This window comes from Salvelinus alpinus, chromosome 25, assembly GCF_045679555.1.
Source record: "Salvelinus alpinus chromosome 25, SLU_Salpinus.1, whole genome shotgun sequence".
NCBI classification, from domain to species: domain Eukaryota; kingdom Metazoa; phylum Chordata; class Actinopteri; order Salmoniformes; family Salmonidae; genus Salvelinus; species Salvelinus alpinus.
Window position 1 is genome coordinate 21583505 of NC_092110.1, and position 136620 is coordinate 21720124.

At 43.1% G+C, this 136620-nt stretch overlaps 5 protein-coding genes and 1 pseudogene across 12 annotated transcripts; 3 read left to right on the forward strand and 3 right to left on the reverse strand.

Annotated features, from left to right (window-relative positions):
* Positions 1-55899: 55899 nt before the first annotated feature.
* acp7 (acid phosphatase 7, tartrate resistant (putative)) lies at positions 55900-77576 on the reverse strand. Its single transcript, XM_071366151.1, has 14 exons — positions 77471-77576; positions 76001-76141; positions 74371-74574; positions 74067-74249; positions 73856-73881; positions 72669-72766; positions 65027-65089; positions 64018-64132; positions 63684-63797; positions 62916-62982; positions 58800-58867; positions 58633-58704; positions 56802-56939; positions 55900-56636 (listed from the first exon to the last, which is right to left on the reverse strand). Exons 1-14 carry the CDS (start codon positions 77559-77561, stop codon positions 56571-56573), a joined length of 1446 nt encoding a protein of 481 aa, XP_071222252.1. The 5' UTR covers positions 77562-77576; the 3' UTR covers positions 55900-56570.
* A 400-nt stretch (positions 77577-77976) lies between these two features.
* LOC139553620 (putative nuclease HARBI1) lies at positions 77977-81684 on the forward strand. 3 transcript variants are annotated; one of them, XM_071366153.1, is made up of 12 exons: positions 77977-78343; positions 78629-78699; positions 78787-78963; positions 79054-79115; positions 79198-79284; positions 79372-79413; positions 79482-79655; positions 79735-79771; positions 79870-80424; positions 80494-80609; positions 80706-80817; positions 80912-81684. In XM_071366153.1, exons 1-9 carry the CDS (start codon positions 78186-78188, stop codon positions 79896-79898), a joined length of 837 nt encoding a protein of 278 aa, XP_071222254.1. In that variant the 5' UTR covers positions 77977-78185; the 3' UTR covers positions 79899-80424; positions 80494-80609; positions 80706-80817; positions 80912-81684. The 3 variants fall into 3 exon arrangements, with proteins under 3 accessions (XP_071222254.1, XP_071222253.1, XP_071222255.1); XM_071366152.1 differs by lacking the exon at positions 80494-80609; XM_071366154.1 differs by lacking the exons at positions 77977-78343; positions 78629-78699; positions 78787-78963; positions 79054-79115 and having other exon boundaries at positions 79372-80424.
* Positions 81685-82688: 1004 nt separating this feature from the next.
* LOC139553621 (putative nuclease HARBI1) lies at positions 82689-86418 on the reverse strand. Of its 6 annotated transcripts, XM_071366157.1 has the most exons (11): positions 86037-86418; positions 85675-85745; positions 85411-85587; positions 85259-85320; positions 85090-85176; positions 84961-85002; positions 84719-84892; positions 83951-84639; positions 83766-83881; positions 83558-83669; positions 82689-83463 (listed from the first exon to the last, which is right to left on the reverse strand). In XM_071366157.1, exons 8-11 carry the CDS (start codon positions 84420-84422, stop codon positions 83093-83095), a joined length of 1071 nt encoding a protein of 356 aa, XP_071222258.1. In that variant the 5' UTR covers positions 84423-84639; positions 84719-84892; positions 84961-85002; positions 85090-85176; positions 85259-85320; positions 85411-85587; positions 85675-85745; positions 86037-86418; the 3' UTR covers positions 82689-83092. The 6 variants fall into 6 exon arrangements, with proteins under 6 accessions (XP_071222258.1, XP_071222259.1, XP_071222260.1 ...); XM_071366158.1 differs by lacking the exon at positions 83766-83881; XM_071366159.1 differs by having other exon boundaries at positions 83766-84639.
* A 339-nt stretch (positions 86419-86757) lies between these two features.
* On the forward strand, positions 86758-88164 carry LOC139553087 (KATNB1-like protein 1; annotated as a pseudogene).
* A 2031-nt stretch (positions 88165-90195) lies between these two features.
* On the forward strand, positions 90196-93594 carry LOC139553624 (fibrinogen-like protein 1-like protein). Its single transcript, XM_071366163.1, has 3 exons — positions 90196-90366; positions 90580-90738; positions 91425-93594. The coding sequence occupies exons 2-3, from the start codon at positions 90597-90599 to the stop codon at positions 92117-92119; spliced, it is 837 nt and encodes a 278-aa protein (XP_071222264.1). The 5' UTR covers positions 90196-90366; positions 90580-90596; the 3' UTR covers positions 92120-93594.
* On the reverse strand, positions 93202-113337 carry LOC139553623 (muscarinic acetylcholine receptor M5-like). The gene is made up of 2 exons (XM_071366161.1): positions 112616-113337; positions 93202-95405 (listed from the first exon to the last, which is right to left on the reverse strand). The coding sequence occupies exon 2, from the start codon at positions 95313-95315 to the stop codon at positions 93729-93731; it is 1587 nt and encodes a 528-aa protein (XP_071222262.1). The 5' UTR covers positions 95316-95405; positions 112616-113337; the 3' UTR covers positions 93202-93728.
* Between the last annotated feature and the right edge of the window lie 23283 nt (positions 113338-136620).

Here is a 136620-nt window from a genome sequence, read left to right on the forward strand (position 1 = left end):
TTTGAAACAATTTTTTTTCTCCATCTTTTCTGTATTTAGACGTATATTTTATTTGCTCAGTAATGGCATTTTGGCCTTCAGATAGCATATCCATCCTGACATTTATGAGTGCACCACACACCAGGCCTTCAATACTGCATCATCTTTACAGCACAGACACATCTGACCAAGGGGATTTATTTCTCCTTAATAAACTCTTCTAGGTTACATAATCATAATATAATGTCTTCCACATCTATACATCTATTAGACACATGGGACTGAATGAAAGGTGGTGCAGCTCTAACCTCAGAGGATTACAGTTAAAGCCTGTATCGGTCCATGTGTCATCTATAAATCTAATACATTTCTCATGTTTGATTTTTGCATGACTTATTACAGCTCATGTTGAGTCATTTCTGCTGAGGAAATGACTGAGATTAAGATTGTAGTTTTTGTTTTATTTGTAATGGGCAAGCTTAGGCAAAGACTGTGTAGTTGTTTTCGACTTAAGTCTTGTCCTTTTTTGCATATATTTTAGATTGTTGTTCGTCTCACTCAAGCACACATAAGAATTCAATTCCTGAAACGGCAATCATTTAAAACTTTAGATCTGGAACATACCATCATCGTCTACTGTCTCTGAATGCTTAACTCATCTGCACAAATGGAATAATTGCCTTTTCTTTCTGTCTGATATTGGATTTGTTGCATTGCTGTATACATGGACACATAATTGCATCAGGAATGGCCCTGTGGTTATCCACAGCTATGAGAACAGAGAGAGACTCAAAATAAACAAATCTTTCAGACTTAATTCAGCCCACTTCAGTTTTAAACAAGACAGGTTCAGTATCTATTAAGACATTTTTGATGCAGTCCGCTCACTAGTCTCAATGTTCTGTTATTCTCCCTCACATTTCATTGGGTAATGGGTAAACAGTCACTGTAACACCCCGCTGATTCACAGAAAAAATTGCCTGCAGTTTCTCTGTCTGGAAAGTAATAAATGACATGTAATGACATGTAACACACTGTGAGATTGCATCATGCTGGAGCCTATGTATGTTTCTAACCATTCATTTTTTCAATATCTCTGAAGATGTGATGGTCCACACCATACGTATTTTTCTGGGAAAATAAATTAATAGTTTACATCACAATTTGAGGGAGTAAATTAGTTGTGGAATATGTTGGGCTAATTTATCATGGTCATTAATTAAGGGTTCAACTGCTGCAGGAGAGGCTTTGCAGATTGTGGCAAAGCTTCTCAAGGCTGCACGTGTCGCCTGCATGTCCAGCACACAGCTGGAGAGGAGAATGATGCTCTTCTTTCTTCTAGACTAAATCTGCTGCGTTGACTGGCTGTCGCACTATGTTACATTTATATTTCAAGTCAGCATGAGGTTAAGCAATTTCCCCCATTTTAATGAGTTTAAATCATTAGCACGTGGTAATGGTATCACCCCTCCTCCACCCAAAAAAATAGATTCAAGAAAAGGTTGGATGATTTATCTTGTCCTTGGATATTTAATGGAACAGAAAAATTATAAAATGTTTATGTCTACCTACAGTGGCCAGATCTGTCATCAGCTGTAAAAATGGATCAGTATTACATAAAAAGAAAACAGAGACCCCTCAGTGATTATACAGAATTGTACACAATTGACTTGTGGAGTTCCAGTAATGACTAAAGCTATGACAAAAGACGCCCTGCACTCTCCCCATTGCCAAACTTGTCTTGACACATTTCATCAGAATGACTTATCTTGTAAAGGTTAAACACGTTTTCACAGACTGGAACTGTTGGGAAACACTGCTACGTCATTGGATACAGGAAAAGACAACTGTTTTCCATAACTGATACAGATAGAGCATGTGAACAAAACGTTCTTTGATTCAGATTAATTTGTAGGGGTTGTTACTTGATGTCCAAGAGGTAAAAACACTCTAATATTATTGAGAAGTTTGTTGACGGACAAAGTGTTGAGTTGATAGCAAAGTAGAAGCATTCCAGTAACAGTAATATTAACATTCAATTGATTCTGTTTTTTCACGAGTCCACTTTCCTAAATGTTAAAAGCGTCTGCTGTCATAGCTGTTATGCTTTTAAACTCACCTCTCGAATGAATTGAGAATGATGGATTTCTCCTCTCTGGCTGTGAAATAGATGAAGAGTGTACAAAACATTAGGAACACCTGCTCTTTCTATGACAGACTGACCAGGTGAATCCAGGTGAAAGCTATGATCCCTTATTGATACCACCTGTTAAATCCACTTCGATCAGTGTAGATGAAAGGGAGGAGAAAGGTTAAAGAAGGATTTTTTATCCTTGAGGCAATTGAGACATGGATTGTGTATGTGTGTTATTCAGAGGGTGAACAGGCAAGACAAAATATTTAAGTGCCTATGATCGGGGTTTGGTAGAAGGTGCCATGCGCACCGGTTTGAGTGTTTCAAGAACTGCAGCGCTGCTGGGTTCTTCATGCTCAACAGTTTCCTGTGGGTATCAAGAATGGTCCACCACCCAAAGGACATCTAGCCAACGGCAGGCCAGTGGTCGAAAGCGGGTCATTGATGAAAGAGGACAAAGGAGGCTGAAATGAATTGTGCAGAGCAACAGACAGGCTACAGTTACTCAACTGACAGGCCAGTACAACATTGGTGCCCTGAGACCCACAAAAGAATGCACAACTCGCCGTATCTTGACACAAATGGGCTATGGCAGCCGACGACCTCACAGAGTTCTACTTCTTTCAGCAAAAGACAAGAAACAGCTGTTGCAGTGGGCTAAGGAACACAAATTGGAAAAACATTGCCTGGTCTGATGAATCCTGGTTCCTGCTGTTTCACGCTGATGGGAGGACTAGGATATGGAGAAAACCACATCCATCATGCCGCGCGTCAACATTGCAGGCTAGTGTTGGTGGTGTGGGGTGTGCTTTCATGGCACACATTGGGCCCCTTGATAAAAGTGGAGCAACGTTTGAATGCCACAGGATATCTGAACATCATTGCCAGTCTGGCGCATTCCTTCATGGCAGCAGTGTATCTACCTGCGAACTGATTTTTTCAGCAGGATAATGCCCCATGCCACAAGGCTAGGATTGTCAAGGAATGGTTCCACAAACATGACAGGGAATTCAGCTTACTGCAGTGACTTGCCCAGTCACCAGATCTCAATCCAATTGAGAATCTGGGGGATGAGATGGAACGAGCTATTTGGAGTAGAGATCCACTACCAGCCAACTTGACAAAACTGTGGAAAGCATTGGAGTCAACATGGGCCAGCATCCCTGTGGAACGCTTTCGACACCTTGTAGAGTCCATGCCCCAATGAATTGAGGCTGTTCTGGGTGCAACTCAATATTAGGAATGTGTTCCTAATGTTTTGTACACTCACTCAGTGTATATAATCTTTGGATCGGCTCCCAATTACAGTACTGTGGGGCAACAAGCTTTTGGTCCCAGCAGACCATTTTGTGTATTGAAATAGCAGTATGAGTGGCAGTATCAGCCTTATCATTCAGTTGGAGATTCCAGCTAGCCAGCAGCTCCATGTAACAATACTCAAATGGGATGTTTCCCGGAAAACAAAAGTGCACAGCCTTCAGCCAAGTGATGTAAGAACATCAGAAAAAATAGAAGCAAGGATTTACAAGGTCATTTAGATTTGACCTAATACTCATATTGGTTTTACCTCTGTTGTTTTCACAACACATAGCCACAACCAGTGTATCTCCATATTCCTCAACATTGATTGCCTATGGCCAACTAGCCATCACTAGATACTACTGATACATACGTCATGGGCTCTCTACTGCATATGTTTTAGTACAAGCAGATCACAACTTACGATGTCAGAAAATTGGACATGGCAAACATTTTCCATTTGTAACATGCATTATTTTCACTGATACAAAGCAGCTATAAACAGATGATTGTCCCCATAAACGACTGCTGTCATGTTGTAATCAGCTATCAAGAGGACAGCTGTTTAGAAGTTGCTTCATTTTGAGTACTGTTGTTGAACCAATAAAATGACAAATTAGTTGACTGTTCAATGGGCAGTGATGCAGTGGGAGTGCCCATGTCAACTGCCAAGACTTGAATAATTATTACATAATATAATTTCTGCAATAACATATATATCTAAAAGAAGCTCTGATTCATGTCTACTGCAATAACATTATTCAGCAGATAATCAAAGACATAAACAGACTTTCCTGCCTAGGGTAGTGAGTTTCGTGGAAAAACACAATTTGTCTAGCTCCAACTTTGATATCATAAGAGGTCGAATGCTATGAACGTTTTTTGACCTTAACATTTCTGTACACAGAATAATAATTTCAATAGTTTCTGAAGTGATCTAAAATCATGACCGGCATCACCATGGTGAACCTGACACAACCAAAGTCAAACAGTTATCAAACGCATTGATGTCTGCCTCTCCTTGTCTAGAATGGTGACGTGGGGCTTACAATAGCTCCCTTTGGGAAACAATGGTGGTTTGTTTGTCCACAGATTGTTCCTATATAACAACATGTCTGGAGAACATGACTCTGGCCATACCAGACATTCCTGTGGCCTCTCCTACCAAATCCTTGGGTTCAATGTTCAAACCAGAGCTTTAGCATGCAAATTTCTCCAGGCCAAGCTTGTTGTGCTATTAATGTCTCCCCCTTTACTTTGTACTGAGGCCTCAGGCTTCTTTGGCTGCCTCACTCAGATGAGGACCAGGAGTATAGAAGACTGGCTGAGCTGCCATATAAGGGCAAGGCTACTGTATCCTCACTGCACTTCCTTTAACCTTCCTATATCACTCCCCACGCAGAGAGGGCATGTACCTGGAGAATGATTCACTCCCATTCTCGTTCTCTTTCTTTCTCCTCCTCCTTCCGATCTACTGTATGTTAGTTTGTGACTTTGTGTGTGTGACAGAGGGGGTGACAGAATGCTGATTGTTACACTGTTGAAAAGTATGTGAGAACCACTACAGTGTAAATGATTTATCCTAGGATGAATACCTCTGAATACTTATGTGTTGACATATTTTTGAAATTGGGCCCTGAATGTCCATTGTCAGATATTCATCATTGAAAAACAACATTTGTAATTTCGATGAAAAGGGCTTCAATTAAACGTAGGCCTACATTTGATGATTTAGAAGTGACAGTAAAGGTTTTGGAACAATAGCTTTTGATGAGAAAGCCTTATTCCACAGAGAGATGCCAGCAGCATACAGGCCTCATGGGAGGCATGTGACAGTTATCTGTTGTAGATGATTTCAAAGGCCTCTCCTCAGACACAAGCTCCCAGGAGGAATTTTGACGTGTTAAACACATTAAGACGATGAAATCCAAAACCTGGAAGGAATCTAGTGGCAGCGGAACGCATAATCAGATACAAAAGCCGTGAAATTAGTCCTTTATCCAAAAGCTTAGATACACTATTATAAAAAAAATACACATATTTTTGCCTTTGAAAACAAATGGGTCCTACAGTGTGTGGCATGATGGGAGTCTGTGTGCATTCAAAGACATCTGATTAGCAGGCATGGCGTTTGTTTGGGTTCAGTAGGGTTCAGCTCCTGTCCCAAGCAGTCCCCTTGATCTCATGCCCCGGGGTGACACAGGTCCACAGCCTTCTGCTGATGTTTAGGAAGAGCCCAGGACACACAGTTACTAAAATACAGCCCTGTGATCCTGTGTTGTTGACCAGATCACAGTGAGGCAGGCAGACTAATGTTGAGCAACTGCTGTTATATTCCCCTGTGTAAGGCACACACTGCACCGTTCATTTACAGTTCCAGCACGACAGTATACTTATACTTTTAAGCTCTCTAACATCAATGATTCCCAAAAATGTTTTTGCTGCATAAAGTCTTCTAGTACGAACTTTATATCCACGTAATTCTTTTAAAATTAAACAATTAATTGCATCTCAATATGCTCTGTTAGGTTTTAATTTTTCAGAGTAAATAACTCACGGACACTAGAGAAGCTTAACCAAGTTTAATTCTTCCCAAAGGGTCGTTGCAGCTGTAATTCAGACAAAGACGTGGCTTCCCCCGTGATGGTATTCCTACCCCACTTTGGGTGGAGTCTCCTCCTTATCGCTAAACATTGCATCCTTCTTGCTAAGCAGGGAACTAAGTGATATGTGTCACGCCCTGACCTTAGAGATCCTTTTTATGTTTCTATTTTGGTTTGGTCAGGGCATGAGTTGGGGTGGGTATTCTATGTTCTATGTTCTATGTTTTGTAGTTCTATGTTTTGGCCGGGTAGGGTTCTCAATCAGGGACAGCTGTCTATCGTTGTCTCTGATTGAGAACCATACTTAGGCTGCCCTTTTTCCCACCTGTGTTTGTGGGAAGTTGACTTTGTTTAGGGCACATTGCCTTTACCTTCACGGTTTGTTTTTGTAGTGTTTATTGTTTTGTTTGGCATCATTTTTAGTAAATAAAATAAAATGTACGCTGACCACGCTGCACCTTGGTCCTGTTCTTTTAACGGCCGTGACAGAACTTCCCACCAACAACGGACCAAGCAGCGTGGTAAGGAAGAGCAGCGTGTCAAGGATTCATGGACTTGGGAGGAGATCCTGGACGGTAAGGGACACTGGAGGCAGGCTGGGGAGTATCGCCGTCCACGGGAGAAACTGGAGGCAGCAAGAGCAGAGCGGCAGCGTTACGAAGGGACTCGGCTAGCAAGGAGGCCCGAGAGGCAGCTCCAAAAAAATGTTGGGGGGGGGCACACGGGGAGTGTGGCTGAGTCAGGTTCGAGACCTGAACCAACTCCCCGTGCTTACCGTGGCGAGCGTCGTACTGGTCAGGCACCGTGTTATGCGGTGGAGCGCAAGGTGTCTCCAGTACGCGTTCTTAGCCTGGTGCGCTACATTCCAGCTCCACGCATATGTCGGGCTAGGGTGGGCATCCAGCCAGGAAGGGTTGTGCCAGCCCTGCTCTCCAGACCTCCAGTGCGTCTCCTCTGCCCAGGATACCCTGCGCCGGCTCTGCGCACTGTGTCTCCTATGCGTCTGCACTGCCCAGTGTGTCCTGAGCCTGCGCCCCGCATCTGCAGGGCGAAAATAACGATCCAGCCAGGACGGGTTGTGCAGGCTCCTAGCTCGAGACCTCCAGTGCGCCTCCACGGCCTCCACGGCCTCCACGGCTCGAGACCTCCAGTGCGCCTATCCGGTGCCTCTGCCAAGGACAAAGCCTCCTGTATGTCTCTCCAGCCTGGTGAGTCCTGTGCCTGCGCCTAGAAATAATCCCCCTGTATGTCTCCCATGCCTGGTGAGCGCTGTGGCAGCTCAACGTACCAGACTGCCCATACGTCTCCTCCCTCCAGTGACGATCCATGGCAAGAAGCCTCCAGTGATGATCCATGGCAAGAAGCCTCCAGTGATGATCCATGGCACGAAGCCTCCAGTGATGATCCATGGTACGAAGCCTCCAGTGATGATCCATGGCACGAAGCCTCCAGTGATGATCCATGGCAATAAGCCTCCAGTGATGAGCCATGGCAAGAAGCCTCCAGTGATGATCCATGGCAAGAAGCATCCAGTGATGATCCATGGCACGAAGCCTCCAGTGATGATCCATGGCAAGAAGCCTCCAGTGATGATCCATGGCACGAAGCCTCCAGTAAGGAGTCATGGCACGAAACCTCCAACGAAGGCCTCCAGTCCGGAGCCTCCAGCGACGTTCTCCAGTCCGGAGCCTCCAGCGACATTCTCCTGTCCGGAGCCTCCAGCGACGTTCTCCAGTCCGGATCCCCCAGCGACGTTCTCCAGTCCGGAGCCCCCAGCGACGGTGCCCAGTCCGGGGCCAGCAACGAGGGTGCCCAATCCGGGGTCGACGACGAGGGTCCCCGCACCAGATGTGCCACCAAAGTGGGGTGAGCCAGTGGTGGAGCGGGGTCTGCGTCCCTCACCTGAGCCGCCACCGCGGATAGATGCCTACCCAGATCCCCCCCTTTAGGTTTTGCGGTCGGAGCCTTTGGGGGGGGGTGGGGGGGTTACTGTCACGCCCTGACCTTAGAAATCCTTTTTATGTCTCTATTTCGGTTTGGTCAGGGCGTGAGTTTGGGTGGGTATTCTATGTTCTATGTTCTATGTTTTGTAGTTCTATGTTTTGGCCGGGTAGGGTTCTCAATCAGGGACAGTTGTCTCTGATTGAGAACCATACTTAGGCTGCCCTTTTTCCCACCTGTGTTTGTGGGAAGTTGACTTTGTTTAGAACACATTGCCTTTAGCTTCACGGTTTGTTTTTTTAGTGTTTATTGTTTTGTTCGGCGTCATTTTTAGTAAATAAAATAAAATGTACGCTCACCACGCTGCACCTTGGTCCTGTTCTTTTAACGGCCGTGACAATATGAGCCTTCGACGGTTTCTCCCCTTATCAGTACTGTCACAAATGATTGTTTTCCTTGCACTCAGCCCCTCCCAAGCTTCATTATGGCACCCCTCATGTCTCTTTTGTAACTAATGTTCCGATTCTCTGAGTATAACAATGTTCAAACTTTACCCCAGAATCCAACAGCTCCATATGTATTCAACTGTATTTTAATATTTATATATTTCTTAATTCCATCCTTTTGTTGTTGTGAATTGTTAGATACTACTGTTGGAGCTAGGAACACAAGCATTTCATTACACTCCCGATATCTGCAACAACAACAAAAAATTGATTTGATGTTAAAAGCCAGAAGAACATTGCAAATTTATTTTGTACTCAAAAATGTGTGTTGACTGGGCTAGTGTCCATGTTGGGCTGCTGTGTCTGCTCATTGTCTGAGGAAGAGTTGGTTCCCCTCTCCTTCTCCCTCCTTCTCCCCGGCCTCTGAGGTAAAAATGAGTCACTGACTCAGCAGCTGGACTCTATCACCCTTCATATATCCCAGGATTCCACAGGAGACTTAGCCACAGCCAAGTCCGACACATGTAAACTCTAACGGTGTGATCACTTCCTCCTCTTCCTTAAATGGACAAGTCCACCGAAGAAAGTAGGAAGACAAACACATTGTAAATGTATATTTAAATAATATCACTAGCGAAACAAATTAAATAGATTTTTATTAGCACACAAATCAAAACGTAAATGTGTACTCCTGTCTTACATATGGGAAGGACAGCAAATCAAATATATTCGTTTTTTCTATCACAACAGTTTCAGAGGCATTTTGTTCAAACCAAAGTGGTGGTCCATGCAGTTGGAAAAGCACAACGCAGCACATTCATTTGAGTGGTGATTTATTGCCCCCTTTGAAAACAGACTTATCACAGTATTTTCCTGGGGTTGCCAGGGGAGGTGTTCATCACATAGATCACATGGTTTTCTTCAAGACACCACTGAACCCAGCAGGAAATGGGCCTTACCAGCAGGACAGGTGTTTACAGAAACACTGTTTTTAGGAGGTTTTAATGCATTTCCCAGGACTTCCACATGACACTTTTATAATGTTTCTTAACAACAGTTATTATAGTTATATTATATCAATCAGACCTCCTCTTGGGCATGAGTAATAAAACCAACAGTGTTGAGGAGGGATGGCGCCACTGTCTGAGATTGTGACAGTTTGTTTTTCAACAGCGCTCCATGATATTGGAGATTAACACTATTTGCCAGACTGAAACGAGACTGGTTTCTAATGAACTAAAGGCAGCTGTTGTTAGTCTTCAATAAGGGAGGATGAGGGACTGTGGTTGTTCAGGCCTGCTTTGGCACAATCTAGTTGGAGGTGGAACCTTTACATAGCAAAGTTGATATCCTGAAGTTTTACAGAGAACCCTCAAATGAATCTCAATTTTTCATGCCTGTTGTTTACTGTAGAGTGGATTCCATTATTGAATGTTTAAACCAAGGTGTTTAGTTTTCCCATTCCATTACTGAGCATAGTCAGGTCTCTGTCTCTTTCCATCTCATCTTCCTTCCTGCCTTCCTGTGCAAGGTACGGGATCACGCAAAGCGCTGCTTATTTGAAGAGCCGCAATAGAATCCCTGTCAGTTCTATTTTAATCAGGCATTGCCTGGAGATGAGTGCAGATATATCAGCGCCTGTTTATAGTTAGGCCGGTGCTCCTAGTTATTGATGTGACGGAAAACAAACTGTCATGCTTTGAGAGAGAGAATGATACGTTGGACTTGGCCAACCTTTCCTCCTTTTCCTCTTTATCCTTCCTCCTCACACGTTTAGAGTGTGGCATGAATGCCACCATTGTCTTTCTATCCTGTTGAAAATAGTTTTATCTGTCTGTACCTGATGCCCAAGAACACATTGAAAGGGACTTGTCTCTTATTGGTTATGTATTGACGTAGGCTGGAAGAAGCATCTCAATTTCAGGAATCGTTTATTTGTTTCCCGGCATATTTTGGTCATTGCCGCTAGAGTTTGTCACTACCAATACGGACATGCTATTCCTATCTTCCTTGGAATCTTGCTCTATTTGCAGAAGTCAGTATTGGCATGAATAAGGTCAATATTTAGGCTATGACCTGTCACCATTGTTTTGCTCCTTGGCTTTCTTAAAAACCATAACCCAACAATAAAACCCCAAGCACAGACAAACTGTTGAAAACAGTTTGTCTATGCTGATAGAAATATGTTGTGCATCTGTGATGCAATCTTGAATAAATTGAAGACCCTGAAAATGGTATACAAGTAGTTATTATCTGACTCAATTTTAGCTTTAATTTTGCTATTCACAGTTGTATTATTTTTTAATGAGAAAAGTAAGGCCTAACAGCAGTATGTCTTTATCCACATAACCAGCATGTGAATAAAATCATTTATTTGTGATGCCAAAGAGGTAGTCTGTCCGTTTACTTTGCAAACCCATTCAGAGTGTTTAAATACTACCGATTGTATTGAATCAACAGCAAAATCCTCAATTGTGTTGATTACTATTGAGAGAAACCACATTATACAGAGAAACCCGCATTGCACTGTGGGTACACATCATTATTTGATTATCAAGTTTACAGAGTCAGGCCAAAATGTATTTTGTTTCCATAAACACTTTTTGGTAGTTCTGGATACCAGGCAAGCGCCTTCTCCTACAAAACACTTCACATAATCAGCGCCAACAGCTACTAGTTACCAAGGAAAAGAGTGTAAAACATAATGCATCCATTATTATCTAACAGTGTTGATAATGACTACAAAAAATATATTGTCTAACAGCTGCAACTCACTAATAATATTCCCAATTTGCTACAATACCTTGGTACTGCTGGTCCACAGTGGTCTTATTAAGTGTTGGAGGGAGGTTTTCTGGGTCCTGCAGGATAGACTCACTCATACTGTACTAGGCAGTGTAGCGTTTGGCTCCTAGGCATGTATGAGACCATGTTTCTGTGCAAAGGCCAGACTAACTTTTCCCCTCATTTGACTTCACTGACTGCTTTCATTATATTATATTATTATATACTGTGCAGAAGTGATGGAAATCATTCCTCAACTCATAAGGAATCTATAGGGATGCCTTTCCACAGTCTCCTCTGAAGAGAAGCTCCCAGAGTGGCCTCTGAGGATGTGATTGGGAATTCTGAGGCCCTTTTCCCCTACTTGTGTTATGCAGGGTCTCTCTTGCTGTTGTATGTAACTGAGCCACCCACAACCTTACTCTATATGGTCTTGAGTGACCAGACCTTTGATATCCCTGGAGATATCAACCGTCAGAGCAGTCCAGCAAGGTTTGTATTGCGTAATATAGACATCACTAGCAGTTCATATGCCTTCTGGAGCCGCCTGACAAAGGGATATGAGACCTCAGGGTAGCAGACCAAGCCTAAACATCTGCACTCCTCTTCCCATCTTGTCTGAGAAACTATGAGAATCGTAACCCTTTGCCCAAAACATCTCTGTCCCATCATATGTTCCTCCTTAACACCCCGGTAACAGCAGCCCCACCCTTCTGGAAACAGATTTATTTGATACCTCAGCTTGGCCACTTTGTAAATATTTAGCGATGTGGGACCAATTTGAAGGGATCACATCTCCTCACTGAGGGTTGCTCAAATGGTTTTATTTAGATTGAAAGCTCTTGAAAGGACCAGTTCTTCGCATTCCAAAACCACCAATCAGCATGCGCTGATCCATTGCAGAGCAAATGCACAGTGGGATTTTATCGATGGTATGGTTCACATGATATAATACAATACTAAAGAAGAAAATAGCAGAGGTTGTTTTGAACAGATGGTACCTGTGAATGTACTGGAAAGGTCTTACCTTGATATAATTACTATGAACCATTATTACAATCAGATGGAATGGATTGTACTTTTTTGTATTTTGTTGTTTTTGTATGTGTGCTTATTTGGTTGCGTGTTCACAAAGCTCTGTAGATGAATATGATCCCCCAGCTAACTGCTGGGAACAGAGGAACAGAGGTCGAGCTGGCAAGGCTTTAGATAGCAATCAGAGCTCCATAACAGGAGAAGAAAAGAGAGGAGAGTGTAACGTCAGGTGAATGATGGGTGTAGAGTCAGGCGCAGAGAGAGCAAAAGTTTTACGGGAACAAAACGCTTTAATGTCCTCAGTGAAAACAGGAACAGGTACAAAAGGGGTGACGCCAAAACACAGGTGCAAACACAACCCACAGACCACTGTTTAAAATAAACTGGACAGCGAAAAACCCACAATCAAATAATCCACTCCCGACGTAACATGAACACACAAATAAGGCCGCACAAACACTAGCGGGCGAAACTAACCTAAATAGTACACCTCCCAAAACCCCAACAAGAAACAGGTGAAAACAATTAGACAGACATAAACGAAAAGGAAAAAGGGATCGGTGGCAGCTAGTAGACCGGCGACGACGACCGCCGAGCGCCACCCGAACGGGAAGGGGAGTCACCTTCGGTAGTATTCGTGACAGTACCCCCCTCCTGACGCGCGGCCCCCGCAGCGCGCCGACACCGGCCTCGGGGACGACCCCGGGGGCGAGGTGCAGGGAGATCCGGATGGAGGCGATGGAATTCCCTTAGTAGATTTGGATCCAATATATCCCCCACCGGGACCCAGCACCTCTCCTCCGGCCCGTACCCCTCCCAGTCCACGAGGTACTGCAGGCCCCTCACCCGGCGTCTGGAGTCCAGTATGGACCTTATCGTGTACACCGGGGACCCCTCTATGTCCAGAGGGGGCGGAGGGACCTCCGGAACCTCACCTTCCTGCATGGGACCAGCTACCACCGGCCTGAGGAGAGACACATGAAACGAGGGGTTAATACGATAATACGAAGGAAGTAACAATCGATAACACACCTCGTTTATTCTCCTCAGGACTTTAAATGGCCCTACACACTGCGGACCCAGCTTACGGCAGGGCAGGCGGAGGGGCAGGTTTCGGGTCGAGAGCCAGACCCTGTCCCCCGGTGCAAACACGGGGGCCTCACTGCGGTGACGGTCAGCGCTCTTCTTCTGCCGTCCACTCGCCTGACGCAAAGACTCCTGGACGGCTCTCCAGGTCTCCTTAGAGCGCTGCACCCACTCCTCCACCGCAGGAGCTTCGGTCTGGCTCTGATGCCATGGTGCCAGAACCGGCTGGTACCCCAACACACACTCAAATGGTGACATGTTGGTAGAGGAGTGGCTTAGTGAGTTCTGGGCAATCTCTGCCCAGGGGATGTATCTTGACCACTCCCCTGGCCGGTCCTGGCAATACGACCGCAGAAACCTACCCACCTCCTGGTTCACTCTCTCCACCTGCCTATTACTCTCCGGGTGATACCCCGAGGTCAGGCTGACCGAGACCCCCAGATGCTCCATAAACGCCTTCCATACTCTGGACGTGAACTGGGGACCCTGATCAGAAACGATATCCTCGGGCACCCCGTAGTGCCGGAAGACATGGGTAAATAGTGCCTCCGCAGTCTGCAGGGCCGTAGGGAGACCGGGCAACGGGATAAGACGGCAGGACTTAGAGAACCGATCCACAACGACCAGGATCGTGGTGTTCCCCTGAGACAAGGGAAGATCAGTAAGAAAATCCACCGATAGATGGGACCACGGCCGTTGTGGAACGGGGAGGGGTTGTAATTTCCCTCGTGGCAAATGTCTAGGAGCCTTACTCTGGGCGCACACCGAACAGGAGGAGACATAGAATCGCACGTCTCTCACCAAGGTAGGCCACCAGTACTTCCCTCTAAGACTTCGCACTGTCCTTGAAATACCCGGGTGACCTGACGAGGGTAGACTATGAGCCCATCGAATCAATTGATCACGAACAGCGAGCGGCACATACCTACAACCCTCCGGGCACTGTGGAGGCGCAGGTTCCGCCCTTAGTGCCCGCTCGATGTCCGTGTCCACCTCCCATACTACCGGTGCTACCAGCTTAGCCGCCGGAATGATGGGAGTAGGATCGATGGACCGGTCATCAGTGTCGTATAGTCGGGACAGCGCGTCGGCCTTAGTATTGAGGGAACCTGGTCGATACGAAATCGTAAAATCGTAAAAATCAAGGTAAAGTACATGGCCCACCTTGCCTGACGAGGATTCAGTCTCCTAGCTGATCGGATATACTCCAGATTCTGGTGGTCGGTCCAGATGAGAAAAGGGTGCTTAGCCCCCTCAAGCCAGTGTCTCCACACCTTCAGAGCCTTGACCATGGCCAACAACTCCCTATCCCCCACATCATAATTCCGCTCCGCTGGCCCGAGCTTCTTCGAAAAAAAGGCACAGGGGCGGAGCTTCGGTGGCGTACCCGAGCGCTGGGAGAGCACAGCCCCGACCCCAGCCTCGGATGCGTCCACCTCAACTATGAACGCCAAAGAGGGGTCAGGATGCGCCAACACTGGCGCGTCGGTGAACAGCGCCTTCAAACGACAGAAAGCTCTCTCCGCCTCTGCGGACCACTGCAAGCGCACCGGGCCCCCCTTCAGCAGTGAGGTAATAGGAGCCGCCACCTGACCAAAACCCCGGATAAACCTCCGGTAGTAATTGGCAAACCCTAAGAACCGCTGCACCTCCTTTACCGTGGTCGGAGTCTGCCAATTACGCACGGCTTTTACGCGGTCATCCTCCATTACCCGAGGTGGAAATGCGATAACCCAGGAAGGAAACGGCTCGTTTGGAAAACTCACATTTCTCTGCCTTCACGTACAGGTCATGCTCCAGCAGTCGCCCAAGAACCTTGCGCACCAGAGACACATGCTCGGCGCGTGTAGCGGAGTAGATCAAGATGTCGTCAATATACACCACTACACCCTGTCCGTGCAGGTCTCTGAGAATCTCATCAACGAAGGATTGAAAGATGGCTGGAGCATTCTTCAACCCGTACGGCATGACGAGGTACTCATAATGGCCAGATGTGGTACTAAACGCGGTTTTCCACTCATCTCCCTCCCGAATACGCACCAGATTATATGCGCTCCTGAGGTCCAATTTTGTGAAGAATCGCGCCCCGTGAAATGATTCCACCGCCGTAGCGATGAGAGGTAGTGGGTAACTAAAACCCACAGTGATGGAATTTAGACCTCGATAATCAATACACGGACGTAAACCACCCTCCTTTTTCTTCACAAAAAAGAAACTCGAGGAGGCGGGTGACATGGAGGGCCGAATGTACCCCTGTCCCAGAGCCTCCGTGATGTATGTCTCCATAGCCAACGTCTCCTCCTGGGACAACGGATACACGTGACTCCTGGGGAGTGCAGCGTTTACCTGGAGGTTTATCACGCAATCCCCCTGTCGATGGGGAGGTAATAGGGTCGCCTTCCTCTTACTGAAGGCGATAGCCAAATCGGCATACTCAGCAGGAATGCGCACGGTGGAAACCTGGTCTGGACTCTCCACCGTTGTCGCACCGATGGAAACTCCTAAACACCTGCCTGAACACTCATCAGACCACCCCTGGAGAGCTCCCTGTCTCCACGAAATCGTAGGATTGTGAATAGCCAGCCAGGGAATCCCTAACACCACCGGGAACGCAGGTGAATCAATAAGGAACAGACTAATCCGCTCCTTATGATTTCCCTGCGTCATCATATCCAGAGGTATCGTGGCCTCCCTGACCAGCCCTGACCCTAATGGTCGACTATCTAAGGAGTGCACGGGGAAAGGGGGGTCTACCTTAACGAGCGGAATCCTCAACCTCTGGGCGAGTCCGCGATCAATAAAATTCCCCGCTGCGCCTGAATTGACTAGCGCCTTATGCTGGAGAGATGGGAAAAACCTTAGAAAATAGATTAACAAAAACATGTGACCAACAGGAAGCTCTGGGAGAGTGTGGTGCTGACTCACCTGAGGTGACCGAGGAGTGTTCTGCCTGCCCTCTCGACTCCCAGATGGACTCCTCCAGCACCGACCGGAAGTGTGCCCTCTCCGGCCACAATGGGTACAGGAGGAGCCTCCTCCTCCGGTCTCCCTAGACGCAGCCCCTCCTAGCTCCATAGGAATGGGAGCGGGGGGGGCAGGAGGTGGAACTGACAGGACCCTCTCAGAACGTCCGCGAGCAGCCAGCAGATGGTCTAGCCGGATTGACATGTCGATCAGCTCATCCAAGCTGAGCGTAGCGTCCCGACAAGCCAGCTCTCTGCGGACGTCCTCCCTTAGGCTACACCTGTAGTGGTCTATCAGGGCCCTGTCGTTCCACCCTGCTCCAGCAGCCAAAGTACGGAAATCCAGCGCAAAATCCTGCGCGCTCCTCGTCCCCTGCCGGAGATGGAACAACCTCTCACCCGCCGCTCGGCCATCCGGGGGATGATCAAACACCGCCCGGAAACGGCGGGTGAACTCCAGGTAGTGACCCCTCGCTGAGTCGGGTCCATTCCATACGGCGTTGGCCCACTCCAGGGCCCTACCCGACAGGCAGGAAACGAGGACACTCACGCTCTCCTCGTCCGAGGGAGCAGGCCGAATGGTGGCCAGGTAGAGATCAAGTTGGAGTAGAAATCCCTGGCACCCGGCCGCTGCTCCATCGTACTCCCTCGGAGGCGTGATGCGCAGGACGCTGGCACCGGCTCCCGCTGGAGGAGATGGTAATGTTGCTGGTGGGAGGGTAGGTGGGGTAGTAGGGAGACCACTCCTCTCCCAACGATCCATCCTCTCCATCATCTGATCCATTGCCGAACCAATGCGATGTAGGATGGACGTATGATGCAGGACTCTCTCCTCCATCGTGGGGAGAGGGGTGGTCGCTGCTCCTGCTGACTCCATCAGTAGGTGCGGGCTTCTGTAACGTCAGGTGAATGATGGGTGTAGAGTCAGGCGCAGAGAGAGCAAAAGTTTTACGGGAACAAAACGCTTTAATGTCCTCAGTGAAAACAGGAACAGGTACAAAAGGGGTGACGCCAAAACACAGGCGCAAACACAACCCACAGACCACTGTTTAAAATAAACTGGACAGCGAAAAACCCACAATCAAATAATCCACTCCCGACGTAACATGAACACACAAATAAGCCCGCACAAACACTAGCGGGCGAAACTAACCTAAATAGTACACCTCCCAAAACCCCAACAAGAAACAGGTGAAAACAATTAGACAGACATAAACGAAAAGGAAAAAGGGATCGGTGGCAGCTAGTAGACCGGCGACGACGACCGCCGAGCGCCACCCGAACGGGAAGGGGAGTCACCTTCGGTAGTATTCGTGACAGAGAGGGTGTAAGCACTGGGAGCTTGGAGTCACAGAGCACAAAGGAGTGAATCATCTATGTGTTGGGCTGGGTGACTAGTGTGGACCATAAACAACTGTGCAAATGGCTGTAAAACTGAAGAGCCCGCTGCATATCTGTGTGCTTGACAAGTGTGTGAGTTGATAACCCACACACCCGCCCTTAGCGCCCACGTCAATGGTTATATCCAGGTCAAATCAAATCAAATCAAATCAAATTTTATTAGTCACATACACATGGTTAGCAGATGTTAATGCGAGTGTAGCGAAATGCTTGTGCTTCTAGTTCCGACAATGCAGTAATAACCAACAAGTAATCTAACCTAACAATTCCACAACTACTACCTTATACACACACAAGTGTAAAGGGATAAAGAATATGTACATAAAGATATATGAATGAGTGGTGGTACAGAACGGCATAGGCAAGATGCAGTAGATGGTATAGAGTACGGTATATACATATGAGATGAGTACTGTAGGGTATGTAAACATAAAGTGGCATAGTTTAAAGTGGCTAGTGGTACATGTATTACATAAAGATGGCAAGATGCAGTAGATGATATAGAGTACAGTATATACATATGAGATGGGTAATGTAGGGTATGTAAACATTATATTAAGTGGCATTGTTTAAAGTGGCTAGTGGTACATTTTTACATAATTTCCATCAATTCCCATTTTTAAAGTGGCTGGAGTTGAGTCAGTATGTTGGCAGCGGCCGCTAAATGTTAGTGGTGGCTGTTTAACAGTCTGATGGCCTTGAGATAGAAGCTGTTTTTCAGTCTCTCGGTCCCTGCTTTGATGCACCTGTACTGACCTCGCCTTCTGGATGATAGCGGGGTGAACAGGCAGTGGCTTGGGTGGTTGTTGTCCTTGATGATCTTTATGGCCTTCCTGTGACATCGGGTGGTGTAGGTGTCCTGGAGGGCAGGTAGTTTGCCCCCGGTGATGCGTTCTGCAGACCTCACTACCCTCTGGAGAGCCTTACGGTTGTGGGCGGAGCAGTTGCCGTACCAGGCGGTGATACAGCCCGACAGGATGCTCTCGATTGTGCATCTGTAGAAGTTTGTGAGTGCTTTTGGTGACAAGCCGAATTTCTTCAGCCTCCTGAGGTTGAAGAGGCGCTGCTGCGCCTTCTTCACGACGCTGTCTGTGTGGGTGGACCAATTCAGTTTGTCCGTGATGTGTACACCGAGGAACTTAAAACTTTCCACCTTCTCCACTACTGACCCGTCGATGTGGATAGGGGGGTGCTCCCTCTGCTGTTTCCTGAAGTCCACAATCATCTCCTTTGTTTTGTTGACGTTGAGTGTGAGGTTATTTTCCTGACACCACACTCCGAGGGCCCTCACCTCCTCCCTGTAGGCCGTCTCGTCGTTGTTGGTAATCAAGCCTACCACTGTAGTGTCATCCGCAAACTTGATGATTGAGTTGGAGGCGTGCATGGCCACGCAGTCGTGGGTGAACAGGGAGTACAGGAGAGGGCTCAGAACGCACCCTTGTGGGGCCCCAGTGTTGAGGATCAGCGGGGTGGAGATGTTGTTACCTACCCTCACCACCTGGGGGCGGCCCGTCAGGAAGTCCAGGACCCAGTTGCACAGGGCGGGGTCGAGACCCAGGGTCTCGAGCTTGATGACGAGTTTGGAGGGTACTATGGTGTTAAATGCTGAGCTGTAATCGATGAACAGCATTCTCACATGGGTATTCCTCTTGTCCAGATGGGTTAGGGCAGTGTGCAGTGTGGTTGCGATTGCGTCGTCTGTGGACCTATTGGGTCGGTAAGCAAATTGGAGTGGGTCTAGGGTGTCCGGTAGGGTGGAGGTGATATGGTCCTTGACTAGTCTCTCAAAGCACTTCATGATGACGGAAGTGAGTGCTACGGGGCGGTAGTCGTTTAGCTCAGTTACCTTAGCTTTCTTGGGAACAGGAACAATGGTGGCCCTCTTGAAGCATGTGGGAACAGCAGACTGGGATAAGGATTGATTGAATATGTCCGTAAACACACCAGCCAGCTGGTCTGCGCATGCTCTGAGGACGCGGCTGGGAATGCCGTCTGGGCCTGCAGCCTTGCGAGGGTTAACACGTTTAAATGTTTTACTCACCTCGGCTGCAGTGAAGGAGAGCCCGCAGGTTTTGGTAGGGGGCCGTGTCAGTGGCACTGTATTGTCCTCAAAGCGGGCAAAAAAGTTGTTTAGCCTGTCTGGGAGCAAGACATCCTGGTCCGCGACGGGGCTGGTTTTCTTTTTGTAATCTGTGATTGACTGTAGACCCTGCCACATACCTCTTGTGTCTGAGCTGTTGAATTGCGACTCGATTTTGTCTCTGTACTGGGACTTAGCCTGTTTGATTGCCTTGCGGAGAGAATAGCTACACTGTTTGTATTCGGTCATGCTTCCGGTCACCTTGCCCTGGTTAAAAGCAGTGGTTCGCGCTTTCAGTTTCACGCGAATGTTGCCGTCAATCCACGGTTTCTGGTTTGGGAATGTTTTAATCGTTGCTGTGGGTACGACATCGTCAATGCACTTCCTAATGAACTCGCTCACCGAATCAGCATATTCGTCAATATTGTTGTTGGACGCAATGCGGAACATATTCCAATCCGCGTGATCGAAGCAGTCTTGAAGCGTGGAATCAGATTGGTCGGACCAGCGTTGAACAGACCTGAGCGCGGGAGCTTGTTGTTTTAGTTTCTGTTTGTAGGCTGGAATCAACAAAATGGAGTCGTGGTCAGCTTTTCCGAAAGGGGGGCGGGGGAGGGCCTTATATGCGTCGCGGAAATTAGTACAACAATGATCTAGGGTTTTTCCAGCCCTGGTAGCACAATCGATATGCTGATAGAATTTAGGGAGTTTTGTTTTTAGATTAGCCTTGTTAAAATCCCCAGCTACGATGAATGCAGCCTCAGGGTGTGTGGTTTCCAGTTTACAAAGAGTCAGATAAAGTTCGTTCAGGGCCATCGATGTGTCTGCTTGGGGGGGAATATATACGGCTGTGATTATGATTGAGGAGAATTCCCTTGGTAGATAATGCGGTCGACATTTGATTGTGAGGAGTTCTAGATCAGGTGAACAGAATGACTTGAGTTCCTGTGTGTTGTTATGATGATCACACCACGTCTCGTTAATCATAAGGCATACCCCCCCGCCCCTCTTCTTACCAGAAAGATGTTTGTTTCTGTCGGCGCGATGCATGAAGAAACCAGCTGGCTGCACCGACTCCGTTAGCGTCTCTTGAGTTAGCCATGTTTCCGTGAAGCAGAGCACGTTGCAATCCCTGATGTCTCTCTGGAATGCTACCCGTGCTCGGATTTCATCAACCTTATTGTCAAGAGACTGGACATTGGCGAGTAGTATGCTAGGGAGTGGAGCGCGATGTGCCCGTCTCCGAAGCCTGACCAGGAGACCGCCTCGTTTGCCCCTTTTACGGCGTCGCACAGGGTCGCCGGCTGGGATCAGATCCATTGTATTGGGTGGAAGGCAAAACACTGGATCCGTTTCGGGAAAGTCATATTCCTGGTAGGAACGATGATGAGTTGACGTTAATCGTATATTCAGTAGTTCCTCCCGACTGTATGTAATGAAACCTAAGATTACCTGGGGTACCGATGTAAGAAATAACACATAAAAAAACAAAATACTGCATATTTTCCAAGGAACGCGAAGCGAGGCGGCCATCTCGTTTCGGCGCCGGATGTATTAGAAGCTGTCTTAGGGTTGAGCAATATCGAAGGCACAAATGCTTTGTCTTGTATGAGCTGATATTCCACACACCCACCCTCAGCGCCCACGTCAATGGTCCTATCCAGGTCAGGGCTGTCTTATGGTTTTGCGATATCAAATGCACAAATGCTTTGTCTTTCCTAATGTGGGACTTTTTAAACAAGTTACGTTCAGAGACGAGCAGTCGTAGTTATTTCTGTTATAGTCAACATTTGTCGTGTGAAAACCTCTGCCAGAGCTTAATTCCTCTGGAACTGATTGAATATTGGCAATGTGCATTTGTGGTCTCTTGCAGTCACAATGAAAATTCATAATAAAAGGGAAAATTGTGCTAGAAGAAGAACACACAAAGTGTCTTTGAGAATTGGGAAATGGACAAGGCATAGACTTGCACACTAGCACAGAGACTGTGTGTTCTTCTTTGAGAACACTGTGTGAGATGAGGAGACATGACACAGACAGAGAGGCCTATTTTAATTCTGACGGCACTTTCTGAAGTCCGACTACAGCTTATTCCACTTGGTTATATCAGCCAGAAGGTTTCTGTATGCTTAGACGTGGGCTTGCTGATGTAATAGTGTGAGATAGCCAGAGTCCAGCAGCTTCTTTAAAGGGGAAACACAGTGAGTGTCTGCACAGCCTCACATCTTGCAAGCTGCCCAGTCAATATCCAATGTCTCATCCTTTACATTCCAAATTGTAGGTTCTGCATGATTTATTCTCACTGCTAAAAGATAGAGGGCAAACTGTTCATCTGTCTACATCAGTCCACAGAAAATCTGTGCTATGTTTTTCACATGAAGGTCTCTTATGAGGCAGAATCAGGTTTGTCCAGACAGACAGGCAGACAGACAGCCTGAGCAGAATAACAGCTTTATTACAGCTTTATAGAATAAAAGGGGAAAAATAGGTAAATGGTTTCAACACTTTAACCTTTGACATTCTTTTGATGATAACCCCAACAGGAAAGACAGACAGCATCCATCTCTAAAACTATTTCATCTGCTGTCTTATTGACAAGGATGCTTCTGTGGTGCAGACGTAGACCACATTGTTATTGGCTCTGCTTGTTTTATTTACTCCCGGCAGAATGAGCATGTCTAAAGCGAGATGTTGTGATCATCACTGGCTATTGTGTCCCAGCTCTATTAAGCTGAGCCAGTTGTCTAGAAAGTTTCCGTCTAAATATCTGGATTGAGAAGTTCATGGAGGTTGTGGATTTAGAATGCATTTCTCCAATGAGCTAGGTTGTGTGGGTACATTGTCACTATAGGTGAAATGTCAATCGAGAGGACAGTCCATATGAATGTGAGGAAACGTTACCAGTCATACCAGGCTTGTAGGCTCTCCAGACAAATGGCTGCTAAACAAAAAAGAAACAAATATGAAGGCGGATTTTGGTCTCAGGCCTGGTGTTAGGATTAGTGCTAAATGTCAACGTGATCAAGACAAAGATGATGATTGTGGACTACAGGAAAAAGAGGACAGAGCAAGCCCCCATTCACATTGATGGGGCTGCAGTGGAGCAGGTTGAGAGCTTCAAGTTCCTTGTTGTCCACATCACCAACAAACTAACATGGTCCAAGCACAACAAGACAGTCGTGAAGAGGGCACGACAAAACCTATTCCCCCTAAGAAGACCGAAAAGATTTGTCATGGGTCCTCAGATCCTCAATAGGTTCTACAGCTGCACCATCGAGAGCATCCTGCCTGGTTGCATCACTGCCTGGTATGGAAACTGCTTGACCTCCGACCGCAAGGCTACAAAGGGTCACTTTAATAACTGTACCTACATGTACATATTACCTCAACTAACCGGTGCACCCGCACATTGACTCGGTACCGGTACCCCCCTGTATATAGTCTCGCTACTGTTGTTTTACTGCTGCTCTTTAATTACTTGTTACTTTTATTTCTTATTCTTATCCATATTTTTGAAAACTGCATTGTTGGTTAGGGGCTAGTAAGTAAGCATTTCACTGTATTGATGCATCCACTGCTGCCCGCACACTTCTCGGCCTTGGCTGTGCGTCTAGGTCTTGGCCATTCATCTCCGCCTTGGCTAAATGTAAGTGTTCTCGTAGAACCACAACGCAATTTGGTGCGTATTCCACCTGGTTTCAAGTCAATTTGCAAATGTTTCATGTTACTTACATGCGGGAAGAATACATAATAGTGTTATAGCCTTTAGTTTTCTTGGCATTTTGTGTTAATTATTGTGATCGGCTCACGTTTTACCGGTACGGCGTACCCCCACTATACTTGCTTACTTTTACCTTTGATCTACTGTAGCTTTTATTTAGGTGATTGTAAGTTCTCAAAAATCATAGGCTATTATAAAAAGTATTTTTGTTGTTGTTGCAATGCACCAAACTGTGATCTTGTGGCCCACCTGGACCCATGCAGCGACCCACAAGTGGGTACCACCCTACAGTTTGGGAACCACTGATCTATAACACCCATTACAACTAGTTTTATAACATCTTATGTTGTTACTCATAACTATTTAAAACTCCTTATTACAACTATGACAAGTGTTATAATGTATTATATAGATGCTATGTCACGGCCGTTTAAAGGAGTGGACCAAGGCGCAGCGTGATTAGAATCCATTCTTTCATTTATTTAAACAAAGAACACTTTAACAAACTCACAAAACAACAAAACGAACCGTGAAGCCAACGTAGTGCTCACAGGCAACTAAACAAGGACAACTACCCACAAAACCAACATGGAAAATGGCAACCTAAATAGGCTCCCCAATCAGAGACAACGATAAACAGCTGTCTCTGATTGGGAACCCATCCAGGCCACCATCAACCTAATTACCCCTAGACAATACAAAATCCCCATAGATAACAAAAACCCTAGACAAGACAAAAACCCATAGACAATACAAAAACTAAACAAACCACCCTTGTCACATCCTGACCTAACCAAATAATAAAGAAACCAAATATAACTAAAGTCAGGGCGTGACATGCTATAAAGGTTTTATGAATGCATACATAAGGACACCTACAGTAAAGTCTTACCGAGCCCTAATTGTATTGTCACTGAATAAACCTCAGGCTATAAAATAAATATAAAAGAGAGTCGCACACTAAGCTCCCAGTAATTTATTGGGTAAACCACCAACATTTCAGCCCAACGGTAGCACTGCCATTATCAAGATACAGTTAGTTTCTGAAACAACACCATTGTCATCTGGTTGTCTGGAGTCCAAGCACAAATAGTGATTTCTGTTGTCTTTCTCTTCAGTCATTCTCATATCAAATCATCATAATCTATAGGAAGAAAAATGTAGAACGCATTTAGATTGCAGTCATAATAGTGTTAGAAATTACACATTGGCTCTTGGGTGTGGCCTTAATAAAGTAGTGGGCTGGTTAAAATGATGGTGGTGCCCACGTTAATGTCTACAGAGATAATTATGAGGGTAAAGAAATAGGTATAGCTAACCACTACTGTGGATGACAAGGACACCATTTTGGATAGTTTCACAGTTTTTCCAACTTCCTTTGGCCTTACTTGGTGGTGCATCCGGAGCACCCTGAGCACCAGCCTGGACTCCAGTGTGATTGGCCAGCGCAAGGGTTCTCGCGATCTCCTTGCAGAGGTGTTGGTCAACTTGATTCAGTGCTTCTATCATTAATGTGGAGGCGTTGTTACCTTTGCTGATAACAGTGTCCACAAGTTGTCGTGCCATATCTGCCCTGTCTAGCATCCTATGTGTTATGGAGTCCCTCTCAAATTTATTGATCACATTTTTTTGTAGTAAATTGTCACATATAGCCTTGATATTAGGCTCATTCAAATCATTCACTATCTGCCACCTTGCCAATGTTAGTTCTTGGGCTGCGCAGAAAGAGAGAGAGAAAAAAAGAAAGAATGGTTATTATACAGTAAAGGAGTTTGGACGAATATAAAATCAGGCCTGCATTCAGCAGCACGTTCAGATTGAGATACTATATAGTGGTTGATTTCCTGCCCAACTATATTGCATTCCATAAACCAATTGTTGTGTGCCACGTCATCAACTGTGCAGTCCGGCAACAGATTGCTATATCAAATTATGTGGTTAGCTGATATGTTAAATACCTATCCAGGCATTGTAATATCGGAGTTGTCTGCAATGAAGTTGGGCAGGAAACTCAATCATTGTGTAGAACAAACATATTAGAGGATTTTTTGGGACAATTTATTTGAATAGTCCCAAGTAGATGGTTTGTAGATTTTCAGAAGATGTTCAATAACTGTCAACAACATTTCAACTAACTATCCACTAACCCTAACCTTAATCCTTACCCTAACCCAAAACTTAACCCTAACCCATCCCTAATTCTAACCTTAATCCTTACCCTAACCCAAAACTTAACCCTAACCCATCCCTAATTCTAACCTTAATCCTTACCCTAACCCAAAACTTAACCCTAACCCATCCCTAATTCTAACCTTAATCCTTACCCTAACCCAAAACTTAACCCTAACCCATCCCTAATTCTAACCTTAATCCTTACCCTAACCCAAAACTTAACCCTAACCCATCCCTAATTCTAACCTTAATCCTTACCCTAACCCAAAACTTAACCCTAACCCATCCCTAATTCTAACCTTAATCCTTACCCTAACCCAAAACTTAACCCTAACCCATCCCTAATTCTAACCTTAATCCTTACCCTAACCCAAAACTTAACCCTAACCCATCCCTAATTCTAACCTTAATCCTTACCCTAACCCAAAACTTAACCCTAACCCATCCCTAATTCTAACCTTAACCGTAACCTGGAAAAAAGTATCAAAGTAAATCCTATTGCAAACATTTACAAAATTTACAGAAGAAAATCACGCATCAACAACATATAGTTTGTTGATAGTATGACCATCTGTAGATCATCTATATGGGACTATCCAAATAAAGTGTGACCGAATATTTTAAGTCTTAAACTTTTAAGCTCTTTCATTTCAGTGCCAATATTATATGAGTGGCGCACACACCTCTATCACATTCACACAAACAAGTGGAACATGCTACTTGCTACGATACAACACATTTCTTTAAAAGCACTCATGAGAGTTGAGTGCGTTCTCTCCCTTTACATTGCTATGATACATTGTACACAAATGAAAGACAATGTTTCCCAGTTGTTCTCAGCAACATATGACATTAATGATGTATTTAAAGTGTAAAGCTTAGTTTACCTGCCATACTCAGATGAAATTCTAAAAGTGGATTGTGCAAACAGAAAATCTCCTGTGTTTTGTGAACGCAGAAATCGAAAGGGGAAGTTGAAAGTTTGAAAAAATATGTATCCAATCTAGACATGACCATCTCGTAGCCCAATCACGAACCAAGTTTGATTAAAAAAAAATAAAAAAAATCCAATGAATGAAGTTGAAACTCAAAACTTTACTCCACTCATCTCCCACTTACTTTCCCTCGCTCTCTGGAAATGTCCCCCTCCCCCACATGTGCACTCACTCAAACACAGGCACAGAGCACAGCAACCTGCGTTTCATAATTGAGTACAGTTACATGCAGACAATAAGGTGATTATTGTGGATAGTCAGATTAATATAATAGCCTGATTAAAACATTTACATGCTTTGCAAGAAGAACGATTTCCCAAATAATCCTGTTTTCCACACACATAGCTATGTGTAGCCTACTTGGACACCTCCCACTCTCCCACACCCAATAGCATGAAGCAACAGGTCTCTTCTTGCAGACTCTGAACATTGCAAACCGTAGGTCGGGATATTTTTTACAATGAAGACAGATTTTGGACTTCAATGACGACAGATCTGCGATTTGGGCCTGGGATTAGGATTAGTGCTAGAGTAAGGGTCAGTGTCAGTGTCACTACGCTCTGTAAATCAAATACACTTACGCAAGTGTAGTGCAGTGGACTTCTGTGCAGCACCCTCCATATGTTGCTGGTGGAGAAACCTCTGTAACACTTTACTGTAGGTTTCCTAATGTATGAATTAATAAAGCCTTTATAACACCTATAAAAAACATAACATTTGTCATAAACTGTCATATTTAGTTTTAAATAGTTATGAGTGGGCCTCCCGGGTGGCGCAGTGGTCTAGGGCACTGCATCGCAGCTGTGCCACCAGAGATTCTGAGTTCTAGCCCACGCTCTGTCGCAGCCGACCGCCAGTGCGGCTTGGTTGGGTTGTGTTTCGGAGGACGCATGGCTTTCGACCTTCGTCTCTCCCGAGCCCGTACGGTAGTTGTAGCGATGAGACAAGATAGTAATTACTAACAATTGGATACCACGAAATTGGGGAGAAAAAGGGGGTAAAAAAATTAATAAAATTAAAATAGTTATGAGTAACAACATAAGATGTTATAAAACTAGTTATAATGGGTGTTATAAATGACTGTCCATCCTGTTGCCATATACTCTAATGTCAACTGTTAATAACTACTTGTGCCAAATTTGTAGCAGTTTTACTTTAGGGTAACTTTATCCTTATTGCAATCAGGATACATGTTTTGGAATATTTTTATTCCATACAGGCTTCCTTCTTTTCACTGTGTAGCTGGTGTAGGGAGTCAGGCGCAGGACAGTAGATATGAGTAATTCAAGTACTTTACTCAAAAAATACAAATATACAAGGCAACAATGATAGCCCACAAACACAGACCGAATTACCATAAACAATCACTCACGAACACAACACGGGGAACAGAGGGTTAAATAATAAACAAGTAATAGGTTGAGTGAAGCCAGGTGTGATAAGACAAAGACAGAACAAATGGAAAATTAAAAGTGGATCGGCGGTGGCTAGAAGGCCGGTGACGTCGACCGCCGAACGTCGCCCGAACAAGGAGAGGGACCGACTTCGGCGGAAGTTGTGACACACTGTCATTTAGATAAGTATTGTGGAGTAACTAAACTCGGCAAAAAAGAAACGTCCTCTCACTGTCAAGTGCATTCATTTTCAGCAAACTTAACATGTGTAAATATTTGTATGAACATAACAAGATTCAACAACTGAGACATAAACTGAACAAGTAACACAGACATGTGACTAACATAAATGGAATAATGTGTCCCTGAACAAAGTGGGGGTCAAATCAAAAGTAACAGTCAGTATCTGGTGTGGCCACCAGCTGCATTAAGTATTGCAGTGCATCTCCTTCTCATGGACTGCACCAGATTTGCCAGTTCTTGGTATGAGATGTTACCCCACTCTTCCACCAAGGTACCTACAAATTCTGGGACATTTCTGGGGGGAATGGCCCTAGTCCTCACCCTCCGATCCAACAGGTCCCAGACGTGCTCAATGGGATTGAGATCTGGGCTCTTCGCTGACCATGGCAAAACACTGACATTGCTGTCTTAAAGGAAATCACGCACAGAACGAGCAGCTGGTGGCATTGTCATGCTGGAGGGTCATGTCAAGATGAGCCTGCAGGAAGGGTACCACATGAGGGAGGAGGATGTCTTCCCTGCATTGCACTGCATTGAGATTGCCTGCAATGACAACAAGCTCAGTCCGATGATGCTGTGACACACCACCCCAGACCATGACGGACACTCCACCTCCAAATCGATCCTGCTCCAGAGTACAGGCCTCGGTGTAACACTCATTCCTTCGACGATAAACACGAATCCGACCATCATCCCTGGTGAGACAAAACCGTGACTCGTCAGTGATGAGCACTTTTTGACAGTCCTGTCTGGTCCAGCGACGGTGGGTTTGTGCCCATTGGTGACGTTGTTGCCGGTGATGTCTGGTGAGGACCTGCCTTACAAAAGGCCTACAAGCCCTCAGTCCAGCCTCTCTCAGCCTATTGCAGACAGTCTGAGCACTGATGGAGGGATTGTGCATTCCTGGTGTAACTCGGGCAGTTGTTGTTGCCATCCTGTACCTGTCCCGCAGGTTTGACGTTCAGATGTACCGATCCTGTACAGGTGTTGTTACACGTGGTCTGCCACTGCGAGGACGATAAGCTTTCCATCCTGTCTCCCTGTAGCGCTGTCTTACGCGTCTCACAGTACAGACATTGCAATTTATTGCCCTAGCCACATCTGCAGTCCTCATACCTCCTTGCAGCATGCCTAAGGCACGTTCACACAGATGAGCAGGGACCCTGGGCATCTTTCTTTTGGTGTTTTTCAGAGTCAGTAGAAAGGCCTCTAGTGTCTTAAGTGTTCATAACTGTGACCTTAATTGCCTACCGTCTGTAAGCTGTTAGTGTCTTAACGACCGTTCCACAGGTGCATGTTCAGTAATTGTTTATGGTTCATTGAACAAGCATGGGAAACAGTGTTTAAACCCTTTACAATGAAGATCTGTGAAGTTATTTAGATTTTTACGAATTATCTTCGAAAGACAGGGTCCTGAAAAAGGGCTGTTTCTTTTTTTGCTGAGTTTAGATTAATTCTCTGTGTAACGACTCTCGTGGGTTGAAGAAGGAGACAAGGTGCAGCGTGGTAGGCGTTCATGATTTTTAATAAAACTGAACACCGCAACAAAAATAACAAAGTAGAAAACGAAAACGAACAGTTCTGTCAGGCAACAAAACAGCTAAACAGAAAATAACTCCCGACAAAACCCAAACGGAAAATCACAATTTATATATGATCCCCAATCAGAGACAACGATAGACAGCTGCCTCTGATTGGGAACCACACATGGCAAAAACAACAAAGAAATAGAAAACATAGAATCTCCCACCCGAGTCACACCCTGACCTAACCAAACATAGAGAATAAATAAGGATCTCTAAGGTCAGGGCGTGACACTCTGACCCTTTTCAAATGTACAATGAGTTATTATTACTATTATGAGGTGAGTTCTACTTGCTGTATCATTAAGTTGTACTGTTTTTCTATCTAATCTAACAATTGGAAAACTGGAGAGAAACACTTGTTATGTGATAATTGGGTTATTGGCCAATATGCATTTCACAAAGACTGTATTTAAACAGTATCATCGTGCTAGCAAGGTTCTTTCCCTTTTTTTAACCAATTTTACGAAGATCTGTGAAGTTATTTGTATTTTCACGAATTATCTTTGAAAGACAGGGTCCTGAAAAAGGGACGTTTCTTTTTTTGCTGAGTTTACTATGCTGTTGATCCATCCTTAGTTTCCTCCTATCACAGCCATTAAAGCTGCAATATGTAACTTTTTCGGCCACCCGACCAAATTCACATGGAAATGTGTATTATAGATATGTCATTCTCATTGAAAGCAAGTCTAAGAAGCAGTAGAGCTGTTCTATGTGCACTATTTCTATGCTTCCCATTCTTAAGTTTTAGTTTTGCATCTTTTGGTTTTGTACACCAGCTTCAAACAGCTGAAAATACAATATTTTTGGTTACGGAAATTATATTTCACAGCGGTTTAGATGGTACAATGATTCTCTACACTGTACTAGCTTCTTTTGTCACATAAACTGAAATTAGGTGAACTATTAGAATTTTAGCAACCAGGAAATGGCAGAGCGATATCTGCATTGTTCACCTTTAAACTCTGTAACTGTTTTAGAGTCCCCATTGGCCTCATTGTGAAATCACAGTGTTCTCTTCAAACCACAATGCAATTTTGGAGCGCATTCCACCTGGTTTCAAGTCAATTCACACATTTTTCATAATGTTTTGTTATTTCTGTATAACAAAGAAATTAACTGCAAAGTTACATCTTTTAGAATGAGGGTCAATAGGAAACAATGTTGGGTTTTCTCAATTTGTGGGCGTGGTCGAGGGGAATTCCTTATTATTACGTGAATACCGACTGGGACTATAGATGCGGTAAAGGGGTCAATGCAGGAATCCTGTAGGAATCATACAGGTAGTCCTTCAGGAAAACAATCCTTCCGGAATCCCGCAGAATATGTATCCTGCCGGAATAGGAAGTCATGCAGGATATTCCACAAGATTTTCGGGGCCACTTTCCTGTAGGACAATTCCTGCAGGAATCCTGCAGGATCCTGTAGGAATCATGCAGGTTGTCGTTCAGGGAAAAAATCCTGCAGGAATCCTACAGAATATATGTCCTGCAGGAATAGGAAGTCCATCATCAATCTTAAATGGAAGAAGTTTGGAACCACCAAGACTCTTCCTAGAGCTGGCCGCCCAGCCAAACTGAGCAATCTGGGGTGAAGGGCCATGGTCAGGAAGGTGAGCAAGAACCCGATGGTCACTCTGACAGAGCTCTAGAGTTCCTCTGTGGAGATGGGAGAACCTTCCAGAAGGACAACCATCTCTGCAGCACTACACCAATCAGGCCTATATGGTAGAGTGACCAGACGGAAGTCACTCCTCAGTAAAAGGCACATGACAGCCCGCTTGGAGTTTGTCAAAAGGCCCCTAAAGACACTCAGACCATGAGAATCAAGATTCTCTGGTCTGATGAAACCAAGATTGAACTCTTGGCCTGAATGCCAAGCGTCACATCTGGAGGAAACCTGGCATCATCCATAAGGTGAAGCATGGTGGTGGCAGCATTATGCTGAGGGGATGTTTTTCAGTGGCAGGGACTGGGAGACTAGTCAGGAGCGAGGCAAAGATGCAAAGTACAGAGAGAACCTTGATGAAAACCTGCTCCAGAGCGCTCAGGACCTCAGACTGGGGCGAAGGTTCACCTTCCAAAAGGACAACAACCCTAAGCAAACAGCTAAGACAACACAGGAGTGGCTTCAGGACAAGTCTCTGAATGTCCTTGAGTGGCTGAGCCAGAGTCCGGACTTGAACCCGATCAAACATCTCTGGAGAGGCCTGAAAATAGCTGTGCAGCAACGCTCCCCATCCAACCTGACAGAGCTTGAGAGGATCTGCATACCCAAGAAGACTCGATGCTGTAATCACTGCCAAAGGTGCTTCAACAAAGTACTGAGTAATGGGTCTGAATACTTATGTAAATGTGATATTTATTTATTTTTTAATTAGCAAACAATTCTATAAACCTGTTTTTGATTTGTCATTATGGGGTATTGTGTGTAGATTGATGAGGGGGAAAAAACGATTTAATACATTTTTGAATAAGGCGGTCTGAATACTTTCCGAAGGCACTGTATTTTGTAACAGAGAGTAATGGTGACATCACATGAACAGCTTATGAGTGTTGGTGTGAAGGGAAACGTCTGTCTGCAATTGTAAACTTGGTGATAGTTGGTTTTAATATGGCTGGTACACCAACAACATCTGTGAGTATGCATGTGTGTTAGGCTCTGTTTTAAAGGGAGAAATGAGAGACTGAAACTGTGTGTGGTGTTACCGCTGCCTGCATGGCTGTCTAGTGCTGCCTTCTGTGGTAGTCATTCTCACTGTTGTTTACAGGCTCTGTCTTAACTGGGGAGGACAGGAGAGAGGAGAGGGGAAAAGTTCTGAATATACCTGCAAAATATTTGTGTGTTACATGAAAAAAAGCGACAAATTAGTTCAAATTATATATTGTAGTAGTAAAAGACAACCTACTCACCTTTTACTGTAGCTCCAAATGAGACAAAAAAATTAGAAAAAGATGAATTAGTAAATGTATTGTTTTCTCATGTACTTACCAGCTCTAATGTGGTGTGGTGGCCTTCTGCTAAACTGTTAGAAATATAAGGTAAAGAAATACAGTGAGATACTAGGTGTGTGTGTGTGTGTGTGTGTGTGTGTGTGTGTGTGTGTGTGTGTGTGTGTGTGTGTGTGTGTGTGTGTGTGTGTGTGTGTGTGTGTGTGTGTGTGTGTGTGTGTGTGTGTGTGTGTGTGTGTGTGTGTGTGTGTGTGTTTCCTGTGCTCCCTATAGTCTAAGCTGTAAGGGAAAACAAGAAAACTCACATGGTGGTGGTAGTGGTGAAACTGTCTGAGCAAGCTATAAGTAAAAGATAAAGTCATGTTAAAATGATCAATTACTATTTAAATCAAATTATTTGTATATTAAATTGAGACCTAATATATTTCAGTGAAAATAATGTGATATTTTATAGATAAACGCTCCAAATTGCATATGTTTTCTATCTAGAGCGTATAGCGAGTCAACTGTCATTTTTCAAGTGGGATTCCAAACCTAAGAAGGTGAAACGGCTAGTACGCTACATGACCAATAGTATGTGGACACCTGCTCATCGAAAATCTCATTCCAAAATCATGAGTATTAATATAGAGTTGGTCCCCCCTTTGCTGCTATTACAGCCTCCACTCTTCTGGGAAGGCTTTCCACTAGATGTTGGAACATTGCTGCGGGGACTTGCTTCCATTCAGCCACAAGAGCATTAGTGGGGTCAGAAACTGATCTTGGGTGATTAGGCCTGGATCGCAGCCGGTGTTCCAATTCATTCTAAAGGTGTTTGATGGGGTTAAGGTCAGGGCTCTGTGCAGGCCAGTCGAGTTCTTCCACACCGATCTCGACAAACCATTTCTGTATGGACCTCGCTTTGTGCACGGAGGCATTGTCATGTTGAAACAGGAAAGGGCCAACCCCAAACTGCTGCCACAAAGTTGGAAACACAAAATTGTCTAGAATGTCATTGTATGCTGTAGCGTTAATATTTCCCTTCACTGGAACTAAGAGGCCTAGTCCAAACCCCAGACCATTATTTCTTCTCCACCAAACTTTACAGTTGGCACTATGCATTTGGGCAGGTAGCGTTCTCGTGGCATCCACCGAACCCAGATTCGTCCGTCGGACGGCCAGATGGTGAAGCGTGATTCATCACTCCAGAGAATACATTTCCAATGTTCCGGAGTCCAATAGCAGCGAGCTTTACACCACTCCAGCTGACGCTTGGCATTGCACATGGTGATATTAGGCTTGTGTGCGGCTGCTCGGCAATGGAAACCCATTCCCGACGAAAAGTTATTGTGCTGAGGTTTCTTCCAGAGGCAGTTTGGAACTTGGTAGTGAGTGTTGCAGCCAAGGACTGACGATTTTTACACGCTATGTGCTTCAGCACTCGGTGGTCCCATTCTGTGAGCTTGTGTGGCCTACCACTTTTCAGCTGAGCCGTTGTTGCTTCTAGATTGTTTCCACTTAACAATAACAGCACTTACAGTTGGCCGTGGCAGCTCTAGCAGGGCGGAAATTTTAAGAACTGACTTGTTCGAAAGGTGGCATCCTTTCACGGTGCCATGTTGAAAGTCACTGAGCTCTTCAGTAAGGCCATTCTACTCCCAATGTTCATTTATGGATATTGCATGGCTGTATGCTCGATTTTATACCCCTGTCAGCAACGGGTGTGGCTGAAATAGTCTCTGAATGTCCTTGAGAGGCCCAGCCAGAGCCCGGACATGAACCCGATCTAACATATCTGGAGAGACCTGAAAATAGCTGTGCAGCGACGCTCCCCATCCAACCTGACAGAGCTTGAGAGGATCTTCAGAGTCGAATGGGAGAAACTCCCCAAATACAGGTGTGCCAAGCTTGTAGCATCATACCGAAGAAGGCTCGAGGCTGTAATCACTGCCAAAGGTGCTTCAACAAAGTACTAAGTAAAGAGTCTGAATACTTGTGTAAATGTGATGTCATTTAAAAAATATATATACATTTGCTAAAATTTCCAAAAACCTGTTTTTGCTTTGTCATTATGGGGTATTGTGTGTAGATTGCAGATTTTTTTATTTTAGAATAAGGCTGTAACAAAATGTAGAAAAAGTCAAATGATCTCAATACTTTCCGAATGTAACCAGTTATGTGAGCTATTGGATCACTCCAATATGGTGACCTTCCGAGCGGCAGGATACATTCTGAATAAGGATTTCAGATTAGTCCCATGTACCGGTTAGTGCTGCGGCTGACCCCCTTAAATAGCTTCCGCCGCACTACTTTCACCTCGTGTCCTTTTTTAAGGCACCGTAGATCACCGACAAAGAGGATTGGAGTGATCCAATAGATCACATAACCGTGGTTACATACGTAATATTGGATCACTCCAATATGGTATCACAATACCAGTTAAAGGCCAGACAGAGAGCAAAGTCCCGTAGGATTGAGCTCATGGCAGGCATAGTTGCTGTGACCCACCAACCCCACTCAGGGAAGCGGAGGCAACACCCAGCACGGCCGTCCCGACCTCATTTGCAGGTGCAACATTGATTTGATAGTACCTAGAAAAGGTGCTAGACAAATTCCCAACTGTCCGAGGCACAAATATCATTGAGGGGAACTCCTAGGAGCAGGGCCCACGATGTAGATACTCCTCTAGTAGAATGTGCCACAACAGCAGATGGCAGAGGCCGGCTGCCCAGCTGATATGCTGTAATAATAGTGTACACAATCCAATGTGAGAGTCTTTGTATCGATAGGTTCCGGCCCAGAACTCTCTCACCATAGCAAACGAGTGTCCAAGGCCCTGACCACACCCAGCTCACCCGCAGCTTCGGGAGGTGCATATGTGGCCAAATTTAAGAGCCGGTTCACATGTCTGTCAAACAGGACCTTTGGCAAGAGTGAGGGGTTAAGAAGGAGGGTGACACTCCTCTTGTCTGGACCCATTTAGAAAAACATTCAATACTCACTGAAAAAGCATGAAGTTCACTCACCCTCTTATTGGAGGTAATAGCCAACAGGAATGCCACCTTCATGGATAGGTGCTTCAAAGACATCGACTCTAGGGGCTCAAGGGCGGCTTAGCAAGAACTGACAGCACCACGTCAAGGTTCCAGCTTGGCACCGAGCGGGCTATTGCTGGACACAGATGTCGACCTCCCTACATACATTTGGAGAGCAATGGATAGCTACCCATGGATCCCTCTGGGCCGTCGTCATGGCATGCCGAGATAGCAGCTAAATACACTCTCAATGTGGATGCCGCTCAGTTACTTTGACAACCGTAAAACCGTTTGCACATATGACTCTCACACCAGGTACAGCATATACCCCACCACAATTGATATGATGCATTGGTGGAAGAAGCCATGGCGCTCCACAACACGTTCACTACATTGTCCCGAAGGCCTAGACTGGTCCACTAATGCCTCACAGAGGCCAAGCCCGAAGCTGGAGGCGGTGCAGTCCGGATGCCACAGTATCCCGCCAGCCTGAAAGAGCAGGTCGGGCCTCAGGGTCAGCTGCCATGGGATCAGGAACGGAGGGAAAACAGAAGGCTGAACCATGGTTGTCTCAGCCAACATGGAGCTATCAAGAGCAGCTGGTGGCCCATCAATAGGACCCTGTCTAGTGGAGCTGTGATCAGGGGAAATATTGAGAAAGAATAAAGCGTGATTGCCAGCCAATCGTGTGCGAAGGGTGTCCAGACCCAGAGGGCCCGTAGGGTCCAACATCGAGAACCAGCAGGGGCAATGCGTGTTCTACTGAGATGCAAACAGATCCACCGTGCTCTCCCAAACCTGTCCCAAAGCTGTAGCACCACCTGAGGGTGTAGACTCTAGTCCCCCTCCAGCGGGCCGTCTCTCAAGAGCATGTCTGCTGCATTGTTCAGGACCCCAGGGATATGTGCTGCTCGCAGCGATGCCAAGTGGGTCTGGGCCCAAGGCAAGAGCTCCCGATCCATTTGACCAGAAAATGCTGCCCAACCAGGTAGGGCTGGAATTACTGGAGAGCTAGGCAAACCACCAGCAAATGTGTGGACCACTCCATGAGGGGCTCCAGCGGCTGCTGGCCACCATGCTTCTGAACGTGGCACCCCAACCCGTCAGAGAGGCATAAGCGCAAACCAGCTCTATGCGGTGGACTCTAAGCAGGCTCACCCCCTTTAACAGGAAGGAGCGAGATAGCCACTTCGATAGGGTCCTCAAACATGAACTCATCACCAACAATTGACAGTGTCTGTGTTGTTTTGGGTGCCGATCGTGGGAGATGAACCGTCGCTGAAGTAACAGTGTCCACCATGCAATGCGAGAGCCTGGTCGTATAGGCCCCGGCCCAGAACTCCCTCCCCATAGTAAACAAAAACTGGTAAAGATTTTGTATTGCCTGTGTCTGTGAAAAGTAAGTGTCCGTCGCACTAGCCGGGCACAACACACAGGGGGAAGCCCCTAGTTCACCTGCTACAGGGAGAGGGGCGTATGTGGACAACTATAATGGCCGGTTAACGTGTCTGTCAGACAGAACTCTTGGCCAGAATGAGGGGTTAGGTAAGTCGGCAGTCCTTTCATCTCTTTCAGAAACATTCAGTCAACCAGGATGTCAACAGTAAAAGACGTAGCCTTCCATCACCCTATTCAGTACCCATGAGGTACCCATGGGGACTCTACCGCCTCTCTCAGTTTGGCATTTGGGCCTGTGAGAAGTGTAACAGTATAACTTTAGTCCGTCCCCTCGCCCATACCCGGGTTCCTCTGCACACATCAACAACAGTCACCCACAAAGCGTCGTTACCCATCGCTCCACAAAGGCCGCGGCCCTTGCAGAGCAAGGGGAAACCCTACTTCAAGTCTCAGAGCAAGTGACGTAACCGATTGAAACACTATTAGCGCGTACCCGCTAACTAGCTAGCCATTTCACATCCTTTACAGAAGCTGCCAATGCCGGCGGCAAGCACCTCAGGATGACTGCCGAGTGCCACGCTTCTTAGACGAGGTTCGCTGCCTGTGGGCAGGGACACCTTGCATTTCCCAAGGTGAAACGCCATACTGGAAATGGTAGTTTAACTCTGTGGGAAGAAGAGAAGGGTAGTGTATACCCTGCAGTGTAACAACCCCAGCTACACACTGCTTAAGACCAGCAGTGTAATCTAGCTTTTATGTGAGTTTCTAAGGGAAGCTAGGATAGATACTATCTGTACTGTAAAGTAGTGTAACATGATTATAGTAAACCCAGCTATACACTGAACCCCTCAGTGTAATAGAGCTGAGTTGTGAGTTTCCAAAGGAAACTAGCTAGGATAGTTACTCTATGTACTGTAAAGTAATGTAATAGAAAATCTATCGAGCACTAACCCAGCAACACACTGTGAAAAACAGCAGTGAAATAGAGCTGTAATGTGAGTTTCCAATGGAAACTAGTATAGTTACTGTCTGTACTGTAAAGTAGTGCAACAGAACTATAGTAAACACAACTACACACTGAAACCCTCAGTGTTATAGAGCTGAGACGTGAGTTTCCAAGGGAAACTAAGATAGTTACTGTTTTCCTGTAAAGTAGTGCAACAGAAAACAATCGTAAACCCAGCTACGCACTGTGTGAAAACAGCAGTGTAATAGAGCTGTAATGTGAGTTTCCAGGAGAAACTAGGATAGTTACTGTCTTAACTGTAAGTACAACAGAAAAATAGTGACCTCAGCTACATACTGTCAAAGTGACTTTCCAAAGGAAAACTAGGATAGCCAATGGAAACTAGCATAGTTACTGTATGTAGCCTACCGTAAGTAGTGCAACAGAAAAACCATGGTAAACCCAGCCACAAACTGTGAAAAAAACAGTAGTGTAATAGAGCTGTCAGTTTCCAATTAAGGGATAGTTATTGTCTGTACTGTAAAGTAGTGCAACAGAACTATAGTGAGCACAGTGTAAAAGAGCTGAGATGTGAGTGTCCATGGGAAACTATGATAGTTACTGTCTGTACTGTAAAATAGTGTAACAGAAACTATTGCAACCCAGCAACTGTTTAAAAAACAACAGTTTAATCTCACTATGCGGAGCTAGCATAAACTCATTCTAATAGTGGAAATTGAAGCCAACAGTAATATTACTGTGACTGGCAGCTTCATTAAATAGTACCCGTAAAACACCAGTCTCAACGTCAACATTGAATAGGCGACTCTGGGATGCTGGCCTTCTAGGCAGAGTTCCTCTGGCCAGTGTCTGTGCTCTTTAGCCCATCTTAATCTTTTATTTTTATTGGCCAGTCTGAGATATGGATTTTTCTTTGCAACTCTGCCTAGAAGGCCAGCATCCCGGAGTCACCTCTTCACTGTTGACGTTGAGACTGGTGTTTTGCGAGTACTATTTCATGAAGCTGCCAGTTGAGGACTTGTGAGGCGTATGTTTCTCAAACTAGGCACTCTAATGTACTTGTCCTCTTGCTCAGTTGTGCAACGGGGCCTCCCACTCCTCTTTCTAATCTGGGTAGAGACAGTTCGCGCTGTTCTGTGAAGGGAGTAGTACACAGCGTTGTACCAGATCTTAAGTTTCTTGGCAATTTATTGCATGGAATAGCCTTCATTTCTCAGAACAATAATAGACTGACGAGTTTCAGAAGAAAGCTCTTTGTTTCTAGCCATTTTGAGCCTGTAATCGAACCCACAAATGCTGATGCTCCAGATACTCAATTAGTCTAAAGAAGGCCAGTTTTATTGCTTCTTTAATCAGGACAACAGTTTTCAGCTGTGCTAACATAATTGCAAAAGGGTTTTCTAATGATCAATTAGCCTTTTAAAATGATAAACTTGGATTAGCTAACACAACGTGCCATTGGAACACAGGAGTGATGGTTGCTGATAATGGGCCTCTATACACCTATGTAGATATTCCATAAAAAATCAGCCAGCCGTTTCCAGCTACAACATTCAATTATAACATTAACAATGTCAACGATGTATTGCTAATCTATTCGATGTTATTTTAATGGACAAAAATGTGCTTTTCTTTCAAAAACAAGTACATTTCTAAGTGACCCCAAACTTTTGAATGGTAGTGTGTGTATATATATATATATTAGCACGCTAGCTTCATACTTTTTTCTGAAATGCCCAAAAATGCAGCCATGTTGTTTCAATTTGACACTTTGCGGCCACAAGAGTTTGACATGTGACTACAGTTTGCATTGAACTGTGGTTCATATCAACCCCGCAAGTGACCTGGACCGAGGTCCAAACATGTTATTTTTATTCCCCCAGCCCTTGCGCTAGCCTCTTTCCCTCTGGGAATCTTCTTTGAAACCGGATGCAGTTTGATTGCCATCTTAAGTGAAGATCCAATTCACAAATGTTTCCTCCTCGGCCCTCAAATTAGCTCGAGGGAGCAAGTGAACATCTCTGGTTACTTCCAGGGTCAAATTTATCAACAAGGCTGCATTATCTGTAATTATGTGTAATATGTACTATCTGTAAAACTGTAAAATCTTATGCTTCCCGGAGTCGTGGCTGAACGACGACACTATCAACATACAGCTGTCTGGTTCTACGCTGTACCGGCAGGATAAAACAGTGGCGTCTTGTAAGACAAGGGGCGGCGGACTATGAAGTCTCGATCTATTGCTCGCCTGAGGTAGAGTATCTCAGGATAAGCTATAGACCACACTATCTACCTAGAGAGTGTTCATCTGTATTCATCTGTTCGTAGCTGTTTACATACCACCACAGACTGAGGCTGGCACTAAGATCAAATTGAATGAGCTGTATTCCGCCATAAGCAAACAAGGAAACGCTCACCCAGAGGCGGCGCTCCTAGTAGCCGGAGACTTTAATGCAGGTGAACTTAAATCCGTTTAACCAAATTTCTATCAGCATGTTAAATTTGCAACCAGAGGCGAAAAAACCTCTGGACCACCGTTACTCCACACACAGAGACGTGTACAAAGCTCTCCCTCGCACTCCATTTGGCAAATCTAACCATAATTCTATCCTCCTGATTCCTGCTAACAAGCAAAAACTAAAGCAGGAAGCACCAGTGATTTGATTAATAAAAAGTGGTCAGATAAAGCAGATGCTAAGCTCCAGGACTGTTTTGCTTTCACAGACTGGAATATGTTCCGGGATTCCTGGAATTGAGGAGTACACCACATTAGTCATTGGCTTCATCAATAAGTGCATCGATGACATCGTCCCCACAGTGACTGTACGTACATACCCCAACCAGAAGCCATGGATTACAAGTAACATCTGCACTGAGCTAAAGGCTACAGCTGCCGCTTTCAAGGTGCGGGACTCTAACCCGGAAGCTTATAAGAAATCTCGCTATGCCCTCCGACGAACCATCAAACAGGCAAAGCGTCAATACAGGACTAAAATCAAATCGTACCACACCGGCTCTGATGCTCGTCAGATGTGGCAAGGCTTGCAAACCATTACAGACTACAAAGAGAAGCACAGCCGAGAGCTGCCCAGTGACACAAGCCTACCAGACGAGCTAAATAACTTCTATGCTCGCTTCAAGGTAAATAACACTGAAACATGCATGAGAGCACCAGCTGTTCCCGAAAGACTGTGTGATCACGCTCTTCGCAGCCGATGTGAGTAAGACCTTTAAACAGGTCAACATTCACAAGGCCACAGGGCCAGACGGATTACCAGGACGTGTACTGCGAGCATGGGCTGACCAACTGGCAAGTGTCTTCACTGACATGTTCAACCTCTCCCTGTCCGAGTCTGTAATACCAACATGTTTCAAGCAGACCACCATAGTCCCTGTGCCCAAGAACACTAAGGTAACCTGCCAAAATGACTCCCGACCCGTAGCACTCACGTCTGTAGCCATGAAGTGCTTTGAAAGGCTGGTCATGGCTCACATCAACATCATTATCCCTGTAACCCTAGACCCACTCCAATTTGCAATTTGCACTCCACACAGTATTTTCCCACCTGGAAAAAAGGAACACCTTTGTGAGAATGCTATTCATTGACTACAGCTCAGCGTTCAACACCATAGTGCCCTCAAAGCTAATCAATAAGCTAACGACCCTGGGACTCAACACCTCCCTCTGCAACTGGATCCTGGACTTCCTGATGGGCCGCCCCCAGGTGGTAAGGGTAGGTAATAACACATCCGCCACTCTGACCCTCAACACAGGGGCCTCTCAGGGATGCGTGCTCAGTCCTCTCATGTACTCCCTGTTCACTCATGACTGCACGGCCAGGCATGGCTCCAACACCATCATTAAGTTTGTTGATGACACAACAGTGGTAGGCCTGATCACCGACAACGACGAGACAGCCTATAGGGAGGAGGTCAGAGACCTGGCCTTGTGGTGCAAGGACAACAACCTCTCCCTCAATGTGATCAAGACAAAGAAGATGATTGTGGACTACAGAAAAAAGAGGACCGAGCACGCCCCCATTCTTATCGATGGGGCTGCAGTGGAGCAGGTTGAGAGCACCAAGAAACTAACATGGTCCAAGCACACCATGATAGTCGTGAAGAGGGCACGACAAAACCTATTCCCCCTCAGGAGACTGAAAAGATTTGGCATGGGTCCTCAGATCCTCAAAAATTTCTACAGCTGCACCATCGAGAGCATCTTGACTGGTTGCATCCCTGCCTGGTATGGCAACTGCTCGACCTCCGACCGCAAGGCACAAGAGGGTAGTGCGAATGGCCCAGTACATCACTGGGACCAAGCTTCCTGCCATCCAGGACCTCTATACCAGGCGGTGTCAGAGGAAGGCCCTAAAAATTGTCAAAGATTCCAGCCACCCCAGTCATAGACTGTTGTCTCTCCTACCGCACGGCAAGCAGTACCGGAGCACCAAGTCTAGGTCCAAGAGGCTTCTTAACAGCTTCTACCCCCAAGCCATAAGACTCCTGAACATCAAATCAAATGGCTAACCAGGCTATTTGCATTGCCCCCACCCCCCTCTCCCCCTCTTTTACACCGCTGCTACTCTCTGTCTGTATCATCTATGCATAGTCACTTTAATAACTGTACCTACATGTACATATTACCTCAACTAACTGGTACCCCCCTGCATATAGTCTTGCTATTGTTATTTTACTGCTGCTCTTTAATTACTTGTTACTTTTATTTATTATTCTTATCCGTAATTTTTAAAACTACATTGTTGGTTAGGGGCTCGTAAGTAAGCATTTCACTGTAAGGTGAAATGTGACTAATAACATTCGATTTGATCAGATTTTTGACATGTCAGAAAAAAAGCATGAAGCTAGCTTGCTAAAAATATAGACACTGATTTTAGCGTTGGCAAATTGGCTTAGTCTCGTAGTGGGGAGCCTATAAAACGTAGCTAGATTCATAAAGTAATTTGGGAATTCTGAAATGTGACAAACTTGGATGTGACAACGTAAAACGTCATTCAAGGGCTGAGGGTTTATGGCTGTCTACTTTGAGTTTGAAATGCTCCCTCCAGCTAAATCGAGGGCCGAGGGGGCAACATTAGTGAATTTGACCTCCAGCTAAGATGGCAATCAAACTGCATCCGGTTTCGACGGGGATTCCCCCAAGGGAAAGTGGCTAGCACAAGGGCTGAAGGGGTAAAAATGTTTGGACTGCAGCCTAGGACAATCACTCAACGCCGCAATGCTGGTCGAACAAACCTAGGCTGCATTCCAAACAGTTAAAAGACACACCCTATCCCCTCAGCCCTCAAATTAAGTGGACACTTCTGATGACGTATCATGATGTCATCAGGAAGGAATGATTTTTAAATGGACCGCCCTTGGCCGGAAAATTGTCACTTGTGCAACCTGCGATGATTGTGTTTTCAGCCAACGGTAGCTTGTGGGTGCGTTATATGCGCTACAGTCAATTATGATTGCATATAATTATTAACTATATAATTATTAATATATGCCTACTGTAAGATAGCTAGCAAATTAATTAGCTACAGTAACTAACATTAGCTTGCCAAGCTGGAACCTCTGAAGAAGGACCGTTTTTTTCCCTCTACAATTTCCAAAAGCTCACCAAACAAAAACATAATTACTTTACGAGACGTGTTTGTGCCATCATGTGCATTAGTAGCAAAATGTATAACTTTTTTACTTTTGTTTTTACTTACACTTGTATGTTGATTTATCCATATTGACGTTGAGGTTTTAAGCTTCAGCTGACTTTTCTTAGCGGATGTACAATCATCGCAAATTGAATTATGGGTCATTTCAGGCCCCGAAGGGAATTGTACACTCACAAACTCGATCAAAAACGAGGGCTGAGGGGCTTACGTTGCTTGGCTAATCGTTTTGGACCTATGTCCATGATGGTGATAGGGATTTCCCCAAGGGTATAAGGCGAGGGTAAGTGGACGAGGGTGTGTCTTTTATGAGTTTGAAACGCAGCCCTAGTATTGTCCAGTTTGGTACACTGTCACAAGTAAACCGAGTGGGGCGGACAGCAGAGCACTCAGTTGCAGAAGCTAGCTAGCTAGCTGCTCCAAGCTATTGAATAGCTGCGGGTATACTTCTGCCCTTATACACTCTAACATAGAGCTCTTACCAAGTGTATCCTCTCTGGAATGAGCCGAGAAAAGGAAGAGGTGGAAGTAGTGTGGCGGGAGCTATGTATGGGTGTCAGCCGCAGTCTCAGCACTACCTGGTACATGGGACTAATCTAAAATCCTTACTCGGAATGTATCCTACCACACAGAAGGATACCATATTGAAGTAATCCAATATAGTGCTACACAAGAACCGTGTGGAGCGAGCAGAGCGAGGCGGGTGAAGAGGACAGGTCAAGCAGAGCAGTGATTGTATGCTAGCAGGATGGTCAATTTCTCCAATCATCTTTGCTCATAGTAATGTTGTGTTTCCATAAGTGGATGAATTGGTCTAATTTAGCAGGTATGGTAAAGCCTCAACCTATTAGCTACTTCTTCCAATTCAAATTAGCAAGAAAAAAAGTGAATAATGACAAAACATTTATTATTTTGTGTGACTACAGTGCCAGCGATAAAACACAAAAATAGAAACATGTTCTAACTGAGCGAGGTATCAAATCAGACAACCCACCGCCCGGCTTCGGTTGGGTCATTATAATTCAAAACAATGCATTCTAAAATAAATTACACATGCCTCTCAGACTTGCCTTAAGTGAGTTTAGGCCATAAGAAAATGGAGTTTCATTGATTTCTGTAAATCATTACGGCAACAGAACATTGATATGGAACTGGCTGTGTCACAAGATCAATCTGTCTACTTTTTAAGGGTCACAGGAAAGGAATTTTATTTGTGTTATTTGATTTATTTATTACAGTTAAACCACACATCTGGAATACAATGCATTTAAAATCATTAAGGATACCATATCAAATTCTATGAAATGTTCCATTGTTGTCCTCTTGTTTTGACCAGGAGGACATAAGTTGTTGAACCTCTTTAGTGTTATCCTGGATGATCCAATGTCAAAATCAAAACTTGGATTATAGTGATATTACATCTGATCTCGCAAACAATGAAAACTATACATAGATAGGTGTAATCTTGAGTCAAGCATTTTGATTTTAAATGCGTGGGTATCCTTTTCTTGATATACTTGTTGAATTCTGCAAGAGTATGTGACAACAATGGTAATGAGGCAGTCTAGAAATGCGCAGGTGAGTGCAGTTAGGCCTAAACAGAGCAAGTTTTTGGTGGTTGCCACCCTGTTGCATAAAGTCCAGTGAAGTTCTTTGAGGGCCGTCTACACTGCCTGTTCACCCCGCTATCATCCAGAAGGCGAGGTCAGTACAGGTGCATCAAAGCTGGGACCGAGAGACTGAAAAACAGCTTCTATCTCAAGGCCATCAAACTGTTAAATAGCCATCACTAGCACATAGAGGCTGCTGCCTACATACATAGACTTGAAATCACCAGCCACTTTAATAAATGGAACACTAGTCACATTAATAATGTTTACATTTCATATGTATATACTGTATTCTATACTATTCTACTGTATCTAAGTCTATGCCGCTCTGACATTGCTTGTCAATATATTTATATATTCTTAATTACATTCCTTTACTTAGATTTGTGTGTATTGGGTATATGTTGTGAAATTGTTAGATATTACTTGTTAGATATTACTGCACTGTCGGAGCTAGAAACACAAGCATTTCGCTACACCAGCAATAACATCTGCTAAACACATGTATGTGACGAATAACATTTTATTTGATTCGATTTTTTGTTCCACCCCTTTATATTAATTTATTCATGCATGCATATACACCCAGTGGATATATGCAAATGAGGGACATCGAATTGAAGGCACTGTGATGCCGAAACGTTGGTGGTTTACCCAGTAAATTACTGAAAGCTTATATGTAGAGTGTGCAATTCTCTTTATTTCAATAGCATACTGTTTACTCGCCGTTAGTCAGCACCTCTACTAACTTTTTGGGTTGTACGCCAGCTCATGCTTTTCACTAGACTGAATAAACCTCAGCCAGAGAAATTGATGAAGGCTTCAACACAGGACTCCTCAATCCAAACTTTGGATTCGCTTTTCCTATTTTAATCAAGAAATGGGAACATCCTGTACCCCAGCATTACATATAATGGGTGGCTAAACAATTATGTGCAAGACCTGGAAAAAAAAAACTTGTTTTTGTAAAGTGGAAAGGTGATTTGTGTCTTCAGATTTGAAGGGTTTATTAATGCAGTTTAACGTTCTGTTTTCTTGTGCTGGAGTCAAATCCAAAAGAACTTTGACACAAAGTTTATGCACACAAACAAATGAAATAATCTCCATTATTTATTACAATAATATCTGAAATAATACCATCAACTACACCTTTTTATGTTTGAACTGGGATCATAATTGTTTTATGAGGATGTGTCATGCATGGAAATATGTCATACCTTTTACGTTTTGATTCATAACATTAACAACCTTTTGTCAAGAAATCCAAGAAAAATCTAGGTGACGAATAGTTTTAATGCTCCATAGAAATAAGAAAATGTGTTTGGTTAAAGCATGAACAACAGATGTGAGGTCATGAGGGAGGGAGTTACAGTAACTGACTAGCAGTCCCCCTGACCCTCTGCACTGCTTCGGCCTGGTCCAGTTGTGTGCGATCATAACACAGCACCAGACCAGACCCAGTCTCTATCAGATAAAGTGTCCCGGGCCAGCTGGAGAACATTCCAGAGGTGCTGTTCCCTTAATGATCAACACGTGGGCTCTTTAGAGAAAGAGCTGCATGGAAAAGCCTGCATGGGGAGAGCTGCCTTGGACTGATAATAAGATTTACCCAGAGGGCTCCTGGGCAGGCCAGTTTAACCTCTCCAGCTCAGGCCACATCTGGCCTGGCCAGGACAATCCCAATCTGTCCCTCCCATGGCATGCCATCAGGATGCCATCAATATGTGATAAGCTGTACAAATATATTGATTTGATAAGAAAGGTATTTGGTTGGATTCATTAGAGGCGTGATATTGCATATTGTTAGATCCTGCAGGTATTTCAGTTCTGTTTCTTTTTACCCTGGTCAGCAGCAGCCAATCCATTGTCCTTTACCGTAGCCAAAGAAGTCTATCAAGCCAGTATTGGTGTATTCATAATAACTACTCTGGAGTTCCTCCTGTCCTTTTGTATGAAGCTCAGGTAGTCTTCCAACTCAGGTGGTCAGCACATGTACAGTAACGATTGTTACTCTTGGACGGGCAAATACATCAAACTTGCAAATTAATTGCCTCAAATAATTCTAGTAATTTCAGGACCAGCTCTTGACTGTACGGTATCTGCTCTCCCACACAGAATTGAGATGATATGAGAGAAAAAAAGCACAGGTTGAGGTGACAGAGAAAACACTTCCTCGTGCATCGCATGTGCCCTGTTGGTTTTGGTTTACTGGTAGAACAAGTAGTGAAGTTTGGCTCTGTCCTTTAGAGCCATCTTACAGACCCCCTTTCTGCCTGAGCTTAAATAAGCAAAGGGCAGCCACAAAATTCCCCCTCCACTCTGCCCAGGGCTCTGAGTCTCAACCACAGCACACCACAGTACACCATGGCACAGCCAGCCCAGCACATCACCCTCAGCAGATAACACATCTCATGACTACTGTTAGCATAGCTATTAAGTCTTTCAGGCTGGGTCTATTTAAATAAGTAGGTGAGACAGCCAGTGGCCACCGGGATGATTTGTTTAATTCTGCTCAGGACCCGTCTAATCGTTAGATAAATGTGCTTATTGTGAAGTGCAAAGACACCCCGAGCTATGATTATGTAGGTTTCTCTCCCTCTCGTGGTGAAACGGGCCAGAAACTACAAACACCTGTTCCTCTTATCACGAGAATGGCCTAATAGGTGTGCCGTTTTTCTGGGGTTTCATGATTTCTGTAAGACTAGAATATGGTTACATAATGAGTGTTTATTGGTGTAACAATTTATGGTTAGATAGTTTATTCATTGGAGATAACTAATAGTAAGGGCTCTATTCAAACTTTACAGCTGAAGAATTGCAGATTCCGCGAAATAAATGTAAAGGTAACTTCCAATTGAGCCGGCATAAGCAGTGTTACCGTGAATGCAGTCTCCTGTAAAGCAGGAACATTGCCTTTAAATTTCAATCACGCTGTAAAGCTGAATTTCCACAATGAGGATTGAATAGAGCCCGAAGACTCACACATTATTTGGGACAAACAATAACTAATAGAAATAACTAAACATTTTGTATTTTTGTCAGCGGTCATTAATACATTTTTGAAGGTTTTGAGAAGTCTCAGTAGACAGATCCAATGTCAGCAGTGTACAGGTCTAGACAGACAGAGAGCGGACAGCAGCAGCATACCACCAGACCTGTCTGTGTCTGGTCCTTACTATGTCACAAGGCCAAGGACATCAGGTACTGTAATGACAAAAACGCCTGCTGTTGCTCAACATATTTTTCAAATACTTATTCAGTCGTGGCACATCTGTGTTTTTGCAGTTAGAGCGGGCTGGTGAGGGCTATTTGAGGTCCCTCAGAGGGAGACAGTGGGAAACACAAAACCACAACTAAATACCCTTTTCCAGTAGAATATTACCTTAGAAGCCCCAGCTGTGGCATGGAAGTTTAGAAGGCAATTCAATCCAGCCTATAGGCCTCAGACTCCCCTGCGAACAGTGAGAAGCTGCCAGGCCTACAGAGCCAACACAGCCCTCTCTATGTAAGTGTCACTCTGAGTGCTCATCACCATAATCCCCAGCCAGCAGAGAGCAACCCTGTAGACACGGTCAGTTGTCAATGGGTTTGAGATGACAGGCAGTGTAATGTGACCTCAGGGGGAACGGTGGGGGCTTAGAGCAGCTAATAGCTCTCCTGCTTGACATGGCTGTGCCGCTGTGCACAGAGAGTGATCCCTCTGAGAGTCTGAAGCTGCCAGAGAATGGGCCCAGTCATATTCCCCCCATGAGGAATAAGGTGTTGAAACACCCTTTAATGTCTGCTTAACAGGCTGGTGTCATGTTGTTTCTTGTCATAACACTCCCATGGTACTAAGCGGTTTCTAGCCCATTTAGCAAAAGATGAGTACACTGTCAGATGCAGGCAGGCAGGCAGGCAGCAGAGCTTCCCTACTAAATCCCAAACAGCACAGGGCCTGTGGTTTCTTTTAACCACTAAATGTTTTCTCTATGTATAACTCTTTTACTGTATAGCGTCCATTAAAACTGTTTACAGGGTCAATCCTATCTAGATGGTTTTAAAATGGGAGACTTACAAGGCTCCTCATGTTACCCTATATCACTGTGTAAACCTCACAGGGGCCTTTAGATGGGGAATGCTCAGATCTGAAATGGAGTTAAAGTGAGGTTTTATACCTGACACCTCAGCAGTGGACCGTTCACCTCCACATAGCCCTGTACTCTACTACAGTAATGCCCAGTCTGACTGTGACAAGTATCAACAGCCTTATTGTCCTGTTTGTAAGGGTTTTCCCCATTAAAAGTTATCGCTGATGCCTTAAGCCCTATGTGAGAACATTACCTCAACCAATGGTACAGGAGACGGAGAGACTGCCTGTCATGGAGAAACCGGGAAAGGGAGAAGGCATAAGAAGCTGGGCATTGTTCTCCGTGGCAGTTTTCTGTGAACGTACTGGTCAGCTGTGCCAATCCTAGAGTTGTGCCAGCCATGCCATGCTGTTTCTCTTACTGATGTCCATATTACAGTGTCTGACACAGCCCTGAGAAGAGTAGCAGTAGAATGAATAGGCAAGCTGTCTCCAGCATCGATTGTACATTTCGCTGGGTTGGAGAAGAACATCAGGCACAGACTACTCTTACTGGAAATGAGAAGGCTGTTAAACAAGAATCGTATGGAGTTAAATGGACCCAAACTGAGACCTCTTATGCCAAAAGGCATGCCCCAGTACTGCCTGCCAACAACAGCCAGTTTGCTAGTATACCCTGTTGTCACACAGCCCCGTATGCCCTTTAGTGTCGAGGCTCAAAGTTAATAAATTGAATACAGGCTCCTTGGCACAAGTGCTCTCTTCCTGTCGGCTCTTGGTGTATTCTCAGACCTGCACCTCATTATTCTGTGATTGTAGTTCCAAATCAAATTGTATTGGTCACATACACAGATTTAGCATATGTTGTTACAGGTGTAGCGAAATGCTTGTGTTCCTAGCTCCAACAGTGCAGTAGTATCTAACAACTCACAACAATACACACAAATCTAAAAGTAAAATAATCGAAATAAGACATATCTAAATATTAGGATGAGCCAGGGGCGCAACTTTGGTATTAGAAGTGGGGGGGACATATTTCTAATAATTATAATTTTTTATCCAGTCGGATAAACAATCCAAACACCCTACCCGACCGCTCGGAGGCGTCCGCATGGTCCTAAAGCAAACTGTTGCCTTGTTTTGTATCATATTCCAATGCTAAAACTTGGGGGGGGACAAAAATGCAATTTCAGAATGTAGCGGGGACATGTATCCCCCGTCCACAGTGAAAGTTGCGCCTCTGGGACGAGCAATGTCGGAGTGGCATATGAAATGAGTAAAACAGTATGTAAACATTATTAAAGTGACTAGTGTTCCATTATTAGTGACCAGTGATACCATGTCTATGTAAATAGGGCAGGAGCCTCTAAGGTTGAGTAACCGAGTGGTAGCCAGCTAGTGATGGATATTTAACGGTCTGATGACCTTGAGATAGAAGCTCTTTTTCAGTCTCTTGGTCCCAGCTTTGATGCACCTGTAGCAACCTCACCTCCTGGATGATAGAGTGGTGGCTTGGGTGGCAGACCGTGGCTTGGGTGGTTGATGCGGTCCCGTTGATGTGGATGGGGGCGTGCTCCCTCTGTTGTCTCCTGAAGACCACGATCAGCTCCTTTGTTTTGTTGACGTTGAGGTTATTTTACTGGCTCCACTCTGCCAGGGCCCTCACCCCCTCCCTGTATTTACTATGGATCCACATTAGCTGTTGCCAAAACAGCAGCTACTCTTCCTGGGGTCCAGCAAAATTAAGGCAGTTGATACAATTTTAAAAACATTACATAACATTCACAACACACTGTGTGCCCTCAGGCACCCTACTCCACCACTACCACATATCTACAGTACTAAATCCATGTGTATGTATGGTGCGTGTGTTATCGTGTGTATGTGCCTGTGTCTGTGCCAATGTTTGTCTTGCTTCACAGTCCCCGCTGTTCCATAAGGTGTTTTTATAATCTGTTTTTTAAATCTAATTTTACTGCTTGCATCAGTTACTTGATGTGGAATAGAGTTCCATGTAGTCATGGCTCTATGTAGTACTGTGTGCCTCCCATAGTCTGTTCTGGACTTGGGGCTGTGAAGAGACCTCTTGTGGCATGTCTTGTGGGGTATGCATGGGTGTCCAAGCTGTGTGCCAGTAGTTTAGACAGACAGCTCGGGGGCACTCAACATGTCAATACCTCTCATAAATAAAAGTAGTGATGAAGTCAATCTCTCCTCCACTTTCAGCCAGGAGAGATTGACATGCATATTACTAATATTAGCACTCAAGGGACAGCCATGCTGCCCTGTTCTGTTTTTTGTGGCACCTGACCACACGACTGAACAGTAGTCAAGGTGCGACAAAACTAGGGCCTGTAGGACCTGCCTTGTTGATAGTGTTGTTAAGGCAGAGTATCGCTTTATTATAGACAGACTTCTCCTCATCTTAGCTACACCTGCATCAATATGTTTTGACCATGACAGTTTACAATCTAGGGTTACTCCAAGCAGTTTAGTCATCTCAACTTGACACCCCATTCTGATGATGTGAGTTGCAACCAGACAATCTGAGCCCATGTGCTGGAATGTGACAAGACACACTTTGCTTACACATGTTGTGCGAGACGAAAAAACACAGGACTGCCGTAGCGTTTTTCCAGCCGTGAGCCCTGTGTTGTGTTTGTTTCAGATTTACTATGGAGGTTAGCTTTTCGTGCTGCGCTCCTCCTGTTGACACCACATTCTTGGGTCCTGTAAATCAGTGGTATTGTTATTAAGAGAAGATCTACAGCAGGAATGTGGGGAGATGTGGAGCGCTGCATACCATCCTGGGCTCTTTATAAGGGGCAGAGGGAAAATATCTCTCATACAGATATAGGATCTTAATTTGAGCCAGTTTGCTACAGCAGGAAAATAATCCTGCAGCAACAGGAAATGTGAATTATTATGTGGATTCTTTGTACGGGTTGATACAATAACTTCTTTGTAGGGCAAATCAAGTCTTACATTTTAAAGTCAAAATTACAAACTTTAGAAACCTTTTTAAACCTCGAATATACTACAAGTTTGCATTTCCTGCTGTGGAGTAAAATTCTCAGCAACAAAAGAGTGATCAAATTAAGATCCTACATCTGTATCTCTGGCATTGTGGTTGTGGAAGCACACTGAGTGTTCTGATTTGATGAAATTTCTTCACGGAACATCTGAGAGCTTGAATTCATTAAAAATGTTCAGGTCCAAGTCCACAGAGAGGATGGCAGCAGGCTATCCTTGGATCAAGCAGCTCTACTCTTGATCTCCTGTGGAGCAAAAATACCACACAGACGTTGACTCTCGAGGGGGAATTTGATGTTGAAGGGACTACTTTAGACTCTTTTAGAAATAGATAAACAGTGAGGACTAACCGCAGTGCCATTCTGAGGAGAGTTTAGAGTGTTCTAGCAGGGATTCTTGACGGCTGTTTTAAATAGAAGGAGACGTTTTCTTTCCAGTCTCACGTGGATCTCTACGTGGTCATCACTCTGGAGACAATTAAACCCATCAGCCTCCAGAGGACAACTATTTGGGTATAGATGTGTCATTACTAATGACCTTGTAGTGGTAAAATGAGTGATGATGGAAGTAGATATGTTACCTTGAAGACTCCAGGAAGGTCATGACCTGGATGGCACAATGGAGGTACTACATCCTGTGCTATATCATCATAACCCAAAGCAAGGCCTGTTAATAGTTTCCAGGGCCATGCAATCTGATTAGGACTAACAAGGTGAATTCCATTGTGTTCATTTGAGACAAGCCAAACATCAGGGTCAACCTCTACTTCCTATAGGCTACGTGGAACCGTCGGCCGATCTAGGAAAGGCACTAGGTCTCCTTGACTTCTTACACTGCAGGGCAAAGCAAACAGCAACTTTACTAACACACTATACTAACATGGACTAGGAGTGATGGATTTAAAAGTGTCTTTAGTGTCTGATCAAAGATTCTGTTATGCCAAACCAGCTTGCTTTTATTTTGCCAAGTAAAAGTGCACATTTCACGAATTCAAAAAATGACTGTGTATTGAACACATTTATAGTGAATAAAATGGAACGTAAAAGGACACACAAGAAAATAACATCTTTGTTCAAGATACAGAAATAATTACTTCTGTCAACAAAGGACTTTTAACCGCAAACCTGCTGTCTCTGCCGTAGACAGTAATAAGCACATCGTATTTCACAAATAGGCATGCGATCTGAAGTGACATGTTATTTTCTCCCTGCTAGCTTTTTCCTAGAAAGGGATACATTTTTCACAAAAACACATGAAGTCAACAGACAAACGTGAATACCATATGATATACTCATTAACAGCATGAACTTTGTGCTTACAAAGCAGCCCCCTCTGCTGAAATGAGATCTATGTCTTGTCCTCTCATGTAATATACATTACAGTTAGATGATTGAGAGGGAAAACATCAGAGCTTTCTAGGATTATAAATGGTGGTCATCAATCATAGTAAACAAACACAATGTCTCAAGATATACATTTACAGCAAGTCAACCAGTCTCCCTCCACCCGACAAATTGTACCTTGTGCACCTCAGCACACACAACAGTGTCTCCGCAATATACTGGATAAAGGGATAAAGGACAGGAACACAGTGGCATAGGGGCCTTTTATCTTCAGAGTATCTTAAATAATCCCACAGCACCCCCCCCAATATATTTTTTTAACGTCCTTGCCTTTTGTTAACTAACATGCACACTTCTTTTCTTTTCTTACTAGCACTGACTTATAGCTAATAGCTACTTTATTGAGCTAAAATGTACCTACTATGACTGAAATACGCTACATGACCAAAAGTATGTGGACACCTGCTCGTCAAACATTCATTAATATGGAGTTTTTACCCCCTATTGTTATAACAGCCTCCACTCTTCTGGGAAGGCGTTCCACATTGCAGCGGGGACTTGCTTCCATTCAGCCACGAGCATTAGTGAGGTCAGGCACTGACGTTGGGCGATTAGGCCTGGCTCGCAGTCGGTGTTCCAATTCGTCCCAAAGGTGTTCGATGGGGTTGAGGTCGGGGTTCTGTGCAGGCCAGTCAAATTCTTCCACAGCGATCTTGACAAACCATTTCTGTATGAACTTTGCTTTGTGCAAGGGGGCATTGTCATGTTGAAACAGGAAAGGGCCTTCCCCAAACTTTTGGCACAAAGTTGGAAGCACAGAATCATCTAGAATGTCATTGTATGCTGTAACGTTAAGATTTCCCTTCTCTGGAACTAAGGGGCCTAGCCCGAACCATGAAAAATATTCCCAGACCATTATTCCTCCTCCACCAAACTTTATGCATTGGGACAGGAGGCATTCTCCTGGCATCCACCAAATCCAGATTCGTTCATTGAACTGCCAGATAGTGAAGAGTGATTCATCAATCCAGAGAACACGTTTCCACTGCTCCAGAGTCCAATGGCGGCGAGCTTTACACCACTCCAGCCAACGCTTGGCGATCTTAGGATTGTGTGCTGCTCGGCCCTATCAGCCCATTTCATGAAGCTCCCGACAAACAGTGCTTCCAGAGGCAGTATGGAACTCGGTAGTGAGTGTTGCAACCAAAGACAGATAATGTAAGGTAGTAAAACTGTCAATTAACAGGAGGCATGCGCACTAGGCTAGGAAATGGGCACGTACTGTTCGATGACCCAGGCCTCAGACGACCTCTAACTCTGAGCTACTGTTGGGCTCAGTAAATTAACAACCTCCTACGTGTAGTGACTGAATACCACCAGTAGCGCAGCAGCCACTGCATGTGTGCAATGTGTAACTTCAACTTCCTGTGTAGCTACCTTTAAAGCCCCATACTGTGATGTTAACGGCTTCCTTTTTTAAACATTTGGCTGTTGATCCAGGTGACGAGTTGTAAAACCTTTTCAATTTACAGGGACTTTATTTGTATTTATTCACTTGGCAGAATGGTTATGTACGGGTTACGGTACAGTACCTATTTTGTCATGTACTGCATTTTAACAGCTGGAGTCTGTTAGCTCAAACACACATTGAGTTGGGCTGGTGGGCTGCCAGTAACCATCCCAGTCAGCATGCAGCTCCTGACTGTTGTTGTGTTGGACAAGTCAACTGAGGCTGCAGCGTTTTAGACTCGCCAAGTAAGGATCAGTCATCTTGATGGAATGATGAGAGACTTGATCTTTTAAACATATTTCCAGGTCTTGGCCAGTGGAAAACGTGCTTGGTGCAGCAGATAGGATATGGCCTGGTGGTACTATCCCTTAGTGTGCCTGTGAGGACTCAGGGCAGGTTGAGTTAAAGGAGCCCATTGTTTGTTTGAGATGGCCTGCCGGGTGCCTGCTGCTTCTGGAGAAACTCAAATACACTTGGAAAGACAGGATTTATTGATATAGTTAAAAGTCCGATGCCTTGTTTTACAGTACCATTCTTAATAACAAGACAGTAAAATAAGACGATTTACATTGAATCAGTATTTTTCTATTGGTGCTTTAAACAACAGTTTGTTTGTTCCTTTCTCACTAACAATATAAAAATTTTATGTTAAACATTTAACAGATACATACAAATCTAGGTAGCAATATGAGTAGACTGTTATAAAATGTAAGCCCCTTACAACCATTTTTCAGGGGAAACTAACCACATTGTGTCCATTTGAATGAAACTAAGATGTACAGAGTTATGATTGTGATCTACTGTATGAAATAACTGTCACCTCAGGTTTGGGCCTCTCCCACTGTACTCAGCTAATTCACTGATTTCATCTTGATGCTTGAATAACCAACAGTAGACAGCATAAATATGAGCAGACAGTTTGAAATCTGAAGATTCGCTTTTCCTCCCAATCTGAAACGTGTGTCTAATCCCTAATGGTCCTCCACGGATGGGCCTGTTTGCAAAGATTTCCATTATTTGGAAAATAATAATTTTCCTATGATTGGTTTGATAGCAGTCAACAGTGCAGTTCACCATGATTAGGTTTCAAAGTGCATTTCCTGAGAAGAGATGTTGATTTGATTGGCTGGGGTTCTTGGGGTCTTCAGAACCAGGCTGAGAAGCCGTGTTTTTCCTTCACCACCCAGATGCTGTCGATCACCTTACCATACTGAACGACAAAGAGGCATTCTCCTTTATCACTGAGCCAACAAAACTGAATGAACAGTGCAAAGACTTGTTTTTTTCCCCATGAAGTGTATTACATATCAGTAAGAGATTGGAGAAGATCATCCACTTCATAGTTATAGAACTGAGGACTTCCCTCTCTGCTCACCTGGTCATCGGAGACCTGTTCCAGGTACAGGTGGGTGGTGTTGTGCACCTGCATGCGGGTGTATCCATAATCTGTACTGCGGAAGGCACTCCAGTCCCTCGGATTAGGGACGAACGGATCATGATTCTCACGGCAGCCCTGAAAAGACCAGATATGTACAAGCCATCCTACAGTGCCAAGTGAAAGTCTAAACACCCCTTGCACAGTTCAGATTTTGCTGACTTGAAGTGAAAAAAAAAGGAGATTACATAACATGTTCTTCCCCCTAAAGAACATTTTCTACAGTAAAACCAAATTGTCCAGCAGGGTTAGGTATTTAGAACGTTCTCCTCTAACTTTTTACCTGGGCTTTGCTACTTTCATCTTTATTTTGATCATGACAAACCCAGTCCCTCCCGGTGACAAGCATACCCATAACATGATGCTGCCTCCACAATACCTGAAAATACAGAGGGTTTCACTCTAATATGTTATATTGCATTTAGCCTCTACAGGATCGGTGTGAGCTAACATATGCTAATCATATTAGCCTGAGGTAGTAAGTAACAAAAAAATTCCCAGGACAGACATATCTGATATGGGCAGAAAGCTTAAATTCTTGTTAATCTAACTGTACTGTCCAATTAACAGTAGCTATTAGTGAAAGAATACTATGCTATTGTTTGAGAAGAGTGCACAGTTATGAACTTGAAAATGTATTAATAAACCAATTAGGCACATTTGAGCAGTCTTGATACAACATTATGAACAGATATGCAATGGTTCATTGGATGAGTCTAAGACTTTGCACATGCCCTGCTGCCATCTAGTGGCCAAAATCTAAATGGCACCTGGGCTGGAATAATACATTATGGCCTCTCTTGCATTTCAAAGATGGTACAAAAAAAACGCTTGTTTTGTTTCTCTTTGTATTATCTTTTACCAGATCTAATGTGTTATATTCTCCTACATTAATTTCACAATTCCACAAACTCCAAAGTATTTATTTTCAAATGGTATCAAGAATATGTATATCCTTGCTTCAGATCCTGAGCTACAGGCAGTTAGATTTGGGTATGTCATTTTAGGTGAAAACTGGAAAAAAAAAGGATCCGATCCTTTTAACCCAAACCTGAAGGTTTTAAATTTAGGCCAAAAAGTTATTGGAATCATTTCTTATCCTCCCCTGATCTATTCCTGTTTAAAAATGTTTCCCAGACATGCTTTTAATGCTCATTGGTGGCTTTGCTGTTGAATTGTTAGACATTCACTAACCAAGGGAACTTAGACACAATAACTAAAATCATGAGAACCACTACTTTTGCAAACAGATAGACCTCATTCAACAAATATGATTTTGTATGAAAATATTTTCTCCTAAACTTATTTAGATGTACCTCAGCAAGGGGTGTGAAGACCTTTGCAATTAAGACTTGTTATTTGAGAAAAAGTATTTTACTTGGAAAATGTGGAGGTTGTGTAGATCAGTGAAAAAAATCTAAAAATAAATTTTAGGTAGCAAAATATTAAAACTGCAAGGCTGTGTAGACTTTCACTAAGCACTGTATGCTACTTCACAGTCCTTTGATAGTCTATAGTGTCCTGTTTTCAAACAAAGGTTCATGTTGTTTGTGGAGAGCCACATGCCTCCCTAAAGCTCATTCTCAGGCATCTGACATTTGGAACAGGACTGAGGCTCTGGTGCGGTCCTGACACCACTTTGATATGGGGGATAACCAACTCATGTGTGGTTGGATGACCAAGAGTGTCCTGCTTTGTTGACTGCATTTATACACCACAGCACACCACCCATTGACTGAAAAGGGAGAGGTCAAAGCAGTGGTCTACTTACAGCAGAGCCTGTGATGATATGTACTGGGGCTTTGGGGTTTACATAAGGCTGTTCGATGCTCCCATTGAAGACCTGGAAGAGGAACATTAATAAAGGCTCTTCAGTCTGACAAAACACTGATGACATGGAGAGTGTGTGATGTAGTGATTATTCACATGGGAACTGACCTTGTAGCCATAGACAGGCCACAACCTCTCATATGTGTGTTCATGGGCCCACAGCTCCAGGTCCACTCCTGGAAGAAGATGTCGCATTAGTTGATATGACAATTTTGATACAGTACTTACCTACTATAAGCCTGGGCAATATACATATAGCATGATTTTCAATACAAATACCACAGCCTTGACATTCCACATTTTGTTGTTACATCCTGATTAAAAAAATAATAATTACAATGTCCCATAATGTCAATGGAATTATGTTAAGGTGTTATGTAACCAATGCCTCTTTCCACTCATCAAATTGCAGGTGCACAGTCTGTATAATGTCAAAGTGTAATTACGTTTTTAGAAAGGTCCACAAATGTCAAATGAAAAGCCTTGAGTCAATAATAATTCAACCTCTTTCTTATTTTATGGCAAGCCTAAATCAATTCAGGATTAAAAATGTACTTAAGTCACATACAGTAAGTTGCATAGAGTGTGCAATAACATGACTACCTCATCTCTGTACCCCATACATATAATTATCTGTAAGGTCACTCAGTCAAGCAGTACATTTCAAACACAGATTGAGCCACAAAGACCATTGAGGTTTTCCAATGCCTCGCAAAAAAGGAAACCTGGTAGATGGGTAAACATTTTAAAAACAGACATTGAATATACTTTTGAGCGTGGTGAAGCAATTAATTATACTTTGGATGGTGCATCAATACACCCAGTCACGACAAAGATACAGGAGTCCTCCCTAATTAATTTGCCGGAGAGGAAGGAAACCACTTAGGGATTTCACCTTGAGGTCAAGGGTGACTTTAAAACAGTTAGATTTTAATGGCTGTGATAGGAGAAAACTGAGGATGGATCAACATTGTAGTTACTCCACAAAACTAACATAATTGACAGAGTGAAAGGAAACCTGTATAGAATCAATTATTTTATTAAAACATGCATCCTGGTCACAACAAGGCACTAAAGAAAATGTGGCAAAGCAATTCCCTTTTTGTCCTGAATACAAACTGTTATGTTTTGGGCAAATCCAATACATTACCGAGTACCACTCTATATGTTCAAGCATAGTGGTGGCTGCATCATGTTATGGGTATGCTTGTAATTGTTAAGGACTGGGGAGTTGTTCCAGGTTAAAAAAAATGTTTACTGAAAAGAGCTAAGGACAGGCAAAAATCCTACAAGAAAAGTAGACTGAACCAGGTTTCCACCAGACACGGGGAGATGAATTCACCTTTCAGCAGGAAAATAACCTAAAACAAGGCCAAATCTAAACTGGAGTTGCTTACCAAGACAGTGAAGATTCCTGAGTTACAGTTGACTTAAATCTGCTTGAAAAATCTATAGCAACACCTGAAAATGGTTGTCTAGCAATGACCAACAAATCAAATCAAAGTGTATTTGTCACCTGTGCCGAATACAACAGGTGTAGGTAGACCTTACAGTGAAATGCTTACTTACAGGCTCTAACCAACAAAGCAATTTTTAAGTTAAAAAAAGGTATTAGGTGAACAATAGATAAGTAAAGAAATAAAAACAACAGTAAAGAAGACAGTGAAAAATAACAGTAGCGAGGCTATATACAGTAGCGAGGCTAAAACAGTAGCCAGGCTATATACAGGCACCAGTTAGTCGGGCTGATTGAGGTAGTATGTACATGTAGGCATGGTTAAAGTGACTACGCATATATGATAAACAAATAGTAGCAGTAGCGTAAAAGAGGAGTTGGCGGGTGGTGGGTGGCAGGACACAATGCAGATAGTCCGGTTAGCCAATGTGCAGGGGCACCGGTTAGATAATGGGGGCGTGCTCGATCCTCCTTTTCCTGTAGTCCACAATCATCTCCTTAGTCTTGTATACGTTGAGGGATAGGTTGTTATTCTGGCACCACCTGGCCAGGTCTCTGACCTCCTTCCTATAGGCTGTCTCGTCGTTGTCGGTGATCAGGCCTACCACTGTTGTGTCGTCTGCAAAATTAATGATGGTGTTGGAGTCGTGCCTGGCCATGCAATCGTGGGTGAACAGGGATTATAGGAGGGGACAGAGCATGCACCCCTGAGGGGCTCCAGTGTTGAGGATCAGCGTGGCAGATGTGTTGCTACCTACCCTCACCACCTGGTGGCTGCCCGTCAGGAAGTCCAGGATCCAGTTGCAGAGAGAGGTGTTCAGTCCCAGGATCCTTAGCTTAGTGATGAGTTTTGAGGGTACTATGGTGTTGGTTGGGCGCCCGTAAAACTGCTGCCATTTTTTCAACAACCAATTTGACAGAGCATGAAGCAAAAAAAAGCACATGTAGAACAATCCAGGTATGGAAAACTCTTAGATACTTGCCCAGAAAAACTCACAGCAGCAATCACTGCCAACGGTGATTCTAACATGCATTGACTCACAGGGTTGAATACTTATCCAATAATACACACACAGTACCAGTCAAATGTTTGGATACACCTACTCATTCAAGGGTTTCTTTAGTTTTACTATTTTCTACATAGTTTTGATGACTTTACTATTGTTCTACTATGAAATAACACATATGGAATCATGTAGTTAACTAAAGTGTTAAATCAAAATATATTTTATATTTGAGATTCTTCAAAGTAGCCACCCTTTGCCCTGATGACAGCTTTGCACACTCCTGGCATTCTCTCAACCAGCTTCACCTGGAATGCTTTTCCAACAGTCTTGAAGGTGAGCACTTGTTGGCTGCTTTTCCTTCACTCTGCGGTCCAACTCATCCCAAACCATCTAAATTGGGTTGAGGTTGGGTGATTGTGGAGGCCAGGTCATCTGATGCACACTCCATCTCTCCTTGGTCAAATAGCCATTACACAACCTGGAGGCGTGTTGGGTCATGGTCTGGTTTAAAAACAAATGATAGTCCCATTAAGCGCCAACCAGATGGGATGGCGTATCGCTGTGCTAGCCATGCTGGTTAAGTGTGCCTTGAATGCTATTTAAAATCACAAACAATGTCACCAGCAAAGCATCCCCACACCAATACACCTCCAAAGGACAGATTTCCACCAGTCTAATCTCCATTGCTTGTGTTTCTTTGCCCAAGCAAGTCTCTTCTTATTGGTGTCCTTTAGTAGTGGTTTCTTTGCAGCAATTCAAACATGAAGGCTTGAGTCACTGAACAGTTGATGTCGAGATGTTTCTTACTTGAACTCTGTGAAGCATTTATTTGGGCTGTAAGTTGAGGTGCAGCTAACTAATGAACTTATCTCTGCAGCAGAGGAAACTCTGGGTCTTCCTCTCCTGTGGCGGTCGTCATGAGAGCCAGTTTTATCATAGATTGATGGTTTTTGCGACTGCACTTGAAGAAACTTTCAAAGTTCTTGAAATTGTCCGGATTGACTGACCGTGTTTTAAAGTAATGATGGACTGTCATTTCTCTTTGCTTATTTGAGCTGTTCTTGGTCTTTTACCAAATAGGGCTATCTTCTGTATACCAACCCTACCTTGTCACAATACAACTGATTGGCTCAAAGAAATTCCACAAATGAACTTTTAACCATGCACACCTGTTCATTTAAATGCATTCCAGGCATTCCAGGTGACTCCCTCATGAAGCTAGTTGAGAGAATACCAAGAGTGTGGGAAGCTGTCATCAAGGCAAAGGGTGGCTACTTTCAAGAATCTCAAATACATTTTGATTTGTTTAACACGTTTTTGGTACAGAAATGGTATGAAAATCTGGATACCACCCAAGCCTATCTACAAAGACTATGGACAGCAACACAAAGGACTAGGAGCAACTGCGGGATCCTCAGGCCTTTTCATTGTATTATACAATATAGCCATGAAAAGGTGCATTATGACCATTTTAATTAATGAACCCCATAGAACATACCTCACATGTTTTACCTATTTACTCACGTTTGCTATTCAAAGAGCACTAAGTATAAGAGTTCCACTCAAGAAACACAACCAACAAGCGAGAGAAATGTAACATTGAAAAACATTTGGATAATGGTCTGCTGTTGTAATAAAGGAAACGTTTTTGGATTACTCTGTTCAAGCCGAGTGCTGGGACGTTAGTCTGTCTGAGAGGACAGATTTGTGACGGTAACAACTATTAGAGCACAGTTCTGTTGTGTAAAATGGAGACCATACCGTATAGATACAATAGATCCTCCAGACCTGGCGCTGGCGGTTTTGTGTCATTCCGTCCGAGGCGGACCTGAAACAGAGCAGAGACACAGAGCATGCTGGGATTAGGATCAGAAACGTCATCGGATATCACCCTCATGTCCATGCCAGGCTGTCACTCCTTACCCATGCCAAGTGCTGAATGCAACAGGTCTGAATGGAAACTGTGCTTCAGGGCTAATGTGGACTAGCCAGATGCCTCAGACGTTGACAGTTTTAGTCAGACACGGCAATTCATGTCTCCAGCAACGGAGCAGAAAACAAATCCTGTAAATGCTTGTATTTAACATAGAATAGTTCTCTGGGACACAGCCTAGCTGTTCTTCACACATCTATCAATGCTATGTCAAGTAAATCAGGGCCAAGTGTTATAAAGCGTATTAAAAGAGTGATAGAGCCTACTTGGTCAGAAAATAACAGCAATCAACATGTAATGAGTAAATAGTTGCACTGAGGGGGAGCAGGGAGTTACTTCTGCTTGTAAAACTTCACTTATGATCAGTACAGAGGATGTTTGGCCAGTTGCTCAGATTTGGTCAGAGACTCTAAAACCCCTGTACATATTAACACTAGTTGCTGTGGAAGTTCACTTGCTGAAAGCAAATTGTCAATTAATTCTTACATCCAAGAATACCATTCAATTTCACAACTAATACAGAGGGTATAATCATCCATCCATGTAATTGACCCCCCTCTCTCTCTAATCAGTGAGGTGTTTTGTGCCGTATATACATAGCTCTCAAACTGGGTGCAGTCGTCTTTGTCGTTGTTAGAGCAGTACATGGGTCTGTGTCCCATAGTGATGATCCAGGGGCGCTCTGCTCGGTTCTCTGGCTTGTTGGCCTCCTGAGAGAGGATCAGACAAGAGAATGAGTCACATCGCTGTGTGTGTGCACATGCACGTGTGTGTGGGCGCACATGTGTGTGTTTGTACTGTTTAGGACACCAAAGTTTATTACTCAAGAAATACTACTAAAAAGGGCATTACTGTCACTGCCAGGTTCAGTTGTCCAGAGATGCGACAAATGGCTTCACTAATACTGGCACTGTAAATGAAGTACCTTACCTCAAGGTCATTTTTAAGCCACTCGTACTGCTTGAAGATGAGGTCCACACCATAATCAAGAAAGAAGTAAATCTCAGTGGAGAGAGAAATGATATGGGCTGATCCTACATTCCAGCTGAGGACAGAGCATACAAACGATCAAAAGCCTTGACCATCCAAAGTAAACAAACTACTGATACGGACACATACTTAGTCTATAGTGAAAGACTTTCCCCAAAGGAACATTTGCAAAGGAGCATGTGAAGGATGCAAATTTAACTAACTTGCATTATGTAATAGGCTACATGGCATGCATATTACCTTTTGATACATTGCACAAACAAAGAAAATAGTGCTGTGTCATCACTGCTATTTTACGGTACAATCTCTCAAACATTACTAGCTATCTTTTTTTCCAATGGAAGGGATGTGGGTAGTGACCGTGAGAGCCCTATGATTGCACGTTAGCTGGCAGAGTGGGGGACCAGGAGAGAGCCATTCTGTATGTGGCTAGCTCACAGCTAAATTGGACAAGATTTAGTGCAGGGATGGGCAACTTTAATCGGGGTGGGGGACAAAGAATCTGAGCTCATCAAGGGGGGCCGCAGTGGCTTGCGGGTCGGCGTAGCCATAGTCTTTGCGGATCCTTAGCAACATTTATGTCCCTCATGTCCATGTCTGTCTCCTCAGGCATCACCCCAGTCCTGCGTGCTGTGCAGGTGCTGGAAAGAAGGGGCCTCATCCCTTCTTTAGCCTGAGCCAGGGGAGTGAGGGGCAGGTCTGTGGTCTAGGAGGTTTTATCTTACTGCCTCAGAGAATGGCCTGTGTGTTATGAGCCTGCCACAGATCGGATGTATGGCTCCTTTGTGCAGTCGGCCCTTTCACTCAGACTGAACCAAAGTGTTCCAAAGGGGATGCTAGTTAGAGCTCCCCTCTCTTCGGCCAAATCATTTTGGGGTGAGTTTACTTTCATCAATGACCACTTCTATACAGTAGAGGGTAAATGTGTGTGTGGTAGATGCTCCCTTACCTGTACCATAGACTCTCAGTCTGTCCTGGCATGCTGAAGCGGTTCCTGTAGTTGGAGAAGTTGCTGTGAAAACAGAACGGGTTCGGCTAATGAGATGCATGGACTGTAGTGTTCCATCTAGGTGCCTTAAATACCTCAGGTGAGATATTTAGTGCCAGAAACATTAGTTCTATCATCATGTGGTTCCCTTGTCAGTACTCGTAAATGTCACAGGTGTGACAAATTGGTTTTAATTTTCACCAAGCTGGCATTGGCATTGGTTGATTATTTTCCCTTTAAAAAACTCTTATTTTGCTTCCAGGCAGCCGCCCACAGGAACTTGAAGAAACCTGGACACCTGCCTTGGGACTGGGTCACTTTCTGTTTATTAGGTTTGTGTAATTGACTGAAATTATTACTTTGCATTGGTTTGAACAAAAAGTGGATAATTTATTTGGCTAAATGACTTGAATCTGAACTGAAATAAATTGAACTTGATGTATATTGGAAACCTAAAGTGTATTTTTGTAAAACCATGCATTGACAAAGTTAAACTGGAATCAAACAACCCTATTGTCTGGTCTTTCACACCACCTGCTCAACCCAGATCTTAGAACCTGTTCATTTGCACTTTGTGACATAAACAAGGCTAATCTTAGACAGCTATTCAGAATACATACTACAGAAAGATTCATTACACAATGACACTGACATTTTTTGTAGATGCTAGCCAATCGTGGTCGTTACCTCTCCCACCCACCAATCCCATACTCACAATAGCTTTGAGTCACATTCCTCATGGAGATGACCTATCTAGCCAACTTTGACTACAGAAGTAAAGCATCTGCTTTAAACCTGCATGGAATACAGCCATTTATTACACTAGTCCACTGCTACAGACAGGATAGGGTACGACCAGACGGTATTTCCTACAACGCCACCACCTCTACCGCTGGTCATTTATCAATATTATAGTGCCAGAACCACCAGATTGGGACGCACACAGACCGAACCGGTTCCCCTAATGAGACCCAAACCGAGACTTGTGCCTTGGAGAGCACCAGTCGCAGGCGTGCTATCCACCCACCCAAACACGTGCCATTTCCTAAATATTTCAATTGGCCAAACCTGTGTTAACAAGCGGCATGCAAAAAGGAAAAGCCTTTCTAGGAAGACGGTCACTAACGACGGCAGGCCAAGCCAAGAGCTAGCTGTCTTCAGGGGTTTACAGATTTTAATTTCACCAATAAAACTGGGAGCCAATCTTCCTTCCAGTGAAAGCAGTAGGGTCATTCCACAAAATTACTGTCTTTTGCATCCCTTTGATATTTTAAGTAGAAATTGTGCACCAATATTTCATTTTAAAAGCCTGTTAAAGTATATTAAATAAAGTGCCCTTTAATATACACTGCATGGGGAATAAAATAAATTAGATTTTTTTTTTTTATGAATAAAGACTTGCAAAAGTGTTTTTTATTTCCCTCTGTCAACACTGTAACTTCTGGGAAGATTTTAACCCACTTAACCCCAGCATTTCTCCCTATTTTCATCATTGTAAAGCCCTTGCTACTTTGTTGCTTTGACTAAGTCATTTCTGAAGATGATTATTTATTTCTTGTGATTAGTGATTCATTTACATCTGTCCCTCATTTTAAGGTCAACCCTGTCACGTGAACTCTCGTTTGAATAAAAATAAACATTGAACATGTAGTCAAATCATAGTGTAAAAGCATATTACTTTTTTGGCAATTTACTGGTGTTTTGTGGTGGAAAACTGAGTGGGTCAAGCATAACACATTAACCCTGTTACCCATAGACAGACTAGAAATGTTTTAACAATAAAACATTTTTTTTGTGAAACTTGCATTAAAATGCCCATCCCGGTTGCACACATGGGGATTTATGGCTGATTTAAGATGAAGTCGTCAACCCTGTTACGGTCAACAATGTTACTTTATTTGTCACTTAATAGGCACTTACTATAGTCCTTTTTTTATTTAACCTCTTGAGATGGGAAAAAACATTTTTTATTAAGTTGAATATATGCTCTTTATGGCAGGATGTTAAAATTAGGTGAAATCCAAAGGTTTTTTAAACCAACTTATACTTCTCAAAAGGCACCGAATTGGTGGAACGACCCAGTAAGGTATGTGGTGAAGTGATGGGGGAGTCTGATAGCTCTCCTGGCTTATGTAAGAGGCAGACAGGGACAGAGCGGCCCACCTGACTGAGTATGGTTGCTGGAGGTCAGATGACAGGGCTAATGCAAAGTTAGGTAACCAGAGACAGTTCTGGTCAGAGATTAAAAGGAAAGATCAGGATCATAGAGAATCTCTAGTTAATGGGATAAGTTGACCTTGGGGTCAAGATTACATGGTCAAATTCAAAGCTACGATAATAACTCAATAACTGAACGGTCTGTTACAATTGACCAGTCCACCATTTGCAACAGAGATTCTGACATAATCCTTTTAATGCTGTAACATACTTAATCACAAACAATTCTGGGTCGTTGAGAAAGGAAGCCACAGTATGTCCAGCAGTATGCAGAACTGGGAGACGCTGTGAGCAGCAGCACGTCTGAGTCAAAGCCACTTAGTCTGGAGCACAGTCATGGGTTAATTCCCCCATCTTGTGGTGGCTAGGCAGGGAAGCAGCTGACTGTTTGTTGGATGGACACGAGACGCAAGGTCTCCTTATGGGCGGACACCTCTTACCTCATACATAAAACAATATACATTTTAGGAGACCCTGGACAATGGAAATAGAACAGGGGTAATAAAAGCACTTCTATTTGGTCCAGTAATATATGGACTTGTTTTGGTATACTGAATGATATATGTGCATGTCTAAAGGGGAATTATTACAACTTCCTAAAACAGTCGCTCAGAAGTGTTTATTTTTTTCTCCTCTACACAGTGGAAAATTTGATCAGCTCAATTGAAAATGCTTATTTGTGTCATTAATTTACATTGTGTCCCCGCATTGCCCCCACCCTCTTCAACGCTGCTGCTACTCTGTTATTATCTATGCAGTCACTTTAATAGCTCTACCTACATGTACATAATTACCTCAATTAGCTCGACACCGGTGCCCCCGCGCACATTGACTCTGTACTGGTACCCCCTGTATATAGCCACGCTATTGTTATTTACTGCTGCTCCTTAATTATTTGTTATTCTTATCTCTTACTTTTTAAGGGATTTTCTTAACTGCATTGTTGGTTAAGGGCATGTAAGTAAGCACTTCACTGTAAGGTCTACCTACACCTGTTGTATTCGGCGCATGTGACAAATACAATCAGTCATAGTTTGTAACTAGAAAGGCTGTTTCCCTTGTGTGATTTATTTTCCCCTAAAATAATATCAAGATACAAATTTGAAGGGAAATGTTCCAGCTTAAACCTTGTCAAATGCAATGTGGATGGACTGATTCATAATCCTAATCAACAGGACTTTCCCCTGCAAGTAAACTGTTTAGAAACCACACATACTAACAAATCAGATCAGCCTTTTCATTTCACTGATGAGTCTGAGCTACAAGATGTCAACCTAATCCTGGCTTTTTGAAACCTTAAAGGAACAATTGCTGTCTGAAAATCAATTCACGTCATGGCTCATTGTTTGAAATGGCAACAGTCACTTCCTATTGCCTCAGATGGGCCATTGAACTATAGATTGTGCGGGGGAACAAAGGCGCTCTTGACTGGGGCCTTAGCATCTCATGTGGACATGCTGGCCTCATGCAGCTGGAATGCTGAGGACTCGTGGTCAGCCCGGCTCACTTGCTTTTATCAGGGGTGAAAGTAAACCAGTACGGTCCCGTACCGAGTCCTGGCAAAATAAATATTGAGGGTACGGTGTACCGATAAAATATGGGCCTATTACAATAACTAAAATGTAAAGAAAACTGTAGGCTTTTAAAACATTATTTATCTTGATGTCAGCTGCATGAAAAATGAGTGAAATCCCTTGAAAACGGGTGGTATACAGTAAACCCTACAATGCTGTGTGGCTCCAGGAGAACACTGACATTTTTCCAAGGCAGAGATGAATGGCCGAGACTGACGCACGCAGACAGCAGTAGACTCATCAATTCAGTCAAAAAATGTAGGCATAATGATAATCACTGAAATTTGCTTTACATTCATCAAATGGCAGGTGCAAATAGCTGGAATTAATTTGTGAGTGTGAGAACGTGCGCAGGTATCCTACATGAGCCTTTGATTATTTGACAATCAGATGAAAACACCCTGAATGGTTGTGTTTATGCCACATTAAAAAGGTAATACATTTTTGTTAAGTTAAATGACAAATCTTTACTACTAGGCCCACAGAGATTCTATATGTAATGTAAAAAAAAAAGTGTGTGCACGTGCTTAGTAGATCCCGTACAGGGAATAAATTACATCTACTTTCACCGCTGCTTTTACTGGGGTAAGAAAATATAAATAAAAAAGCAGAGGCAACTGCTGAAAATGTTGGTTCTTAAATATTATATACTTTTTATCTAAACAATAGAAAACATACACATACAAACGACAACATCATACGAACATCATCTACATCACACACTGTCCAAACCCACTAGCACACACCCCCATCGCTAGCGCCCGCATCACTTTCCGCAACATGGCCTGAAACTGCACCATTTTGTTTCTCTCCGTAGCCCACGCACTTTCAATATTTAAGTAATAAATCATTTGATTGGTTCTGACAAGCACCACTGAACAAAACAGTGTTATCTGATTGAGGGGGACAGTAGGCTTTAGGCTATGTTATCCAAGGTTGGAGGGTAGTGCTTTTTAATATCAGGTTCTGATGTCAGGTGACAAGGCCAAGAAAAACAGGCTACTGTTAGCAGTTCTTCAAAGTAGCCACCCTTTGCCTTGATGACAGCTTCGCACAGTCTTGGCATTCTCTCAACCAGCTTCACCTGTAATGCTTTCCCAACAGTCTTGAAGGAGTTCCCATATATGCTGAGCACTTGTTGGCTGCTTTTCCTTCACTCTGCGGTCCAACTTATCCCAAACCATCTCAATTGGGTTGAGGTCAGGTGATTGTGGAGGCCAGGTCATCTGATGCAGCACTCCATCACTCTTATTCTTGGCCAAATAGCCCTTACAAAGCCTGGAGGTGTGTTGGGCCATTGTCCTGTTGAAAAACAAATGATAGTCCCACTAAGCGCAAACCAGATGGGATGGCATATGGCTGCAGAATGCTGTGGTAGCCATGCTGGTTAAGTGTGCCTAGAATTCTAAATAAACTACAGTGTCACCAGAAAAGCACCCCCATACCATCACACCTCCTCCTCCATGCTTCACGGTTTGAACCACACATGCGGAGATCATCCGTTCACCTACTCTGCGTCTCACAAAAACACAGCGGTTGGAACCAAAAATCTCAAATTTGAACTCATCAGACCAAAGGACAGATATCCAGCGGTCTAATGTCCATTGCTCGTGCCTCTTGGCCTAAGCAAGTCTCTTCTTATTATTGGTGTCCTTTAGTAGTGGTTTCTTTGCAGCAATTCGACCATAAAGGCCTGATTCACGCAGTCTCCTCTGAACAATTGATGTTGAGATGTGTCTGTTACATGAACTCTGTGAAGCATTTATTTGCACTGGTAACTCTAGTTCAAATTTGAGATTTTTGGTTCCAACCGCTGTGTTTTTGTGAGACGCAGAGTAGGTGAACGGATGATCTCCGCATGTGTGGTTCAAACCGTGAAGCATGGAGGAGGAGGTGTGATGGTATGGGGGTGCTTTTCTGGTGACACTGTAGTTTATTTAGAATTCTAGGCAGGTAACTCTGGGTCTTCCTTTCCTGTGGCGGTCCTCATGAGAGCCAGTTTTATCATAGCACTTAATGGTTTTTGCGACTGCACCTGAAGAAACTTTCAATTTTCCAAATTGACTGACCTTCATGTCTTCAAGTAATGATGAACAGTCATTTATCTTTGCTTATTTTAGCTGTTCTTGCACTAATATGAACTTGGCATTTTACCAAATAGGGCTATATTCTGTATACCACCCCTATCTTGTCACAACACAACTGATTGACTCAAACTCTTTAAGGAAAGAAATTCCACTATTTAACAAGGCACACCTGTTAATTGAAATGCATTCCAGGTGACTACCTCATGAAGCTGGTTGAGAGAATGCCAAGAGTGTGCAAAGCTCTCATCAAGGCAAAGGGTGGCTACTTTGAAGAATTTCAAATATGAAATATATTTATATTTGTTTAACACTTTTGGTTACTACATGATTCCATGTGTTATTTCATAGTTTTGATGTCTTCACTATTATTTTACAATGAAGAAAAACCCTGTAATGAGTAGGTGTGTCCAAACTTTTGACTGGTACTGTATTATCTTTCTCTGCATTGTCGGAAAAGGACCTGTGAGTAAGCATTTAACTGTTAGTCTACACCTGTTGTTTACGAAGCACGTGACAACTACAATTGTATTTGAAACAGACATGCACACACGTTACAGGATATGACACTAAATGGCTGAGCCTGTAAATCCCTGCCCTTTTTATGCAGCCCTCACTGAGCTGATAGCCTAGACCAAGATCCCCACTACTAAAGCTCTGGTATTCACCCCTATAACCAGGGGGCATCAAGGTTGTCCATCAAGGACAGGGTTGTACTGAGCATGATGATAGTGGAGTATTTAAACTAAACTTGGTCAATAATATACAGTAGCCTGTTTTTTCGGAACTGCACAGAAACAACATTACAGACCAGTAGACTTTGTCTGAGAGTCATTGTGTAGTAAATAAACAAAAACAACATTTCAGTGAGTTTCTGTCAGTAGTTTCTGTTGACCTAGATGCAAGATAGGAAACTGATGTCTCAGTCAGTGTTTATTTTGGACAAGGTTTACTTGTTTAGTTATCGGTGGTTCTTGAAACACCTCCAGACCTTAGAAACTGAAATACTTCCCATCTGTTCCAATGGCACAGCGGAGTTGACCAAAGTGTTTTCTATAGTGGAAAAGCTGTGGTTGCTCCACTCGGACCAAAGTGTTTTCTATAGTGGAAAAGCTGTGGTTGCTCCACTCTGACCAAAGTGTTTTCTATAGTGGAAAAGCTGTGGTTGCTCCACTCTGACCAAAGTGTTTTCTATAGTGGAAAAGCTGTGGTTGCTCCACTCTGACCAAAAAGTTGTTTTTCTGAGCTTCTACCCTTGCCTCACAGTACAGTACAGTAGCACATTATGGATATCAAGTCTGGGGAGGACTGGCAGTCTGTCTCACCAATAAGAAATACAGCATGTAGCGAGTATTTTTCCCAAACCCTTTAATAATAGCATTGATTAGATGTGACCTGTACAGAATGCACCAAAATATGTACCAGGAGCAGAAAACATTGGCTAATGGTGAGCAGAAAATAAGCCGACTGCTATCATGTTGACTCACTGTTAATGAAGATTAGAAACTGTTCATAACACTGTCAGTTTTAATCATCAGTTTAAACTAAATGACTGGTGCATGTGTGTGTGTGCATGTGCGTGGGTGTGAAAGAGAGAGAGAAACAGAGAGAAGTAAATAATTAAAGGGGGTCATAAGGTTCTACTCATGACAGACAAGCAGAGAGCAAGAGAGAGAGAGAGAGAGAGGAGTAAATAAGTAAAGGGGGTCATGATAAGGTCCTACTCACTATTCAGCCTCGTGGTTCCCAGGACAGGTCATATAGGGCACGTAGGCAGCTATGGACTGGATCTGACGCATGAACTCATCTCCAATCCTGCCGTTGTCCTGAAACAATTAGATTTAGTCATTTACCACAGCATAACACACAGTTTCAGTGGTAATTAAACCTGATATAATAAGGCTGACAGGATAAAAGTAAAAAGCACATTAAACGATCTAAAGCCAAAGTACTGTAAATCAATTTTCCAGACAGCTTCAGGAATGTGCCATTTGCATACCAAACAAAACCCCAATGAAACTAGAACCATTGATTTCACAACTATTCTAATGGTGGCAATTGAGCTTATGAACACACTGTGGTGGATGGCATGGTAATCTTCTGGTTTTCAGTTGCCATTGCCCTTAATGAGCTTTCAGAAAGAATTTCTATTTATAATATCAAGGAAGCCACAAAACAGAGTTAGACATTCCAGCTCAAACTCAGCATGAATTGCGGCGATTAATTTTTATGGTTGTCTGCTCATAATGTCCAGCATTTTTCTCCATATTTGAGAAAAGTATGAAAGGAACAACATAACCAACATTGCTATTTAATTTTAGGGAAACGGCAGCAGCTGATGTATGCCATTAGTGATTAATAGATGTCATAGTATTTATGAAGGGCACTGTGAGACTGGCCAGTTAGGTTTGGGGAAACATGGCCTCTGTCTACATTAGCTAGTTGTCTCAGCTGAATAGAGCCCTGCTGTTGTACTTCATGGGTTACTTCAGTGTTATGCCCCTAATTCCAGTCTTTCAGCACAGGATTAAGGCATTTCACAGCTATGCAGCTCATTACAGCAGCGTGTCTTAACCATGGCCCAGGCATGATCTGCTGATGAATAGTAATGGGACGCTAGGGATACGACTGAGCAGGGTTAGAGTAGCTCTATCTCATCTGTCATCATGGATCTAGCCAGACACCCAGATGGGCTTAAGAGGTCTAGCCTCATGCTGACATTATCCACTTTCATATCTTACCCTGAGGGTACCATTAACTTTGAGTGTGCCCCCTTATGCCCATAGTTTAACTTCATGAAAATCTCATGAAAAAGTCCTTAAGATAAATGGTATGTGTATCATTCTACCAGCTGACCCGTGATGGACGTTGTAACGTGTGTATGTGCAGGAAACAAAAATATGTAGATATTTTACCTCATGCATGTCATATGCAAAGTCCCCTAGAAAACACAAAACCACATATTGGTCATGCATCACCTCTCCAAAGTGCACTCCATGTTACACCCAAAGTAAAACACAATGTTAAACCACTGTGATTCAAGTTATTATGTAGTTAGGATCAACAATTGTCAATATTGATAAGGTTATTCACTTAAGACAATCAGTTGGGAGTTTAACCACTTACCAACGTGTAGGATGACATCATACATCCCGACCTGGGTCTCCTTTTGCAGTCTGGCCAGAGACTGAGGGTTCTCATTGCCCATGTCCCCATAGATGGCAAACTTGGGACTCCAGCTAGTGCTCTCATTCAGAGCAGTAAAGGAGAACACATCACTCCAGCCAGCCTCACTGCCACAGTGGTACACTGCAGGGAAGAAATCACTCCCCTATAAATACTATGATGATGACAGACCATAGACCGAATGTGACAGGCAACAGACATAGCCTAAATATATCATGCTAGTTCTATTAACATGGAAACCTACCATAAGCAGAGGCAGTTCTCAGATCAGTGAGAGTGACCCTGTGCATGTACATCTTCCTCCCCTCTGATCCTCCATCCACAAACAGAGTAGCTTTGCCCTTGGCTGTCAGCTCAAACAGCCGTCCGCCCCACAGGCCGTACTCTACGGTGCTCTCCTCCGTCTCATTGAATGTGGTCCAGGTGATCTCCATAGAGCCAGGGAACCCTGGGGAGAAAAGCCCCATAGTTATCCAGCCAGATCAGGCTGCTCACCTTGCCCACCTGGAGAGAGTTACTGCCCTGGATACTTACTGAACCACTTACTTAAGCTGGGAGAAACTCGCTCAAATGGCTGATTGTTCAATAGCTCACAGGGCTTGACATTACATTTTTTTACCACTTGTTCAAAAGCTCAAGTCACTTGTCCCCCCCCCAAAAAAAAAGTCTAACACCCTTTTTACATCATTGTATGATGCAAGGAACCACTTTAGAAAATAAAATGAATTACTATCTTTTTTACCATAGAGAATCAGATAAAAATGAAGGCTACACTCTGCCTATTGGCTTCTTTGAGTATTCAAACCTCAAAATACAGCACTGCCCCTTTAAGGCTCTCTTGGGGGATGGTTGGCCACCCTTGGTATCCTATAAAATATTGCAACATTACAATTACAACCAAATAGTTTTTATAACTTTATAAAATAATCACCAGGGCTCGAAATTAAGGGTGTCCTGTTGTCCCTGGGATGATCAAAGATATGTCTGCAGTTCAAAACAGACTCTGGGACAGTTCTGGGACGACAGATGCAAAATTCATACAACCACAGCAGATTACATGTTTTATTTATTTTTAAGTAATGAGGCTGATGCAACAGATTAGACCGTTTAGCTTAAAATGTTGATAAAGTTTTATTTATTCATATTATAAGCTCAACAATGCGCACATGGCTTTAAGTTACGTGCGAATGTTCCAAAATGCAGTTAGTGGGAAAACACTGTTCTCAGAAGTGTACCTCGCGCACGAGCGCTTTCATGTGACATAGATTAAAATATCAGTACAAAATTAAGAAAGAGGGGAGATCTAAAGATGCATCAACCAGGCAGGGTTACTAACATCACTAGGATTATGCCTTTGGCTGCTGGACAATAACATAAAGTTGATTTGAAAACCAACAGAACTTGAGAAAAATGCTGGTTTCAATGGCATATTAAGTGTTTATAAAATAATTTCCTCAACATTTCTATGGTCATATTTTGGTTAGGCTAGGCTACTTTGAAACAAGGTAAGACATGTTTCATAAAATGGCATAAAATGTCCAGGTTTTAAACAATTAAGTTTATGGTTAAATAGCTCCTGCTCAGATTCAAGGTGGGTGATGTGCGGTGCGCAACAGGCACTGCCCTTCACTCTCCGCTCTCTTGATCATTTGATCTGAGAGAACCATGACTCGAGTATGTCGACAGAATCAAGCCTTTAGACCAGGAATTAGCAACTTTGTGTGGGGGACACAAACAAATCTGAATTCATCATGAGGGGCCGCAGTTGCTCGCGTGACTACGTACCACATTCAAACACCGCCCCCCAGGTTAAAGCCTGGACATATATAGAGATTTTTATATTAAAGATGAATGGAAACAGATCAAAGACCTACCTGCATAGGAAATGTGCACCTGCTCAGGCTGTGTCCCAATGGGAGGAACACTAAGCACTAGCAGGGGTGCCAAGCTCAACGCAACGAACACAGCACCAACAACAGACATCTTTGCTCTGTCTGGTCTACTTCTGCACAGTCCTGAAGGGAAAGGAGAGGTGCAATTCACACAGTAGGAAGTGGATACCGGTAGTATACTAATATACTGCTGTGTCTGCAGTCCCATGACTTTTGTTGCCCTCTCATACAATGTCACATGATATCATAAAAAACATGTAGGCTAGTTAAACTCAATAGACTCTGCTTCCCTTAAATGAAACCCAGCCTTTCAGGATACAAATTGTCTCAATTAGGCTACAGAAAACTGTGCCAGATAAATGTTCTTCTACAGTTGTGCTAGTGTACTGCACAGTCAGCCAGTCAGTCAGTGTGTCTCTGATGAGGAAATCAGAATCAGTTGACCAAACTGATGAAACAGCAGCCAAACCTGTGAAGTCAGCAAATACAGTGTGGCAAGGCATGATGAGTCAATAAAGTTGTTTGTGATTGTTGATGTGTGCTCATTTAAAGGACAAGTCATTCACGTTGAGTTAATCTATTCTTGCATTGGCTTTCTAACTGATGAGAACTGTATCACTTTGATTGCCTCCTCCATAAAATTATACAAGCCTTAATATGTTATTAAAAACGTGAACTATGATTCTCTTTTAAAATAGTATTTTAGAGTGAAGCAGTGAAAGACCCAATCTACTATGAGAACAAGATAAACCTAAAAGTTATCGAAAATAGATTATTAATTCTATACTTAAAGCAATTAAGATGTATATTTTGAAATCGAATGCACTAAGCACGTTGAACACTAGGGGTTCGACAACAATAATCCAGTATGCCTATTGTACATTTAGCGCATTTATAAATCCCAATAACGTCCACCAGCAATTTCGGCAATTTGAGCCTGGGGACGAGGTTATTAATGAATCCCCAACAAAGTCTCTGGTCACAGTTCAGGAAAGGAACCGGGGTTTCGTTTGGGTTAAGAAACCAAGCTGAAAAGGATAGCAAAACCAGCCTCATTAGATCAGAATATATGACTTCTTAGAAAGTACATCAACACTGACAGGTAACGTTAGGTGATTGCAGCATTAGCAAGGTAGCTAACTAGTACAGTAGGTTAGTTCGAGGAAGTGTTAGTACAAGCCACGTTATATGTGCTCATCATCTGTAGCTATCCTTCTACATTCTACTGCTGTCCCGAGCTCTTTGTCAGCTGTGCTGCTGCTGTTAACAGCTAACGCGACTAGCAGACAGCAGCAAATGCTAACTGCAATGCTGGATTTACTGGCTGATAACTGTAAAACAGATATGTATCGTGGTAATTGCAGGTGTACAGTAGCTTCCTATAAATTGAAATGCGCAAAATAACCAAACGTGGCAAAAAAACATTAGCTAGACAGACAACGTTGCCCTCACCTTTTCTGGCTACGTCATTATTCAAAATAACAACAATGTGCCCGCAAGGAATTGTGGGTAAAACCAGTTTACCCAGCTTGTGTGTAATCATTACTTCAAATAGTTGCAAAATGTTCTGTTTTGCAACGAAAATGTGTGTTTATGTTGGACAGATTCAGGTAGTTCCCTCCCTGTTTACTGAACCTGTCTAACAGACAACAGTTTGGAGTAATGATTACACTGCTGCTTTCCCTATATAGTGTATGTCGGGCCACAGACAAACCTAGGAATAATTTAGCTTTAAATGTATGTGTATGTTCAATGTGGTGTGATTCAGGTTCCCACTCGGGCCGTCAGCCCTTCAATCCGTTATTATACAGACAGCTGTACTTTCTCTCTCACTGTGGGTATTCCCAGAGCCATTTACAGTGCTTTGTGTGTGTGTGAGGAGTTTTGATGTACATTGATTGAAAATAATGTGTACTTTTTGCCTCATGAGCATAGTTCAACTGGGGCCTGTTGCACAAAAGTAGAATTAAGACATCCGGGATAAATGACTCAGCTGAGCTCAATGAAGCCAAAACATGTGCGTCCAGGCTTAATTGGTTGCACAAAGACCAAGCCAGGATGAGCAGACACGGATTCATTAAGCCAGGTGAAACCAATCCTGGATAGGTGCGCGCTCACGGCTCACTCAAATAGACCCCGCCACAGATCACAGATTAACTGATTTACCATGGCAACTAGAGCCGCGTACTTTTCCCCGTCGGAAGCACAAATCCTCATGGAGGCATACGAGGAGGTAAAAGATATAATTAAGAAGAAAGGCAACACCGCCACAGTGATAAAGCAAAGAGAAAAAGCGTGGCAAAGTATTGCAGACCGCCTGAATGCGTAAGTAGTGCACAATTACACACTCACCGCTCCGCTGAAACATCACAATTACAATTCAAATATTTAATTCACATCTCCAAAAATGCAGTTGTACTGTAATTATGAAACGGTTAAATTTTTAATTGAAATGCACTGCAGATATGAGTGAAATTGTGTAAAGTAACTCCATCACACTGTATAAAGCTATGATAAATGTTTTGATATTTTTACTGAAAACAAGACAAAAATACCAAGTAATTTTTTGCAGTGTGACTCCATTAAATGTGTGTGTGTGTGTGTGTGTAGATTAAACATGAACGGGCCAAAACGGACATGGCAGCAGGTCAAAATCAAATACAAGAACATTCTGCAGAATGGTATGGTCCCTGACTAATATTTAACAAAGCACAAGCATATATTGTACCCAGAAGGTGCCTGCTCACACATTGTCTGTACTGTTTTAGCAGTGAAAAAGAATACCCACAGACAAGGCACGGGTGGTGGGTCACCAAAGGCTGACCTTACCCCAGCAGAGGACATGGCCTTGGAGCTAAATAAAGGCAGGCCCGTCTTAGAGGGGATCCCTGGGGGGAAAGAGACGAGCATAGGTTCCTCCCAAGATGCCACCCGCTTCATTCAAGGTATGTCCTTCCATCTCTACATGGGATACAACCACATTCATATTGAATCAATTTGGACTGTCTGACTTTGGTTTACCTATTGCCTTGCAGTGTCTGGCAGCACTGTGTTCCTGTTAGAGCCACCAGCACAAGCACCAGACGATGCTGATCCAGTGAGTACTCCATCAAAGGCATACTGTAGGCCTGGCATGTCTTGTCTACTAGCTTCAATATGAATCCAATTAAATGTGATAGGGTGAAGGCCCCAGTGCAGCAGCAACAGCACATGATGGAGACGATGATGAGGAGGAGACCATCTCTCTGGATTCCAGAAGGCATGAGGTATCATGTTAAGACTGTGAAAGTACTATTTACTCTACAATGGTGAGGAGTCCTCATCAAAATCAAAAAATCTAATTTCTTTTACAGGACCCAGATGCTATACAGTGGGAAAACCAGCCTGGCAACATAGTGCGTATTAATAAAAGGACACCACATCCTGCCAAATTCCAGCTGCGCTAATTGTATTGTGTTCACAGAGCTCACAAGCTATCAGAAAGTTGTATGGCAACCACCTCCGGCGCCAAATAGAACTGGCAGACATAGACATTCAGTACAAGAAGAAAAAGATGGAAAATCTTGCACTGGAGTCCGAAATAAAAAAGAGGACAATTAGGAAACTGGACCTTGAAATAAAAAAACTTGAGAGGGAGGTGAGATATGCCTTCAATGTACACTGTATGCTAACTGTAACACAAATGTATTAATCATTATTTTTCTTTCCTCCCCCAGCTCCAAGAAGATGACACAGCTCAAAATAAAAAATTAGGTATATTCTCGTAAAGTCAAGTGAGCCATGACATATGAGCTCTTATTGTGAGCACACAGGACGGTGGCATCTTTCTAAGGTTTTTTTTATTTTCCCAGCAATCAGTACAACCAAGTCATCGTTATAAGGCATCGCCCTCTTTTGCCCACCCCCCCAGCACCAGGTGTGGCCACTAGCCTATATGAAGGCCCAAAATTGTGTGTTCCTTTCTGCTCTGACAATGGCATGCCCATTCGTGTGAGATGTGGTGGATGAAGAAGCACTTGTGCTGAGGAGAGCCTTCAGGCGAGAAAGGGTCTTCAGGGACCGGTTGGACCCACTGGCCTTCCCTGATGACCATCTATATGAAAGATACAGGTTTTCTGCAGATGGCATCAGGTATCTATGCAGACTACTGGGTCCCAGGATTAAGCACCGCACTGCACGGAGCCATGCACTGAGTGTGGAGCAAATGGTTTGTGTGGCCTTGCGCTTTTTTGCTAGTGGAGCCTTCCTGTACTCAGTGGGGGATGCAGAACAGCTGAACAAGGCCACAATTTGCCGCACAATAAGGAGTGTGTGTCTGGCTATCAAAGCATTAGCAGATGTCTTCATCTCCTTCCCTGGCCACAGAAGACTCTGTGACATCAAAGAGGAGTTCTATAGGATTGCAGGTAAGAGGATCTACAAATTACAGGACAACTGTTAACACATAGTAGGATACTCATTACTTTGTGTGACAGGTTTCCCCAATGTCATTGGTGCAGTGGACTGCACACACATAAGGATAAAAGCCCCCTCAGGTGCCCATGAGGCCGATTTTGTGAATAGGAAATCCTTTCACAGCATTAATGTTCAGGTGAACATAACTTTTTGATATTGTCCATTGACGAACACTCTGCATTGCCAGTGATGTGCATTGATTGGTGTAATATTCCTCATCTTATGATTTCAGATGGTCTGCAATGCTGACTGTGTGATCAGCAATGTTGTGGCAAAATGGCCTGGCTCAGTCCATGACTCCAGAATCTTTCGGGCCTCTGAAATCTATCAGTGCCTATCACAAGGTAAGCCACACAACCCCTATTTATAACCATCATGGCTGTGTCAAGAATATCACTGTGTTTATGAGGTAGTAATGATGAGATTTTGTGTTGACAGGTGAATTCTCTGGTGTGTTGCTGGGAGACAGGGGGTATGGCTGCCAGCCTTTTCTCCTGACACCTTTCACAGACCCCCAGGAAGCACAGCAGGCCTACAACCATGACCATGCCAGGACCAGGGCCAGAGTTGAAATGACCTTTGGCCTCCTGAAGGCACGCTTTCACTGCCTTCACAAATTAAGGGTCAGCCCTGTTAGGGCATGTGATATTACTGTGGCTTGTGCTGTCCTCCACAATGTGGCCTGCCTGAGGAAGGAGAGGGCCCCCAGAGTGCCACCAGCCATGGACTGGGACAATCCGGCAATCTTCCCTGATGACGACAGTGGTCGGCTGCTGAGGGACCAATATGTGTTGAATTATTTTAGTTAGTATGTGTGCTTTCAATTTTGGTTAAATATGTCCTGCGGTGGCAGAGGAATTTGGGTTTTTTTGGGTTCGTTTTTTGACGAATTTGGCCTCTTATGATGTTTGTGCGGTATACTGTGTGTAATACAAGGCTGCAGGGAGGCTACTGCATCCATTCATTTGTCTGTTCAGTTGATGTGTATGGATTTGTCCTGCATTTATTTTAGTGTGCAGACATGCAGGGTGTGTTATATACAGACCTTTGAATGTGTATGTATCATTTTGTATAATATGCTTGGATTCTGTGCTTTCCATCTTGTAGAGTCACTGTGACTTCAGTTTCGAAAGGAGCTGATGGTTTACCTGCTTTGTTTTGTCCTTATTCAATAAAGGAACATAATGTTACACATTGTGTTTTTATATTCATATGGAATGTGTATTTGTTTATATGACAGAGTACTAGGGCCACACTGAAGAAAAAGGATAAAGTCATAAGTTTATGAGGCTGGTTCTTTGTGCAGAAAAGCTACATATTGTTTTTACAGTTTTGATACTTATGACAATGTGATACTTAATATTCTGGCACATCAGCATGTCTTTGTTTATGAAACCATACTGAAGTACAATTTCACGAAATGCCCCACATCTGTCATTTTAACAACTGTCCTCCTTTAAAACAACTGGTTACAATATTATGACTTGTGTTTTTTTCCCCTCTGTGGCCCTAATATTCTATCATTTTATATATAGCCTTATAGTCTATGGGAAACTGTAAATTATCTAATGATAGCAACATCATCTAAAAATCATTTTTTATCCAAAATCATTGAAATTAATGATCACAAACGTTTAAATAATAACAGTGGGTCTAGTTATATGTGATAACAATGTATAGTGAGCAGTGAAATAACTATTGGTTTCCATTTGTGGTGACTGCTGACTGACATTAGGGATGAGATTAAATAGATCCTGGAATTTAGCCTGGTCTGGAGCAGGCTAGCTCCACAGAATAAATCTCCATGGTAATTTATACCATAACATATCCTCCTGCCCCCTATCCATCTTTAGTGCAACCGGATTACGGATCAATTGGATTACGGATCAATTGAGCCAGGATCACCAAGATATCCTGGCTTAATCCCTTATCCTAGTTTTGTGCAACAGGCCCCTGTAACCAGTTGTTTTAAAGGAGGACAGTTGTTAAAATGACAGATGTGGGGCATTTCGTGAAATTGTACTTCAGTATGGTTTCATAAACAAAGACATGCTGATGTGCCAGAATATTAAGTATCACATTGTCATAAGTATCAAAACTGTAAAAACAATATGTAGCTTTTCTGCAGAAAGAACCAGCCTCATAAATTTATGACTTTATCCTTTTTCTTCAGTGTGGCCCTAGTACTCTGTCATATAAACAAATACACATTCCATATGAATATAAAAACACAATGTGTAACATTATGTTCCTTTATTGAATAAGGACAAAACAAAGCAGGTAAACCATCAGCTCCTTTCGAAACTGAAGTCACAGTGACTCTACAAGATGGAAAGCACAGAATCCAAGCATATTATACAAAATGATACATACACATTCAAAGGTCTGTATATAACACACCCTGCATGTCTGCACACTAAAATAAATGCAGGACAAATCCATACACATCAACTGAACAGACAAATGAATGGATGCAGTAGCCTCCCTGCAGCCTTGTATTACACACAGTATAACGCACAAACATCATAAGAGGCCAAATTCGTCAAAAAACGAACCCAAAAAAACCCAAATTCCTCTGCCACCGCAGGACATATTTAACCAAAATTGAAAGCACACATACTAACTAAAATAATTCAACACATATTGGTCCCTCAGCAGCCGACCACTGTCGTCATCAGGGAAGATTGCCGGATTGTCCCAGTCCATGGCTGGTGGCACTCTGGGGGCCCTCTCCTTCCTCAGGCAGGCCACATTGTGGAGGACAGCACAAGCCACAGTAATATCACATGCCCTAACAGGGCTGACCCTTAATTTGTGAAGGCAGTGAAAGCGTGCCTTCAGGAGGCCAAAGGTCATTTCAACTCTGGCCCTGGTCCTGGCATGGGCATGGTTGTAGGCCTGCTGTGCTTCCTGGGGGTCTGTGAAAGGTGTCAGGAGAAAAGGCTGGCAGCCATACCCCCTGTCTCCCAGCAACACACCAGAGAATTCACCTGTCAACACAAAATCTCATCATTACTACCTCATAAACACAGTGATATTCTTGACACAGCCATGATGGTTATAAATAGGGGTTGTGTGGCTTACCTTGTGATAGGCACTGATAGATTTCAGAGGCCCGAAAGATTCTGGAGTCATGGACTGAGCCAGGCCATTTTGCCACAACATTGCTGATCACACAGTCAGCATTGCAGACCATCTGAAATCATAAGATGAGGAATATTACACCAATCAATGCACATCACTGGCAATGCAGAGTGTTCGTCAATGGACAATATCAAAAAGTTATGTTCACCTGAACATTAATGCTGTGAAAGGATTTCCTATTCACAAAATCGGCCTCATGGGCACCTGAGGGGGCTTTTATCCTTATGTGTGTGCAGTCCACTGCACCAATGACATTGGGGAAACCTGTCACACAAAGTAATGAGTATCCTACTATGTGTTAACAGTTGTCCTGTAATTTGTAGATCCTCTTACCTGCAATCCTATAGAACTCCTCTTTGATGTCACAGAGTCTTCTGTGGCCAGGGAAGGAGATGAAGACATCTGCTAATGCTTTGATAGCCAGACACACACTCCTTATTGTGCGGCAAATTGTGGCCTTGTTCAGCTGTTCTGCATCCCCCACTGAGTACAGGAAGGCTCCACTAGCAAAAAAGCGCAAGGCCACACAAACCATTTGCTCCACACTCAGTGCATGGCTCCGTGCAGTGCGGTGCTTAATCCTGGGACCCAGTAGTCTGCATAGATACCTGATGCCATCTGCAGAAAACCTGTATCTTTCATATAGATGGTCATCAGGGAAGGCCAGTGGGTCCAACCGGTCCCTGAAGACCCTTTCTCGCCTGAAGGCTCTCCTCAGCACAAGTGCTTCTTCATCCACCACATCTCGCACGAATGGGCATGCCATTGTCAGAGCAGAAAGGAACACACAATTTTGGGCCTTCATATAGGCTAGTGGCCACACCTGGTGCTGGGGGGGTGGGCAAAAGAGGGCGATGCCTTATAACGATGACTTGGTTGTACTGATTGCTGGGAAAATAAAAAAAACCTTAGAAAGATGCCACCGTCCTGTGTGCTCACAATAAGAGCTCATATGTCATGGCTCACTTGACTTTACGAGAATATACCAAATTTTTATTTTGAGCTGTGTCATCTTCTTGGAGCTGGGGGAGGAAAGAAAAATAATGATTAATACATTTGTGTTACAGTTAGCATACAGTGTACATTGAAGGCATATCTCACCTCCCTCTCAAGTTTTTTTATTTCAAGGTCCAGTTTCCTAATTGTCCTCTTTTTTATTTCGGACTCCAGTGCAAGATTTTCCATCTTTTTCTTCTTGTACTGAATGTCTATGTCTGCCAGTTCTATTTGGCGCCGGAGGTGGTTGCCATACAACTTTCTGATAGCTTGTGAGCTCTGTGAACACAATACAATTAGCGCAGCTGGAATTTGGCAGGATGTGGTGTCCTTTTATTAATACGCACTATGTTGCCAGGCTGGTTTTCCCACTGTATAGCATCTGGGTCCTGTAAAAGAAATTAGATTTTTTGATTTTGATGAGGACTCCTCACCATTGTAGAGTAAATAGTACTTTCACAGTCTTAACATGATACCTCATGCCTTCTGGAATCCAGAGAGATGGTCTCCTCCTCATCATCGTCTCCATCATGTGCTGTTGCTGCTGCACTGGGGCCTTCACCCTATCACATTTAATCGGATTCATATTGAAGCTAGTAGACAAGACATGCCAGGCCTACAGTATGCCTTTGATGGAGTACTCACTGGATCAGCATCGTCTGGTGCTTGTGCTGGTGGCTCTAACAGGAACACAGTGCTGCCAGACACTGCAAGGCAATAGGTAAACCAAAGTCAGACAGTCCAAATTGATTCAATATGAATGTGGTTGTATCCCATGTAGAGATGGAAGGACATACCTTGAATGAAGCGGGTGGCATCTTGGGAGGAACCTATGCTCGTCTCTTTCCCCCCAGGGATCCCCTCTAAGACGGGCCTGCCTTTATTTAGCTCCAAGGCCATGTCCTCTGCTGGGGTAAGGTCAGCCTTTGGTGACCCACCACCCGTGCCTTGTCTGTGGGTATTCTTTTTCACTGCTAAAACAGTACAGACAATGTGTGAGCAGGCACCTTCTGGGTACAATATATGCTTGTGCTTTGTTAAATATTAGTCAGGGACCATACCATTCTGCAGAATGTTCTTGTATTTGATTTTGACCTGCTGCCATGTCCGTTTTGGCCCGTTCATGTTTAATCTACACACACACACACACACACACACACATTTAATGGAGTCACACTGCAAAAAATTACTTGGTATTTTTGTCTTGTTTTCAGTAAAAATATCAAAAAATTTATCATAGCTTTATACAGTGTGATGGAGTTACTTTACACAATTTCACTCATATCTGCAGTGCATTTCAATTAAAAATTTAACCGTTTCATAATTACAGTACAACTGCATTTTTGGAGATGTGAATTAAATATTTGAATTGTAATTGTGATGTTTCAGCGGAGCGGTGAGTGTGTAATTGTGCACTATTTACGCATTCAGGCGGTCTGCAATACTTTGCCACGCTTTTTCTCTTTGCTTTATCACTGTGGCGGTGTTGCCTTTCTTCTTAATTATATCTTTTACCTCCTCCTATGCCTCCATGAGGATTTGTGCTTCCGACGGGGAAAAGTACGCGGCTCTAGTTGCCATGGTAAATCAGTTAATCTGTGATCTGTGGCGGGGTCTATTTGAGTGAGCCGTGAGCGCGCACCTATCCAGGATTGGTTTCACCTGGCTTAATGAATCCGTGTCTGCTCATCCTGGCTTGGTCTTTGTGCAACCAATTAAGCCTGGACGCACATGTTTTGGCTTCATTGAGCTCAGCTGAGTCATTTATCCCGGATGTCTTAATTCTACTTTTGTGCAACAGGCCCCTGGTCTACACCAACAGAACCAAATATAATATTGTATTACTCCAATGTTTGTAAACAAAGTAAATGTAAACAAACACTATATAGCCTCAAAACATGGTTAAAACTAAAATGTTGATATCATAGATGGATCCATAGCTCTACCTATGAATTTGAGAGTGGTTCCATTTCTCCAGCCCCATCCTTCAGCTTTTCTACTGATACAGAAGCTGGGAGATGGCTTTGTTATTGTTAACTGCTGATTGCCACTTTAATGAAATCTTGAACTGGAACAACCCTCATACCTTTTTTCATTGCTTCATATAACTGATGATTGAATCTAGTATGTCTGAGTATTCAACCATGTCCTTGTTTCATAGATGTCTGGCAGGTCGTTCAAGGAACAACCCTGGAAGACTGAAGGGGGTTGTGTCGTGTACTGTAAGTGGAAGACCCACCATCTCACTATCATTCGGAGGAAGCAGCGAGCCACAGGGAGGACTTACGATGTGGCCAACAAGGAGAACGAAATGGCCTGTGTGCAGAACATGTAAGAAATCTTCTACATGGACCCATGGGAGTTTCCACCCACTGCCCCCAATGCTAACAAGACTGACGAGGCTGGTTCAAAAGACAATGACTACTTCACAGAGGTGTGAAATGTCAGTAGTCAATGTCAGTTGCCTTAAGGGTTGATTGTCTCATCATCGTGATATGCTTGGTGTCACAAATATTTGAATGTATTCCACCTCCGGTCCGCTGTTTTTCAGTTGTCAAAAGACCACAATACAATGACGGAGGTGCTCTTTGGAAGAAATCTGAGACTAAATCTAGCCTTGACCCTGTGGCGAAGAAATGTTGGAGAACTGCTTACATATTTTTTAAGGTACAGTAGAACTTGTAAAGATTGAAATATCTGAGGCTTTATTGGTCCAGGGATTTGATTCTATAATAGCATAGCCCTTTTGTCCTACAGGATCAAAGACACTTGTAAGTAATAACAAAAAGGTACATTTCTAATGTTTTTTTCCTGGTAAAAAACAATGATTACAATTTAAGTTTAATGCCATTTATGTATTATTTATCTAATCTTTCCCCGATAGTCTTGACGATGAGTCAGAGTCATCCAGTGTTTCAATTGGCTGTTGTGTTGACCTTTTCCCTCTAGTGAAAAAGGTCCTCACTAGTCCATATGAAGAGTGAGTACCACTGTTAATGACACACTATCCATTACAAATTCTTGACAATCCAACCAAACTGATACCATGTTGTCTTGCAGCTACCTGGTAGTTGGTTAACGATGGGTACAATCAGTGTTGAAACATTGGTGGCCAGAGCTCTCAACAAGTCGAGGTACTAACGCTCAATCTATGGATGGGTAGGTTTTAACAGAAAATATATGGCAATGTATCGTAACTTTGGTAATTTATACTTGAATAACTTTTTAAAAATGTATTCATATACAGTATTCATTTATTATGTCTGTGTCCATATTGTCCATGAGTTTAGTAGATAGACCATACATAGTTCAAGAGAAAATAGCCTAATTAATGAAAAAAAGCATCTAATCAACAATGACGTTATTTTCAATCAATTCTGCAACTCTTCCAACATTTACTTTTTCCAAACTGCCACCAGTTTGATGCCAAAACAGTTCCTAGTAAAATACCCTCCCTTTGCAACACTATTTAAAATACATGATCATTTGAATATAAGTACAAATAGTGTTTGTGATGTATGTGACCTTCGTTCCTGTTTTTCAGGCTATAGACTCTTACCTATTTCAGTTGCCATGCTTGCAATGGTGGCCCATGTCAAGCTCAAGTCCTGATGACTTTGTTTCCAAATTCCCATTGTGAAACAACTCATAAGAACAAAATGGACTTGTGACTCAATGAACTGCACTACTTGAAGTTTTATGCTTGGAAAACATAACCTGGTTCATTTGAGGGCTGCTAAAGAGTGTCTATCTGACTCAGAGAGACACTCCAGACAATGATCGTGCCTTATTCTTTTTAATGACACAATGCAGTCAAACAGGATTTCCCTGTGTTTTATATACTGTATATTTCCACACTATGAGGTTGGAATAATAATGTGAAATTGTGAAAATTATAATAATGCCCTTTTAGTGTAAGAGCTGTTTGAAAAGACTGACTGAAATGTCTGACTGTTTTAGTGGGATGGGGTGTTGGTCTTCCATGGTACTATCACCATGCGGTAAATTAGTTAATAGACCAATGAGAAAGAGAATTCCAAACATCTCTGCCAATGACAGCTAATTTCCACTCCAACCACTCCAGCAAAGTTCTTGATGAAAGCAATTGCTCTTTGCTAAGAAGCTATTTTTGTTTCTTTTTGACCATTTTAATTGAAAACAGTCACAGTAAAGTACTTAGTTGTTACCCATAAGTGATTTGATATTGAGATAAAAATGGCTGCATTGGATCTTTAAAGCATTTTCATTTAATTAGAATTTGATATGACCACAATGCTATCATGATTTCACCTCAATGGCACAACATTAATCCAAAGGATGAAAGTGCATAGAACTGTCTGGTTACAGTAGTGAACCATTTGAAGTTGTATTTAGTTCATTAAAATGGTACTTAAACTTGTTTTATTGTAAACAAATAAATGATTTAGATATAAAAATGTCAGCCATAAAATGTTATCCTGTGTGGCTCAGTTGTTAGAACATGGCACTTGCAACAAACATAGCACTTGCAATGCCAGGGTTGTGGGTTTGATTCCCATGTGGGACCAGTATGAAAAAAAGTTTGAAAATTGATAAAAAATCTAATCAAATCAAATTGTATTAGTCACATGCGCCGAATACAACAGGTGTAGACCTTACAGTGAAATGCTTACTTATGAGCCCCTAACTGACAATGCAGTTAAAAAAATATGGATAAGAATAAGAGATAAAAGTAACAAGTAATTAAAGACCAGCAGTAAAAAATAACAATATATACAGGGGGGTACCGGTTAGTTGAGGTAGTATGTACATTTAGGTAGAGTTAATTAAAGTGACTATGCATAGATGACAACGGAGGGGGGGTGTGAATAGTCTGGGTAGCCATTTGACTAGATGTTCAGGAGTCTTATGGCTTGGGGGTAGAAGCTGTTTAGAAGCCTCTTGGACCTAGACTTGGCGCTACGGTTAATAGCAACCGCCACTGCTGAAGGTTTCATTTCTGTTTAGTCAGGCTATTGAAATACTCCAAGCTCTAGTTAGAGCCCATAACTAGGACCCAGAGTATAAATAATGCCTGGAGTTTTTCTTGGTCAGGTCACATGGCTAGAAAATATTCCTGGCCCTATTCATAAGGTACATCTACAGTATGTGTTGTGTTAGTGTACAGGTCCTTCAGACATAGTTTAAATTCACTGTTTGAATCATCATGAAGATAAGTTGTTTAGGCCTTATCATTTATGGCGCTTTGTTTATGACTATCTTTGTATATTAAAAAAATTGCTGTAAAATAGCTATTTGCATAACAGGGACATGGTGATACAGTATGTGTGAGGATGGGGGAACACATTTAGGGGATGCCAGTTTTAAAAGTTGTCTTGTTTGTTGTTCCACTTGATCAGCTAAAACAAACTGACATTGCAACACCAAGACAAAGGTTACAATCGCTTCTTCCCAGCAGTGGAGGAAGTGTTCGGAAGGTGAGATATTAGGCAACCATCCCACTTGACACAGATAAGTTGAAGGTTGCTTTAACCCATGGTGTTTCCTATTGTGACGTGAAGCTGAGGCTGAAGTCCAGTCGTGACTGGCCTGTAGAGGCTGTGTGGAAGGGACTGCACCGCAGTGGACTGGTTGGCAGCCTGGGTGGCCTTGTTTGCTCTCTCTCTCTCTCTCTCTATCCATATAGTGCTATCAAAGTACAATGTGTGTATAACGGTTTATGGTCACAGAGCGCAGCACACACACACACACACAGTGGAACAGTAACAGTGAAGGTAAGTGTTCATTCTTTACAACATTTCAGTAAGATTCATTGTTCTTAAAGTACCTGTTCTAGACATTGTATTCAAAAATGACAGATTTTTGTCCATGTATGAACTTGTCAAATACATGTATCTCTTGAATGGGCGTAACACAATTGTTAGAGAAATTGCATTACCACTCTGTATGTATGGTCAATTGAATCCACATGTCTGTTTACCCTGAAGGAACTTCCCGTTAGAAGATGCAGAGTTTTGGGACATGGACAGTAGCAGCAGCACTGGTGATCAGTCTGATGGGAGTACACACTAAACACCTGGTAGCTGAGAACACCCATCTCCTGACCTCTGAAGAGCACAAGATGGTCCTCAACCAGGGAATGAAAGGTATGGAGGACATTACTGTATTATTACTAATGGAATGTAATTACCAACATAATGTAGAAATGGATTCTACAGTAGGACTTATGGCTGTTTCTGTAGTTGTCATGTGTCGTTTCAGTGGGATTTAATTTGGGCATCAAATTGTATTAATAGCCCTACGTGTGGTGCTTGAAGTATCATATCTTTGCTGATAGACAAACCCGTTTGTTTTGAGTCTGTAATTCTGGAGGTAGTTCAAATGCAAAAGCCTAGACCGAATTACTTACTGACCCTTCTACACTTCATACTTGACAACAGTGTTTCTATAAACTTCTTTCACGTTTCTTACCTGCTGCTGAGAACAGTAGTGTATTGTAGTGACACACTTTTGTCAGACTTAACAGCAGAGATGCTACGTTAGAGCATCACGGTTTGACTACGCTTGTCATGGACACGGTGAAATCCCATGGATTATGAAACTGCTAACAGTCATGAAGATTAGCCCATTGATGATAAGACAGGGAGTGGCAGGTTAATCATCGAGGTCCGTCATCATACAATACCTTGAATAGGTGTACACAATGATTAGAAAAATAAATCCAGATTATCTGCTTTGATTTACTCAACTTGAACTCATGTTACTCTTCAACTCTTTGTGCAATTTGCGTATTGTGGGTGTTAATTCAGTTTGTTGCTATTTCACCCTTCAGAGTACCCCAGGGACTGCTATGAGATGTTGATGGGTTCAGGGGGTCAGGCCAGAGATGGAGTGTACTTGATTCAGCCAGCTGACTACCCCATCCTGGCCTACTGTTTCATGCAAGATGGTGGTTGGACCGTAGTGCAGCACATCACAGTTAACAGCAGCGTGGACTTCGACCGCACCTGGGTCGAATACAAGCAGGGTTTCGGGGTACTGAATGGTGACCACTGGCTGGGGAACGAACACCTCCACCATCTCACCCGAGGGCCAGGACGCTACAAGCTGAGGGTCAAGCTGGTGGACAAAGATGCCGTCGCCAAGATTGGCGAGTATGACCCTTTCATGGTGGAGGACGAGCGGTCTGGGTTCAGGCTGCGTCTTGGTCTGTTCCAGGGCTCTGCCTTAGACGCTCTCACACAGGACACAGAGAACTACCTGCATGACAACCAGAGGTTTACCACCAAGGACCGAGACAACGACAACTACTTCCAAAACTGTGCTAAGCTGCAGTTCCAGGGTGTGGCGGGAGGGGGCTGGTGGTACGACGCCTGTGCTGGGGCCAACCTCAACCGCAGGAACGTGATCTACTGGCAGAAGGACTGCAACAAAGAGCACCTGTGTAAATACGCCTGGATGATGGTAAAGCCCTCAGACACAGTAAAGGTGGTCCACACTGGGGACTGTAAGAAGGATGAACTGTGAGTCTTGTCTGGAGATTAGGTTGATCCATACCATCTGTGGTTATTCTAATGCAGTGGTTCTCAAAACATTGTTTACGTAATAGAGACAATAGTTCAACACATTTAATTTAGAAATACATAGAGACATATGATCACAAAATGCTGGAAAGAAAACAGTTCAGTATCAACTGATTTGTCACGCATTTTTTGTAAGTAATAAAAAAAATCTATAGTTATTTTGGGGACTTCATACACTTACATCTCCCCCTCTACCTTTCCCCCAAAATTGCAAGTGCAGTTTTCTGTATAAATGATCACAGACCACATTTTGTGGTCATTATATCATAGCTTATTACACATGTAAAACCACTTCTGCTGTATTTATTTACTCACTCACCTAATATCACTGAACAAATGTGTTGGTTGTTGGCACAAAAAACAAGATATACTGGATCAAAATAAGATTCACTCCAGTAAGTTTACAGTAGATTTTCTGATGACACATTTGATTAAATAACTAGATTTTAAAGTTTTTTGATGGTTCTGGTCAATTGAAATTCTGTAAATGTAATGTCTAGCAATGGGGACATGAGAATTATACAGTGCAGCACAGAATGACCAAAACAAAAGCCTGTCTCCTGAGTACAGACAGACGTTAAACACATTCTAATTAATACATGACACAGAACAGTGAATGAATCAAACCCTACTGTCTCCCACTCAGTATGGATGTAAATGTTGAGGGCTATCACTGTACTGAGTGACTTATAGTGACCCTGGACAGATTAAATCACTCCCTGATATGATCCCATCCGTAGGCCTGAACTGAACCCACTATGATTGATTAAAGGCTAATCCTTATCTGACAAGTCATTTGTCAGGTGTATACTTTATGCGGAAGTGTCCGATAAACTATTGCATGAAATCACGTGTTTTACACAGTTTATGTGCACATTAAAGCTGCTGAGTTGAGTAAGACTAATCGTTAATAGAATTTGATGTTGCAAACTCAGCATTTACTTGAATCAAATCTTTTCCCCTCTGTTTCTGTGGTGTCTGGATTCATTTGGATTGAGGGATGAATACATTTGTACTGTATATGTGTTTGTGCTTGTGTATTGGTGGAAAGATTGGCTGTTGAATGTTTGATTATTAGTATCTGACTAAAGTCAATGGTACATGTGAACAAGGCTTTGATGATCAGAGTGTACAATCGGTTGTTATCCAGCTCACTCTGAAATCAAGTCAAGAACTGTGATAGCCCTTAAAATAAACACAATGTAGTCTAACATAATGCCTAGAAAACATGCAGAACATGTTTTTCTATGAAATATCGCTAACTTTTTTGTGCATGTTGGGTTATTTTTATATTTACATTTTCAATTATGTATTGGTGTACAGTATCAGCATTTGGGGCAAGATTATCAAACACTTTTGAATTCCTTGTGAGCAGTGATCAAGGTATTGATTAAAGAACAATACCATTGACAAACTAGAGTCTTGTCTCTAACCTTTGTACTTTTGACACACCCTACTTGTAGACATAACTCAAATACTGACAGAAATATTTCCACATCTATCTAGTCATATAGTCTTCATACTCGTTCCTCTGTAAGGAAGGTGTGAATGGCTCATGTTAGCTTGCTGCTCACTACAGGGTTTTGCCCGTACCAGTAAAGTTTCTCTTCCACTCTCTTCTTCTTCCACTGACAGAGCAGCAGCATGCGGAAGGTCTTCTGGAAGGTCTTGTTACAGAGGGCGTAGCACATTGGGTTGACTGTACTGTTGACATAGCAGAGCCAGTAGCCCAGGTGCCAGAGAGACACAGGGATACAGTCAGAGCAGAAGGTGGAGATGAGCACCATGATGTTGTATGGTGTCCACGTCAGGATAAAGGCCAGCAGGATAGCACTGAGAGTCTGGGCAGCCTTCCTCTCTTTAATCAGCACCATCCTCTTCCTCTTGGTCAGCTGGATCTTCAGAGTGGTGTCTATTGGCTTGGAGGAGGAGGTGGAGGGTGGGGCACTCATGGAGTCGGCTGAAGAGAAAGATGATGGGGCCATGTTAGTGTCCCCGTTCTTGCTTTGCTGGGCACCGCTGGTAGTGTCTTTGGGAACTGGTTTAAACTTGTAGGACACACACTTCTTACTCTTCTGGGAGTTGGTCTTTGGTGGCGTGTGGAAGAAGTTGTTCTCCTCATAACTGCTGAGCTGTTCTTTATCACAGCCTGCTGCACCCGTGCTCTGCCTACACTCCTGGTTCCGGCAGGTGGGCTGAAAGACCCCCGGGGACACGGGCCGCTCCTCGTCCTCCGAGGAGGCATAGCTGTTGAAGGTGGTCAGCTGGTCACTCTTGGACCACTCTTCGTTTGTGGCTGCTGCTGATTTGGCTGCATTGCTCCTGTTGGAGGAGGACCAGGAGGCCTGGGTTCTGTCCCGGGAGGCAGAGCTGAGCTGCTTGCAGTTGAAGCAGGATCTAATGATGGTTTTCTGGGGCTTGGTGGTACCAGCGTCTGTGGAACTGTTGATGCCCTGGAGCTCAGCGAGGTCCTTGGTGCGACGTTCCGTCTCCTTGTAGATCCGACAGTATAGGATGGTCATGATTGACACTGGGATGTAAAACGCGGCAATGGCTGTCCCAAATGTTATCACTGGCTCCGAGAAGAACTGGATCTGACACTGCCTTTCAGGGACTGTCCTTTTCCCCACAAAATACTGCCAGCACAGTATGGGAGGGGCCCACAGGATGAGGGACACCAGCCAGGCCATTCCTATCATGACCCCAGCCCGTTTGGGGGTGCGCTTGGCTCTGTAGGTCAGGGGTCTGGTGATGGAGAAGTACCGGTCAAAACTGATGACCAGCAGGTTCATCACTGACGCATTACTGGCCACGTAGTCCAAAGCCAACCAGAGGTCACAAGCCACACTCCCCAGTGCCCAGTATCCCATCAGTATGTAGGAGGTGTAGAGGTTCATAGAGAACACACCTATAATGAGGTCAGCTACAGCCAAACTCAGCAGGTAGTAGTTGTTGACTGTCTTCAGCTGGCTGTTTACCTTAAACGACAGCATCACCAGGACGTTCCCCACTATCGTAATCAGGCTCACGATGGCCGACACAGTTGCTATGGTTATGACCTCCCATAGACTGTGTGTGACAGGGTGGATGTCTGATGCATTGCCATTTATGGATAAGTTCTGTATTCCCCCACCTTCCATGTTGTTTCTCTAACGTTGTCCTTATTGTGGTATGAGTGGTATGGCTATGAGAGAGTAATCTGTTGGGTATGCCATCTTGAGTAGGCTATCCTAGAAAGAAGAACAAATAAAGTGAGTTAATAAAATAACAAATGCAGTTTACAAGTGATCTTTTCATGCAAAGTCAAACTCCATGCACAGTATATAAAAGAAAGGGTAGTGCCACAAATAGTCACTAGATGGCAATAATAATCAACAATCATCCCCATGTGAGTCTAGTAGTAAGTAGAGCACCAATGCTCACACTGGCCAAATATGGGGTCCATGCACCTTGCAAAACATCTTGTCTTGACAGTTTAAGACCTATAATGTAAATAATGTGATAACAGCACCTAAAAAGTATGCATGTTTGTGCTGTGTCATATTAAAGTGTGTGGTTCTATTTTGGCTGCAAAAAGGTCTCTCACAGACAGTTTGTTACACTACAGAGGTACATTAGCAGACAAAGAGGCTTAGCAGATTGACACATTGTTGGCAGTCTAGCCAAATTACACTTTTTAAATCCAGGTCATTAAAATAACTAGTCCGTTGCTCATCAATATCAGCAAGCATGTTTCTTGTCTGTATTAAATGGATATAGATGTCACAGTATTATCTCAGTGGCTCTCTGTAACCAGGGTTACGATGAAGTGATTGCTTCTGATTCTGAATGACGAACACTGATATCAGTGGAGCTAAATAAAATGTGCTCAAGCTTTGTACTGATGGAACAATCAACAAACAGACAAAAGATGGCCATGACATTTCTGTCCCAGAGGTTGTTTGAATTGTCTGGCGAGGCGGTGGTTTTATCAGGTGTTTTCTCTGCCTCCTGGCTGAGTTTACCCAGCTGAAGAAGAGCAGCATCCCAGTTCTTGGGACACGTAGCGCGCCATATGTACTGACCGGGATTGATAAAACACAATTAAACCTGGGCCTTTGCAGTTTCTCCACACACCTTTATGAGATGAATCCACCTCAGATCACTATGGCGGTGCTAAATCCCAATGTCTTGGTCTCTATTTTTCTATCTGTTTTCCTGGCTTCAGCCTCTCCACTCTGCTTCTGAATGGGCTGACTGGGATGTTTTGTTTTAATGTCAAGACTGTTATGGTTTGTGATTAAGTAGATTGTAAATTAGCAACAAATTACAGGCTACCAGGCTACCAGAATTGTCCTTTACACTTAACACTTTTTCTCCAAAGTGACCTACAGATTCTGAAGTGTCATATGTCAAATGGCCTCCATGGTAATTGAACATGCAACCTTGGATTCGATTCTAACCAATTGGGTTAAAAAAGAGTCCTACATCTAGCCCTGGAGACAGGAACTTCAAGTGCTCATTTCAACATTGCCCATTTCTTCCTGGCAGGTTATTCAGTGTAATGATCATGGACTCAGGCATTATGTCAATGGAACAGCACCCTTAGAGACTGTGGAATGAAATAATGATTGGAGTGATTGCTATCATTTATTCTTCTCTGTGTTTCTCTGTCACATCTGACAGCAATCATTTCTCCTTTCATTTCATTTTGTTCTTGACAATACCGTAGGAAGGAAAAGAAAACCACATCTCTAATAATATTGAGATGAAGAAATGGTGTTGTTAAGAGAGATGTGAGCAACATTTAGTGAGTCATATTTGATCTACACTGAGTATACCAAACATTAGAAACACCTTCCAGTTGAGTGTGAAAAACACAGCAACGTTGCAGTTCTTGACACAAACCGGTGTGCCTGGCACCTACTACCATACCCCGTTCAAAGGCACTTCAATCTTTCGTCTCGCCCATTCACCCTCTGAATGGCACACATACACAACAAGTCCATGTCTCAATTGTTTCCAGGCTTAAAAATCCTTGTTTAACCTGTCTCCTCCCCTTGATCCACACGGTTTGAAGTGACATCAATAAGGATCATAGCTTTCACCTGGATTCACCTGGTCAGTCTGTAATGGAAAGAGCAGGTGTTCTTAGTGTTTGTATACTCAGTGTATAGGGTTGACTGTGTCTACTACCATGAAAATACATCTAATGGGAGATCAGGATGGTAGCGTTTTTAGCATGTGCCATTGCCAACCTGTGCCTATGTTTGAAACCTGTGTCTATGTGTTACCATGAGCCTAAGTATGCAATGTCCCAGGTCATCTCATTGCTAACCCAGTGTTGCTGGAGAACTTCCAACATGGGTAATGTCCATTTTGTTGAGAGGGGATGAAGGTGGCATCACATATGCTGAGTTTAGGGCCTTGTTAAATGGATATCCACTGTACACCTTGTCCATGATACTTAGGATCAATGGGATCACTCAGTAAAGGAAGGATTCCCATTATCATCCATAAAGTAGACACTTGCTTAGTCGTTCCCTTCCTCAAAACATCTGCATCATCAGTCTACTGAGAGATCTTTGTGTCACACACCAGATGCTCTTCAAATACATTTTGAGTCCTGCCGTAAGTTGTAACAATGGAAACATTGACAGTTCATTACATAAGACGTAGTATGGTGTGAAATATCTTGCTTAACTTGCTGTCTCAATTTTAGCTTTGCTGTCTCAGTATAACTATTATGATAGACTATCACATCCTCCATTTCTGATCCTGGAAACCTGAATAATTCATCTGTTATCCTCTCAGCCTTGGAAGATGAATCTATACTCTGTCAGTTCATCTACCAGTAGTATTTTGACCCTATCGTGACCTATACTTCTGAGTAACTTCTCCACTCATTGGTATTCTTTTGGCACACCGTGGCAGCCTGAGGTCCACACAAATGACATTCCACTCACCACAGGGAGGCTCAGCGAGCCCTTGGATCGCCCTTCAGCTTATTACTGTGACATTTTATATCACTCACATAATCAACATCACAGCACTGGAGAGCCCAGGTATCACTTGACAGCTGTTTTTCTTCTTCTGTACTGTCCCTTTAGATGATGAATTAATCTCTCTCCCTCTCTTTATTTCTCCTTCAATCTATCAGTCTCTCTCTCCCTCTTTATTTCTCCTTCAATCTATCAGTCTCTCTATCCCTCTCTTTATTTCTCCTTCAATCTATCACTCTCTCTCTCTCTTTATTTCTCCTTCAATCTATCAGTCTCTCTCTCCCTCTTTATTTATCCTTCAATCTATCAGTCTCTCTCTCCCTCTCTTTATTTCTCCTTCAATCTATCAGTCTCTCTCTCCCTCTCTTTATTTCTCCTTCAATCTATCAGTCTCCCTCTCCCTCTCTTTATTTCTCCTTCAATCTATCAGTCTCTCTCTCTCTCCCTCTCTTTATTTCTCCTTCAATCTATCACTCTCTCTCCCTCTCTTTATTTCTCCTTCAGTCTCTCTCTATCTCCCTCTCTTTATTTATCCTTCAATCTATCAGTCTCTCTCTCCCTCTCTTTATTTCTCCTTCAATCGATCAGTCTCTCTCTCCCTCTCTTTATTTCTCCTTCAATCTATCAGTCTCTCTCTCCCTCTCTTTATTTCTCCTTCAATCTATCAGTTTCTCTCTCCCTCTCTTTATTTCTCCTTCAATCTATCAGTCTCTCTCTCCCTCTCTTTATTTCTCCTTCAATCTATCAGTCTCTCTCTCTCTCCCTCTCTTTATTTCTCCTTCAATCTATCACTCTCTCTCCCTCTCTTTATTTCTCCTTCAGTCTCTCTCTATCTCCCTCTCTTTATTTCTCCTTCAATCTATCAGTCTCTTTCTCCCTCTCTTTATTTCTCCTTCAATCTATCAGTCTCTCTCTCCCTCTCTTTATTTCTCCTTCAATCTATCAGTTTCTCTCTCCCTCTCTTTATTTCTCCTTCAATCTATCCGTCTCTCTCTCCCTCTCTTTATTTCTCCTTCAATCTATCAGTTTCTCTCTCCCTCTCTTTATTTCTCCTTCAATCTATCAGTCTCTCTCTCCCTCTCTTTATTTCTCCTTCAATCTATCAGTCTCTCTCTCCCTCTCTTTATTTCTCCTTCAATCTATCAGTTTCTCTCTCCCTCTCTTCATTTCTCATTCAATCTATCAGTCTCTCTCTCCCTGTCTTTATTTCTCCTTCAATCTATCAGTCTCTCTCTCCCTCTATTTATTTCTCCTTCAATCTATCAGTCTCTCTCCCTCTTTATTTCTCCTTCAATCTATCAGTTTCTCTCTCCCTCTCTTCATTTCTCATTCAATCTATCAGTCTCTCTCTCCCTCTCTTTATTTCTCCTTCAATCTATCAGTCTCTCTCTCCCTCTCTTTATTTCTCCTTCAATCTATCACTCTCTCTCTCCCTCTCTTTATTTCTCCTTCAATATATCAGTCTCTCTCCCTCTTTATTTCTCCTTCAATCTATCAGTCTCTCTCTCCCTCTCTTTATTTCTCCTTCAATCTATCAGTCTCTCTCTCCCTCTCTTTATTTCTCTTTCAATCTATCAGTCTCTCTCTCCCTCTCTTTATTTCTCCTTCAATCTATCAGTCTCTCTCTCCCTCTCTTTATTTCTCCTTCAATCTATCAGTCTCTCTCTCCCTCTCTTTATTTCTCCTTCAATCTATCAGTCTCTCTCTCCCTCTCTTCATTTCTCATTCAATCTATCAGTCTCTCTCTCCCTGTCTTTATTTCTCCTTCAATCTATCAGTCTCTCTCTCCCTCTATTTATTTCTCCTTCAATCTATCAGTCTCTCTCTCCCTCTTTATTTATCCTTCAATCTATCAGTCTCTCTCTCCCTCTCTTTATTTCTCCTTCAATCTACCAGTCTCTCTCTCCCTCTCTTTATTTCTCCTTCAATCTATCAGTCTCTCTCTCCCTCTCTTTATTTCTCCTTCAATCTATCAGTCTCTCTCTCCCTCTCTTTATTTCTCCTTCAATCTATCCGTCTCTCTCTCCCTCTCTTTATTTCTCCTTCAATCTATCAGTCTCTCTCTCCCTCTCTTTATTTCTCCTTCAATCTACCAGTCTCTCTCTCCCTCTCTTTATTTCTCCTTCAATCTATCAGTCTCTCTCTCCCTCTTTATTTATCCTTCAATCTATCAGTCTCTCTCTCTCCCTCTCTTTATTTCTCCTTCAATCTACCAGTCTCTCTCTCCCTCTCTTTATTTCTCCTTCAATCTATCAGTCTCTCTCTCCCTCTTTATTTATCCTTCAATCTATCAGTCTCTCTCTCTCTCCCTCTCTTTATTTCTCCTTCAATCTATCAGTCTCTCTCTCTCTCCCTCTCTTTATTTCTCCTTCAATCTATCAGTCTCTCTCTCTCTCCCTCTCTTTATTTCTCCTTCAATCTATCAGTCTCTCTCCCTCTCCCTCTCTTTATTTCTCCTTCAATCTATCAGTCTCTCTCTCTCTCCCTCTCTTTATTTCTCCTTCAATCTATCAGTCTCTCTCCCTCTCCCTCTCTTTATTTCTCCTTCAATCTATCAGTCTCTCTCTAGTAGCAGGCAGTTTACTCTGGGCACCTTATTCATCCAAGCTACTCAATACTGCCCCCAGCCATAAGAAGTTTTAACCTTTGAGTTGATTCTGTTTTAACACTGTAACACAGAATTAATCCTCTTCCTCCATGAGTCAAAGGGCCAGATTCAAACCCATGCCGGGTCAGCGTGCATTGCGCCCGGCCCGCCACAGGAGTCGCTAGCGCCCGATTGGACAAGAACATCCCTGCCGGCCAAACCCTCCCCTAACCCGGACGATGCTGGGCCAATTGTGCGCCACCCCATGGGTCTCCCAGGTCACGGCCGGCTGCGACAGAGCCTGGACTCGAACCAGGATCTCTAGCGGCACAGCTAGCACTGCGATGCAGTGCCTTAGACCGCTGCACAACTCGGGAGGCCTGACTACATATATTTCTACTGTATACAGTATTTGTGTATTTTTTATGGATTTGGCTGCCTTCTTTATCTTTGCATTAGTGTGTATGAGTTTTAGCTCAACTACAATCACAATAAAACCTGAAAGTGACATGGATTCTAAGGGCTAGATTCAATCCGAAGCGCAAATTGAAATGAAAAGGTAATTTTAGATTGAGCCGACATATACAGCAAGTACCATGAATGCAGTCGTCGCCAATGCAAGAACATTGCCTTAAATTTCAATCATGCTGTAGTGCGGATCTTCTCTTTTTATTTGAGGTATTTTCCTCTCTGCACCTCATTACATTGGTCAGGTGTGCGGTCAGGTGTGTATCAATGAACCGTATCTATGGCAGCGCTCAGAGTAGATCTCAGGCTCATTACCCAAGTCCATTGGCAGTCAGCCATCAGCCTTCCACTGCCATGGCTTCTCCACACGCACCGGCACTGACCACTCCTCAGAGTCACGTTTAACCTTTCCCTGCACTGCAGCGCTGCTCATGTTTGTGTGCATGGGTAAAGCTAAAAGTGAGTGGGGATGAGGGTGTGTTTGTGTGTGTGAGAGAGAGAGAGAGAGACAGAGGGAGAGACAGGGGGAGAGAGAGTGCACGTGTATGTTGTTCTGTGTGCACGCTCTGGAGAGCGGCCTAAGGCTCTTTGGCACAGTGCATTCTGCATGCCTCAAGTCGGTCCAGTGACCCATGCTTAAGATCCCTGGATACAGTATCTTACATTCTGCAGGGGGACCTATGACAGGCTTCCCTTGAGGCAGGTTGTAGTGTAGTGGGTAGAGGGGGATTATATGCGCAAAGAGACAAATATCAGGTACAGTTTTCGGGATTATTAACCTCATGCTTAAGATAAATCAGTCCTCTAAAGCCATCTACACGCTGTGATGGTACATACTACTGGAGCTGGTTGACATGGTTTTCATCAATCTTTTCACATTTGTTTCATACCAATCATTTATAGCTATTATGCATTATCTATCTCCTAATGTACCATTGAATTACCTTCAGTGGGTGCTAATTTTCCCCTCCAGTACGCTAAGTGTCTTTTTACAACTGTGATGACAAACTTTGTAATGGCATTTCAATTCAGACGAGAGATGCTAAGTATCATTATTACATTCATTTTATGATCAGTTTGATGGATATGACAATAGCTGTCTGCTGTCTGCTGATGATACTCATGACCATACTGAGTGTCTGTGTAACGATTTTCCTCCTCTTCAGACAAGGAGTATGAAGGATCGGACCAATACGCAGGGTGGTAAGTGTCCATGATAGTTTAATAAAACTGAACACGACAAAATACAAAAATAACAAAGTGAATGATAATGAAAACCGAAACAGTCCTGAAATGTGAAACAAACACTAACACAGGAAACAATCACCCACAACACACAATGGAAAACAGGCTACCTAAATATGGCTCCCAATCAGAGACAATGATAAACAGCTGCCTCTGATTGGGAACCACACCAGGCCAAACACATAGAAAAACAACAACCTAGAAAAAAGAACATAGACTGCCCACCCTAACTCACGCCCCGACCAAACTACTGTCAGGACGTGACAGTACCCCCCCCCCCCCCCCCAAAGGTGCGGACTCCGGCCGCAAAACCTAAACCCATAGGGGAGGGTCTGGGTGGGCATCTGTCCGCGGTGGCGACTCTGGCGCGGGACGTGGACCCCACTCCACCATAGTCTTGGCCCACTTAAGTGGTGCCTTTGGAGCAACCTCGGACTGGGGACCCTTTCAGCGGGCCCCGAAAAGACGGGAGACTCCAGCAGCGCCGGACTGACGGGCAGCTCCTGACTGACGGGCGGCACAGGCAGTTCCTGACTGACGGGCGGCACAGGCAGCTCCTGACAGACGGGCGGCTCTGGCAGCTCAGGACAGACGGGCGGCTCTGGCAGCTCAGGACAGACGGGCGGCTCTGGCAGCTCAGGACAGACGGGCGGCTCTGGCAGCTCCGGACAGGAGGGAGACTCCGGCTGCTCAGGACAGGAGGGCGTGGCTGGAGGCTCGCCTGCCCAAACACTCTCTCGCCACGGTAAGCACGGGGAGTTGGCTTAGGTCTCCTACCTGAGTCCGCCAATCTACCCGTGTGTCCCCCCAAAATAAATTCTGGGGCTGCCTCTCGTGCCCGTTACCTCGCGATACTTCAACTGGTGACTATCATCCATTACCCCAGGATACTTCAACTGGTGACTATCATCCATTACCCCAGGATACTTCAACTGGTGACTATCATCCATTACCGCAGGATACTTCAACTGGTGACTATCATCCATTACCCCAGGATACTTCAACTGGTGACTATCATCCATTACCCCAGGATACTTCAACTGGTGACAATCATCCATTACCCCAGGATACTTCAACTGGTGACTATCATCCATTACCCCAGGATACTTCAGCTGGTGACTATCATCCATTACTCCAGGATACTTCAACTGGTGACTATCATCCATTACCCCAGGATACTTCAACTGGTGACTATCATCCATTACCCCAGGATACTTCAACTGGTGACTATCATCCATTACCGCAGGATACTTCAACTGGTGACTATCATCCATTACCCCAGGATACTTCAACTGGTGACTATCATCCATTACCCCAGGATACTTCAGCTGGTGACTATCATCCATTACTCCAGGATACTTCAACTGGTGACTATCATCCATTACCCCAGGATACTTCAATTGGTGACTATCATTCATTACCCCAGGATACTTCAACTGGTGACTATCATCCATTACCGCAGAATACTTCAACTGGTGACTATCATCCATTACCGCAGGATACTTCAACTGGTGACTATCATCCATTACCCCAGGATCCTTCAACTGGTGACTATCATCCATTACCGCAGGATACTTCAACTGGTGACTATTATCCATTACCCCAGGATACTTCAACTGGTGACAATCATCCATTACCCCAGGATACTTCAACTGGTGACTATCATCCATTACCCCAGGATACTTCAACTGGTGACTATCATCCATTACTCCAGGATACTTCAACTGGTGACTATCATCCATTACCCCAGGATACTTCAACTGGTGACTATCATCCATTACCCCAGGATACTTCAACTGGTGACTATCATCCATTACCCCAGGATACTTCAACTGGTGACAATCATCCATTACCCCAGGATACTTCAACTGGTGACTATCATCCATTACCCCAGGATACTTCAGCTGGTGACTATCATCCATTACTCCAGGATACTTCAACTGGTGACTATCATCCATTACCCCAGGATACTTCAACTGGTGACTATCATCCATTACCCCAGGATACTTCAACTGGTGACTATCATCCATTACCGCAGGATACTTCAACTGGTGACTATCATCCATTACCCCAGGATACTTCAACTGGTGACTATCATCCATTACCCCAGGATACTTCAGCTGGTGACTATCATCCATTACTCCAGGATACTTCAACTGGTGACTATCATCCATTACCCCAGGATACTTCAATTGGTGACTATCATTCATTACCCCAGGATACTTCAACTGGTGACTATCATCCATTACCGCAGGATACTTCAACTGGTGACTATCATCCATTACCGCAGGATACTTCAACTACTTCAACTGGTGACTATCATCCATTACTCGCAGGATACTTCAACTGGTGACTATCATCCATTACCCCAGGATACTTCAACTGGTGACTATCATCCATTACCGCAGGATACTTCAACTGGTGACTATCATCCATTACCGCAGGATACTTCAACTGGTGACTATCATCCATTACCCCAGGATACTTCAACTGGTGACTATCATCCATTACCGCAGGATACTTCAACTGGTGACAATCATCCATTACCCCAGGATACTTCAACTGGTGACTATCATCCATTACCCCAGGATACTTCAACTGGTGACTATCATCCATTACTCCAGGATACTTCAACTGGTGACTATCATCCATTACCCCAGGATACTTCAACTGGTGACTATCATCCCTTACCCCAGGATACTTCAACTGGTGACTATCCGGGAGAATGAAGAAAAATTTGTGCTCTGTTGCTGTGTAAATCTGATAGATTTATTGACGGGACAAACAAACAATAGGTTTATGTTTCGGCATGAATCACCTTCATCAGAGACTTCAATAGGAAAAGGTTGGGAGGCACCTATATACCTTTACAGGGGAGTGTCCCACTCTTCATGTCACTCAAACATGTCAATACTGTCAGTAGAAGTAGCAACTACATCGGTTATGCAAACAAGAGTATGATCATCATTCAAAATTTCTACACATTCATTCCACTTGAATAACAAAAGACATAGAAATAAACAAAGAAGAACGTATTTACAAAAAAGATGAGAAAGAGAGCTGTTCATTCAGACCCTTTGGCTCGACGCAATCTAAGCAGTCGATCCAAAGTGCCTCTGTAACAATTTCCTCACAATATTATTGCACCCTTATTCCCCAGAATTTCAAGGCAGAGGAGGAGCCATGATTAAATTACTTAAATGTAAATGTAAAATTAGCATTCACATAGTGCCACGCAATAACATATTCCATATTCTTGTACTACAATTTATGAAGTCTTTTATCTTGTATTCTTTACGAGTGTGGGTGGTAGAATACTTTTGTGTCACATGAGTTGGAACAATGTGTGCAATGACCGCAGCGGTAGAAGTCATTAGGGGGACCTGTGGGAGACAGGTCCCCCTTCTTCTTCATTGCTGGAGTTTAACGGTGGTTGGCATCCAATATGTTGCATTACCGCCCCCAACTGAACTATAGTATTAATTCATTACACTGTGATACAACATGGGAAAAGGGTAAAATACAAATATATTAAAAACTACCCTGCCAACTAACTACACTCATTAAAAACCCACCACCCTATTCCACTATTTAACCCTATCTGATCCTACCCCAGGCCAACGACCTGAGAGGACAGGACACCCCCACTCACACCCTGTAACTCTTCTGAAGTCAAATCTTGAGCACCCTAATACTTCTCTGCAGCTGCCACCACAACATCTATTTTCTGTGACTCATGTTCCATCTCTGTGGTACAGTTCACAGCCATTGCTATGAATGCTAAGAAGCCAAACTTACTGAAACATATATCACTCATTGGCCTCTCCCTCTGATCTGACACAGATCTACTATTCACTCTTGCTCAACCCTCCTCTACCTTCTTCATTGCCTCACCATACGACATCTTCTGCTCTTCTCTGACCACCTCAACCTGCCTCTCTCGCACCTGACACCTCCGAAACTAAACACTCCTCTGTCCCATGTCCTCCTGCACACTTCCCACATCTTGGAATCTCCCTCCTACACACTGCTGTGACATGCCCATAAACGTGACACCTATAACACCACAGTGTATTCAGCACAACAGCTCTAACATCATAACTCATATATCCTAACATTACTTTGTCAGGTAAAGACTCCGAATCACAATTCAAAGGAACAGACTGTGTCACCTCTGTTTCACCACACTCCCCACCGGATCTGCATCGCACCAACGGGCGGGCGTCACAAACACCAAGAATCTTCAACTTAAATTGCTACACCTCCACACTTAACGCTACCCCGGAAATCCCTCCCTTCAGTGGTGCTCTGTACCTAAGCACAAAGCAAGATACAGGTCTTTCCCCAAGTTGCGTTGCACAGAGTGCCTGCTCTCTCGGATTACGGGTTACCTTCCCCGATTCAACAGCACTCACCATCTTTTCCACCCAACCTGAAACCACCCATGAAACCACCCATGGATTCTCTTCAAAAATCTCACTCCCACTGGACCAAACATATCTTTATCACAACCATGTCCATCAATGCAAGGCTCGGGCTCCGAGCTCCTCACAACACCTTCTACCACTTCCATTTCACTTTCAGAACTCGAACTGGCGTCCGGCTCACTCTGTTTGAACTTGACACCAATATTCCTCGACATACCCTCATACAACAATAATCTACTCAAATCCTTTTCTGTGCCCCTCCTGACTACTAGAATATCATCAATATATAGGTGCCACATGACAATATTAGAAAATAATGGGTTAGATACAGCATTATTAATGATTTTTTTCTTCCCAGAAACCCAGAAACAAAGGAGCATAATTTGGCGCTCCCATCGCTGTTCACTGGCGTTGGAGGTAAAAAGAGCCAGTATATTGAAAAAAAGTTAATAGATAATGCAATTTCCAATCATGTCAAATCAAAACCAGAAGGGGGCAGCAGACCTTCAAGGGTGTGTATCTAAAGTGGGATAAGCCTCCTGCATGGGGAATGTTTGTGTAAAGACTTTAAACATCCATAGTTACAAGTATATCATTAGGTTAAACTTTGACATTCTCAATGAACTTTAGCACATCAGGGGTGTCGCCCAAGAATGCTGGGAGGGAAGGAATCAACTTTGTAATGGAAAAATCTGCAAAATGGGATAGGGGTTCTGTGAAGCTATCATGACCAGAGACTATTAGCCCCTCTCCTTTTTAGTAATCCAACCTTGATGCATACAATTCACTCAATACGATCCGTAGGGTTTGCGTGTAAGGGGACATAGAATTCTCTATTGTTCATAATGCACTTGTGATATTGTTCATAACTTTGTACCACAACAGCACCCCCCAGGGCAAATTACAAGATTACAGTTGTTTTGTAGACCTTTTGAGTTCTACAACCTCTTCTGCGCTGAGGTTTCCTTTAAAGTATTTATGCTTACTGGCAACTTCTCTAAGGTCATTTTCAACCAGGTGTAATGGCTGCCAAAAAGTCACTAGAACTGACAAATACCTAAGCTATGAATTACATTATTAAATACAGTAATAGATTAATCCTATACTTGCAGGTGTTGCCTAACAGAGGAGAGTGGGGTAAATTGAGATTTTCTTTTTACATTCGGCATCACTCCAAGTGAAATATAGTGAAAGTGAAATATAGTATTCTTCTAACAAATATATCTACATATATTTCAGGATGCTGTGTATCTCTGGAAATAATCCAAATTCATGTAAACATTACAATTTTGAAAACACGGTAACACTTTATTTAGATAGTCCATCTGTAGATGCTCTACAGACTATTTACAGACTATCAGTAACATTTCAACTATCTACTAGACCTAACCCTAAACTTAACCTTAACCTTAACCCATATCCTAAACCTAACCCTAACCCTACCCCCAACCCTAACTTTAACCCTAACCTGTTATTCTAAACCTAACACTAACCTTAACCTTAACCTTAGTAAGCAGTTGCTTATCAACAGGTAGTTTATTGATAGTATAACCGTCTGTAAAGCATCTACAGATGGACTATCTGGACTATCAAAATAAAGTGTGACCGAAAACATAGCTTGTGCAAAAAAGTTCTAAGCTAACATGTAGAATTGTTTTAAAATGGTCATACCAAGGATCATTTAGAATTTTTTATAATTTTTGGGGGGGATGAAACATTGAATTTGGCATTATTGCTATTAGCCAATAGAAATGCATTGAATTCACTACACATTCACTACATGCAAGTTTGTTCTGAAGTTTCTGTCCTCTACATCTGAGAGATGTATGAAATATCAGGAAAATATATACTGTATATATTTTTTACATGCACTGTATTCATCCCCTTAATTTCCACAGAGGGGTCATATTAGTGTGTAGCCCAAACTGTTCGGACACTACAGACAGAAGTTGTCAGATGAGGCTGTACAGACTTCAGATGAGTCTTGTGGGACGTCCTGGAGCAAAATGGAGAACACTATCATATTTGTGAGAGTCCCATCTCTCAATGGAGTGGCCATAATAGTTTATAGGTTAAACCTTTCTGACGCTAGAGACATTTTCATGAGAAGACCGATTTTCAGGATGTCTCATGGTCTGACAAACATAGCTCTAGCTCTGCCACCTTTCACTGCAAATGCGGAAAAGCGATATCGGTGGATTGAGACGTAGCCCATGCAAAATCACATATTTCTGACTTAAACAGACAGATTTTGATGGGGATGTTTTATTATGTTAATTAGATAACCTAGGGGCTGCAGAAATAGTAGGCCAAGGGTTAAGCATATTTTAACACAGGCTTAACACCTAACAAACACTTTGTATTTTTTTTTACACTTTTAACATAGGCCAGTCGTTACCTCATATCCCAGCGAAAATGCCTTGCATTGCAACTGTGAAGAAAACACTTAAATATGCTCAACTTGCCATTGGCTCAACTTACCCTAATGCCATTGGCTCAACTTACCCTCATATTGAAGCTTATAGAGACCCCAACTGATGTATAGAACAATCTTAAAATTATCTACTTTGGTTTAGATATAAGCATCATGAATCCTCTACAACACAATAACACAATAAATGAATTTGACCTATGTTGCTTCGCACTGGGCACAGACGTCAGATCAATGTTTATTTTTGATTTGCATTTGGTTGAGTTGTCAACTAATGTTAATTCAACATGAAATCAGCAAAACATTTCACCATGACATTGGATTTAGGTTAAAAGTTTAATGAAAAAAATACGAAATTCCCCTACGTTGATTACTTTTAGCAAATCAATCAGTTTTCCAGTTGATTCAATGTCAAAGCATTGAATTTATTTGTTGAAATTATGTGGAAACAGCATTGATTCAACCAGTTTTTGCCCAGTGGCTTACCACTTTTTCCATGTGGTTTCTTCCTTCACAGACTCAATGAAATGATGACCTCTTCCTAAATATTTAATCAAATTATCCATTTTATGTGTGGTTTCCTAGAAACAGGGGTGGATTAACTTTCTCCTTTGGCTCAACTTAACCCACTCTCCCCTATAGCAACTCTAGTGAACTCTGGTTCTGATGATATACAGTCTTGTAGAAAGCCTTGACTTCTCCCCAGACATGATTCCTAATTGCCTCGTAATAACATTGAGGTTCTTTTTGTTCCCATATGTGAGGCTCCAAGGTCTTTACCACTGTCGCATTTGTCATGTCTCCAAGTTTGGCAGATCCTTCCTGTTTTGTGGCAACCTATCCCTGAATATTTGATAGCCTTGTACCTCAACACATTTCTTTAACGCTCCACCAAGTTTGAGGGCTCTGCAAGGACTCGTTAAAATCACGCTCCACTGCTTAATCCTTTTTTGTCATTTTCATTCAGTCAAAGAGCAGAGCGGGGGATCGAGGGCTGGAAGGGTCACATAGCCCCTTCAATGGGTAAAATAAAGATTTCATGGTTTTGAGTGGTGGAGGAGTGTAACCTTAGGATGAGAGACAGCCTACAGTTGGTTGTACAGTAGCTAGATTTCTTGGGACCATTTGGAGACAATTCCACTGTGTACGAAATTCAAATGAAATGTTATCATTTTTCTGTTGAGTTACAAGATAACAAGTTCTAGGGCTTTAGTGTTATTCTCTTCATTTGCTTTTTTTCTGCACATGCTCATTCTTCTGCACCTGTCCCCTGCCTCCGGGGGAAAATGAGAGGTAAAGAGAAGAGACACAGGCAAAGGAGAGATAGGGGGAGGAGAGTTGGTTAATTAGAGGAGAATAAGAAAGCTACAAAGAGCCAGAGGGATGTGAAAGGAAGCAAGACTGGAGGAGGGAGGAAGATGAAGAAAACATGATAATAAGGAAAGGGAGAATAAGATTTTGAGAAAATAAACAGAAGGATACTTAGTGGGAGAGAGGTCAGGGATATACTGTATATATATACAGTGGGCTCCAAAATTACTGGCACCCCTGACTGGCAATGCACAAACAATACTTTAAAAAATATAAACAATATAATTATAGAGATAAACTCAAAATACCAACATGTGAGAAATACTGTACTTTATTAATGTTTCAATGGAACCCACCAAAATCATACAATTATTTATTACAAAATAAATTTCACCAAAATCAAGGTTTCATAATTATTGACACTCCTCATTTAGTACTTAGTGCAACCATCTCTGGCAAGGATAACAGCATGGGGTCTTTTCCTGTAATGATTGACAAGGTTAAGGAACACATTTGGAGGGATTTTGGACCATTCCTCTAAGCAGATCCTTTCAAGATCCTTCACATTCTTGGGTTTGCACTTATCAACTACCCTCTTCAACTCAGCCCACAGGTTTTCGATTGGATTGAGGTCCGGCGAACTGAGATGGCCATGGCAGAACATTGATTTTGTTGTCACATAACCATTTCTGTGTGGATCTTGAGGTATGTTTTGGGTCATTGTCTTGTTGGAAAGTCCACATACGGCCAAGTCCCAGCCTTCTGGCAGAGGCAACCAGATTGTCAGCCAAAATTGCCTGGTACTTGGTGGAATTCATTATGCCATCAATCTTAACCAGTGCCTCTGGACCTCTGGAATTAAAACAACCCAAAAACATCACTGACCCACCACCATATTTCACCGTGAGTATGAGGTGCCACTCCTTGTATGCTGTATCTCTGTTTCGACGCCAAACATGCCGATGCTGTATCATTTGTGGATCTTCTTGTGGCCATTACCAGATTTATGAAGGTCTACGACCATCTGTCTCTTTTGAACTGCCAGTTCTTTTGTTTTCTTCATGGTGTTGGATGACAAAGGGATATTGCATGCGTGTTACCTCATTTTTATACCCTAGTGAAAAAGGAAGTGATATAATGGCTCAAAATAGTTCCTTAACACTTAGATAAACTTAAATAAGTGGAATTTAATTCCTGGTTTAATTTTGGTAGATGTTATTTACAATAATAGTATTTAAGGGTGCCATTAATTGTGAAACCTTGATTTGGAAGACATAGATTTTTTAATTAAATCAATAAATGATTTTGGTGGGTTCCATTGAAACATTAATAAAGTACAGTATTTCTCACATGTTGGTATTTTGAGTTTGTCTCTATAATTATATTGTTTATATTTTTTTAAGTATTGTTTGTGCATTGCCAGTCAGGGGTGCCAGTAACTTTGGAGCCCACTGTATATATGGGATGTACGGGGGGTGGAATACACAGTCGGCTGTCAGAGGAGAATATAGTGATGGAGGAAGAGGAAGATTAAAAGTGATGAATGGGGAGGAAAATTAAGTAAATGTATAGAAATGTGACGTGAGAGCAAGGTATAGAGACATACAGTACATGTGCATAAACGTGACCTGAGATAGAGGTATGACTTTTCCAAGAGCTGCTACCTCCTCAGGAAAGCTGTCTGTATGTAATTCATCAGTGATTCACTGTAGAAACCTAAATGTGTGTGCTGCTATTTGATACAGTTACCCTACGTGACTGCCTGCTCCTTTTTCACTGTAACTCTTTCTCTCTGTTTGAGCACCACCTAACTGTTCCTTTCATGAAGGTAAAAGGATGCATTAAATATACATGCTAAGACCTCTCAGACATGCTCGCAGCAGTTTCCGCTCGCCTTTATAGAGGTCAAACTTCTGTGCATATAAAACTCCCAGAAGAATCACTTGTGTTCCTCTAGAAAAAGCAGAGCAAGCCACAGACACATACTCACAGTTGACTTTCACTATCCAAGCGGCCAAGCCCCGTTGCCTTCAGTGTGACAGCAGGATCTGCTTGATGTGTGAAGATAGATTCTCCCAGTTAATATTTAATCCCTTTGTTTTGCTCTGAACTCTCAAGGTTAATCTCAGGGCTGAAAAGTGTAATCACAACCCTGGGAAAGAGCATGAGGATGAGGTCACAGCGGATGAGAAATCTAACTGACAGTATCCCAACATGCTACAGAAGTCCAGATATATAGATCCCAGAGTGTAGAGTAATATTGTATGTCAGGAAATTGAAGGCTTTAGTTGTCACCGCTCAGACATTGACAACAGAGGAGAGGACATCTCTTCGAAGAGAAAAAATGTAGAGAAATCAGTCAACGTAGCAGTCCAATGAAGAAAATTATCCACAAGTTGCATGGTATCCTTACTTTGTTATTTGTGAATTAACCAATGCTCTAGAGGAGTAGAGGAAGGTTTCTGATGAGGAGAGAGAGAGAGAAAGAGGAGGGGTGAACTTTCCCCCTGAACTGCTGTGGACTAGCTGGTGACGCTCACTCCCTTTCAGTGAAGTTGGATCTCAGTCAGTGTCTGTGGGTGGCAGAGAGGAAAAGAGATGATGCTTGATCCCTGCTAATACTACTGTCCTCCCTGACAGACACAGATGTAGCTGACGCTAGCTGGGAGGAGAAATTCCCATAGGGCTGATTGGTTCATCATGTTTCGGGACAGTGAGCATGCAGCCCAGCCACGGAGCCAAGAAGAGAGGGAGGAGAGAGGGGTGGATCTGAGAGGAGGTTTGGAAGGTGAGAGCAGAAGGGAGAGGAGGGGTGTGACTGGGAAGGAGGGGGGGTGGGGAGGGGGGGTGATGGTCTATCTGCATTTCTGTGAGTACGCACAGCACTAACGAGCAGAGCAGAGCCGACTCATACAGAGTGAGCCCGTTAATTAGCCTTAGGGCACAGCTATTGTCTCCTCCCCAAAGAGCAACAGGGAGACACAGCCCAGGTTATCAGCCATGATTGGTGTCTGTGTATTGAAACAGCTTTGGGTGAGCAGCACTGACTCCAACTGTAGCTTTCTGTGCCGCTCCATAAATCACACTGCTTTTCCCCTTTTTACAAGCAGCATTGACCTGGACTGGCCAGATAAGGATGTTGCTGAGGCTACAGCGTTTCTCCATGGGACCTTTGTCTGTGTCTTTGTGCGCCTGCATGGCTGGGTTTTTATAAACTAGATGGGATACAGCTTATCTCAGAAATAAAATAAAAACTATTTTAGACGTCAATATGACATGAACTGTATCCCATCTAGCCATGACCCGGCTGCCGTGTGGAGAAGCATTTGTTGGGCATTATTAGTAGGGAAAGGCTAGGGCTGTGGCTGTGGCCAGGGCTTTATCAGACTAAACCCCTTATGTCTTATAATCCTGACGATAGGTGCTGATCTGTCCCATGTGGCCCCATTAAATCACCAGGGGAATGACACAAAGAGATATTGACAAGCACATTCAGAGATGGAAACAAAGATATTAGTACATCACATAGAAAAATATAATCATCATCATCATAAGAATGGTTTCGTCAGAAGGTCAGTGCTGTATAAAGGCTTTCAAATAGGGCACTATTCTTTCTTTTTATGTCTTACTAGTTCCATCTGGAATAATGTTGTATAGTTCCCTGGTCAGAAAATGCTTATTCTGGAATTGTACCTATTATACATGTATTGGTGTTGGTCAGCCGAGACGACGGTCGTTACACACATGGAGATGTGTGTCCATGAGGATGGAGATGTGTTGTAACTGGCTTTCAGCTCCCTGAGGGCAGAGTGAGCTTACCACTGGCCCAGAGAGACAGATGACAGTCCCGGAACCCCCCACATCACTCCAACCACAGAAGGAATTATGGGATGTCTCTGTCTGAGATAGTAATGAGGCCATGGAACAGTTATATAGGAATGACATGCTGGGTGTTTTTCATTCAACCCTATCACCACATCTGTCCCCCAAATCTCCCTCAATAATGCCTCTGTCAGGCGCCAGGTCAAGGGAGAGGCACACCTGGACTGGGCTTATCTGAGATGTACCGCTGACTGGTTCTTGGTTTATGGCTTGATCGTCATGAGTCTACCCTCACCCTTCACACACATGCATATTTTCAGCCTTTTTTTAATCATTAATGCTGAATGGTTTGTATTTTCCACAAAAATCTATTCAAATCTACATGACCTGTATTATTCATGACTTTGCCAATAATGCATTAGATAACACATCAATAAATCAGTGATTTCAATGGCCAAAACATGTGCTTGGAGGAAGTCAAATAGAACATCTGACCTTTTACTGTGAGTAGAGCAGTAAAACATCTGTTTCATGGCACCAGCTAAATTATGCCTAAATGATGCCAAAACCCCAGTGTTTCTCCTTAGACCTAGTGGGAATGAGTTGTAGTATAATCTCTCGTGGACAGATCTACGTCAACATAACTGGTAGCCTACCGTAGAATCTGTCAGGGAGGAATAGGATGTGTGGGCTAATGAGCAGCAGTATTTCCGGTGTTTGGGTTTTCGTTGCTGGTTATTTGGACAAATCACCTGCGTAGAGAGGGTGGAGCTCCTCGTTCTGGTTCCGCTCCTCATTCTAGCATCTATTAATAATCCCTTCTCTTAACATGTATGGACCCAGACCTTAATCGAGCCGCTGACCAATTACTCAACACTCAGTTCTGGATTAATTAGTTGTAGTATGATCATGACTGTCCCATGTTCTCTGTATCTCTGTGCTCTCTCACATCACATCTGATGACATACCTAAATTCTCTGTATCTCTGTGGTCTTTCACATCACCTCTGATGACAAAATAAAATTATCTATATCTCTGTGCTCTCTCACATCACATCTGATGACATACCTAAATTCTCTGTATCTCTGTGGTCTTTCACATCACCTCTGATGACAAAACAAAATTATCTATATCTCTGTGCTCTCTCCCATTGCATCTGATGACAGACCAAAATTCTCTTTATCTCTGTGCTCTCTCCCATTGCCTCTGATGACAGACCAAAATTCTGTTTCTCTCTGTGCTCTCTCACATCACTTCTGATGATTGGCCCATGTTCTCTATTGCGCGGTGCTATCTCTCATCACCTCTGATGATGACGGCTGATGTGTCAAAAGCTCCTGCTGCCTTTCAGACCCCCAGGGCAGAGCTGTTTCTCCACAGGTCACCATCTGATCTGCCTGGCAGTGAGCAAAGAACGGAAATGCAGCCAGAGATGGATCACATCTGTCCACAGTCCACAGGGGATTGCTTATCTCCTGACCCAATGTTGCACCCAAACGCTGACAAAAGATCAGGCTCTGTATTGTTGTTTTTTTGTGGCGCTGTAACAAAACATATTTGTCTGCCTCAGAGCGTTCAGCCCTTATCTCTATCTAGGGATTAGATTCAGGTTGCTGAAACACAGATACTATACCTATTTAGGAAAAATATGTTTAAGATATTATTGAATGGGACATTCCACAACCATATTACTGGTGATGGGTAGTCAAAAAAGATGATCTCCTCACATCCAATGAAAAAGGGAGGGATCCTTTGATGAAATGATCAAAGATGCACTTGTTTATCCATGATGACATTGACTTCTATAGTGACATCTCCTATTCATGGGTGCCTGGGGCAGTATACATCAGGACTTTGAAGAGAGATGAGCATCTCTCTGTTTGTCTCTGTCTTCCTATCTCCTCTCTGTGTATCTCTCTGTGTCTCTCTGTGCCACTCAGCAACAGCTCCTCGACTGACATATTGATTAATCAATAACTCTCCTTGTTTCTGTGGATTTACAAATCCCCCTCTGAGCAGCTAGCTTTTACCTTTTAACTTTGTAAGATACTGGGCTGTTGTAAACAACCTACCAAACCTTCAGCACTCTTTTTATTTGCTATTCCTGAATTCAATATTTATTTATTGTACTGATGTAATCATTTTATTGGCATTTTTATTAGAATATTTTTATTGAACGGCTGAAAAAACAGCTAAAGATTTATATCTCTTCTTTGACCGTTTGAACAAGGCTGATTAAGAAAGCATCCTATAGTTTCATTCATATTTAATTACTAATCTAAATTGGAATTGAAAACCCAAAAAACCGACATATGACTCATTAAACCAGTGGAATTGTTCATGAATGACTACTGCACTCAAACCTTGTCAACCAGGTTTCACCGTGACATGTGAGTCCTCTGAAGAAACCTTGATAGAAGAGATTAGCTAAGCGGTGACTCTGATTGAGCTGTTATTGTGAGGTTGTGGTTTGCACTCCTTTAAGTACACCTGATACCATTCTTCCCCATCAGGTCATACGTCAGTGACCTTGTCTGGACCAGACCCAGGTTGACATGTGTGTGGAGGCAGAGATACAGTTGAAGTCGGAAGTTTACATACACCTTAGCCAAATACATTTAAACTCAGTTTCACAATTCCTGACATTTAATCCTAGTAAAAATTCCCTGTCTTAGGTCAGTTAGGATCACCACTTTATTTTAAGAATGTGAAATGTCAGAATAATAGTAGAGAGAATTATTTATTTCAGCTTTTATTTCTTTCATCACATTCCCAGTGGGTCAGAAGTTTACATACACTCAATTAGTATTTGGTAGCATTGCCTTTAAATTGTTTAACTTGGGTAAAACATTTTGGGTAGCCTTCCACAAGCTTTCCACAATAAGTTGGGTGAATTTTGGCCCATTCCTACTGACAGAGCTGGTGGAACTGAGTCAGGTTTGTAGGCCTCTTTGCTCGCACATGCTTTTTTAGTTCTGGACAAATTTTCTATAGGATTGAGGTCAGGGCTTTGTGATGGCCACTTCAATACCTTGACTTTGTTGTCCTTAAGCCATTTTGCCACAACTTTGGAAGTACGCTTCGGGTCATTGTCCATTTGGAAGACCCATTTGCGACCAAGCTTTAACTTCCTGACTAATGTCTTGAGATGTTGCTTCAATATATCCACATAATTTTCCTCCCTCATGATGCCATCTATTTTGTGAAGTGCACCAGTCCCTCCTGCAGCAAAGCACCCCCACAACATGATGCTGCCACCCCCGTGCTTCACGGCTGGGACGGTGTTCTTCAGCTTGCAAGCCTCCCCCTTTTTCCTCCAAAAATATCGATGTGTCATTATGGCCAAACAGTTCTATTTATGTTTCATCAGACCAGAGGACATTTTTCCAAAAAGTACGATCTTTGTCCCCATGTGTAGTTGCAAACCGTAGTCTGGCTTTTTTATGGCGGTTTTGCAGCAGTAACTTCTTCCTTGCTGAGCGGCCTTTCAGGTTATGTCAATATAGGACTCGTTTTACTGTGGATATAGATACTTTGTACCTGTTTCCTCCAGCATCTTCACAAGGTCCTTTGCTGTTGTTCTGGGATTGATTTGCACATTTCACACCAAAGTACGTTCATCTCTAGGAGACAGAACGAGTCTCCTTCCTGAGCGGTATGATGGCTGAGTGGTCCCATGGTGTTTATACTTGCGTACTATTGTTTGTACAGATGCACGTGGTAGCTTCAGGCGTTTGGAAATTGCTCCCAAGGATGAACCAGACTTGTGGAGGTCTACCATTTTTTGGGGCGGAGGTCTTGGCGGATTTCTTTAGATTTTCCCATGATGTCAAGCAAAGAGGCACTGAGTTTGAAGGTAGTCCTTGAAATACATCCACGGGTACACCTCCAATTGACTCAAATGGTGTCAATTAGCCTATCAGAAGCTTCTAAAGCCATGGCATCATTTTCTGGAATTTTCCAAGCTGTTTAAAGGCACAGTCAACTTAATGTATGTAAACTTCTGACCCACTGGAATTGTGATACTGTGAATTATAAGTGAAATAATCTCTCTGTAAACAATTGTTGGAAAAATTACTTGTGTCATGCACAAAGTAGATGTCCTAACCGACTAACCGTCCTAACCGACCTAACCGATGTCCTAACCGACTTGCCAAAAGTTTGTTGACCAAAAATTTGTGGAGTGGTTGAAAAGCGAGTTTTAATGACGCCGACCTAAGTGTGACTTCAACTGTAAGTACTATATGACTGGGAGAGCCACTTACTGGGCCTCGTGCTTCAATCAGCCAATCAGATAAGATTCTAAGAGGATATATGTGGTTCTTACAGTTCCTGACTGATACCTTCTATCTAGTGGGATATGCAGCGGTACAACTGTAATTGTAAAAATCATTTTTACAGGTTTGATAGGTTTTTAATGATGAACAGGAAGACAAAATACTTACCCTTAAATGGCCCTCCAGGAATAAGTCCAGAACATCAAATATGCTTGGTTTGGTCATAAATGAGAGTTTGGGGAATGGGTTGCCACAACGACAAGCGCAGCTAATATCTTGTAATGATCATTATAATGGGTACCAATTCAGCCTCTTTGACACCAGAATTGTAATTTCAGACAGTGAGCGCTGGTGAGTTAGGGAATGCAGTGCAGGCATTAGCCTACCCTTACAGATGCAGACAAGTCCATGCAGGTGTGTTGGGGTTAGAGTTCTTACTGCAGCAGACACTGAGGTATGACTGGACAAACAATATGTACAGTCTCCCTATCTATCTGGCCACCCACTGTCTGAGTGATTTATTCTCTGCAGCCACTGTGTCAAGGCTCTGGGGGGGGGGGGGGGGGCAATGACATGGAGAGAGCCTTATCAGCCAATCCCAAAATAAAAAATCTAACTCATTCTCTGTGACACTAGAACAACCACCTCAGTCTGAACCTAGATAGAGAGAGAGAGAGATGGGTAGAGAAAGAGAGATGTGTAGAGAGAGAGATGTAGAGAAAGATGGCGAGAGAGAGAGATGGAGAGAGAAATATGAATGGATATATGAATAGAGAGAGAGAGAGAGAGAGAGAGAGAGAGAGAGAGAGAGAGAGAGAGAGAGAGAGAGAGAGAGAGAGAGAGAGAGAGAGAGAGGAGTGAGAATACTGCAAATAATTGATCATGGCTGCTCATGCTTTGCCCTCCCAGTATGGCGCTATCCTGCCAACGTGTAGTGTTGGTATGCCAAGACTGTCTGTGACTGTGTCTGGGTAATTGGTCTTATACAGGGACCACCCGCTACACTCCTCCATCTGTTTCTCTGAGGTGGGATTAATAGATAGTCCTCAGGAGATAGAGACAAGCTCCGCTCCTACTGAGAGGTAAAAACAAAACAGCAACAAAAACAATTCCTAACAGAAGTAACCAAAAGGCTATCTATTGCTGTTTTTGAGAACTCACTAAACATTTGAAAGGAATTGAACACTATGTTGAGATGTGATGTTAAGTATTTTTGTGTTTTCCCTTGACATGGTAAGTTCTGTTCAGCCACGCATTCTGATTGGCTAAACGGTGGATTCCAGACATGCATTACCCAGATTCCACTATTCTTCTTATTATGAGCTGTATCAGCTGTTTAGCCTATTAATCTACTATCAGCTTGTGGGCTTTTACTAAACATGCTATGCCCTGCAGGGAGATGAATTATTGTCAGAGTCCTGAGGACATCATCCTAATCTGCTGTACTGTATCTGCATGCGATGTTTGACCGCATCAGAACCTCTACTCACATGCCAAATGTCAGGTAACTTTCCCAGAATTACCCTAAGGAGAATGATTATTTAACTCAGACCCAGGGTATGAGCCACTAGCCTCTGTCTTTACTGAAGCCGCTTACTTGTGCTGGTGTTTTTCTCCTCCGGTACAGGCAAATAATTCCGGGGAAATGGAATACTGTTTTCAGTCACTCTTGATGAGAATAAATATCACTATGATAAATTCCACATTAAAGTCTAGTATGACCCTGCTAAAAGCCTGGAAATATAGGCTATGTCAAAGATGCAAAGATGCTCTTTGCTAACATTTACTCCCTTATTGGTCATCCTTTATCAACATTATGTTTGTGTATTTCATGGAAACTCTCAAATCAAATCAAATGTTATTTGTCACATGTGCCGAATACAACCTTACAGTGAAATGCTTACTTACAGGCCCTTAACCCACAATGCAGTTTTAAGAAAATACCCCCCAAAAAGAAAGAGAAAGAATAACAAATAGTTCAAGAGCAGCAGTAAATAACAATAGCGGGGCTATATACAGGTGGTACTGGTGCAGAGTAATTATGTACATGTAGGTAGAGTTATTAAAGTGGCTATGCATAGATAATAACAGAGCGTAGCAGCAGTATGGGGGGGGGGGGGGGGGGGGGGCAATGCAAATAGTCTGGGTAGCCATTTGATTAGCTGTTTAGGAGTCTTATGGCTTGGGGGTAGAAGCTGTTTAGAGCCTCTTGGACCTAGACAGGGCACTCCGGTACCGCTTGCCGTGCAGTAGCAGAGAGAACAGTCTATGACTAGGGTGGCTGGAGTCCTTGACAATTTTTAGGGCCTACCTCTGACACCGCCTGGTGTAGAGGTCCTGGATGTCAGGAAGTTTGGCCCCGGTGATGTACTTGGCCGTACGCACTACCCTCTGTAGTGCCTTGCGGTCGGAGGGGGAGTAGTTGCCATACCAGGCAGTGATGCAACCAGTCAGGATGCTCTCGATGGTGCAGCAGTATAACTCTTTTGAGGATCTGAGGACCCATGCCAAATCTTTTCAGTCTCCTGAGGGGGAATAGGTTTTGTCGTGCCAACTTCACAACTGTCTTGGTGTGCTTGGACCATGTTAGTTTGAGTGGACGCCAAGGAACTTGAAGCTCTCAACCTGCTCCTCTACAGCCCCGTCGATGAGAATGGGGGCGTGCTCAGTCCTCCTTTTCCTGTAGTCCACAATCATCTCCTTTGTCTTGATCATGTTGAGGGAGAGGTTGTTGTCCTGGCACCACATGGTCAGGTCTCTGACCTCCTCCCTATAGGCTGTCTCATCGTTGTCGGTGATAAGGCCTACCAATGTTGTGTCATCGGCAAACTTAATGATGGTGTTAGAGTCATGCCTGGTCATGCAGTCATGAGTGAACAGGGAGTACAGGAGGGGACTGAACACGCACCCCTGAGGGGCCCCCGTGTTGAGGATCAGCGTGGTGGATGTGTTGTTACCTACCCTTGCCACCTGGGGGCGGCCCATCAGGAAGTCCAGGATCCAGTTGCAGAGGGAGGTGTTTAGTCCCAGGGCCCTTAGCTTTGTGATGAGCTTTGAGGGCACCATGATGTTGAATGCTGAGCTGTAGTCAATGAATAGCATTCTCACATAGGTTTTCCTTTTGTCCAGGTGGGAAAGGGCAGTGTGGAGTGCAATAGAGATTGCATCATCTGTGGATCTGTTGGTGGGGTATGCAGATTGGAGTGGGTCTAGGGTTACAGGGATAATGGTGTTGATGTGAGCCATGCAAAAGCCTTTCAAAGCATTTCATGGCTACAGACGTGAGTGCTACGGGTCAGGAGTCATTTAGGTGGGTTACCTTAGTGTTCTTGGGCACAGGGACTATGGTGGTCTGCTTGAAACATGTTGTTATTACAGACTCAGACAGGGAGAGGTTGAAAATGTCAGTGAAGACACCTTCCAGTTGGTCAGCGCATGCTCACAGTACACGTCCTGGTAATCCATCTGGCCCAGCGGCCTTGTGAATGTTGACCTGTTTAAAGGTCTTACTCACATCGGCTGCGGAGAGCGTGATCACACAGTCTTCCGGAACAGCTGATGCTCTCATGCATGTTTCAATGTTGCTTGCCTCGAAGCGAGCATAGAAGTTATTTAGCTCGTCTGGTAGGCTTGTGTCACTGGGCAGCTCTCGGCTGTGCTTCCCTTTGTAGTCTGTAATGGTTTGCAAGCCCTGCCATGTCCGACGAGCGTCAGAGCCAGTGTAGTTCGATTTGATTTAGTCCTGTATTGACGCTTTGCCTGTTTGATGGTTCGTCGGAGGGCATAGCAGGATTTCTTATAAGCTTCCGGGTCAGAGTCCCCGCACCTTGAAAGCGGCAGCTCTACCCTTTAGCTCAGTGCTAATGTTGCCTGTAATCCATGGTTTCTGGTTGGGGTATGTACGTACAGTCACTGTGGGGACGACATCCTCAATGTACTTATTGATAAAGCCAGTGACTGATGTGTGACTGATATTGATAAATTGATAAAGCCAGTGACTGATCCCGGAACATGTTCCAGTCTGTGATAGCAAAACAGTCCTGTAGTTTAGCATCTGCTTCATCAAACCACTTTTTTATAGACCGAGTCACTTGTGCTTCCTGCTTTAATTTTTGCTTGTAAGCAGGAATCAGGAGGATAGAGTTCTGGACACATTAGTGTTGATGACCCCACCAAACCTGCTGAGTTAAAAGTCCATCTCTGACTACCATGGTTCTCCCTAGATATACACCTTTGATGTGGAGGGTATTTTCCACTTGCACAGTCACAAGGCCATTGTCACATTTCTTTCTGCATGACCAGCTGTGGGGACAGATCTAGCTCTCTATCACCCATGTTGTCTCTCGCCTGGTGAGCATATCCTAGTCTACACTGTCTGCAGCTGATTCTCTGTTTCACAAATAACTATCCCCTTCTGTATTAGCTTTGCTCAAACATATTTACTGATTTGTCAGTAAGAAATATCTACGTACAAAAAACCCTGGTGAGCCTGACTCGTCAGTAAAGCTTGTATTGCCTGGATATCAGTGTGATCTTCTGATTTAGTGCCTCATCCCAAGAGGCTGTGATACAGTGCCTTCAGAAAGTATTTTTACCCCTTGACATGTTACAGCCTTAAATAAAAATTGATTCAATGTTTTTTTTTAAACATGTTTTTAGACATTTTTGCAAATGTATTTAAAATGAATTACAGAAATATCTCATTGACATAAGTATTCACACCCCTGAGTCAATACATGTTACCCTTTGGCAGCAATTATGGCTGTGAGTCATTCTGGGTAAGTTTCCAAGAGCTTTGCACACCTGGATTGTACAATATTTGCATATTATTCTTAAAAATGTTTTTAAAGCTCTGTCAAATTGGTTGTTGATCATTGCTAGACAGCCATTTTCAAGTCTTGCCATTGATTTTCAAGCCGATTTAAGTCAAACTTGTAACTAGGCCACTCAGGAACATTCAATGTCATCTTGGTAAGCAACACAAGTATATATTTGGCCTTGTGTTTTAGGTTATTGTCTTGCTTGCAGACTGAACCAGATTTTCCTGTAGGATTTTGCATGTGCTTACATGTAGCTCTATACATTTCTTTGTGTCCTAAAAAACTCTCTAGTCCTTGCCAATGACAAGCATACCCATAACATGATGCAGCCACCACCATTCTTGAAAATATGAAGAGTGGTACTCAGTAACGTTTTGTGTTGGATTTGCCCCAAACATAACGCTTTGTATTCAGGACATGAAGTTAATTTCTCAGCCAAATTTTTTGCAGTTTTACTTTAGTTCCTTATTGTAAACAGGATGCATGTTTTGGAGTATTTTTGTTTTGTATAAGATTCCTTCTTTTTGCTTTGTTATTTAGGTTAGTATTGTGGAGTAACTACAATCTTTTGATCCATCCTCAGTTTTCTCTTAACACAGCCATTAAACTCTAACTGTTTTAAAGTCACAATTGGCCTCATAATGAAATCCCTGAGCGGTTTCCTTCCTCTCCGGCAGTTGAGTTAGGAAGGACGCCTGTGTCTTTGTAAGTGACTAGACGTATTGGTACGCCATCCAAAATCGAAATAATAACATGCTCAAAGGGATATTCAATGTCTTCTTTTTTTTACCCATCTACCAGTGGTGGAAAAAGTACCCAATTGTCATACTTGAGTAAAAGTTAACATACCTTAATAGAAAATGACTCAAGTAAAAGTGAAAGTCACCCAGTAAAATCCTACTTGAGTAAAAGTATAAAAGTATTTGTTTTTTAATATACTTAAGTTTCAAAGTAAATGTAATTTAAAAAATATACTTAAGTATCAAAAGTAAAAGTATAAATAATTTCAAATTCCTTATATTAAGCAAACCAGACGGCACCATTTTCTTGTTTGTTTAATTTACAGATAGCCAGGGGCACGCTTCAACACTCAGACATCATTTACAAACAAAGCATGTGTTTAGTGAGTCCGCCAGATCAGAGGAGGTAGGGATGACCAGGATGTTCTCTTGATAAGTGTGAATTAGACCATTTTCCTGTCCTGCTAAGCATTCAAAATGTGACAAGTACTTTGGGTGTCAGGGAAAATGTATGGAGTAAAAAGTACATCATTATCTTTAGGAATGTTGTAAACGTAAAAGTTGTCAAAAATATAAATAGTAAAGTACAAATACCCCAAAAAACTACTTAAGTAGTACTTTCAAGTATTTTTACTTAAGTACTTTACACCACTACCATCTACCAATAGGTTCCCTTCTTTGCGAGGCATTGGAAAACCTCCCTGGGCTTTGTGGTTGAATCTGTGTTCGAAATTCCCTGCTTGACTGAATTACAGATAAATGTATGTGTGGGGTAGTCATTAAAAATTCAACACTATTATTGCACACAGAGTGAGTCCATGCAACTTGTTATGTGACTTGTTAAGCAGATGAGCTTATTTAGGCTTGCCATAACAAAGGGGTTGAATATTTATTGACTCAAGACATTTCAGCTTTTCATTGTTTATTAATTTGTAAAAAAAAATCTAAAAACACAATTTTACTTTGACATTATAGGGTATAGTGTGTAGGCCAGTGACACCTTTTAAATTCAGGCTCTAACACAACAAAATGTGGAAAAAGTAAAGGGGTGTGAATACTTTCTGAAGGCACTGTATGTGCTTGTCCAAATCCCTCAGCCCAGTAAACATTTTCCTCTGGTTAAAAACCAGCCAGCCAGAAAAGCTCTCTGCTTCTCTCTAGTAGTCCAGGCTGACTGTTCAACCTGTCAGCCTGTCTATCTGCCTTTCTTTTACAGTCTATGATGGTCAAGATCACATGGAGAAAATCTTAAATTATTCAATGTCTAGTACTTAGAGAATATCTAACATCTCTACTACTATGCCTCTATGCTACTATTAGGAATTCTGAAGAACTGGTTTCTGGTTGTGTGGGTTAGAGTGTTACAGGTGTGTACTGGAGGCGAAGTCAGGTGCAGGAGAGCAGAGTGTAGTTAACAGGCGCACTTTTTATTGCGGTCCAAACGAAAGCTGATAAGTACATAAACGTGCCCAAAACACAGAACATGAACAAAAATCTGGCGCGTGACAATACCCACATAACATAAAACAATTTCACACAAAGACATGGAGGGGAACAGAGGACTAAATAAATGTAGTGTGATTAGGGAATGAAAACCAGGTGTGTATGGAACAAGACAAAACAAATGGAAATAAGAAAAATGGAGCGGCGATGGCTAGAAAGCCGGTGACGTTGATCGCCGAACGCCGCCCGAACAAGACTTTGGCGGAAGTCGTGACATAGAGTTGTTTTGCATTTGGAACTTAGCAGTAGTTCACAGGCAGGTTGTGAAAAAGCTAGTTAATAATAGCATATTTATTTAATTGTGCAACATTACATTTTAAATAGCATGTATGCATAATGCTCGTGTTCTTTTTACAACATGTTTTGTCATTCATAAAATAATTTCATAAAGTAGTCGCTATTTAATTAAACAAAATAATTCATTGCAAAATATTTCCTGGTGACATTTTGAATGCTCTCCAACAGACTACATTCAATTCTCTTCCAAAGCATCCTGACCGATTTGACTTTTTATTTCAGCGAGACCCAAATTTCACATTATGTCCACAAACACTTTTCCTGACCCACATTTCCACATGAAGAATCACAGGAGAACCACATTGAGGCCTCGACACAAAGTGATTCATATTTCCAAGGAATGGGAGAACTACATGTTGTTTGAGTATTACTACACACGGTGTGCTCCGGCCATTGTGTGATTAGGCAATGGTTGTGATAGCTGCCTTTGAGAAAGAAACCTGCTTCTCTATAGGAAGGTGAGACTTGTATGGCTGATCTTCACGGATGACTGGAGTTGCTCACTTAGTCTTTTTTCAACATCACTGCTCACGTATAAAGGAGTGAAGCTGGGGGTCAAAGGCTCTTTCTCCTGCACAGGGCGATGGAGGAAAGGTTATTGTGATGGCTCCAGTCAGGCAAACGTGTCAGGTGCCGGGGCTGGGCATTAGGAGTTACATCACAGACAGATGTCTCAGTCAACACTATCCTGTAGGAGTGGGGACGTAGCAATACATTTCAAAAGTACTCCGTTCCATTAATTCCATTCCAGCCATTATAATGAGCCCCTCCTCCTATAGCTGCTCCCACCAGCCTCCTCTGGAATGCACCCATAGAGATCAATGTCCACCTAAGCCTCCTTCAGACCAGCTCAAATCAATCTCTGGTACAATTGTTGTTACATTCGGAGTGCTGCGGATTCTGCACACATTGACTCTGTTGTATTTCATCCAGCACTAACCAGAACATAATTTCTGACCAGGGTACACCACACGTCCATAAAGATGAAGAGAGAGGTTGAAAGTGCACCATGAAGTAATAAAGTCAATTTCAAACGGAATTAATAGAATCTAGCAGATTATATAGTAGATCTCTGGGAAACATTTTAGACTTGGATTTCCAAAGCAGCATTTAGGTGATTCTGATCTATTAAGATTAGTCTGTCAGAGAAAACCTCCTCACTTTGAAGTGTTTGAATTCAAACCAAATACCTTCTCTCCGTGTTAGTAGCAGGTGAGTAGCAATGTGCTCTGTCTACACATGAGTACTAGCAAGCCAGATGGGGAGTGCGTGAGGGATGAAATAGGATTGTGTATACAGCACCTGCCACTATCCCAGTACAAGTATACACTTCCCTTGCTTTACTTTATTAAAGCTGGATTGATTGTTGGGTGAACCCCCATTTGGCAATAAAGTTAGCCCCTCGAAAAATATATTTGGACTGTCCCAGAGTGACATATTTCTCAGCCTTTCAACTCACAGAGACAGACAAGAGTAAGAATGAGTTTTGCCATTTAAAATGAGCTTACAGTTAAAAATGAGCTTACAGTTTAAAATGAGTTTACAGTTTAAAATTAGCTAACAGTTTAAAATTAGCTTACAATTTAAAATGAGCTTACAGTTTAAAATGAGCTCATTACTGTCTGGTGCTCTCAATTGCCCAGCAGTCTTTTAAAAATAGTCATAGAAAAACAGCCACAGTTGTAAGACATTGAGATTTCCTCCGTAGACTTCCATTGGTTTTACAGAGTAAATCATCTCCTGTGTGTCAGGGTTAAGTCTTATTTCATATCCAGTAACATTATGGGATGGACAGATGTCTATCTGTAATCGTCTCTCTTCAGTGGTTATTTGATTTGGTCCTCGTTACTGTATAATCCAAACATAATCCTCTGATAACGGCTCTAACATTGGGTTTACACTGTTAGTAAACTACTGGGTCTGAAGTGTTTATGTCATGACAGATTAATGAGGGAGAAATTGCTGTATTATGTTTGTGTTGTCATTTCTTTTTTCCTGAGATGATGAAAAACATGTACAGCTATGCTTACAAATGTGCTGCCGAGACTTTGAGACAGGTTTGGAGTTTAAGGAATATCTTAGTGTAATTTTTGGTGTCCAACTGACGTCAATGAAATAGGTTTAATAGAAGAGGGATTCCTCTATATTGAAAAATATTATCTTTAGATGTTTTATTATTCCTAAATAACAATTGGACAACTGGAATCAAAATAGTAATCATATTACAGTGCAAGCAGTAAAGCTTCATATTACAATTTATTTTTCTTTGTAGTACCTAGAGATGAAACATTGAGTCTTAAAGGAGGCCTGGGTAAGGCCAAAATGTCACAAATGTTTCAACTTCAATGAATTATTTCTCAATTATGCTTTAAGATACAAATATCAAATATTTCTCAACAATCCTTCCTACACTGGACTTTTCTATGGATTACATTTCGTGAAAATCCCCCAATATCATGTTCTTTTTTTGTTCTAGTTTAGTAAGGAATCATCCAGAAGTATGATGACGCACACAGCCACGCACACACGCACACGCACATACAGTTTTAAAGATTGTAAACTCCAAGTGCCCTTTACCCCATAAACCTTCCTGCTATTAATAATGTATTTTCTCATCTCAGTATAACTCTAAGTGTTTCTTTACATGAGGGAGAAGACAGGAGCAGCCGTACTATTGGCAACATTAGTCATGATGCTCTGATATGGCTCTGCTGTAGCTCTGCAGGACACAACGAAGGTGACCTGACCTCTGTGGCATACACTTGTCACTGAAGTCTGCAACACGCAGGCCAAGCCATATGGAGGCCTGTCAGTCAGCGTCCATCAGCCCCATTACAGGCAAACCACACCAGCCACATTGTGCCTGCCAGTGTTGAAAAATTAATTTACACATTCATATTTTTAAATAATTTCACCCACACCGCTTGCACTCGTGAATGAGCGTCTGCGTTGCCAAGCGCTAAAATAGAACGTGGTTTTCTTTGAGACGCTCTGTGCACTGCAAGTCCCTTCCTTATTGGATACCAGGAAGATACAAACCCACGTGGGTGCTTGAAAGACAAACAAGGAGAGATTAATCAAAGATAACTAAAAACGAACTAGGTGTTTTTCAAAGATAACTAAAAACGAACTGTGGATTAATCATCGGAGTAGAGAAACACATGATTTTGAATGACTCCAAAATTCTACAATGAAGCAGTTAAAATAAGACCATATGTACGTCAGGTAAAATAACAACCCAATGTTCATCTAGGATGTCACGATTGCTTGAATGATGGTCGGACCAAGGCGCAGCGTACTTTGAGTTCCACATAATGTTTATGAATAAAGTGAAACTTAGAGAAAAAAGAAAAGAATAAACAAACCGCGACGATAATGCAGTGCTAACAGGCAACTAAACATAAACAATATCCCATAACCCACAGGTGGAAAAAGGCAACTTAAGTATGATCCCCAATTAGAGACAACGATTACCAGCTGCCTCTAATTGGGAATCATACACAAACACCAACATAGAAAATTAAACCTAGAACACAACATAGAAATAATAAACTAGACTAAAACCCCTAGTCACGCCCTGACCTACTCTACCATAGAAAATACAGGCTTTCTATGGTCAGGACGTGATATAGGACAAGCTAGCTAGCAATAGCAACTAGCTAGATTTCCATTAATATTTAATGTGTTTTAACATGCCACCAAAATTAATATAGTTGGTTCACAGTTGGTTTTAATATTTTAACCTGCATAACACGATCGTGTCTGATCGCAAGCACGTGGCCGGTGTAGTCAGCATGTTAGCCACGTTACACTGAACCAGAGGACACTTGGCTATATCTGTAGGCCTATGCACGGTGCACACTGGACCAAATACCTGCTCTGATTTTTATTTTTGTAGTCTTTTGAATAAGACCTTGAAAGGAAGAAAAAGAGAGATATGCACATTCCATACCAGTCCTGGTCATACTATGATGAAAGAATGAGAGGCCCACACAGAATGTTGCTTCGCCCCAGAATTTTTAAGCAATAAGGCCCGAGGTGGTGTTGTATATGGCCAATATACCACAGCTAAGGGCTGTTCTTAGGCACTACGCAAACCCCCAGTATTTTATTCCGTATAGCGCTGGGGAGGAGCAATATTCTGCAGTATGGTCCTCTCATTATGTTATCAAGATTGTGAGAGGAAGGATCATCAATTCAGTATTGACAACATAAAGTATAATTTCTTACCTTTGTGTGAAGGAAATTAAAGAGTTTGCAAGTAATCTAAAGACAATGATGTAGTATCTTGGTAAAGGTTAGGCATGAGTCATCATTAGGAGCAGAGAATAGCAGAGCCTTGTGTAGTGACTCACTATCTATCGCTCTGCTTTTTTCTACCAGTCTGGGTCCTCACAGAGCTTTTAAAGCCTGAGCTCTGTGAGCGTTGAGCGTTGATGTGAAAGGCAGGCTCATCCTTAATGTGAGTCTGTCTAACCTCTCAGTTCTCATCACGGGCTGGGACTCCAGAGCTTTGACCATTTGTTGGAGCAAGTCCATATAGAATTACCCCTGTTCTGCCTGCGAATTCACCTAGTGGAGCCCCGGGGACTAACGTGTTGATGGCTGTGTTGACTTAAACCATCCTCAGTAAGATGGTTCCCTCAGCTAAAAGTGTTAGGCTAGGGGAGGTGTTAGACACGGTACAGTAGCCAGCCTCTTCTAACCCTGAGGCCTGGAATATTCCCTCAGAAAACCCCCAACACACACATTCTAAACTAAAAACACAGCCCACACTACACCTCTCCCTCTCTCTTTCTCCCCTGTACCTCTCCCCACATGCAGTAGTCTGGCTCCTGACATTTGTAGTGGTCCCGCAGTGCTGGAGCAGAGCTGTCAGAGTCCATCTTGTCTGCAGCGGCTCCACTCACATATCATCAAACTCTGGAGTTCTACCCAACAATGGCAAGCTAAAGGACTGTAGGGGAGGGTATAAAGGATTCCACAATGTCTAAATTGAACAAATGAGGATGTCAAACTTTCCTACAATTGGTTTGAATCAAGGTGAAGTTAAGGTGAAGTCTGTGTCAATTAAAGTGTTGAAGAAAAGCTACAGTATAGCTACTCCTGATGTCATTATGAGGATTGATGTTAGACATGCACTACAACCCCTATGTCCCCAGAGTAATGTATGGCTGAAACATGCCCTATGTCCCCAGAGTAATGTATGGCTGAAACATACCCTATGTCCCCAGAGTAATGTATGGCTGAAACATGCCCTATGTCCCCAGAGTAATGTATGGCTGAAACATGCCCTATGTCCCCAGAGTAATGTATGGCTGAAACATACCCTATGTCCCCAGAGTAATGTATGGCTGAAACATACCCTATGTCCCCAGAGTAATGTATGGCTGAAACATACCCTATGTCCCCAGAGTAATGTATGGCTGAAACATGCCCTATGTCCCCAGAGTAATGTATGGCTGAAACATACCCTATGTCCCCAGAGTAATGTATGGCTGAAACATACCCTATGTCCCCAGAGTAATGTATGGCTGAAACATACCCTATGTCCCCAGAGTAATGTATGGCTGAAACATACCCTATGTCCCCAGAGTAATGTATGGCTGAAACATACCCTATGTCCCCAGAGTAATGTATGGCTGAAACATACCCTATGTTAACTTTCTCTTAGGGCTTATAGGAGTGCTGTAGAATGTGTGAGGGCTGTAGAATGTGTGAGTGCTGCATCACTCTGATTCTGACGTGGCCTGCCTTCATTTATTTTTAATTTTTTTTATATTTTTTTTTACCCCTTTTTTCTCCCCAATTTCGTGGTATCCAATTGGTAGTAGTTACAGTCTTGTCTCATCGCTGCAACTCCCGTACGGACTCGGGAGAGGCGAAGGTCGAGAGCCATGCGTCCTCCGAAACACAACCCAACCAAGCCGCACTACTTCTTGACACAATGCCCATCCAACCCGGAAGCCAGTCGCACCAATGTGTCGGAGGAAACACCTGGCGACCTGGTCAGCGTGCACTGCACCCGGCCCGCCGCAGGAGTCACTAGTGCGCGATGAGACAAGGATATCCCTGCCGGCCAAACCCTCCCTAACCCGGACGACGCTGGGCCAATTGAGCGCCGCCCCATGGGCCTCCCGGTCATGGCCGGCTGCGACAGAGCCTGGACTCGAACCCAGAATCTCTGGTGGCACAGCTAGCACTGCAATGCAGTGCCTTAGACCACTGCGCCACCCGGGAGGCTCCGTGGCCTGCTTTCTTTGCTGCTTTTTTTCTCTCCTTCAAACAAACATGTACTTTTTCTTTCTTATGAAAAAGATGAGAGACTGTTAAATGATTTCCAGAGGTAATGACTGAATTAGATTTCAGAGACAGCTCCACATTACAACTGAAGAAGAAAAACAGTGTTTTATTTTTTTCTTCAACCTCAGACCCACCTGGCTACAGATAGTCAGGCGTCTTTTGTATGTGTGACTATTACATTGTGGTCGAAGGAGATGTGTGGAGCCATTGCTCCATTGTGGCTTTTGAAGTCCGGTTCTTTGTGTGCACGTCTCAGTGCCCTAATGATCCAACCTGACTCATTATCCAGGCTCTGGACCTGACGCTGCCACGGCCACACGGTGGGCCCAGCTCTCCTCACTCCACACAACTCACAAATTACTCCAGCTTAGTCCCACACTGAGAAACAGGTGGCCTGCAAGTCACCCTCTTTAATGGCTCCCAAGGGAAAAATAGACCTGAACCTAACTACATGTACCTCTTCCAATACCACAAGTATCCAATGTTAATGTAGGGCTTTGTCCCTTCGTGTAATCAACAATGCTCTTATATAACGTGATTAAATCGGATTAAAGTAAAAGTTTGGTTGAAAAGCATTGATTGACTATAAACATATTATTGTGCTCTCTTCAGGAGTCAGTGAACCATGGAGTTCCATGGTTTGTTCTTACCTGAGCTGTCAATAAGCTTGGCTTGATTTTGCTGAAACTATAAGGTTGAAGTAAAGGTCTTTCCACTCATGCTCAGACGGTGACATAATATTAATTTCATTCAGTGACTCACCAGTCACAGAACATGACAGCGTGCAGTCACTCAAAATGTAATTATCATTGAAATGTTATGTTTCTCCCCTTTTGAATTCAAAAGAGATTCATTACCTGCTCCGAGGGTTCTATTCAGCCATTTTAATGGACTTTTTGAACATTTGGGTGAACATATACAGTGGGGAGAACAAGTATTTCAAATACTGCCGATTTTGCAGGTTTTCCTACTTATAAAGCATGTAGAGGTCTGTAATGTTTATCATAGGTACACTTCAACTGTGAGAGACGGAATCTAAAACAAAAATCCAGAAAATCACATTGTATGATTTTTAAGTAATTATTGCATGACATACGTAAGTATTTGATACATCAGAAAAGCAGAACTTAATATTTGGTACAGAAACCTTTGTTTGCAATTACAGAGATCATACGTTTCCTGTAGTTCTTGACAAGGTTTGCACACACTGCAGCAGGGATTTTGGCCCACTCCTCCATACAGACCTTCTCCAGATCCTTCAGGTTTCGGGGCTGTCGCTGGGCAATACGGACTTTCAGCTCCCTCCAAAGATTTTCTATTGGGTTCAGGTCTGGAGACTGGCTAGGCCACTCCAGGACCTTGAGATGCTTCTTACGGAGCCACTCCTTAGTTTCCCTGGCTGTGTGTTTCGGGTCGTTGTCATGCTGGAAGACCCAGCCACGACCCATCTTCAATGCTCTTACTGAGGGAAGGAGGTTGTTGGCCAAGATCTCGCGATACATGGCCCCATCCAACCTCCCCTCAATACGGTGCAGTCGTCCTGTCCCCTTTGCAGAAAAGCATCCCCAAAGAATGATGTTTCCACCTCCATGCTTCACGGTTGGGATGGTGTTCTTGGGGTTGTACTCATCCTTCTTCTTCCTCCAAACACGGCGAGTGGAGTTTAGACCAAAAAGCTCTATTTTTGTCTCATCAGACCACATGACCTTCTCCCATTCCTCCTCTGGATCATCCAGATGGTCATTGGCAAACTTCAGACGGGCCTGGACATGCGCTGGCTTGAGCAGGGGGACCTTGCGTGTGCTGCAGGATTTTAGTCCATGACGGCGTAGTGTGTTACTAATGGTTTTCTTTGAGACTGTGGTCCCAGCTCTCTTCAGGTCATTGACCAGGTCCTGCCGTGTAGTTCTGGGCTCATCCCTCACCTTCCTCATGATCATTGATGCCCCACGAGGTGAGATCTTGCATGGAGCCCCAGACCGAGGGTGATTGACCGTCATCTTGAACTTCTTCCATTTTCTAATAATTGCACCAACAGTTGTTGCCTTCTCACCAAGCTGCTTGCCTTTGTCCTGTAGCCCATCCCAGCCTTGTGCAGGTCTACAATTTTATCTCTGACGTCCTTACACAGCTCGCTGGTCTTGGCCATTGTGGAGAGGTTGGAGTCTGTTTGATTGAGTGTGTGGACAGGTGTCTTTTATACAGGTAACGAGTTCAAACAGGTGCAGTTAATACAGGTAATGAGTGGAGAACAGGAGGGCTTCTTAAAGAAAAACTAACAGGTCTGTGAGAGCCGGAATTCTTACTGGTTGGTAGGTGATCAAATACTTATGTCATGCAATAAAATGCAAATTAATTACTTAAAAATCATACAATGTGATTTTCTGGATTTTTGTTTTAGATTCCGTCTCTCACAGTTGAAGTGTACCTATGATAAAAAAGTACAGACCTCTACATGCTCTGTAAGTAGGAAAATCGGCAAAATCGGCAGTGTATCATATACTTGTTCTCCACACTGTATATGAAAATATCAGAGTTTTTGTTTGTTCTATTTTGCAGTAGTGTTTGAGCTGATGGCATTCATTATACCATCTATTATTTGTTTAACCTGCACTGAATCATGTTAAAACTCTACTCTCCTCAAATTGTGTGTGTGTGTGTGTGGCTGTGAGCATGCATGTGTGTGTGTTTGTTTGTGTGTGTGTGTGTGTGTACGAGACGATGGGAGGAATAGGGAGAGGGAGGGAAAGAGTTGAGAAAGAGAACAGTGCCAAGGCCATTATAGAAAAGGGGCACATTAATTGGCACAATGGGAAACAGTTGAAGGCCTCCCTTTAATTATTCTAGCTTCATTCCTGTTAAGGTCACATTGTACCTGATGTTCACCTCCATTACATTTGACTATGTGATCAAATACAGGAGCTGGATATCTACAAAACAAGGACATTCTGTACACATGAAAGCACCTGCGATGGGCTTTGTGAAGTGTGAATAATGATATGCTGGCTTTGTTACAGCTCCATCCCCATATCTTAGTAAATGCCCTTTAAAAGGCCATGCATTAATGAGCATGAAATGGCAGGATGTTGAGCAAATAAGCTCGTAAAAAAGCCATTAGATTTGTTTGCTGCTAAAATGTCAGAAACAGTTTAGATCTTCAAAAATACCTTCACTAATTAATATCTGACAGTGGAGGCAGTGGACAACTAAAAAGCACAGCCTTCCACCTCTCTCTCCATTAGACTACAACAGTGGACCCCAGGAAGAGTAGCTGCTGCTTTTGCAACAGCTAATGAGGATCCTAATAAAATACCAAAAAATACCAAACAGACCTGCAACTTAAGAAAGAAGAAAATATGAGAAAGATATGGATCAACTATAGAACTGCGATACTGTTCATCATCAATACTGCTATCAAAATATACCGGACACATTTTTTATCAACTATAGCAAACCAAATTCCCAATCTCTATACCTCAGAATACTTTTATGTTCAACAGTAAATCCTGGGTGCAGACAAGGACCTGTTTGAACTTGCAGACACAAGAGATAGAACAAACATTTCTGCTGTCTGCCCTTCCTTCCTGTGTTTTTTTCACTAGATTCCCTAATCCATGTGATGCATTGATGCCTGGGAGTGACATCCTCTAAGCTGTGACACCATATGTGGCACGTGAAAGGTGACAAGGCATTTGTCACAGTCATTATGGGATGTGAAGTTATGAGGAGCCAAGAGTGGTGCCAAGTCAGGCAGCTGCCTGTCAGAGGGCTGTTTCTCTGAGCCTGGCATAGACTCATCCTAGGCACTGCCACTCGGGGCCCAGATGAGTTTAGGGACAGAGTGCATGTGCATGTTGGCGCAGGCTATGTTTGTTCTTAACCCTCAACCCGTTGTAACTTAGTTGTTTCTTCACACCCTCACACCATTTATCAAATGTACTGATGTCAAAATGCATTTACAAAATAAAATCTATTACACATTTTGTTTTAGCAGGAATAAGCTAAATTTGTCCCGAATTGTTTGATTGCATTCTCGACCTCAAGTTTCTAAACCAATTTCCAAGCTGTGGATTCCAACATGTCTGAACATGCATGTTGGCTGTGCCACTACAATTGGACTACCTCTCCTTGTTGTTGAAATCATGTTTATTTGAACGTATTGGCTGCCTGTAGCATTGGGATGCATGCTGAATGTTAATTGGGTGGGATGTCTGTCAGAAGGAGTCCTCAGTG

What these genes read in the sequence shown, in the direction of transcription:
- acp7 (XM_071366151.1), bottom strand. Translation starts at nt 77,561, where the DNA reads ATGATTACACACAAGCTGGGTAAACTGGTTTTACCCACAATTCCTTGC. An exon ending in ATATCATCACAGGCTCTGCT is followed by an intron (nt 56,940 to 58,632) that starts GTAAGTAGACCA and finishes TGGTCTTTTCAG; the next exon opens with GGCTGCCGTGAGAATCATGA. An exon ending in AACAGGTCTCCGATGACCAG is followed by an intron (nt 56,637 to 56,801) that starts GTGAGCAGAGAG and finishes TTTGTCGTTCAG; the next exon opens with TATGGTAAGGTGATCGACAG.
- LOC139553620 (XM_071366153.1), top strand. Translation starts at nt 78,186, where the DNA reads ATGGCAACTAGAGCCGCGTACTTTTCCCCGTCGGAAGCACAAATCCTC. An exon ending in CAAGAACATTCTGCAGAATG is followed by an intron (nt 78,700 to 78,786) that starts GTATGGTCCCTG and finishes GTACTGTTTTAG; the next exon opens with CAGTGAAAAAGAATACCCAC. An exon ending in AGCTCAAAATAAAAAATTAG is followed by an intron (nt 79,772 to 79,869) that starts GTATATTCTCGT and finishes TTATTTTCCCAG; the next exon opens with CAATCAGTACAACCAAGTCA.
- LOC139553621 (XM_071366157.1), bottom strand. Translation starts at nt 84,422, where the DNA reads ATGAAGGCCCAAAATTGTGTGTTCCTTTCTGCTCTGACAATGGCATGC. An exon ending in TTCACAGCATTAATGTTCAG is followed by an intron (nt 83,670 to 83,765) that starts GTGAACATAACT and finishes TTATGATTTCAG; the next exon opens with ATGGTCTGCAATGCTGACTG. An exon ending in CTATCAGTGCCTATCACAAG is followed by an intron (nt 83,464 to 83,557) that starts GTAAGCCACACA and finishes TTGTGTTGACAG; the next exon opens with GTGAATTCTCTGGTGTGTTG.
- LOC139553624 (XM_071366163.1), top strand. Translation starts at nt 90,597, where the DNA reads ATGCAGAGTTTTGGGACATGGACAGTAGCAGCAGCACTGGTGATCAGT. An exon ending in CCTCAACCAGGGAATGAAAG is followed by an intron (nt 90,739 to 91,424) that starts GTATGGAGGACA and finishes TTCACCCTTCAG; the next exon opens with AGTACCCCAGGGACTGCTAT.
- LOC139553623 (XM_071366161.1), bottom strand. Translation starts at nt 95,315, where the DNA reads ATGGAAGGTGGGGGAATACAGAACTTATCCATAAATGGCAATGCATCA.